Source organism: Lycorma delicatula, chromosome 2 (assembly GCF_047948215.1).
Source record: "Lycorma delicatula isolate Av1 chromosome 2, ASM4794821v1, whole genome shotgun sequence".
NCBI lineage: Eukaryota > Metazoa > Arthropoda > Insecta > Hemiptera > Fulgoridae > Lycorma > Lycorma delicatula.
Genome location: NC_134456.1, coordinates 142534716 through 142678894, shown reverse-complemented (window position 1 = coordinate 142678894; position 144179 = coordinate 142534716). Strand labels below are relative to the sequence as shown.

The 144179-nt window shown below is 30.0% G+C and overlaps 1 protein-coding gene across 1 annotated transcript; it reads left to right on the top strand.

The window, feature by feature from the left end:
* The first annotated feature begins 70350 nt into the window (after positions 1–70350).
* On the top strand, positions 70351–143773 carry LOC142319968 (gamma-aminobutyric acid receptor alpha-like). Its single transcript, XM_075357647.1, has 4 exons — positions 70351–70472; positions 108104–108204; positions 137566–137633; positions 143549–143773. The coding sequence occupies exons 1-4, from the start codon at positions 70459–70461 to the stop codon at positions 143771–143773; spliced, it is 408 nt and encodes a 135-aa protein (XP_075213762.1). The 5' UTR covers positions 70351–70458.
* The last annotated feature ends 406 nt before the right edge of the window (positions 143774–144179 follow it).

The following is a 144179-nucleotide window of genomic DNA, read 5'->3' as shown; positions in this document are numbered from 1 at the left end:
ATTAATAATACGAGATATTAATAAAAACACTGAGGAGAATTTTTTTTTAAGTGAAGCCATAAGTAAATCGTTTGATAATAAGCACATGATAGGGATCAGTTAGCAATAACCTTAAATTTCATTGGTAAAGAATATATCTGTGAACACTTCATAGTTCATAAAAACAAATAATTAATGAATAAAAACCAATAAAAAAATTAAAATAAAACCAAAAAATAATCAAGCTATAGCTAGTCGATCAAAGAAGAAAACAACTTGTAGCTATAGACAAAAAAAGTAAATAAAGAAGTAAACAAAAATAATATCACTAATCACTAGATTTGGAAATAGGAACTGCAAACTGTCATTCAGTAGCCCCTAAGCCAAGCACATAGAGACGTTTCAACCTCTGGACGTCTCCACTGTTATCAAACAGTTTGATTGCTAGATGGTGGATGTGATTTTCTGAACGTTGTTGGTATTTAATACCGTGCTGCCTCACAACCTCAGGAACATTCAGAAACTCCAGATATTTGTGAATCTAGATATTCGTTACCTAGTTCTGCAAAATTTGTATGATAAATACGTAACTTGCTGGCCCTACGTTACTATTACTTGCTGGCCCTACAACTCCACAACATAAGACCAGATTGGTCGTACGATAACTTTGTAAATCAAAACATTATTGGACAAAATGAGATGTGAGTTTCTCCACATCAGCCATTGCAGTTACTTATGCTTCATGTTCAGTTGTGTTTTCTTTTCAGCCTTACATGATAATTCCAGGTCAAACGCCAATCTGAGGAGCAAAATCAAAAACACTTTTTCGCGCAAGGAAATGTATATATGATCCTAGTAGAACTTTTCACGCTAGTGAATTTTTTGTGATAGGTAAACCTTGAAAAAGAATAGTAATTTACATGCATGTAAGGCACTAATCAAATTACCTAAAATATATAACCTATAATACATTACCTAAAATATGTTTTCGTTTTTAGTTTAACATCTGGAAAATCCCTCTTTAGCGTCTAATAATAATTTGCGAGTATTTTTGTACTTCACTGTTGCTAGTACTTGTTTTCCATGTCAGATTTACCGGTGGAAGCGTTCCCCGTACTCGTCATTGACTGTGCCAAGATTGTTCGGAAATAAATCCAGGTGGGAATCCAAGAAATGAATATTTAGTGTAATATTACACTCCATATTTTCTATAGAAAAATATGGCATGCAATATAATCCTTATTTTTCTATTATTGTAATAATTCACCCATAATGACACGATAGTTGGGGATATATGATTTCCTAAAATGTTTTGTAAACACTTTTTAATGACCTCCACGCTGACTTTTCGACTCGACTTAACAATTCTTCAAATTGTCAAGTTTTAATCGAAGTTCTTATTTTGGAAACCAAAAAATTATTTTCTTGATTTTAGCGTCTCTGACAATAGGAAATCATTCTTTCAAATAATGAAATCCGGCACCATTTTCATTCATCTTTTTTACAATTTTTTTGAAAACACTAATGTTTTATGAATTGAAGGTAGAAGAATCACTTCCGGTTTAACTAGTCAGGAATGTATAAAACGTTTCTAGCAAGGCATAACTTCTTCACGCTTTGAAATAATGATTTCTGGTATAATGATTTTTCTTTCCTTGCTGTGTCCCATTTACATAAAAAGCAACAAAATACAAAATTTAGAGTAGCAAAACTGCAACCCTTTAAATAAAACAATAATTTTTAAATCGCAACAATCCCATTGTGTTTATATTGAATCTTTTCTAACAGGATTTTAAAACTGTAGTATTTTTCTTTTACGTTAGTTGCATAAGGTAACGACTTGGAAAGGAAATTTATTGCCATTGTGCCTTTAAACTAGTTTTCAAAGAAACTGTTCCTTTCCACTTCGAGCCGTACGCTGCTGCGAACTAGTGGATGCTACCGCTCACTGGCAAGTTAAGCTCATACAATCATTCTACGTCAGAATCCCGCGCAGTGTGGTCGTGTTTTCATTTCAGTCAAAGGGGACTCATAGTTTCTTAATAATGTTAAAGTTCAATTATGACTAAAGTGTCATACATTCTTAAGTTTCTTAGTGTAACTATTGCAATTCAATCAAAACGTCAAGAGTGACAAGAAATTAAATATAAGGATTCAAGAAGAACATAGCGTTGCTTCATTTCATCAGTTACCATCTCATCAAAAATACAGTCCAAACTAGCTCTAAATTCTATCAGAAACAGTCTCCATTCTGCAGAATTATATTCATTATGTAGTACATGCATGGCGGCAAAAATATCTAAAAACTCGTCCCCTGCTCATTAACAAAGATATACACTTTAGTTGCCAATATAGGGAAGATACAGCCTTTCGACTAGATTCCAAAAGCTCGGCTTGTTTCTCAACAAGGTCGTTTAATTTACCTTCAATTATCCGATGAGTATCACAGGAAGAGTAGTACAGAAATGGTGACTCTTGTGCAACCTTGACCTTCAACCCCATGGGGTCAAAGCTCAAAAGTCACAGATCATTGGTCAAAGCCCAAAGATCAGTGGTCAAAGGTCAATGGTGTAGGTTATGTTGGAGTGATAGTGGGGGCGATAAATTAGTATAATATAAAGGGATCGGTTTTCATTGGTATCATTCATTGCAGCAGTAACAAGAGTGAGGAACTACTACTATTATTTGCTGCAAACGTCATTGAAAAGTTTTGGGTGTGGATACCTAGTAGTGTTAACTAAATTCTCTATTTAGTTTTAGTATTATGAGTATGGATACCTAGCGGTGGTAACTAAGCGGCTGTATGGTTTTTTATGTAGATGTGTTTTATTTATTACATCCCCCAGTCCGATGAATGATATGGCTAGAAGGATATCATGGAGAATGTTACCTATCCTCAACTGCTATTTAAAACAAAGAGAAATAAATGTATAATAGTTTTTGTATTACAACTTTATTGAATATGTGAGCATAATGATAAAAAAAAATTAAAATAACTATTATTTTCACAATTAAATGTTCGTGTGTAAATTACTAAAACAAGTCCGATATCGGTCTATTCTATTCATAGTCTGTTCTAAAAACTCTTCAAGAAAATTGTGCAATAGAATATAATATATTGTGTGGGTGGTTTGTAGATTTGGTGGTGTAACTACTCCTACTAAAGGAATAATTTTACTAGATACGTTGGAAGTAGACGAGACTGCTGTACTGATCGATAACAGTGATGGGCTATTTGTAATATTAATTTTCACATCAGTAGATGAGTAGCTACATTGGTAGAATTATATGTGGCTGCTGAAAAATGTTTTTTAGTACCAGCAGTGTCTACATAATATGGACGTTGAGTAGTTACACTATTGGAAATAGATGTAACTGCTGGAAAGCTTTTTTCACCACCAGCATTGTTTATTTAAAAAGGCAGCTCAGTAGTTAGACTACTAGAATTAAATGTGGCTGACGAGAAACTTTTTTCACCACCGGCAGCACCGTCAATGTAACAGGATGCTCTAGTGGCATGCTTAGTGTGCGATTTTTGCTTTCTATTTCTTCCTTCACGTTCCGATTGAGAAATCAGTTCAATTATCATTTCCGCTTCCATAATCGGCCAGGTCTATCGTTTCCATCTGTGATTGAGACTCTATTTCCTTCCTTATCTCATTTAAAGCATCTTGATTTAACTCAATCATGCGGTTGATCCTATTTAGTTTCCCCAGGGGTTGGGGAAGAATTTGTCACCACCTAAAAAACGTTCAGTCAGTAAATGTTAGCTTACTATATTATTTATAACCCTTCTCCAATAGTCATTAACTCTCCATAATGGATGTATAATTTTTTGCAGTCATGAATTTTCAGATTCATCAGCTTCTTTCCAACTGACAACAAATTCAATAGTCTCAAAGTTATTTCGATGATATTTTACATATTCAGGCTCAGCTGGCTCTACATCCACCATCACTTTTACCATCTCAGCTGCCACTTTGCACTTATTCTAAATCTAAATTTTTCTTTACTTGTGTAAAAAAGGCGGGAATCTCCACAATATCGAGTGTGCTTAATTCAGGGGTCATCATCATCATCATCTTCCCAGTTATGTAAACCTCCACCACAGTAAAATACATGTAAGTTTATCATCTGTACCATTGTAAAAAAATTTTCTGCCTCTACAACGTTTTCAGATACAGCCACTATAGAGGTGGGCCAATCTGTAAAGCTACGCAGATGATCAATCTCTAGCATATATTCAAGGAATTTAGAAATAGTGTATGAACGAATAACACATCCATCATCTTCTTTACTTGAGAGAGGTAAATTCTCCATTCTGAAACAAACCATCACAAGCAATCTATTAGTAATATTCCCACAGGCTAACGTACAGGATTTTCTAAAAGCGTGCGTGCTAGCGTACACGCTTTTAGAATAGCGCGCGTGCCAGCATGCACGCTTTTCAGGCTTTTGGAAAAGCGTACAAGCTTTTTTACATTTTATTAGCTCATACCTATGCTATAGACTGATTCATATAAAAGAAAAACAGTAACTATTATGGAATCTGATCGATCCCAAAAACTACAAAACACATTCAGAGAGAAATGATCAAACTCAATCAGATTCATCCCAATCACTGTAATCATCCTCTGCTCCAGCAGGGATGCGAATTTGGCTGTCCTGCAGCGCACTGGTACTCAATGTGAGAAATAGATTACAGACCATCATATTGATCATATCTTCATAATTTTCCAGCATTAAAAAAATTTGTTGATCTTAAAAACCTTATTTTTTTCTTCTTTTTTTGCTGAATTTCTTTATTTACAATCAGTTTCTATATATAAGCTATATGCAACTCGTATGACAGATTATTATTGGAAGAGGAATCATTCAGTGATAATCCTTAACGAGAACAAAACCAATTAATGTGATAAAAATTAATAATTAATATAAATAATTTGATAATATCAAGTCGGTTACTTAAATAGAACAAAATAATTAAAACATTAACATTAATAAATATTTGAATTGCTAATAAATAAAAAATTAAAACGTTTTTTTAAACTAAACTATTTTAAATGGAAATTTATTAATTTATTTATGTATTTTTAACTTAACCTTTAAAATAGGTTATTTATTTCCAAGGACATTATGTTTGATTAAAAATCAGCACAACTTACGTAGTTTTAATTCCTCCCAATTACGATTATTATTAAAGTATTTTATTTTTTCTAATTTAAGAATTTTTTCTTTTTTAATAATTAATAAAGCTCTGAGAAGCTATTGAGCTATTTATTTTCAGTGAAAAATTCAAACATAAAAATTTGCTGCCTCAGGTAGAAAGTTTCTATATTATGTTGTTTACTTTTGTAGTTTTAAATATTGTAAAGTCTTATCTAAAATAAATATAATTAAAATATTATGAAATTAGAAATCTTTATTCCCACTGGTTAATTGACTTTATTTTCCACTGGTCAATACATATCTGTTTATGGAAAAATGTTTTTACTTATCTAAATCTACTTGCGCAATGTATATGGAAGATAATAAAGTTGAAAAATTACCTGTTAAATGTACATTCTGTTACTGTGACATAACTTTATAAGGTAGTTGAATCCCACTATATATTTATTGGAATATATATCGGAAGTACTGTTACATAATACTTTTCAAAAAACGACAAGAAAACTGAAGAAGATATATGAATCTCAGATAAAGGATATTGTACTCGCAATATCCTGAATACTTCAATAAAATTCTGTTTGCTCTGTAAAGCAATAACTAAAATTAAGAAAATCTGTATTTTTATAAAGGATTTTTCTATACAATTCAAAAGGAAATTCTTATTTATTTAAAAAAAGTCTTAATAATAAATTAACCTAGAGTTATTTTTTCAGTGAATTACTTTATTCCACCCTTTTATCGGTAGATTAATATTTGTTAGTGGATTTATTTACAAAGTGAAAACGTAACTTTTGAAAAATTCAATTAATATGTTGTGAATAATTCTTTACTACGTGAGCACATTAATCAATATTTCAAACACCGATGGTTGCGAAATAAGTTATTAAAAAAAAAACATTTACAATAATCGTTATTAGAAAACTGATTTTCTTCTTGTAATTGAAATTTATTATTTTAAGTCAATCAAAGAGTATAGACTGTATTATTTTTTACATCTAAAATAAGAGAAATGATAATTTACATTCAAGAAAAAAAATTAAATTTAATTATACGAACAATTAACTATTAAGGAAAAAACGAATTTGCTCTTACAAAAAGGAAAGAAAGAAAAGCTGATTGGAAAATACAATTTTTTTAACTTGTTAAATTAGGCTATTATATCGTTGCTTAATTAATTGAACAGTTGTGCCGGAACGAGAACTCAGTCCTCTCAAGGGATTTATTGTCAGATAATATTATACGTAATTAGTGAATCTTGGCCAATAATTAGTATCACTACTATTCAATTTCATGTCATTAATAAATTATGTACATTATAATTATTAAGATTTGTCATCTTGATTTTATTAATTTTGAAAATTTCCAAAAAAATTAAAATTAAAAAAAAATTATATCTCTTAGATATAATAATTGGCAGATTATAAATTAGGCCAAAGTTTACTTAATTATCACTATCGGGAGATTGAATCAAACCTTTTGCTGAATACGAACTTAGGTTGAAAAACAACAGTTACTGGTTGATTCACTCCCTGACCGTGAGTGAATGTGATTTTAAAATAGTCTTCTTTTTCTTTTTTTCTTCTTCTTATGCGACTCTTCCCTATCTTTTTTCTGTTCCCCACTTTCTTCTCTCCCGTTATTTCTGGTTTAATATAAATTTATTTTTGTTATTTTCGGGAAACAAATCATAGTGCTTACGTAAGCTTTAGGAATAATTAAAAAGAAATGTAAAAAAGAATCATTATAAATATTTGTAACGTGAATAAGTTAATTATATAAAATTATGACACTTTATAACATATAAATTGACTGAGTGTTTCACGTTCGTGAACAGAAATGTTATCATGTTATAAATAGTTTCATTGTACATAAATGTAACTATTTTTCTCTGGTAAGTAATAAAGTGATTTCTATAATTTTGTGCGCCCCTACGACATTGCTAGTTTGTAGCTTAATAATTATTATTTCATTGATTTGCAATAAAATTCCATACGAAAGTTTTTCTACTGCGCCAATATGGGTGACGTTGGAAATTATTACGTTAAAGCTGTGATTTATTCGTCTGTTTAATACCTCTAAATATTTATTTATATATAATTTAAATAAATTATAAATAATTTAATAATACTGGTAAAATAAATAAGTAACAAAAAAACATTTTGGAACCTCTCTGAATCGTATCGAATTGTGAACTTCTATTTAGGTGTAGGCAGATGTACGATAGCTGGCGAGATATAACAACCCGTTTGACTCTGTTAAAGGATATGAAAAGTTACTGCGCTCTAGAAATAAACATCATTCTATAAAGTTATAAAATGTACTCATAGTTTTTCTAGAGCGAACGGTAAAACTTTTGCCAATAGGTTGTAAGTCATTACTGTAGGTAAATTATTATAAGGAATAATAAATGTAGGGGTCTGAGGAAGAATGAAACAGTCATAAAATACAAATATTACAGGAAAGCAATTTGTAAGTTTCCAATTGTATAACGATCTTATTGTGCAATTTAAACATTTTCCGATTCCTTATTTAAACTTCATATAATTATGTACTAATCCGATAAATTTCGTTTAATATTTTCTAATACCTATATTATATATTATGACACATTTAATTTTCCTGTATATACCTAAGATTGTTCTTTCGAATTTTAAATTCAGATTTTGTATTAATAAGTTGACATAGTTAAATTTCCATTTAAAATAGTTTAGTTAAAATAGCTTTAATTTTATTTTATTAGTAATTCAAATATTTATTAACTTTAAAGTTTTAATTATTTTGTTCTATTTAAGTACCCGACTTGATATTATCAAATTATTTATATTAATAATTAATTGTTATCACATTAATTGGTTTGGTTCTCATTGAGGATTATCACTGAATAATCCTTTTCCAATAATAATATGTCATACGAGTTGCATATAGCTTAAATATAAAGCTGACTGTAAATAAAGAAATTCAGCAAAAAAAAAAGAAAAGTTTATTAAGATAAACAAATTTTTTTAATGCTGACAAAATAAACAAATTAAAAAAACACACAAAAAAAAACACCTTTTAACAAACTGAAATAAAATTAAATCATATTAACAGAATTAAATAAGAACGAAACAAGATTTCAGCCTTATAAAACGATATTTTCAAAGTTTATGTTGATTATAAATCTTAAAAACCATCTTCTGAATCTAAAGGGCATGTGAATAAATTCATTTGCAGATGTGGAAGCTGTTAATTAGTAGCAAAAGAAGTATTGTGCCTGTGAATTACAAACTTATCAAACTGGGTGATCTAATACCGTATGGTTTTTAATGTCTTTTAAAAGTCGCAGACGGTAGCATACACAGAATGATCGGAAGTAGAGAAGGTTATTTCTGATGTTAGTGTATAAAGAGGGCCAACTCCCAAGCTAACAAAGAAATCCAAGCGGTAAGAAGCTTTAATTCATATCCTTGAACCAGTAGGTCGGTTGCGAGCCAGAGAAAGTGTTGAACCGTAACATTAGTATTCTTTAGTACTGTACCACAGGTAACTATTAGCCTAGAGCCCCAGTAAACGTATTTTACATTCAGTCACTCCCTGAAATGAAGCGGCGACCTAAGGAACGGAATTACACAGAGAACATCTCATCTGTGACTACGTGGCGAGAAGAGCAGTAGATCGCAGAGTCTCAGTGGTCCAAGCCAATCTGTTAACTCAACTGAAGTCGCTTGGAAATGGTTGTTCCCAAATGGCGGTAGTTGAATTTGTTTGAGCTCATTTCAAATTAGCAGCGCAGTTCCTTCCTGCCCTCTATCGTTTCGGTAGTTGATCAATTATACGGAATAGCTGTGAATACTGAAATAGTTGCAGTAAGTGAGATGCATCTCAGAGATAAAAAAATATCGAGCCGCTCAGTCAGGACCAACGCCTCTAACTGTTCTTTTCTATTCAAAATGAAATTTATTTTTCACGTTGCAATCCGCAGACTCCTCGGCATAGTATAATTTTGGTGATCCTTCGTTAGCAGAGCTATGAAGTTCCCTATTTGTTGCATTAAAAGCACCATGTTCGATGTCAACTTATCAAGCTTATCCAAAGTAGATGAATTCTGAAGATTGTCACTAACCACCGCTTCAGCGATTTTTATTTTGTATAATTCTGAAAATTTAATATTTGGTGCTCTCTTGAAGATAATTTATTGTCAACTACAGTACTGTTGCTGATTATTTTTATTATTTTTTATTTTTTTAAGAATGGGAATACTTTTTTCTTACAGTAAAATATTTCTTCAAAAAGTCTGTAAAATTTATTACCTTAACAAAAAGCAATTCGATTTTCAGATTTACTAATTATCCAATAACCACGGAACGGTTTTTTATAAATTACGTAATAAATTGTATATCTTCCTGAAACAAAAACATTAAATAACAACAACGAAAATATGATACTCAATTTTCGTTTCTTATAAGTGAATAGTTTTTATTTATTTTTCATATGAATCTAATTTATTTTATAAAATAAAAATCAACACCTTGTCGTACGCTGAAAATATTACTCTTATTCAAATGAAGATCAATTTTGAAGGTTTTTTAAAACATATTTACTAAACTGTTTCTTAAATATATTATTATTCATTATATTTACCATTTATCCAATATGTACGCTTCATTTATGCTAAAAGTAAATACAAGAACTCTGCTTGAAAAAATTTAATGTTTCCAGAAAACGAAATATCTTTTCATCCGGTAATCTGATTAGTATTATCACAATATACTGATAAATCTATTTTTATGTGAAAAATATAGCCTCTTAAAATGTTTAAAAAAAATAAAATAAATAAATGCAGCAATTTTTGATACGGTGAGACAAGAAAGGTATCTTTTTTCTTGAAGCAAAAACATTTTTTCTTGAAGCAAATTTATACTGTAAAAAATTTTAGCTTATTTTAACTGAAACATGACTGAAACTGATAAAAAAACTTACACATAAAATTATGTAAATCGCTCTATCAATAGATTTTTTCCACATAGTTAGATTCATTTCTATTTTTTTTGTTGTTTATACGTTGAAAAAATATTTTTACGTAATAAAACTTTTTACTTCTTTAAGAAACGGTTTTTTTCAATTAGCTGACGTATACTACAAAATACTACCTTTAATTATTTCTTAAATTTTATTTATATTACAAAGTAAATTTTACACTCACAAAATCAAAAATTTATACTAAAATGACAACTTTAATGATTATTCATTGCATAATATGATAATAGTTGGTTTGAAAGATCAATTCTGGAAGGAAGGACTCCCAATAAATGAACAAAACTTCTTTAGTTATAATATGTGATAATTTGAAGGCAGATCAAGGGCTGCCTAATCAAAATTACCATTCATGAGATATTCTATGTTTATATCTTATAAACAAGCAAATTAAGCGAACAATCACGACAGTGAAAAATGATCTCTTAAATTAAAAAAGTTTCATTTATTATAAAAATTATAGTTGTTTTCTTAAAAAGTAAGTTACACTTTTATAATAAAAACTACTAAAAGAATTTTTTTATAAATAAGGGTTTTATATTATTTTTAGTTAAAAATACGAGTTGTTTTTAACAAATAAAAATCTTATAAGCATTAAATTGTAATCCAATAATAAATCATCTCAAGATGTCTATTAGGCCTACAGACAGTTAGTAATTTTTCATAAAGATGAGCTGTATTCGCTGTTATAAATTACCTCATTTTTTTACAATTATTATTTCAAAACATTGTTTACTCATCTGTCTGCTTTTAACTTTTTATTTCATTATAAATAACTAAAATTTATCATTGCACATCGTACTCCAATCTATTATTTAATAAAGTCTTACTTGACATTATTAAAGTCATTATAAATAAAATTTATTGTGTGATTGATTAAAAAGGTTTATTTAGATAGCGTTTAACTAAACTTGTAAGTTGGAAATTTTTTTTATAAAGAAACACAACATTACTGTTATTTTTGCACTTTTACCGACTACTGAAAAGATATACGTATATTTTAGCTTTTTTTTTTAAATTAGAAAAAAATGTTCTCAGATGAAAATATCATAATGAAATTAAGAATTGTTTGCTTTTAATACAGAAATAATAAAAACCGGCTTAATAGATTTTTTTTTTGTGGCCTTAAATAGTTGTTTGTCCTCTTTGAACTGTAGTAAAAAATTTTACTTATTAATTTTATGATTACTTATTAATAAGCAGTTACCACTAGAATAAGAAAAAATAAGACATAAGGTGAATACCATTTTGGTAGATATATGCTGATACTCTAGAGATAAAAAAGGAATGTCCCAGCACTTGCCTGGCTGGATCAAGTGAAACCAGGTAAAAACTTGGTCAGAATAGCGTTAAAAAATTCCCAAATAATTAAAAAATAAAATATTAACGTGATTACTTCAAATTAATAATTTAGAATATAAATTTTTGGTTTTTGAAGGTACTAAATAAATAAATAACTTTAGAAAAAGCACAAGGAATTTCAGAACTAACAACCTAGAAAAGAGGTTAACTTATTAACTTATTAATGTAGTGAATTCTTAAAATAATTCACTACTTAAATTAAAAAATATTTTACATTTTCAAAAAGTTTCTACAAATAAATTTTCCAGATCGCCATGGAAGAGCGATAACTTTACTGCTTTTCATCCAGAAGGTTTTTAATTCTGGTCAGGCTTAGAATCACTCCAAAAATCTCGCACTCATCATAAAAATGTAACCAAATAACATAGATTTCAAACGGCCTGAGCCTAAAGTCACTAAAATAAATGATAAATAAAATAATTAATAAAATAATATTTTTTGTACTAATATAATCATTTTTTTTCAAATTATATCCTAAATTGTGGTAAAGAATTTTTCTTGTAAGTAAGCTTTGAGATTTCTACCTGATACAGATATATCAAAACTAATTTGGAACTAACAAACGAACAAACATTTTTTAAAAGAATTCCGAATAAAATGTAGACTACATGCGCCCAGCTTCACTCAGTCGTCGTTGACTGAGTACAGGCCTTTCTTCATCGGTGTAATCCATTACTTTTACTCTTTAAGGATTTCATCGACTGTGGAGGAGACATCGTGAAGGAGTTTCATGAACGATTGGAGCGCTTTTTTCCCCCTCTGAAAATAGTGGTAGAGAGGATCATATTCAGACGGTCTCTACGAAGGTCATCGTCGATGTGACGACATTTTGTGACGATGTAACATCTTATGAGGTTCTGTGCTACTGTGGATGTGGAAACAGTTACGACCTTTTTGAGTTGGGATAGCATGTGAAGAAAGATTTTAAAATTCACACGAAATCCGCGTAACATACTATAAAGTGAAAAACATGGGAATTTTTAAATTTCAGTTCAGGTCTGATTTCCTGCAGGTCGCGAAGGACGACCTTTGGAGGAGGATTACTGTTGCATCTATCTTGATGTTACAACATCTATTTTCGCGCAGTCCTTGAAAATTTCGGTAATCGAAATATTTGTCTAGCAGGGCTTTGTTTCCCCCCTTCTACATGTTTCCGATGAGAGTCTTGCACAGAATCGCCCATTTAAAACAATAGTTGTCGTTGTTCTTCACGTTGACGCCGGTGTGTTTGCCAGGAACAGATTTGGGAAGGGGAATGTAACACGTTACTCTAAGAGGCCGATATCAGTTTATGCGTACTAAAATGTCCTCAATGCAACTACCCAATATTAAAACGCCCAATATTTATACCAATATTTATTTAGTGACGTCACGAGGACTGACCTTTTTGACGTCACGGGGTCATGATAGAATAGAGCTCACAGGTCAAAGTTGTTCTTATTCATTTTTATACTACTAATATTATTTGAAAAATTAATTAATCTAAAACAAATCACAATTATGAAATTTTTAGAATTAACGATACGTTGCATATAAATAATGATAATTTTGTTTTTTTAGAAAATGTGTATGGTTAACGCTTCCAATGAAAGTGCATTGACATTCACTATGTAATTTTAGTGGGATAATTTGCAATTAATGTTAGATATGAATATTATTTTCAACTTAGAATATCTTTGCGTCATATTTTTTGTCTTCTTATAGGATTTTTAGGAAGTAAAGACTGAATTAAGTAGTAGATTGGAGATTAATATACTCGTATATTTAAACATTAAACGAAATTCGGTTAAATAAAAGCAATGACTGAAAACCACAGAATATTCCATCAGATTCCGTAAAGGGTAAATAATAATCCCACCAATAGACTTACTAAATCTATAAAGTCATTTTAATGTGATAATTTTGGAATAAGACAAAATATTTACACTATAAATAGTGGCTATTTTTAGAAGTAATTCTCCAGCACTCGGGCTTAAATCGTTCGCAAAAAACGTAGGTATAATCAAATCTAACAAAAAAATTAATTTACGTCATTAAGGTAGAAACTAACTGTAAGTTTTATATTTCTCATACATTTTTTTATTCATTTTCCCGTGTTTAAATATAATATTTATGTCAATTATTTATTGAAGTGTACGTAGTGAACAGTAGGTAGTGTTACATTACCTAAGAATCACAATGCTGCCAAAGATCGATGTATTATTATAAAAAGCACGGGTGAAAGTATACTCATCAAAGTGAAAACTTAATTTATTTTAAATGATTTACTATTCAATGAGGGAAAACTAAATTATAAAAAAACTATTATTGTGGCTTCACCTGCACTGTATGGTTACTTGCGTTTTCCGTCGCGGTCAATTTTTCACCCCTTAAAAATCGAAATTCAGTAATTTCAGAAATTTTCAATCGAAAATGCTTTTTAGATATTTATCTGAAGAGTATTTGAAAGCCCAAATCTGTGAATATCTTGTTTAGTATAGTCGGAAAAGAGAAAATTTGCAATCATTGTTCAACATTTTCTTCTCCCCTTCCAAGGTAAACAAATTTAGCAAATTGGATTTTAGACGTTCACATGAAGATTACACACCAAAAATCAAGTTGATATCTTCATTTATTACGGATAAATTAAAAATATATATATAGTAAATTTCATTGTTACTCCATTTTAATCCTTTAAACTCTCAGTTTTAGAAGTCCTTTCTTTATATGCAATTACAATGTACGAACAGCGTGTGCACAATTTTGATCAATTTATTTTCATTAATTTGTGCTGGGCGTTAATTATGAATCATTCACGCCATGTTTTATGTATGTAGATAATCTAAGGTTATATTGGTAAGGAACGTAATTTATCAAGATTATTATTGCAACAATCTGTTCCATGTTTAGGCAAAGATAAAGAATAAACTAATGGAGTTCTGAATCTCAGAATATTTTTCTTTAATAACGTAAGGTCCTGCACGAAAATTGGTCATTTCTATAATATTATCCAAACAGAAAATTTTTCATGATTTAAGAAATTTACGAATAACGCAGCCTAAATTTTTTTAAGTTAAAATTTACTTATAAAAGTCGTATTTATTTAACAAAAACAGAATGCAAATCATATTTTTAAACTGCAATAAATAAAAGATAATTGAAAATAATAAATATTAGTGCATTTTTAAAATAGTAACTAAATTATGCTTTGACAGAAAACTAGTAAAAAACAATTTTCCACGCCTAAAGCTGTACACTGTACTACTTTAAAACCAAAAGGCGTAATACAAGATTCGACCGCTAGCACAGCTATTGTTAATGGAAACAGAACTCCATCAGCACTCTACGAGTACTTTCATTCACCCTTTTTATTGATCAGTAAATGATGATCTAATTTTACCCTAGCTAAGCACCTTACTACACTTTACTGAAATTTATTCTGAACAAACAAAAACACGAGAAATAGAAATTGTTTTTTAAACTAATTACACATCGATACTTATACAACAACTGATTTTATTATTTTTCTCATAGAAACCAGCTGTGTGACGAGGTTAAATTCGTTAAGCCAGCATACTATACCGCCATTTTCTTTTTTTCTTTTTTTTTTACGAAATCATTTCTTTAATAGTACGGAATTATTTAGCTGTAAACATATTATCTTGTTAAGAAAGATAAATTTTATTTTGCATAGGTAATAATCTAACAAATGAATTTTGTTTATCATTCTATTACAGTTTCTTCAAAACATATTATAGATAAATCTAAAAAAACTATGTTTTAATATTAATAACGTTTACTATGATTTTAATATATATAAAGAAATCAACTGCTGTTTCTTTTATTACGAGTACGTCACCAATTGGAAGGAGTACTCCTTAAAATTAGTGAATGTACATTGTGCTGTTAGGATTTATAAATTTAGTCGTTTCTGCGCTATTACGTTTCGTTCCATATTGTAATAAACGAGTACAAAATGGTTCGTATACCGGATATCTTTTTCTACCTTCTTAGGATTAGTAATGCATTCTGGATAAGGAAACGTTAGCATATTGGAATAGGAAATACAATCCATTTTCCAATATTACGCATGGCTTCATTTCCTATGCACACTGGAACAGGGTTTATAAACACTCTCATCTCTATTCGCTCCGTTTCTTTCTTACTCCTCTCACCAGCATTATTGAACATTCTAACAGACGTCAAATATTTTAAGAATACATAAGAAATCAGCATTCTAACAATCAATGTAGATTTATTTACGGAAACTGAATTCCTTCCCGAGTTACAATCTACATCATTTTTTATCGAATTTATTAGCTTTTTTTTGCTTTTTTAAACTTAAGAAGGAATATATTTGTATAGTATTTTATTATAAATAATTTGTTTCTGTAAGTTAAAAACATAACTTTTTATATTTTTATTGTTCTACAAATAACATCCTGTACAGGAAGAAATCTGTGCTGAAGGTGTAAACATTTTCGATATTATTTGTAAAAATAATTCACACACTTTTTCTACATTTAAACAAATTCAAAGAACTTTAGTGTCTTTTCTGTTTCTTTCGAAGTAATATAATTGTCCGTACACGTATTAAGGAAGACATGTAATCAAGATGAGCTCTTTCCTAGAGAACGGCGTCTGAGTATACAAATAAATATGCCGAGCGACTTATGTCGTTTGACATAGTTGATATTCAGGAGATTATACCTTTTAACCTATCTGATTAAGATCACAGTTGTGTGTATAAAAGTTTCATCATGAAGAGACTTAGAATATAGTGAAATATTATTCCTCGGGTAATCAGTATTTCTTTAGAATTGTTTATAGTCAAAGAAGAACGAAGCAAAGCGCTTTATCAAATGACTGAACTTTAACAAATCGATTATTTATGATGAGTAGAATTATAAAAACACTGTAGAAAATCTTATTCCAGGTAAAGTGGTCATAATTAATTTGACTTTTATTTTCGGGTTAGGATTGTAAACTGTAAACTATGTTCGTCGGCATTTAATAGGGTACTCCACCAAATAATTAAGAGAAGTTTAATTCCGAGCGCTTTAGCATTCATAGAAAAAAAATTAACTGGTAAGATGAAATTTCGGCCTTGCTGCTCCCCAATTCCGAAAGAGTTCGTATGATTCGGTAAAATTCATTAAAATTAAACTTAAGGGCACAAAAATTCAAGAAGAAACAGATTTAAAAAAACTATATTTGCAATGTATGCTAATTTTTAAACCAAAGATGGAAGATTGGCTATATTTTGAATACAACCGCTTTGTCATAGAAAGTGATTTACTATACGTAACGAGGGTTTTTATTTCTTTCTTTTTCCTGTTTAGCCTCCGGGAATTACCGTTCAGGTATTACTTCAGAGGATGAATGAGGAAGATATGTGTGAATGTAAATGAAGTGCAGTCTTGTATAGTCTCAGTTCGATCATTCCTGAGATGTGTGGTTAATTGAAACCCAACCACTAAAGAACACCGGTATCCACGATCTAGTATTCAAATCCGTATAAACGTAACTGCCTTTACTAGGACTTGAACGCTGGAACTCTCGACTTCCAAATCAGCTGATTTGGGAAGACGCGTTCACCAGTAGAGCAACCCGATGGCTTAACGAGGGTTTTTATTAAATATTCATAATTATACTTCTAACTACAAAAAAAATGTATATTATAATTTAAATTAAACCTAAAAAGAGTGTATTATTTTACAAAATATTTTCCATAGATGTGCAGTTTAAATGAAAAAACTATACAGATTTATTTTCTAGTATATTAAAAACTCAAATCACTAAGATTTGTAAATACAACCAGGATGAGTTTACAAACTCATCGTTTGTAAATACCAACGATTATATACAAAATAATGCTTTACTGGTGGATATATATTCCATCATTTTCATAAAGAATAAAAATTATAAAACTACATTTAACTAAACACAAAATTTCACTTACTGTGAAAAATCTTAAAATTATGTCTTTGTATCACATAATTATTACTTATTTTATTTATTAGGAGGTCATTAAAAACAGTTGAAGCTCTTAGAAGACGACAATTTCAGATCCAAATTAATTTTTCTACTTACAAGGAATGCAAAAATTAAACGTACCCCATTTTAAGTAATTATATTACTTTATTCTCCGCGAAAAATGTATATCATATAATGTAAATAACTGATTCCTCTGACCGTGCCTTTGATCGATAATTAATTATAAGTTTATGTCGAGAAGATTAATTAATTTTCCTCATAAATTCTCCCTCTACTGAAAATATAATCTTATATCCTGATATTAGCTGTACAGTTGTCCGTCATAATTGTTAGAGAAAGTGACATTTGAAGGGTGAAATATTCATACTTTGCTGGGCTAGGCATGCTGATTTGCAATAGGATATTCGCCTCAGTGAATAGGTCCAAAGAAAACCACAGCACTTTTATCATTTCTCGGTAATTCTCAAGTAGCATGACTGTTATGCTTGACGAAAAGAGGAGCGACTTTTTTCTCTCATGAGATCACCGACAAAAGTTTGATTATTCATCTAAAAACTTCATCGATTATTATTTATCTAATTTAAATCACGTACTTTATAAACAGATCTTTATTGTGCCTGGAATGAAAAAATCCAAAGTAAATGGATTTGAATGTAACTGAGAACAAATAATCGTTCTATAAAGATTTTTTACCATTCTGGTACTTTCACTTTCATAAAACAATAAGAAAAAATCAAAACTTTTTTTTAACGTTCATTCCTATAACAGTAACTATGCCGTACAACCAAAAGATAGTGGCACAAAAGATAGTAGACAAAAAAATTATAGCATAATAGATAGTAGCGCATGCTTTCATCTGCTTAAGTAAACACAAAGAGTCTCACAAAAAGTAACACAAGAATCTGCTTTAGTCTCAGAGAGCATACATGCTCTCATGCTCTTTGAGAGTAAGTTACCAACATCTGGATTGCAGCAGCTAATAGACGGTCTGTTGATGAGTACAAGTTTTTTTACTAGATCAATTCTAATAGTCTCTGACTTGAACCCCTTAAAGTAATTTTAGCTCTTAATCTGCTAACTGAAATTTGACGTCAGTCGATGATTATACATTTATCAGTTTAATAAAATAAATTATTTTTTGATACACTGTAATAACAGTAATAAAATAATAATAATTATAAAAATAAATGATATTTATATTACGTATACATTGAGAAAAAAAATGTTACGCTACTTCTGTCGTTGACAACTCTGGAGTAGGAAGATTCTGTAGATATGATTCTATTTCCTTTATTTTTTTCACCCCCTTGCAAAACATTTCCTTAAATTTGTGAATAAAAGTTTAATAAAATTAGAAACTTCATTTTACTTAATCTTTTTAAATAAATTTTTTTTTTTTTTTGAAAAAAAAGGGTCTAGATTAAAGTTAAAAGTTAAAATCTCTTTCGTTAATTTTTCCCCTAAATTAGTTACAATGAAAATATTTAAAGTGAATTTTTTTATAGATAATATAAATTTGATAATAATATTTGTTTTATTTATCTTGATTTGTAATGTTTTGAAGTTGATTACATAAGGTCTTAAGAAATTTTTTTGTATATAATTAACTGAAAAAAAGTGAGCAATATATTATTTTTAAACGCAAGGAAATCATTAACCACTTCATTACCGTGTAAATTATGACATTTAGTACATAGCATATGTTAAAATCTTTATTGATAGTAATATAAACAGATGGTTTGCAATATGCGACATTTGAACAACAGTGAATCATTTGTCACGTGTACAATTTTTCCATCATATGTCAGTAATTGGACAATATTTGATTGATTAGTATCAAAATTACATTTGTTACTTTATCTTTACATCTGGTTTAATGTGAATAATATTGAGTAACGTATATAGAAAATATTTACAGTTTTTAAAAATAGAACTAACACTTTATTATTTTCTTTCACTTTTGGAGTTTTTAATTTAATAAACAAAGCAATTTATACGTAAATAGAATATACTGTAAATTCTTCTTATTCTAATTTAGGTTATCAGATTAATTAAAACGTTTTATTTGTTTATCCTTAATGTTCTTATGTTTAGAAAAAATAAGAGCCTGTGGTTAGTAAAAATATATAATCAATCAACTTTAGATGAAAGCTAAATTTTTTATGATAGTTTATAATCTCAATTATAAGCACCTTTTTAAGCTAAAATATTTATAACATAATTATTATACCGAATTTACAAAAGAGAATATCGGGGTTTTAATTTGTTATAATATTTCTTAAATGAGATTTACAGTATTGATTTAAGGTAAGAATTAAAGAGCAAAAAAGAGCGTTTTTGTGGGCACATGGCAGTAGATTGATTCCCAATGTTTCCGGTTGACAGCGCCACTAGCAAAGATGGCGACTCTAGAACAGTAAACCTTTTGTGTTTGTAGTTAATATGAATCTTTAGTTACAGTTCAACATTCGTTCCACAGAAAGTTTAATTATGATCTACCAACTGGCAAAAAGGTTTGTCGATGGCAAAATTCATTTGAAACGACCGGATGACTGTGTAAAGAGAAGAATACGAGACGACCAAAGACGCTTGAAGAAAATATTGATCGTGTAAAGAAGTCTTTCCTTTACAGTCCAAAGATTTTTTAACCTTACCGACTACGCTTTGTGTATTGACTTCACGATCGAAATGTTTGAACCATGAAAATGACGACTTCTTGATCGTATTGTGTTTAGTAGTGAGTCAACATTTCACATAATAGCCGTATCAGAAATCCTCATGAACTCTTACAATACTAAAGCGACTACCCAAAATTAAATATTTTCTACGCGATATCTTAACGAAAAATTTACAGGCCGTTTTTTTCCACAAAAGAAAGCGAAGACCCGACGAAAGAGTTTGTTTGCGTAGTCTCGAAGGTCACCCGGTCTGTCCAAGTGATTTTTTCTATTGGAGTTTTATAAAGAATCTTGTGTATGTTCTTTCGCTACCTACTGACTTAACTGATATGAGACACACCGATTCCATTACTCTGAGCTAGTTAAATACGGAACGATTAATTTTACATGAAAATAGTTAAACTTTATTAAATGGGTAATAAGATAGTCCGTACTCCACTTACCTAAATATAAGAGAGATTATGGTTACATAACTACTTTTTAGACAATAGCTAATTTAAGATATCTATTTTGAAATTTCCTCTTTATTAATACTAAGAGCCTAATTAAGGGTAAATATTTTGAAGAAATCGGGACTGTTAAAAATTGTAAAACTCTGTAGTTAATAGTAAGAAATATATCGAAGTTCTACAAGCTTTTATAGTGTCTAAATAATTAAAGAAAAACTAGGAATTTGGAGTGTGTAAGAAGGCTCTGTACAAAATACCCTTAAAAATAATATTAAAATTCATCTGGTTCAAGAATTATTAGAGAACGATTTTAATAGGTGGACCCATACTGAATAAAGGAAATAATGAGTGCTGAAGAAAATTTAATTTTGGTTAATAAAAAATATTTTTTTAATGAAAAATCTTCAATATTTATACTTAACGATAATGATAATCGCCACAACTCTCATTAGTGGACGAATGGAAACTTTCATTCGATGAAGATATTCAATAAACCATCTGCACTCAGAGACATAAATGTCTGGAGAGGTATATTTGAAAATAAATAAAGCGTTATGCTAAACATATATTGAAATAAAATAAAAAGAATGTTACGCGAAAAAGCCGTTTACAAAAATATTACTTAAATTAAACCTACATCTCCATTTTGATTATTTAACAATCGAATTAACGAGGCAGGTTAACTTCAAAGCAAATCTTGAAAAATATACTGACACATTACCATAGGTCACCTCGTTGATAAACTGTAAAGGAAAAGGATTTGCAATCCTTGAAGCAAAAATAACTAGTAAAATTTGAATAATTCACTAACTAGTAAGGAATGATGAGGTTTGTCTCCCGATTTAATTTGAAACAGTAAACATCTGAGATACACGCTCAGAAAAATAATAAAACTCGGAATAGTTTTTCATCATGCTAATCTGACAGAGAGAGATACAGAGAGAAAGAGAATTTGTATAACAAAAAAATACACGAATTACGATGAATTTATTTGTGCTATCGAAGATAAAATATATTTGTAATCGAGTTGATAATTTTATTATTTTGTTCAAAATAATGTAAAGAACAAGAAAAACATTAAATTCAATTAATCTATTGTTTCTAAATAATTAAATTTCATTTAACAATATTAAATTCCGTGAATAATGATATTAATTTGATCTCTTGAATTCTTGATTCTACAATATTAAAACAAATTTCTAATTCGGAAAGGTGGTTTCAAGATATAGTATTATTAACTTTCTAAAATATTGTCAATATTTAATACCTGCTTAAAACAAAAATAGTAAAAATGTAAAAAAATTAATTTTCTTCTAAAACTCATCACCATCAATTTATTTTCATCTATATTTATTTTTAATCTTCAATACATTATAACGAATATAGTCCGTTCGCTAAGGGATAATTAATTTGTAAAAAAAAGAAAATCTTCAAATTAGTGAATGTATGACAACGAAATCGCGTTACAAAAACATGAAACAAAGGCAGATATATTCACTCACCTAAGCATTGTTATGTAAATGGGTAGTGTGTTTACACCAGATAATACTCTTCTATAACGAACCGTTTAATTAAAAGTTTATTCATTCCCTCTTATTTGGTCCTTCAGAAGAGATGAAAAAAATAATTTATATATAACTAGCAGAAATGGGAAGGATAATAATGATGTTAAAAACTTTAATAATTAATTCAATTTGAATAATTTTTTTTTTAATTCGTTAAAAACCAAATGAAAATGATAAAATCTACTTACATCTTTATTTTACTTAAGTATTTAATACTTTTAAAATCCTAAAATGCTGTACAAAATATTCTCAAATTTCTCAGTAAATTAGTTTTCATCTGTTAATTTTTTTTCCTTTTTTTACTGTTCTTTTTTTCATTTTTAATACTCCTGTGTACTTCCATTTTTTTAAATATTAAATAATAATATTTTTTCTTAATTAAGTTTTTTGTTACAAAATCTTTGAATCAAAATTAATTTGAAACTAATTATTATTTTAAACATAGTTTTAATATAAAATGTGTTTGTCATTCATTAACACTGTATCAAAGTTACATTTGTCGCTCCGTGGCTGAGTAGGTAGCGTCTCGGTATTTCATGTGGAGGTCCCGGGTTGAATCTCGGACTGGCTGGCATCTTTTCATTCAATCTCCACCAGGTTAATGACCGTACCGTTCGTGCCCACTCTTTCATAATAAAAGAAAAAGAAAAAGATACTATTTGTATAAAGTTACACTTGAAGACGCATTTCAATACCAAAACTATAATTTTTTAAATATTAAACAATTTTTTTTTTTTTTTTTAATTAAGTTTTTCTCTCTAAATCTCTGAATCAAAATTAATTTGAAACTAATAATTATTTTATGCATAGGTTTAATAAAAAAATATGTTTTATCGTTATACTTTCTTTGTATCTAAGTAACATTTGCCTAACTCCGTGGCTGAGTAGATAGCATCTCCGTATTACATGTGGAGGTCCCGGGTTCGAATCTCGGCCTGGCTGGCATCTTTTCACTCAATTTCCACCACGTTAATCACCGTACCTGTTTTTGCTTACTCTTTCATAACAAAAAAAAAAAACCAGATTGTATAAAGTTACTCGCAGGGGGTGGTGTAGCGACCGGACACGCTACGAGGTGGGATCTTCTCCCCTCGGGGGGGGATCGAGATGTATAAAGTTACTCATAAAGATGAATTTCAATACCAAAACTATGTTATCATTATATTCTGCAGTAAATTACAATATACGATAAAATCAATAAAGATTACAAAAAAATTACAATTTTCTAACTTGGCCTATCTTTTAGGGAAAATATGTATTTACTTGATAAAATGAATAAATATCAAATTTAGTGAATAGTAGTCTTGAGTTGTCTCATATATTTCTACAATCCTTTTTTTTTACGTCGTAGTATTTGTTATTAATAGGATTACTGAAAAGAGTTAAATGTTGGGGTCGGCCGATTACAGGATAATATGTTATAGAAATGATTCAATAAATCATCTTGATTGAATGGAAGATCGTCGTTCGCTAAACAAATTACTTCAATATTCATCTAGAGGGAGGCATAGATTAGGTAAATAGAGGTTACGTTCAACAGTATAACTCATATGAACTATATCTGAAAAAAGATTACAAATAGATTATATAGTTATTATTTTGACTGTTATCAAGTTTTACTTATGGTTTCTCAGTTTTATACGCACAGAATGTGTAAATAAATAATATATATAAATCAGTGGGTTTTCTTTCTTATATATTTTTTATGGGTAGAAAGTCATCAAACAGAAAATTTTACATGAACCAATGTTTACACGATTATAATATAGTATATGATATATTTTTACCTTCATGTTTTATATTTAATTCAAAAAAATAGAGTTCGATTCATTTACACTTCTTCAGTTCATCAAGGTCAATTTTTTTTTTCTTCCAGATGTTGGTATTTATTCTACGAGTGCATAATGGATATCTCGTAGTTTCTTATGTCAAGTATTAACTAGCAACTATAAAGGATGTTATGGTTTAATTGAATATTTAATTTTAACTGAACATCTGGTTAATTCCTATGTACAAACATACCCTAATAGACAAGTGACATAACTATTGAATCATTACATATTTTGATTACTATACCGACAATTTTTTTTTATCCTCCGGGACCACCGATAGGTATTGATTCAGATAATGAGATGAACGATTTGTACCATATGTGAAAATGCCATGTTTGACGGGGATTCGAACCCGAGACCTCCGGATGAAAGACCGAGACGCTACCACTCATACCGACAAATTTAAAAAAAGTCCTGATCTGATAAAAAGAATATTCTAATTATCTCAGTTTATCTGAAACATTCTTAGGTTATTGTTATCAATCTATCATGTTTTTTATTGTCTTAAATATTCGCTCAAAACGATGCTTCATTGTAGGGGACGCTTTAGTTGTATTAACGTAACCCCGTTTCACCATTATCGTGCCTAGCCTACTTGGCCAAATAGTCGTCTTTCTTTTTGGAACATCTTCTTTCCTTAGAATGTTAACCGAAGATTGTCAACTACTTAGTTGTAGCCAGATGCAGAACCGAATTCCATTGTCATAATAAACGGAGAACAGAAGTGGGTCCTGCAAAAATGTCAATAGGATTAAAAATCAGTTTCGGTAAAGACAAAAATAAACATATTAGATCATTATTTCATCACAATTGTTTTACTTTCGGCGTTTCTTTCCAAGTAGATAGTCCGGATGTACACTACGTTACAAGAAATGTTTTCGAATGCTTATATAGTAGAAAATCTAATTCATGTTTATTCAGTAAACATTTATGCGATAAAAAAGATTAAAATGGATATCTAAATGAGTCAAACTGTCGTAAGTAATAATCCCTTTAACAGAAAGAAGCCATTATTTTAATTTTTTAAAACTCTTAAAATCCATCTTTTTCCTGAACTCTTGAAAAGTATCAGAGAATAATGCTACTCACTATACAGCCAGTTATTTTGGAGAAGAACAAAATGAAAGTGTCGCATAAAGAGCTGTCACATTGAATTACGGAGGGGGTTGGGATGTTGATTTGCAACAGTATATTCTTCTCAGGAAATAATTCTTTTTACTTCTCATTTTGCGTAGTAGGTTGGCATGAAATAAAAATCTTATTTGAGAATGGCTGTGTCATTTTATTGAAGCGACTTGAGCTTTCTGTCTAGCCGCCTGCAATCGTAAGGTTGTGATATTTGTTTACATAGAAAAAAAGAAATGAGTATTTTTAAAAACAAATAATTAGAGATTTATGTGAAGATTTTCTGCAGGGTTTATAGAAATGTAAATATTTTTCATTAATAGATATATAAGTACAACGAAGTAAATTATTCTTTTATTTATTCTTTTTTTAATTTATTTTTTAGTTTATAGTAATAAAAAAAATCGTCAACCAGAAAAAATTAAATAAATCCGTTATAGCAAACAACCAAAAGTAAAGTCACAAATAAATATTTATACAAAATAGTCGGTAAATAACCTTAAAGGTTTTCCTCAAAATAAAATGTTTGTAAATAATCAGTCGCTCAGAAGTATATTAAAAATATAAAAATAAATAACAAAAAAATGAAAATAATAATCATGAAAATAATTACAAAAATAAATTGAATAAATTTGAATTTAATTTAATTATAAAATAAAGAGAAAAAAAATGTTATTCCAGAAAAAGATTTTTAGACAATCGTATTCTTGTTTCAACTAGCAGGCATTTAATGAAACCACTGTAGAAACTTCTGGATAAAAGGGTGTAATACTATCGTTTCAATCGTTACTCAAGAGAAAGGTTTGAGGTGTAAGGTGATCAGTTGGCGCACAGACAGTAAGAGATATCTAAGAAAATGCTGACACGAATATTTACAGAAAATTCATTAAAATTTTTCCTACAGTAAATTTTTATTAATTAATATGTTACTTTATTTTTAAAGAAAACCCAGAAAAAATTATTTACACAAAATTTTAATTTTTTAAACACACATTTCAAAAATACTTTTGAATATTTACAATTTTTAAAAATATTAACTTGTCAATTACAAGGCTTATCAGATTTTCATAATTTAGGATCCTAGCGAAAGTGAGTGTTGATCCCTTTGCGTCCAGTAAAAGTAATTTTTAATCTTTAGAACATAAAATATTTCAATCTTCATTAAATAAATCAGAAAAATAATTCCATTTTAATCCACAAAAACTTTCGGATAGCAAAAAGTTCCTTACTTCTGCGACATACGTTACGTGTCTAAAAAAATTGTACTATATGAGAATAACATTTGAGTATTACAAAGTTTCATTTCTTAAATATCTTTAAGCTTCTGGAACATAGGTGCATAACAAGACACTAACTTTTGAAACATAAACTTTTATTGGTTTTAACTTTTAATTGATTTTACTTTGAAAGAAAATTAGATAATTAATTAAAGCAGATCTTTTAAAGGGCTTGATACCCTTTTAGAACAATAGAGCTTTTCTTTCTTTTCGTTGTTTTAACCTCCGGTAACTACCGTTCAGGTATTACTTCAGAGGATGAATGAGGATGGTATGTATGAGTGTAAATGAAGTGTAGTCTTGTACAGTCTCAGTTCGACCATTTCTGAGATGTGTGATTAATTGAAACCTAACCATCAAAGCCCACCGGTCTACTATCTAGTATTCAAATCCGCGTAAAAATAACTGACTAGGACTTGAACGCTGGAACTCTCCAATCAGCTGATTTGGGAAGACGCATTCAGCACTGGATCAACCCGGTGGATTAGAACAATAGAGCTAAAACTCTGAAAACTATTAAGTTTAATTTTTTTTAAGGTGGAATACATTTAGAAAAGGAGTTAGATTTTTAAAAATTGAACAGGGTTATTAGTCTAAACCCCCTTAAAGGGCAGGATCCTAAGAAAAATAGTTCGAATATAACAATATTAATTTTTTCCTGATTAATTTAAAGGGTGTGTTGGAGAGGTTAACGAATCGGAGTGAACATTTACACGCTATACTAAATATTTTACAATTCCATTTCAATGATTCCGATATGTTTATCCGCTATAGACTAAAAAATTACTGGATCGATTTACGCGCAAGAAAAAAGGTAAAAATCAGAAAAGGGAAAGAGGGAAAATCGGAAAGGGAAAATTCTAAAAAGGTAAAAAGGGAAGAAGGGGAAAAGTAAAAACGGGAAAAGGAAATGGAAAGGGGAAAGGAGAAAAGAGAAATGGGGGAGGAATTTGAAAAGGGGAAATGTTGGAAAAGAAAAGGGGGAACGGGGAAAGGGAATATTGTAACAATTAAAATGGAGAAAAGGTAATCAGAAAAAGAAAATTGTGGAAAGAGGAAAGGGGAAAGGAAAGGGAAAGGGGGGAAAGGAGAAAGGGTAAAAGGGAAAAAGGAGAAAGGGTAAAAGGGAAAAAGGAAAAGGTTAAATTCTATGAAGTTTTGTAATGTTCGTTTTGTTAATGTTTTATCATACTTTCAATTGTGTTCAAATCTAGCTATAGCAAAGCATTGCCGGGTCTGCTAGTACTTAAATAAATTACTTTAAATTTAAAGCAATAAATATGTTTTTTTTTTAAAAAAAACATTGTTATATTGTATTCTCATTTTTTTTCTTTTTTAGATTGCGAAATACTGTGTCAACTTTTGTAATTGTAATGAAATTTGCAATAACGGTCCGTTAATTAAAAAAATTATCATAACTTAATAAACACACCAATGTATTGGTATATCTTTTCATTAAGAACCCGGTAAAAATGGCATGTAAACTTACTTAAAAAGAAATAAATTTAATTTTTAAATTGTATCACGCTGAGTCAGCGATGAAATTGTAAAGTTTCTTTCAGAAATTTTTAGTTAACTCAAAATGTTTTAAATTATGTATCACGCATTATCTTTATTTAAAAACAATTTTTGTAGTTCATTCCTTTTATTTTCTATTACACAAAGATATTTTCATTTTTTATAGATCTACTTGTTATAAAACTGAAGTTAAATAAATATTGATTTAAATTCGATTGCCAATTTAAATGTTATATTTTTAATACATACATATACATATATATATTTTTTTGAATATACATATAAATATTCCTACCCTTTATATTTTCGCAATAAACACAGATACATATATATATATATATATATAGGTAACATAAATTAATACGGTAAACCTTCATCCTCATATGCTAAATTAACTTAAGTGTAACTAACGTTAAACTTCATTGTTTACTTAATGGTTTTTTAACGAGTTTATTTTTTTAGTAGCTTACATGAAAAATGTGAAACTGGACAGCTCTTCTGGTAAGAAAATATTAATGAAAACACTGAACAATGAAAGGTTTTTCAAAATAGAAACAATGTGCATATTTAACCTAAATTTTATTAATCATTATTTGTCTCGGTGTAGTATCATGCTGAATTTCTAAAGAAATTTAGTAATTAAAGAAAATATCAAAGAAAGAGAATTAGTAAAATATTTAAGAAAATATTTTACTTCTTTATTTATAAAGTTTTTTTTATATCTTAAATTATATTTACAGTCGGTTTCGTACATTAGAAGCCACAAGTAAATTTTCTGATATTAATCTAGTTATTTATATCTTGAAACATCTTAAAAATATTCTAGACAACTTTAAATCAGAGGTAGCATAACCCTTGATAAAGTCCAGCCAGTAACGAACTAGAAATCAGAATAATGTCCAGTATTCCGAATAAAACCGCAGCATAAAAGCAATAATAGTAACATAGAAACAAATAACAACATAAATAATCGTAAACATAAATACTTTGATGATGCAAAACTTAAGAAGTGAAGTTTTGTCCTGAGAATCACTATTAGGTTCCTAAGTCCAGTAATGTACCCCTTTAATCGCCTTACATCTTCCCCATTGTCTAAGAGATTAACAGCTAGATAATTTACGTGGTCATTAAGCCTTAATTTGTACTTAGTTGCACATCTTTATTTAAAAGATACGATGTGTATACACAAACTCTATTTCTATAGCATCAATAATTTGATATATTTTTATTTATCTTTTTATTTCCAGTTAACTATTTTTTTAACTTCTATGTACTCCGTTTACAATATCAAATTGTACCATCAGATTTTTGTTTTCTATCAGTACTCTTTTTGTTTCTGCCATTTGTGTAATCTTAATACCAAAATAAAAAAATTTTATAACTCTTGATAATAATGTTTTCCTGTTTTAAATATAATTTTTTTCTGCCTCATACTTCCCAAAAACTTTATTTTACTCATATTTAGTTAAAGGCAGATATTATTTTTATTTATACAAAACCTTTGTCGATTGTCTTCTTTTAGTTACGTCTGGGTGAATTGTAATTTGAATTGAGCAACAAGTTTTAATCCATATCGAACTAAGATTTTGCATATGTACGCTTATATTTATCTAATTATATTATTTTATTGTGAGTCAAGCATAATTAATTAATTAATTTTAACAAAGTTGGTAGGTATAATTTGTAATATTAATTTCTCAAACATGGTATGGCTAGTATGTTAAATGAATAAATTAACAATTAATGCAATCCACCTTACCAGTACGTAGATATGTTCTCTAGATCTTTCGGCTTATTTGGAAGCCTTTATCAGGAGTTAAAATTAAGTCAAAAGTTTAAAAAATCATAGTTAAAATTAAAAAAATGTTAAAACAGTCATGACTGTCCCGGTCCTAATAGTATACTCTATTAATCATTGTAAGGTACACCAATTCTTAAAATTTGTAATATCTTAATTCGAAATAACACACCAATAATGTAATATAAAAACGCTTTAATTTTTTAAAATGAAGCATATGCAGAATAATAAAATAGGCTACCTTATTTTTTTAAATAATAAATGTAAAAAACTAGAAAAAATACTTAATAAAATTTGTTATTATGATTTAAGCAATTTTTTTTTTGTTTTTATAAATTAGATACTTGATTCTAATGGGTACAAAAAATAGAATCTATCATTATTAATAATTTACAAATAAGAATAATTATAGAGCACTCAAAAAAGCCCTTTCATATGAGCAAACATCTGTCCTGTAATTTTATTCAAAAATAACAAACATCTGATATTTAAAAATAATTATCCTTTTCGTTCTTTTATTTTTGTAAAAATGTCGGCTAAATTGTCAAACTTATATCAAATTTTTAAATTCGTTATTTCCTATAGACAGAAAGATAGTATTCGAAAAAATTTTCAATTAAAATTTTTAAATAAAATATAGGTCTTAAGCGTGATTAAAGATGACAGTTTGGCAAACAAAACCGATCTCAAATTTCAAGGAATTTTTATTTTTATTTCAACACAGTCTATATGATAAAGATCTGGTAACCATTTTAAAATAGGAAAATAAGCTGCATCATTACGATACAGAAACTTAATTATAAAACTTTTTAAAAAAATTAAATATCTTCAAATTATCTCTCGTTTAAAAAATATCTTCTGGTTCTTATCTAGAAAAGTTTACTTCGAGATCACCACAGTAAAGGAATTGTAGGCAAATTTATTTCATTTCACAATTTGGTAACAGTAGGTAATATTAGGTAGTAATGGTAAGGTAAGGTAATAACAGGGCTTGGCTACCAACCAGTTCGTTATATAATAGGAAATGAATTAAGATATTCATATAAAAATAAACCCTAATTTAATAGCACCTTTTTTTTTGGACTGTTTATAATAGTCTAACTCATCAATTGACCTACATAAACATGAATCCATATCTTGATTAAAGAAGCCGAAGAAGAATTGACGGTAATTTTCTTCTTTTTAGTAAAAAATCTCAGTAAATGTAAAAACAGATTATAATGACAATATTTGAAAGTTATAAAAGAAGATAAAGAAAATAAAAATAGTTAATATGAACTTAAAAGAAACAGAAAACGTATATGATTAAACGAATAAAAGCAGAATAAAATGGGAATAGATATTCAAAGACATCCGATATACAAGGAAGCAAAGAAATCTTGTGAGAAGCTCAAACCTCCATTCAGTCAATCTGCTTTAAGTATATATTTAAGCGCCTGAAAGCAATGAAAATTGAATGAAAGAGATTAGAATCTATTTATTTATTTATTCTGTATTTATCTACGGGAGGTAGGAAAGATTTTTAAACAGAAATATTTGAATTAACTTAAAGAATAGATGAAATTTATTTATTTTTTAATGAAAGGACAATACAACGCATTAAAGCAAATTAATAAAAACACAACATTTTTACGTAAACAAGCTATAAGAACTTCACTTACTTAATATAAAAATATAACATTTATAAAAAAAAATAACAATAATAAATTAATCCAAATACGAATATAACAATTGTAGACAATTTATAAAAAATTAAATTTTACTTATTTAAAATTACGTAAGCAATATTGTTACAAAATACCCATTGGAAATAAATACTAATCAAAGATCGGTTTTGTAGTGCAAAATAAAACTAAATCTTTAGTTTTATTTCTCTTTTAAATGAAATTTAATCAGTTATACATTTTCCATTTTGTCCGATAAACTTTTGCCATCTTTCTGGTGACTTCATGATTCAGCGCTCATTAAACTTTTCGTCCTAATCAGCAAAAACTTAATCGAGTGCGAATTCAGGTGCTCGTCATTAGTGAAAGTTTTACCGTTCAAAGATTTTGCAAACTTCGAAATAAATGGTAGTCTGATGGTGCAATATCAGGGCTATATGGTGGATGAGACGTCACTTTCCGACCAAGCTCTTATAATTTTCCACGAGTTACCAAAGAATATGAAGCCCTTTCACTATCTTGATACAACACGATTCTTTTGCGATTTGCCAATTCTGCCCGTTTTTCCTTGATTGCTTCCTCCAGTTTCATTAGTTTTTCACAGTAAACATCTGAAATTATCGTTTGATTCCCTGGAAGTAACTCAAAATACACAACACCTTTGTAATCCCATTAAAATTGACAGCATTATCTTTTGTTTATACAATTCAGCTTTCGAGGTGGCTTGTGCTGGTTCATTACGCCTTAGACCATGATCGTTTTCGATTGATGATGTAGACGATCCATTTTTCATCACCAGTGATAATGATTGGTTGTAAAAAAGGATCGACTTCGTTGCGTTTGAGATGCGCTGATACGTCGTGTTAAATGAATTTCTTTCAATTCATGCGGAACCCAAATATCGATACAAGATATTTGATGTGATTTTCAATTGTTGTTTGTGATACATTTTACCTCTCTGCAATCTCTTACTCAGTTATATGACGATCCGATTCAATTATGGTTTCGATTTTGTCTTAATCAACTTTAGTAGGTCGATCATCTTTGAGTGAAAAATCTCCAGAACGGAATTTTGAAAACGATTCTGTCACTTGCGTTCAGTTAAGTGACCAACAACATAAACTTCACGTATGTCTTTTTGAACCTCAGCAGCTTTCTTCCTTGTAAACCTTTCCCGGAAGTTTCACATTTTTCTGATAAACGGAGTACAGTTTACGAAGTACGCCACGTAATCAATTTATATTTGTTTAACTATTGCGTCATATTGTCGCTGATGTAGAATATGAAATTCTGCACCTAATGAAATAGTAATTCTTAAAAACTTTGGTAATTAAACATTGTTTTAAGAAATGCAAACAGCATATGGGACAACACTATATAAGAATACACTACAAAAAAACTCTTTGTAGTCTTTTTAGCATACAGGACACATATGGAACACTGCATAAGAATTTAGATGATTTTATTTGTAAACCATCAAAATATAATGCCTCACGTTAAAATAAGAAGTTAAGAGAATTCATCCGGTAGATAATTTATTAAAATTTTCTCCGATTAGCTGGTATTATTTTTATTACAAGGCTGTAGTAATTTAGATTCGATTAAAGAATTTGTTTTTTAAACCAGATTTATTTAGATCTTTGGGTTCAGTATTTAACTGATCTATCAACAATTACTGTTTTATTTTTTAAGTGCATTGATAGAAACTAACTTACATTGACGGCTAAAGATGAGAAAATAAATAGAGAATGAATCATTGTTTAAGCAAAATTACATTTTTTTTTAATCTTCTGAATATTCAAAACCAACCGATTGGTTAGTTAAAGTGAAATACAGTAAAATTGAGTTTATTCTTCATTGTTACGAATAATACCTGTTTTATTTTGAACAAAAAACTCCGATCTATCTCGTTTTAGTGGTGGTGATTGTGAACAAGTGAATATGCTTTAGAAGGAAGAGAGAAGTGGCAGATAAATTGTGTCAGTTACGTATGTGTGATCGGGATACAAGAGAGGTGGTTTAATTATGCAAGCTACGCTCAATGCCGCATTGTCTCTCTATCCAGATTTTCACCTGCGTCTCTATATAGTAAGCCTAAAATTTCCCTAGTCAAATTGAATGTGTAAATCTCATCATAATTACAGCACAACAGTATCATATTATCGAGTAGAAACCGGACAATTAATTAATAATAATGAGCTGATATTCTTGTAAATATATTTTAATAAATCACTACTTTTGTCTGATTTTATTTAAGTTTTAAAAAAGTCACGTTTTTAAAAATTACAATTTTTAAGTAAGGGAAGAAACTTAACTGTAGAAATTACAAATAATTACTCTAGAAATTGTTAAACCTCGCCTGATTAGACGTGTAGTAAATTGTAGACTGCTGATGGTTTCTAAACCTGAGTTTGAATATTTAGATGAAAGTTATCACCCACAGTAGTACCATGTAATAATTCCAAAACTTTGGATACCAGATCTTCTCTAACCAAAAATTAAAAATTCTTTAGAGAAGACAGACGTGTGAAATTACCAAGAAGTTAACTTAAATTCGCATTTGCATATTTAAAAATCGTTACAGCCAGTATCGTACCCTGGTTACAAAAATAGGGATAAAATGTATTACACATCTGATAACGTAGTATGAATGCGAATATCACAAGAAATGCAGCTTAAAAATCAACAAATTTTTGAATAAAATTCAAAATATTATTATATCCAAATCTGGTTACCCAAGATTTGATTGGTTAATAAAGAAAGATTGTATCCGGTTGATAAAAAATTGCACAGCAATTTACGTAACTGGTGTGAATAATCCTGATTTTTTTTTTAACCTTTAATCAACACTGAATTCTCTCTTAATTTAAAGTTATTAAATAATAGTAATCATTCTCTCAATCAATTTTATGATCAGATATTTTTTCCAAATTCGTACTTTTTTTTAATAAAACATGTTTTAATTATTTATCGGTCGATGTTAGTTATAAGAATTTTCGAATGGTTTAATATCTTTTTTATACATTCATTCAATTAGCATACCTTAAAAAAAGATTAATAAATGGGGGGGAAAAAAGAAACACTTATTTTCTACAATATTTATTGTCAGTTCAAAGAAAAAATTATGAATCCTTTTGTATTCGGCTAAAATTTTTTTTTTAAATTTTAAATATACGAATAACCGATTTATTTAGTAGCTTATCGTCATTTACTCTAATAAAACAATAGAACGTCGTTATATGAAAAATAACCATTACCAGAAATGCTAATCAATAAGGATATATTTCCAGAGTTCACCGTTTAAATATTTTGAACATATCACCAATAACTTTTATACACGTGTTAAAAAAATTTCTTTAAATATTGTGAAAGATTTTTACTATCTTCCTGTACCGTTTCAATTTATATTTTCCTGGTGTTTATTATCCTTTTAAATATCACCGATAAGTCTATTTCAGTAAAGTTGTACATACAATGTACAAAGCTTGAACAAGCTTGATCCAAACTTCTAACATCAATTATAAAAGTAAATCGAATTATTCTTCACTGGAATTATTTTTGCAATAAGATGTAGATTCAACTGCCAGTACCAAACAGAAGCTTCTTTTAATGTAATAAAGCATAGAGATCTGTTCTTAATAGTAAAAACTTCATTAAGTTCTAGGCGTGTACAATCTATAAAAACGTTTGTAAAAGAGAAAATATTACTTTACTTTCCTTATTATACTATTTACTTTTCTTAGTATACTTTTTTCTTATTATATTTTACGCATTTCAAAGATTTACACTGTTTTTGAAATTTTTGTAATTTTTCAGATTTATAAAAATTATGAAATATTTTAAATAGAACAGGACTGTATGTTTTTAAATGTTAAAAAATAGATTCAACTGAAAATAGAAATCGAGTAAGGAAGTATAAATAACTAAAATTTCTAGAAAAGAATGAATTAGATTTTTTCAGCGTTTTTGGAAGGAATAAATAGTACTGCCATGACTAGCGTTATTAAAAAAAAAATCTTTTTTTTTCATGAATCAGGAGTTAAACAATTTGCAGCAAATAAAGTTTATTTAAATCTCAAAATTACTCGTTTAAATGAAATCTATTTAAATCTCAAAATTACTAGTTTGAATGATTTAGCCTCTACCTGATTTGAATACTTTACATTTAATTTAAATCTCTGGCAGAAATATTTGTTACAAAATTTTGATTATTGAACTACTTAATGTACTGAATTATTTATCAGGTATTAATAATTTAAACACGTATACCGTTATTATAGATTTTGAAGGAGAAATATAGAGTGATTTATATGCAAACAGAATCCCAGGGCAGCAGAATAATTTGCAAATGTTCTAGTGCAATAGGTTTCGTTATACAATGACTGTGCCCATCTGGATTCAGTGAATTTTACATATACACACAAACATCCATACGTACAGGCGCAATCACATCCTCTTATATAAAGAACGCGAAATCTACTGAAAAGAACCGATTTCATCGTGATAATTTCACAGTATATAAGTGATTTTCGAGTCGAATTTTGTAAAGCTTCATAAACATACAGATTTCGAATTCTATATGACGTACGTTCCTTATATTGTGATGCAGACAGCATCAACAGGATTTTCAGAAAAAATATAGCCATATATTTTTATATCTTAATTTCTGGAAAATTGATTTTTACCATAAATAAGCGAATGAAAGAAAATTCAATTTTAATTTTGATTCAGTAAATTCAGTCGCACGTGAAAGCAGATGAAATGATTCCAAATTGAAATTGAAAATGAAGATGAATAAAAGAATATTAACAAATAAGAAAAGTAAAGGAAGCCTTACTGGACAAAAGAAAATCAGGCATTGGAAAAACCAGAGAAAAAAGAACTAATTATTGTGTAAAGAGAGCAGATAAAGGTCGCTTTTATATGGTACAATTTATTAATTAATTTTGGTTGTATTATGTGAAAATAAAATAAATCACACCGTTTTATATTTTCCCATTTTCATTATAGACTCGAATGTTAGATTTTATTTTTGTTTTACAATAAAGAATAAAGTTACTTGGCTATTATTTATTCTATTTATTTTTTTATATTAAAAACATTTGTATTTTGTAATCAAAATTATTTTTATGCTCCAAATTAAACTACCATAATGTTTTCAGTAGGCAAACAATTTATCTGTATCATGTCAAACACATGTTTTTTATGGACATTGAGATAACGTCAAATACATAGTGAAATTGAATAGTTTTTCAAAATAAAATTTAGCTTTTTAATGAAATATGTCAAAAAATTAATTAATTATTCCTAGTATATTTTATTGACATTATTAGAAGGTCTTCAAAAAATGTTGTTGGTAATTAATTGTAATTAATTAATAATTTTAGGTCAAAAGCAAACAAATCATAGAGACAAAATATCATTCATTAGTCATGAAATTTGTCAGGAAACAGTAGATGTTTAGAAGACTTATACATTTCAATTTTCAGAAACCCTTCGGAAAAATAATACATGATTACTCTTTCAAAAATAGTAATTGTAATATAAAATTAAAACTCTTTCTTGGTTAGATTCAAACCATTTTGTTAGAAAGTTTCAGATTAAGATTTCAGCTATGATATCCACTGGAAATACTATTCAAGTTGGTACTTCTCGAATGATTTTGATTCTCTACTTTTCGTTCACTGCACCGATGACAACCGATCAACCTAGATCACATGAATTGGCATTTTTCTCGTCTCTGCTCAAACTTTTTTCAAACCCAACGTACTGAAATAAATCATTTTGAAAACGATTATCCCGGTTAGTAATTTTTAAGCAGTTAGAACATGTAGGAAGATGATAAAGTAAAATAGTTTCTAGAACTATTTTCACAAAATCAGAAAATGCCTTTAAAATGAAAGTTGGCTGCTCATTATATAAAATAATTCACATTTCTTCATTCTTCGTTACATTTCTTCATCTACTAGTTAGACAAAACAAAGAATGGAATAAACAATAATTTATTTTTCTTTACGAATCTATAAGAAAGAAAGATAATTTTATTGCAGATAAGAAAAAACTACCTGAAATTCAATATAAATTTCGGTAGGAAAAATCTTATACATTTGAAAATCAGTAATTTCGATTATTTTCATTAATCAGAGATTATTGATAATTCTTCAAATTAATCTTTAGTTCTAATTATTGTAAAATGTAATATTGTAAGAAATATGTGAATGAATAACTTTTCATTTTTCTTCAAAAAGACTTCCTATTATGATGTAGTCTGCTCAAATTATAAAGTGACAATATATTTTCCTTAATCACCAAGAGGCAATATTTTCTATTCAAAGGAATAAAATATTAAATCCGTTAATTTATAAAACCATAAAATATTTAGATTTTTTATAATAAAATTGATTGCTAGAATACTGTTTACTTAACAAAAAAATATTTTCTCCCTTAATTCCAATGCGGATGGTAGGTTTTTGGGTTCAAATCATGGAAACTTTAATTGTTTCAACACATCTCTGAACTGAATGCAAATAGACCATAATTTTTGTCAGATTCTTTGTTGTTATTTCTAAGTTGTTATTTCCCCCCGACCGTTAATACTCTTTTTTAAATATTTTTTTTGTTAATATTATTCATGTTAATTTAATTAAATATTAGTAGTTATTTAAAAAAGTATGTTACAAATGTAAGTTAGGCTTTTAGTTCGTTATAGTCTTTTATTGTTTAGTTACACCATGAACACTTATAGTATTCAATCTACTAAAGATACTTAAATAGAATTATTGTTATAGAAAGACGAAATGAATACTGAAAATTAAAGGATAAAAAAAAATTCTACATTTGATCAAAATACAATGTGAAATTAATCACATTGTACAAGTGGAACAATTACAGTTCAATGTCAGTTCAATAGTCTCAATGTGTAAAATTTCGGTAGGTTTATTTTATAATAGACATATAATTTTCGATCAATAAAAAACATAATTACTAAGAAATAATTTTTAATTGGTGTTGAAATATTTCTAATTTTGATCAGATTAATAGTTAACTAAAGAATAAAATAAAATTTGAAGGTGTATAAAAAGCCACTGAATATTATTATCACCAGTAATTAAGTAAACGGCCAGAATTTGATAGATATAAGAGGCATGAAATGATAAATCATACCAATGAATCTATACAAAATTCACAAAACTGCTGACTTCTGGTAAAAAAAAGGCGGGAAAAATTATAACTATATATATTTATATATATATATATACATAAAACTATAATTATAACTAAAAAAGATAGGAGAAGGTTACAAAAAAATTAACAATATTTTATATTCCCGGTAGGTTTGAGTGTTATTTTCTGTCTTTACTGGCATTGTCACTCTAAAATTAGTAGTTGCGTTTCGGAGTGGCACCATTTTCAAACTATTTTTAACCCTCAGGTAGTGCTCTTTTAGTACTCAATGAATAGAAAAATAGCACTAAAACTGCAAAAAATAACATTCAAATTAAACAGGAATGTTTCCATTATTAACTCAAAAAAATCGGTAAAAAAAAATTACTTTTACTTCAACCAAGATGGGATGTAATATTTAACCTTCTTACCGGTCATTTTTAAAAAAAATAAACCAATAGAGAAATGCATATATAGAAGGTTTTCCATTATTGAAGTTATTAAATAATTTCATTTGTATATGTTAAAGTTTACCATGTAAAGCATTTTTTTGCCTATCATCATGCAACAGAAATGCTGGTTTTTAACTACATTACAATTGAATTTGTAATAAATAAACTATAATTGAATGTTAAGAATGTTAAGAAATTCAAATTTCTAATTTTCCTATTAAAAAATATAAGGACTTTTAAATATCTATCTACAAAAAGAAACCACGTTTCAAGTTCTTAGATTGACTAGTTTTACCATTTTCCTACAAGTCCAAGAAACATCAATAAGAAGTTTAAAAAATCCCTTTCGGCACGCTGGAAGGCGGAGATAAATTTCACCGGTGCTAAGTACGGGATAAAAAAATTCCCATCTTAAAGTTAAGAAAAACTTAAAATTTACTCAATACGACAGTGGTTACATGTGAAAAAATGTTTCACATGTTTAGCATACGACAAGCCCATCTTCTTAAAATTCCAGTAAAATTTTGATTATCCCTTGCCGTAAGGGTTGGTCATATCAAAAGTTGTTTCAAACAAAAGTTTTAGATAATGTTTAGAGGACTAATGACCACTTTAAATCGATTCGATACTCTGCCTATTAAGGGAGGTATGATGTTTTTTGTCTTCAAAAATCCGTTTTTTCCACTCCTTGGGCCAATGGTTGGTGATATCAAAAAGCTTTACTGAAATACGTTTTAGGCCCTTATCCAAAGAATAGTAGAAACTTTAAACGAATTCGATATTTTACTAAATATGAAAGTTATGGCGATTTTTTTTCGAAAAGCTCCTTATTTCCACCCCCATGGTCTGATTTTGCTCATTAACGAACTCGCCCAAGATTTTTTGTGGTTATATTTTATGTATAAGTTTGAAAATCAATGGCGCAAAATTACGGCAGTAATCGTGTCTACAAGAAAGTTAAATATGTAAACTTTTGAACTGATGGTGGTTTTGGAGTCTGGGGGATGTGAAACGCAAAAATATCTCGAAATTTTCAGAAAGTCGAATAATGGTACCCATTACAATAGGTAACTTTCTTATGAAATTTATCTAAAAGGCACTAATACATTTGATTTTGATTTTAATTTAGGTTATTTATACTCAATATTTCTTCCTTAATTTTTGGTTTTATATATATATATATATATATATATATATATATATTAAGTTTCTGAAGTGCAATACTCATCACGGTCCAAGTTGATGTTTAAGATCTTTTGTTTAAGTGATCACTTAAACTTCATAGTGATCACTTTATTTACACCAACAAGAAAAATATTTTACACTTTTTATGTGACCTTAACCTTCTGTATGTGGGTATAAAATTTGTTAAAATATAAAATGAGTATCGTAGATGTCATATGAAGAAATATAAATAAATAAAAATAGTGTTTAATTATTTTACCTTATAATAATGAAGACGTTAGGCTACCAAAACTACTCGTATTACAAACAAAATATTTTTGTAGTTGTTTAATAAAGTGTTATTGTAATTCCTTAAGCCACTATGAATTATTTCATTCTATTTTATTTCAGACTATTCTGGTGACAGATGAAGGTACAGTTACAGAGCGTATTATTCTGTAATTGTCGACTTGTTCTCCTGTTAGTTGGATCTACATTTGCATCAACGTACACATCCTCATCTGTGTAAGTTTTTTCTTCATTATTTTTTATGACAATTTTTTTATTTTTATTCAATAGTTTTATATTAACTCAAACAAAAGGAAAATACGACGAATAAATATAATACTATTACTAAGAAAAAAGATCCTCACAAAGAAAAAAATTTAATATAATTTTTTTTTTTGTGCATCGACTTCTACGGTCATTAGCCCTCGTCATATTATTTAATATAAGGTTTAAATCACCATCAGGTTCGTCATACGTAAGGGTGTAAAGAGCCCTTCCATTTTATTTAAGAACACCTAAAAACAAGGCAGAACATTTAAACACTAACACTAAAAAAATAAATAAAACTCAAACTAAAAATGGAAAAAATGTCTTACCATACCAATTTTTTTTTTTGTTAGCACCCCCGCGGCAAGTGGAACAGCCGTTAAGCATTACATCAGTCGCCCCAGGATGCCGTAGCAGTTGACTACCCCGCTATAAATTGTACTGTAAACCCATCGGGGTCCCCTCCGTGTCGTAGGAGCAATTCGACCACCTGTTCAGGACGCACAAAGAACACCTCGGCGGGGAGGGTGCCCTTCCCGGTCCTAACCTACCTGGCTCCAGGCATGCCTTGCGCATACCCTTTGCCCTGCGCCAACTGTCCACCCTCGAGGGTCCATATCATCATCGGATACGCCCCGACTCCCGCATTCTTGCATGCAGCCCGGGTTCCCTAGGCAAGAAAACTACCTCCCGGCCCTATACGTGCCACGCTTCTAGATTCCCCTTTTATTTTTATTTCATAGAATTAAACTACTTCGCTTAGACATTCCTTAACACAGCTGAATTTCCTTATACACTTATTAATAATCTACTAGTGTGCCGATACGCAACTATTTTTTCATCATTTTCATTTTCCAAATCAGCAGCAATATCATTTCTTACACCGAACCTCTTTCTGAGGTCTTCATATATGAAACACTCTTCCATTAGATGCTTGACTGTAAGTGCTTTATTACAAACACCCAATATTGGTCTTTCTTTGCCGGTTAACAAATATGAATTTGTTATTCGCGTGTGACCGATTCTAAGTCTGGTCCCCGCCACTTGTTCTCTGCGAGTCAGCTTCAAGTCGCTCTTCCATTTACATGAAGAAGTTTTAACTGAGTTTAATTTGCTATTTTATCTTCTCCAATCATTACTCCAGGCAATTTTTAACATCTGCCACTCGTATAGGAATTATATCCCGGTTACCACAGACTGTCGCCTTTCTGGCAGCTTCGTCTGCATTTTCATTCCCTACAATACCAGCATGCCCTGGAGTCCATATAAATACACATTGCTGTCCTCGTTGATTTAAAACGTACAAAATGGACACGATGTTTGCAATAAGGACGTCCTCACTGTTCTTGTTCCGAATTGCAGTAAGTACACTTAGGGAGTCGGAACATATTACCACTCTCTCTTTGCAGTAGTGTTCTGAGTAGCGAAGAACTTGCTGTATGGCAATAAGTTCTGCCGTATAAGTACTTGCCATATCTGGCAGTTTCCAAAAATGGGCTTCTCCATTTACAAAAGACCGCGCGTCTTCCGCTAATTATCAAGGGTAAAGGAGACCCAGAGTCGCCGTCCTCCTACCGCCCATTGTGTGTGCTTCACATAGTTGGGAAGGTATTGAAGATGCTGCTAAAGAAAAGACTGGTTGCGGCGATGAATCAGGCAGATGTCCTGTCACCCAACCAGTACGGTTTCGGCAGAGTCGATCGACCTTAGATGCAGTTCAAGAGGTTTTTAAGGCAGTGCGGCGAGCAAAGGACGACAATCATTTTTCGCGCCATGTGGTCCTTCTCGTTACTTTGGACGTGAAAAAGCTTTCAGCTCTGAACTGTGAAGCGATATGATTCGGCCCCTGGAGCATTTTTTCCATGTGCATCGATACCTCCTCCAAATGGTGGACTCATACCTGAGGATCCCGCGGTCTCATCTATGGCGTAGGACTGCGATCTCGTCAGGGGCGGCGCTGGGGTGGATTCTCGGCCCCGACCTTTGAAACGTATGACGACTTGCTGAGGCTGAAGATGCCTGAAGAATCGGTCTCGGTAGGGTACACTGACGACGTTGCGCTACTTGTCGCAGACCGCGACGTAGGGCGCGCCCAACTGAGGCTCAGCCGAGCCATTCACAGTGTCAGTGCCTTGATGGACGATCATGGATTGTCTCTAGCCCTCAGAAAAACGGAGATCGTAGTTCTAACGAAGAAACGTATAGACACCCTCCTGTCCCTATGGGTTGGGGTCGAGGCTGTCGAGACAAAGCCGGCCGCAAAGTACCCCGGTATGATGATTGACCGGAAACTCAGCTTTGCTGAGCGGAGAGCCGATGACAAAGCTGAGAGATCTATAACTGCTGTTAGCCGGCTCATGGTGAATGTCAGCAAACCGAAGGCCAGCAGACGGCGACTGCTGAAATCCGCGGTGCATTTCGTCCTGTTATACGGGGCGAAAGAGTGGGCCCAAGCATTAAGAGTTAAAAGAAACCGGAAGCGGCTCGCGCAGGTGCGACGAACTGCGGCATTAGTAGTTGCTTCCGCGTATCGAACGGTTTCCGAGTATGCAGTACTGGTGGTTTCTGGCGTCATACCCATTGCTCTGGCAAGGGAGCGCCAGGTGACTTACAGGAGGTGACGGGCAGGCAAAGAAAGAGATACCATTGCCAACGAGGAACGGACACGCACGTTTCTCGCATGGCAAGAGATCTGGGACCACGAGACCAGAGAACGATGGACCGTCAGGCTTTTCCCTCTGATCAGACTGTGAACGGAATGGTAGCATGGAGAGGTAGAGTACTACATGACCCAGTTTTTAATGGGTCACGGGAACTTCCGCGCTTACCTCCATGTCATAGGGAAAGCACCTTCCCTCGATTGCCTCTATTCTCCCGGTGAACGGGACGACGCCGAGCACAACTTTTTCAAATGTGCTCGGTGAGCGGCAGATTGAGAGATACTAGAGGCGGATCTCGAAGCACTAAGCCCTCTCAACGTGACTAGAGCAACTGGGAGATTGTGGCCCGATTCGTCGGCAGCATTCTCCCGTCCAAGAAGGGTGACCTGGATAATCCTAAAAATTATGTAGCGTCCTTTTCAGGCTAGTAAGGAGGACTCGGCCAAAAGTAATGTGTTAAACGGTTCCGGGTCGAGTCCTGGTAGAAAGGGGAGTGGTTTTAGTCGGTAGTCTGCTGATGGTGATTGGATAATATCATCAGCCGGAACCAATCTGTGCGTAAATTCATTTCCAACTCCCTCCGAAAAAAAATTATTATTATTATTTAATGTACCTTCAATTTTTTTCTGAATTCTACTTCCCTAAGAAATAAAAAGTAAAGAAAAAACGTAGATTCGTAAAACTATAAAATGCGTTTTTTATTTTTATAAAAGACTTGATGTTAGTATAGAATAACTTACCTAATAAATTAACATGAGAAGATCATTTCGATAGCTTAAGATATTTATATGTAGCAGTTTCCATTATGTAGTTCACAAACATAAATCAATGTCAGGTGGATAATATGTCTAGTTAACAACACAAAATAACTTTCCGCAAGCAGTTAAATAAGTCCCTTTATGCACGCCGGAAGGAGGTAGATTTTACCGGTGCTAAATACGGGATAAAAAAAAAAAAATTTCACCTTAAAGTTAAGAAAAACTTCAAATTTACTCAATACGACAATCCCATGCATTTGAAAAATGTATCACATGTTTAGCATACGACGACCTCATCTTCTTATAATTCTAGCAATATTTTGGTCGTCTCTTGCCGTAAGGGTTGGTCATATCAAAAATTCCTTCTGACAAACGTTTTAGGTAATGTTTGGAAGACTAACGATCACTTTAAACCGATTCGATACTGTGCCTATTAAGGGAGATATGATTTTTTTTTGTCTTCAAATCCTCATTTTTTCCACCCCTGAGCCATTTATTAGTGATATCAAAAAACTTTACTTACATACGTTCTAAGCCCTTATCCAAATAATCGTAGGATCTTTAAACGAATTCGACATTTTACATAATAAAAAACGTATAACAATATTTTGTTTTTTCGAAAAACTACCCTTTTTCACTCACATGGTCCGATTGTGGCCGTTAACGAACTCGATCAAGATTTTGGGTCGAGTTTTTTTTAGAGAATAATTTGAAAGTGATTGGCGCAAAATTACTGCAGTTATCGTGTCCACAAGAAAGTGAAATATATATATATATATAAATATATTTATAAACTTTTGAGCTGACGGTGGCTTTGGGGTCTGGGGGATGTGAACCGCAAAGATATGTCGAAATTTTCCGGAAGTGGAATCATGGTACCCATTACAATAGGTAGCTTACTTATGAAATGTGCCTAAAAGGTAAATACAAAAAATATTTAGGTATTTCACATATTTTCTGTTTTTATTATCTTTTTATTCTTTTAATTATTTTTATTACATTCGTTTCTTTTTTTATTTCTTTTTAAAGTCCGTCATGTTCATTTTAAAAGCAAAATATATGAAAATTTGTCAAGATAACTTGGATATTTGTAAATATCAGTTTATATATTTCAAGAAAAGAACATGATTCAATGAAATATAGCATATTATTTTTCTAATAAGATAAGAACACAATCTTTTAACGACTAAAACAAAACATTCTTTTTTTGCATTACTATCCTATTCCAGCCTCTTAGAGAAAAATGTGGTACCAAAAAAGAGGTCAAGTTTTGTTGAAAGCAATGAAATTCATTTTACAGCCAACACTACTATGAAAAAAATGAATATGTCAATGTCACTATTAGGTCGAACATTAACTTTTTTTTATAGCCTTTTTTATTGTTTAACCTGCCTTGTTTAACCACCGTTAGCTATTAAATTCATAGGATGAGATGAATAATTTTTAGCGTGTGTGAAAATATCGTGCCTGACCGGGATTCGAACCCGGGTCCTCCGGATGAAAGGCCGAGATGCTACCATTTGCGCCACAGAGGTGGCCAAACCTATAAAAAAAGCCGGCTTTTTTTATAGGTTTGGCCACCTCATATGTAACGTATAGTTTTATGAGCCTAAATATGTGTAATTAGCCCACATTACTGAATAATCTGAATAATGCAGGTGTCATATATATATATATATATATATATATATATACATATACACACAAACACACTCATTCTTTTCATTTCTGAACCAAAAATGACATATTTCTAATTAGATTCAATTTCAATATTATTAGATTAATTTTTGAATAGTCATGCAGTAGGGCTGTACCTTTATGAGCCTCAGCGGACAAAATCGGTATGGCGCCTCCCGATTCTTTGAAAGAAATTTCAACCCTACAACAATTCCTAGTAATCTGGAATTTATCGTGGGCAAAATATTATAGAAAAAGGTTTGGAAATTGGAAAATAGTCTACAGTAAAAGCAGAATCAGATTATCCTACTTTCGAAATATTCGTGTTTACAAATAAATATCTTGATATATGAAATTTAAAGATAAATACACACACATACATACGAACATAAGCATTACTCAGATCCACAAACGCGCGCACATGCACGCGCCTGTTTGTTTTAAGTAAATTGTGATATCAAATTAAAAATCTTGTGTATATTAGGATATATATGCATTGTATTTTTTCATTTATTTCCAATTTCCTAGCTGTCACTGCCAACAAATATGACAAGAAATTGTCTTCTATTTTTTCACACATTCATAATTACGCTTCTGAGGTAAGAATACAACTAAGCGATCATATCTGGACTGATAATCCCCATACATATATTATTTTGATTATATTTTCTAACTAATACAATAAATAAAGATAAAAAACTTTAGGCAGAAAAAAGTTATTACAAATAATATTAGTTCTTTATTACATAGAAGTGAAATAGATGTACGAGTGTAGTTTAGAACGATTTACTAAATATTTCTGAAATTATAGTATTTCATTTGTTATATAGCATTATTTACCGCTGATTTATACATAAGAAAAATACACTTATAATGTTGTAACATCTAATATACCGATCTCCGTGTCATATTTCATACGCTACAGATTTCCATTCTCATACGGCAAAATGAGCGAAGCAGTCAATGCCTTCATCTCACAAAAAAAAAAATCTAACCTTGAAGCAACTATGTATCAACATCATGATACATACGTACGAAATACTTATTTGAGTATACGGATGTGTTCGCGGGCGCGTTTGTTCACACGGATCTGTTAAAAGTTCCAGGTTTACTTCGTCTAACAAAATCTATTACATTAACAATTTACGTCGTTTACAGTAGTCAAACAGTTTGCTGTACCCAAAATCGTATCCACAACGGTTGTGAATCATTAGATATCTACAACACAATGAATTTAATTTTCAATAGCGATTAAGTAAAATACTTAAAAGATTCTGTATACATTCACTCAGTTGTTGTAACAGTGGAAAATTTAATTTTATTAGTGAAGTTTTCTATCAATAACATGATCAATTACTTTTAACGATCCGTCGTAAATTTTGGTCGCTTTACAGACGACCTGAAACTTGTTCATTAAGTATTTTTTTCTTTTATATTCAAATTTATTACAACAAGGAATCGATAGTTAAAATTCATTAAACCTGCAAGTTAATTTCAAAACTGACAAAACGTCTAAAGTATATCTTTTAGGAAATTTTTATAACATCATACGATAAGAGTAATTCCTCAATACATCTGACCAGAATACATGTAAATATGCGGTAATTAAAGATGGAAACCTGCAATTGGTTCTCGTTTACCACAAGAAAATAGTGGTTACAGAGTAATGAATAAAAATATTCGTTTTGTGAAAGAATGTATTTAATAGAAATAATTTAGTAGACCAATATTTTATCGTAAGTTACAAATATGTAAAATGAATACGGTAAACAATATTAATAAGTGAATTATACACATTCTCAAATTAATGTGACATTTTAGATTTTATTTTATAGAATTTAGTGACTTTTAAGATAACAATAATATAAAAGTTAACTTCTATTAACAAAGACAAAACAAATTTTATTCTCAATTTTTATTGATTTAATTTTTTGTTTGTAGTTTTTCATCATGCAATTCTTTCAAATTAATTAAATAGAGAACTTGTGAAATGTTTAAAAATATTTAAATTACTTAGTCTACTACTTCGGATAGTATTTTCTTTCTTGAAGGTGTTGAAAGTGTTTTAAGATTCTAAGTGTCTAGTCCGCAAAACTATTTGATCGATAGTCTTGAAAACTTCTCAATATTAGTATAAAGAACATTTTCGAATAGGTATTAGGAGGAAATTCCCCTCTTTTAGTCAATTTATCGCTTGAATAAACTGAACTACAATTTTTGTTCCCTCAAAATTAAGTTTGTATCGTCCTGCGTTAATTGTTAAATTATAATTATGGAGAAATGTCGTTTTAGTTATCTTAACTTTACAAGAAATAAACGATAATTTAAATATATATCACAATTTTGTTTAAGTAGAGTGTATTATAGTATACTCGTACATTATCATTAGCCATGTGATAAAAATTAAATTAAAAATGTACAACTACATACCTGATTTTGTTTGGTATTATAAAAATAGATAATTCATCTACTTCTGTAAACTACAAACGCCGCACGTTTTGTTCTGAATTTAGCTACAAATTCAATAAAAGCTCACAAATAAAATATAAATTCGTATAAAGAATAAAACCGATTTGTCGATTGCAATTAATAACAAATTTAATCAGCGACAAAAATTTACCGTACTGTGGCTGTAAGCAGTATTTATAGAAACACCAGATAACAATAATTGATAATAGTACTGGCTATACTATCATTATATCCTCATTTTGTTTTTTTTGCTGTGTATACTGGAAATTTTTTTCTGAAAGACTCAATGATGTAGAAGGAAGACGCTCTCAAGACTGACTTAAGTGGAAGTAAAATGTAAGCATCAAAGCATGTAACTCGTAGTCGTTGAAATACCAGATTTGTAGTTGTGAGTGAGATTGGAACTGCTCTAGTTTCACAGTAGTGTGTTAGGTGTAGGAATTCAGTTTACAGTAGTTGTAGTTTTGCAAACAGAAATACCGCATTTCTTAATCAACCAACTAATACAGAAAATTTCACGAAATTTGTTACATATACTTCATTTCATGAAATTTTAAAACGCATTTGACCATTATTGTATCACAGTCATTCAACACTTTTATTCGGTAGATGTATAATAAATCTTTAAATTAGCAGTAATTTAATAGCATGAACGCAAACTTTAATAGACCAATAGCTTTATTAAATTACTCCTAATGCAAAACTTCACTGATCACCCACACTAAGCAGAACGAGGTGCCTAGCTTTGCTCAGTTTCGATGAGTTCGTACAAGGACGAAAAATGCGGGCAGCCAGCACCTGGCGTCGACGGAGGATAACCGTTACTGGTCCTCCTAGATGTCAGGAATGCCTTTGGAAGCATTCCGCAGCCAGTGATCATGGCTTCATTGCGTGCACGCGGAGCCAGTGAATATATATTGAGTATTATCAATTGCTATCTGCATGAAAGGAAGGTGACGACTCTGACTGAGGATGGAGAGATCTACTTTGATATGTTTGGTGGTGTCCCGCAGGGGTCGGTCTTGGGCCCGCTCTTGTGGAATCTTGCCTTCAACGGGCTGTTGCGTCTTGAATTTGATGGAGACGTCGAACTGGTTGCCTTTGTGGTCGCCGGCTATTATTAAGCAGAGGTTGAGGTTGAGGTTGAGAATGCGGTAACTGTGCAAAAAGTAAGTGAGTGGCTACATTTGAGAGGTCTTAGTTTGCCCCCCCCCCCTAAGTCCAAGGCCGTCGCATTCGCTGGGAGGAGGCGATTACGAGAGATGAGAATAACTATTGGATATGTTGAAATTAAAACGACGGGGTGCGCTAAATACCTCGGAGTGTGGATCGAGAAGAATCCGGCTCTTCAACACACACCTGATGAGAACATCCGAGCGTGCCGAAAGTGTTCTTGCCAAGTTAGGACAACTTGTGGAAAGCCATAAAGGACCGCGGCCGTCCAAGAGGCTACTTATTCTGCAGGTGGCTTTATCCATAATTTTCTATGCGGCTCCGGCCCGGATGGATGCATTTACCAGTAAAAGTAACGTTGATAGGCTGTCGTTATTATTTTATGCAGCAACTGCTTTACCTGAATTTCCGCTAATGCTTCCATTGGGAGCTAAAAAATTGCTTAACACGCTGTTAGCTAAGTGACAATGTCGTATAAAAAATTTTGGAAAAATGGCGTTTAGTATATCTTCATGGTGTACAAATTCATAAAAAGCGGGATATTCTTATTCCCGTTAACTAGGACTGAATAAACAGGACAATATCCAGAAATGGCGAAGCAACTAATAAGAACTGAGAGAACGTTTGCACTCAGAATGTGATTATAAAAAACCATTAGTAAACTTTTTTTTTATTGTTCTAATAGCATCTCTGTCGCGGCTTCGCCCGGACTATATGATTATGTTTTTACCAATATTTTGTCATTTTGGCAAATATGAGCCAAATCAGACCATAAATATATCTTCCGAAATATCTCGAACCCAGCGTCACCTAGCGGGTCCAAACTAATTCGGAAACCTTTGCGGGCGTGCGCACAACTCAAAAACTTTTAATAAAATCTTATTATCTTAATTATCCAACCGTATGCAATTTTGTTAAACATTTTTTTAAATTTAATACACTTTATTCACTAATGCACTTTTTCACTGTCCTTTTTCTGACCGCTGAAGAAAAGGTGTCAGACCTTAGATACCTTTGCCTGTGAGATATTGAGGTTTTCTCTTTTTGCTTACGTACTTTTTTGCTCGTAACATCTTCCGGATGAATTTAATAAATGTAAAATTTTGTAATATGTATCTTGAACGCACTGGTAATCTTCTATCTATATAAATAAGAAAATCTGTTTGTATACTTGTTTGTTTGGTTCTTAAATATCTCGACACCGGCGCCACCTAGCGGGTATAGTTTTGAATTATTTTTTTCTTTTCACGAACTAATTTATACTCTAAATACGAGCCAAATCGGACCATAAATGCAATTTTTCCAAATATCTCAACCCTAGCGCCATCTATCGGGTGCATTTTTTTGCAGAGGTATTGCTTTCCATGTAACACATATCCTGAATATGAGCCAAATCGGGAAATTAATACAATTTCTCGAAATATCTTGGACCCCAGCGCCACTTAGCGGGTCCATTTTTTACAAAAATATTTCTTTCACGTAATTAATATATATTCTGAATATGAGCCTAATCGTACCATAAATAAAATTTTTCGAAATATTTCGACCCCAGCGCCATCTAGCGCGTCTAAAATAATTCAGAAACCTTTGTGGGCGTGCGCTCAACAACTCACTAAAGTTTAATCGCCATCAGATGAGTGGTATAGGAACTCATATGTGACAAACAAACAAACATTCATTTTTATTTCCTTGTACGAAATACAAGGAAGATTGTGATCGCGAAAAATTTCGGATTTCAACGGAAATATCCATTTTGACCATCCGTGAATCCATTTTGACTAGTTTCCGCATGACGTCTGTACGTATGTATGTATGTAGCATAACTCAAAAACGATTAGCCGTAGAATGTTGACATTTTTGATTTAGGACTGTTGTAACATCTAATTGTGCATCTCCCCTTTTAATTGCAATCGACTGGACCAAAAGTATCCAAAAAAAGCCCAAAATCCAAAACAATTTGGGTTTTAGACTTTTTCTTAACTGTCGTAAAAAGCCCTCATTGAGAGCTTTTCAATGATATAAGTGGTACTTATTTTCATTGGTTCAAGAGTTATAGCCAAATAAAATTTTAATTAATGAAATATTTGGATCTTACAGGGGGAGGCACATCGGTTAAAATTCGACTTCATTTCCTTTTATTTAATTTAAATATGTTATTGATTTATTAATAATAATTAACTTCTGAAAAAAAAAAATCACTATAAATAATAATCCAATAACAACAAAAAAAAAAATTGAAAAAATATCAGAAGTTATTGATTAAGTAATATATTGTAAAACCCCGTCTATTTAGAATTTTATTCATTCCTCTCTATCCACTGCCTTCTGTTTCCTTCGGTATCTCTCTCTTATCCATCAAAGAAGTTACGTGATTGCCCTCTCCAAAACAAGACTTTTCTGTAGCTTTTCTTTTTCTTTATCAACTAACTTTTATCTCTTCAACCTTTAAAACATTCGCTCCAGGTGGTGGGAAGATCTTTTGAACCTAAATATGACGGTGAACATTAATTCCTACAGATTTGCCTGCAGTAATTTGTTAATTAGATTAATAAATAAAATTTAAGATGTAAACAAAATTTATTCATGTTTTAGACAACACGACGCTAGTTCATTGCCTCTACTACCACTGTTTACGAATCCTGTTATCCATAATCATTCATACTGTTACTATAAATACTCCCTATTTCATTTTATATTTGACACTTGTTTAACTCTTTCTCTCTCTCTTTCTGCCCAGAAGTGATTTTTATTTTCTAAACCCCTTAATATATTTCCTTGTTATTGTAAAATTTCATTGATATTTTAATTAAAATACCGACTACTTTATCCATGCTCCAACAATTACTAATTGAAAATGTTCACTAGTTATCTTTTTATTTAAATTAATAAACTTTTAGGGTAGTATTACTTTTAAAATAATTTTTTTCCGTTCTCCTCTACCTGTTTTAAAAAAACAGCCTTTTAAAGAAGTACATTTTAAATCAGAATTAAAAACAATATCTTTTGTAAGCTATCTTCATGAGTAAAACAAAATATCAGCGATGATTTTGTTTAATACCGTATAAATACATAATAATACTGACAAGTAACGTAATTTATTAGTAATCTTTATTAAATAAACAAAAAATGCGGATTTTGAAAGCGGGTGAAAAATAGATAGAATATAAAACTTGTGAAAAATGGTTAAAATATAAGTTATGTATGACCTAAAGACTTTTCTTCATGTATTCAATATCTAAACGAAGACAAGCCACTTACTAACGTGAATTCCCTTAAGCATTTTCCAAGACTCAAATGTATAACTCTATTTTATCGTCTGCTATAAATTTTACTTCGCACTATACTAACGTGCATATTCAAGTTTACTATTGACATTTTAGTAAACTGTAAAATTTTATATTTTTTTACAGAAACATAATTTCTACACATTAAGAATAATAAAATTAATGACATCTATATTAATGATCTGTGTTGTAAAATTTAAATCAAGTAAAAAAATTTATTTTACAAAATAAATAACGTACATTTTGAAGGAAATGACTTCTCATACGGAAACATTCAGATAATGTAACAGTGACAGTAAATGAATCTGACAGTGTTAATGTCACTTTTAGCATTAAGAATATGCAGTGTTGTTTGATTATAATTTAGAACATAACTAGTTGATATTTATTTTGGACATAACATTTGGATTTGCATGCATTCGAACGAATTCTGAGTTACCATTTTCAGATTATCAACAACTTCTTTCTTCTGTTAATAAGTTAGAAACTTTATTAAATATAAATGTACAAAACAGATATAGATGTCTACAGTATAGTAAAGCATTATTTACATCCAGTTATTTTTATTATAGTCTTTAATGTCTAGTGCTGTGCTACTAGCGATTCTACCTAGATTATAAGCGATTTTAAGACCTTGTCTGACTGGCACGTTTGATCGTCTGTCCCGCCGACTTTTTTAAAATTAAGTAGAAAAATCTTTTTTGTAACTCTGCCATGGTTCATTCAGTTGGATGTCTAGAGTAGACAATGGAATCGCATTGTTTTTGAGAAGGAACTAATCACTACTTATTTGTCTCAAGTCTATTTTTTCCATGCTTCAACTCTTGTTTAAATTTGTAGTCGTACCTTCCTTAGTACTTATATTTTCAGAAATCAGCTACTCCTTTTTAAATCTCGTATCCTTATATTACACGGCTAACAGCAATACAAAATTATTTGTTGAACTGTTGTTTTGCGTATTCCATATTTAATATTTCTTAATAAGGCTTTACTTTAAACAACTCGTTTAAGATAAATCTTGATCTGTTTGCTGCAAAAGGTAAATATAGTTCTGTAGCAGAAAAATATTCTAATTTCTTTTTATAGTTCTCTAGTTTCTGTAGAGATATATTATAAACACTTCAGGACAAAAAAGGGCCACGAACTTAAATGAATTTGAAATTGAATGGGTTTTTTTTCACTTATGTTAACAGTGCATGTCCCGTTATTTTTCTTTTTTAGTACAAGTTTACTGTAATTATTCCTTGGGGATTCTGGCATCTTGGATACAGTCCTTCTTTAGATTATGCAAACATCTTAATATCATCGACTCCTTCTACATCAGTTAATCGCCTACATGCTTTCTTGAATTCCCAGTTAACCTTTAAAAAAACAACGTTAAATAGAAATAATAAGATTCCATTTCCTGCCTTAATTCTGTCTGGGCCAGGAATTCTTAAGTAACTCTCCATTCACATAATCTTAGAAATCGTATTAGGCATTCCTTTTCCGACATTCATTTTCCTCTCTATTCTCATTTCTTCATAATTTGTTTAGATCTTCTCTGTGTGTACCAAATTTATGCATTCTGATAGTCTACAATGTAACAATACCTGAACATGTAGACCATTTCAAATTTGTAAACGTACAAATAAGTCCGTTTGGTGTGCATCCAATTCTTATAACATGTTTCCACTTTTCATGCAAGACAGAAAATGATTGATGTGAGGTTTACAAATTAATAGTCCATTAAAGAATTCATTCCAACATTCTTTGATGATGTTTCTTTGCTTCTCAATAACCTACTATTACGTCCATGTTTCATGCTTCTTTAATCATGACTTGGCTTTCTTGACATCTTCTACTACTTAACTCCTCCTCGTGCTTGTTTTATCCTTGTCTGTTTTCCTTTGACTTTTCTCTTCTAAAGAGTTTTCTCTTTTATTTTACAAATTAACATTTTGTAGCTCTGAATTACCTTTTCGCATCCCAAATTAAACTGTCTTCTCCTATTCTCTGTCTTTCTCTAGACGGTTTCACTCTCGGATTCTTTCACAGCTGACTTATTTTTGTAGCGTCTCGGCCTTTCATCCGGAGGTCTCGGATTCGAATCCCGGTCAGACATGGCATTTTTCATTCGCTACAAAATTTAATTTCCACCTCCTCCGCACAAGCTTCAAGTTTATGTGGTGAGATTATAATGCAAAAAAAATCCAGTTTTATTCTTTGTTTTACCTTACAATGCTTGTTTTTTACAATTTACTTGTTTTTAAATCTGAATAAGAAATTTAATTCTTATTTTTATCTTTCAACTTGTCATTGTAAAAACTAATTATTCTCACTTATAAAAAGAAAATAATTTAATTCAGACTCTGTCTCTTAACGATCCGGTGGTCTGAATCAAATTTCAGTCTTCTTTCTAAACATATAATCAATATACTCAAGACTGTTGCCTTGTGGAAATCTCCAAGTTTCATCTTTAATATGCGCGAATCATAATTGAAGAATTTTTACACAAGCAGGGTTCCTCAATTATTATATTCATTTCGTTGTTATTGTATTCTTATAAAGACTTTTCTCCAGTTGCTAAATAAATCGGTAGTTCTGGCTCTCTTCCCACGGCAGAAATAAAAACATCAAGAATGATCTGTACTTTTTTGTGGGATTGATATTATTAATCATAGTTTCAACTCTTCCTAAAAGAACTATTCTGTATTATCTTTGGGGCTTGGGGATTAAGAGCGATTCATAATATGACATTGATCTCATCTGTACTGTTGTAATTATTGTTCAAGCTCAATAATCTTAAAAGTATATGACCTTTTTAATGATGTTAATTATCAAAAAGACTTTCCCTATTACAAGTTCTCCTTCATTCAAGATTTATAAAAAAACTTACATCTATTCATATGTAATATTAAATTACTGGAAGACCTCATCTTTTGAAAAAACAATATTGTCTAAATTGAATTGATTAATTTGCCCCATAAGAACTTTTGCTGCAGATATTTTAACAATACAGTAATTTCGTGTTATGGGTTTTTTAACTCCTTCAGTTAAGGTTTTAATGCTTTAGGACGTGTGAATTTTAGTCCAAAAGTCTTTTCTCCTTTTTAAATTTTAAGCTTTTGATACCACAAATATTTAAACTCCAAGACAGTAGAACCTTTCAATATATGGATGGTATTTCAGTTCTTTCTTACAATCCACGTGAGAAATATTTTATTATTTATTAACACGTCTTCTATGTATTAAATTAAACGAGGAGACATGTATGTTTTGTAAATAAATATTTTTTTTTTTTAACTACAATAAAGTATGTTCTTATACATGTATTTCTGAACTATAGACAATTAGATCAAATAACATTTTTGAGGTTAGCGGTTTTTTGAGGTTTGACTTCCTAAAACGAATTCTTTATTTTGAACACCCACCATCAGCTTTGCCTGTACTATTACCACAGAAAATATAAAAATTTAAATACAGAGCTACCATTTTTTAAAAATGTTTTTCAAAATTGATTTAATATTTTTACCCTTAATAAAATCCGCTTTTGATTGAAATTTTCTAAAATCATAATTACTAATATTCTAAAAAAAAAAAGTGTTCATAAGACACTCACATTACAAATAGATTTATGTATCAGCAGGCTTGAGTTAAATTCCATTTCCATATAGCTTAATTTATAATTAAAAAATTTACTTATTTAAAAAAACTTTTATTTAATAAATGTTATAATATACTTATAAATAATAATACGTATAAATAATAAACTTATTTAGTGGGTTTGAGGAAAAGATTGCTTCATAATATTCTTCCGGTAGATGGCTTTATATTAATTGGTAGATCGCTAATATTAATGTGCTTTTGAAAGGTGACATTTCACCGAATATTTTTAAAAAAGTTATATTAGTTTTTCTGTTTAAAAATTATTGCGTCTTGAGAATGAGCGAAAATAATGAAAAAATTCGGTACATTTAAAAATTTTATTACAAAACAAAAAGAAATCCAACTCACGCTGCTAAAAACGTTTTGATATTTATGGACACGATGCGGTATCAGTATTTGTGATACAAAGTGGTTCAAGCGTTTTCTATCTGGAAATTTTAATCTCAACGATGTACCACCATCTGGTTGGCCGAATAACAGAAACATTCAATGAGGTCATGGAAAATCTGAGCAAGACAAACGCATTAGCAGTCGTTTTGTCGGTAACGAATACTCTACGACCAAAAAGCAGTTTTAAACCATTTGAAGAAGTCTGGATATAAAAAAGTCAAAATTTAGATGTCACATGATTTAACATTGAAGTATCCTGTAAATAGAATTTTCATCTGCTAATCGTTGCTAAAACTGAAGAACGAAATCTAACAATTTAAAGATCGCTTATTACGGATGATGAAAAATATATCGCATACGACAATAATGTACGAAAAATATGGTGACCTAATTAAAACAATACTCCACTAATCGTGGCAAAGCTAAAATTTACACCAAGAAAAGTGATGCTATGTGTGTAGTGTGATCGGAATGAAATTTTTCACTATGAATTTAAGTGACCAGAATTGACCATTATTAAAGTTGTCTGCCTTCCATCAAAACATATCTAGACCCCACGCGATTTTTGGTGGTAAACAAACTTGTCTGGGAAGTTTTGATTCATTCACCGTATAGTCCTGTATTTGCACCTTCAGATAAACATTTATTTCGATCACTACCAAACTCTCTTAATGGTATTAGGTTGGCTTCAAAAGAAGCCTGAAAAAATCACTTATCACCTTTTTTTGTCCAGAAAGTACAGAAGTTCTACAGTGATACGAGGAAACGTTTTCCCAAGACATTATTTTTATTTTTTCATTTATATTTTTACCGATCACATTGAGTATTTATAGTAGCCACTTTAAAATTAGGTTATATCAGTCTTGAAAATAGATTGAATATATTTTATGATGATTAGTTATATTTTTGATTGAATAAATATAAAACTTCTGAAAAATTAAAAAATTTCTTATAAGAAAAAGACAGTCAATAAAACTATAAAATACGGCAATAAGTAAATTAATTTTAAACAAATTGTTAGAAGACCAAATTAAATTTTAAAACGGATAATAAGAGATCAACCGACCAAAGAAATAAATTTGAATATTATTGCAATCAATCATACATATATAATACCGACAATATTTGACATTAAAATATTAATGTGACTGAAAAATTTTTACTAGTGGCAAAGTGACAGTTATATCAACTGTAATAGCCTTATCCCTTATACATAACCTATTTGTATGAACTAGTATAAAAGACCAATGGAAAAGTTCACCGACTGTGAGAGCAGTTTTTCTATAGCGCAGTTGTGGGAGGAAAATCTTCGAGACTATTGATCATGTACTTTTGCTGACAACTAAGTTATTCAGGCTTTTTAACACATTTTCTCTCAACAATTTTTGTCATGTAAAAGAATGATGACCCTTAGGCTTCATTTCAAATTTTACTTATTTTTTTTTATGAAATCAGTTATCTTAAAAAATTCTTTGAGCATTATGAGAAAACGTATCTTTAGATTCCAGTTGCGTATAGACAATATAAAAGTTATAATATAATTATAACTTTGGTTATAATCGATTATTATAGTAAATTGTATTACAAGTTATAATAAAATGTTTAATTGTATTATTAAATCTATTATAAATTTTTATTTATATATTTTCCTTCAAATTTCTTCTTGTACCATGATTTATTATTTAAAGCATATTATATTTTTGTTTGAGAAAATGCTAACAGACAATTTTTGAATTTTTATTTCGATTTTCATGTCAATATGTAACTCCAGTACATATTAACAATATGTAACTCCAGTTACATATTATTTTTAATGTCTCCTTTTAATGGAGGAAAGTATATTATTAAAAATAAAATAATAATAAATATAAATTTTGTAGATCAAGTGTAAGACTTCAAACTGACGGAAAAATTAACTTTTTAATAATTGAAAAAAGAATAAAATAAAATATGCCATAAAACCGCCAAAACACGAAATAAATAAATTATATTAACTTAGCCTATGTAGGATAAGTAGAAGTTAGAGATAATAACTTTGTTAGAAATTAATTAATTGAGAGAATATAAATAATAATAATAATGTCCCAGACAAACCCATCCTAACGTCCGTGCAACAACACCCACGCACAGTTCCGAGGTGGGTAACGATATGGTACTTCGGTACCTTCACTTATGTCGGCCAACGGGGCAATAGTCTTGCTCAGGAGCTCCCCTGTGGAGTACAAAATTGGAAGTCCCGAACTGCCCGACCTGGTTGTGGTTGTGATCTCGGTTTTGCTGTTTTCAGTGGCGGCGGCGGGAGGCATGACCGTGATCTATTTTTGCCGACGCTGGGTTGAATTCGGACGGAGAGTGCCCATCCCTTTTCCCGGTTGTGGAGTCGGGTTTAGGGTGGGCTGCTGTGAGCTTAGCTCTGCCGAACCGAAGTCTTGCGACGTCCAATGTGTCAGTCATTTCGGCCCTTAGCAAGTATTGTCCCATTGTTAAGGGTATCGGAGCCCTTACTGCTACGTGCGAGATCTGAGATGTCGGTAACGTAGGTCAGGCAGTACCTGACTCCCCCGGCCCAGATTAAAATTATGGGAGGTGACTGATTGGGGAACCCAGGCAACATCAATGATCCGGGGCACGCCCAACTGCCTCTCCGCCCGCACCTTGTGACATATTGACTGGCACATTTTACAGGTTATGGAAAAGACAACATCCAGAACGTCCGTGGCAGAGGATCCACGAAGAAACCCCGTCTTGAAGAGCCTCTGTCTTCGAAGGTGAAAAGGAGGAAGAGTGTAGAGTTCTTGGACATTGAGAAGTCGGATCGAACCAAGTTTTGACCGAAAGACAGTGCAGCGATACCAAAATATTTCATCATCAAAAGGAAAAAAGAAAATTTTAGCGAGATAAATCCTTTCATGATAGCCCGAGGCATCACGGAAGCTGCTTTGAGGAAGACTGCTGTAGGATTGTTTGTTGAAACCATCAACGACATACAATCGACACGTCTGCTGAAAGTAAAGAAAGTTGGACTGCTAGACATTGCGGTATCATCACATGGTATCTTAAATACATCAAAGAGTGTAGTTGTGAACAGGGATTTGCTGAACTGCACTGAAGAGGAAATCATCGAGGAGCTGAAAGAACAAGAAGTTATAGCTGCTTGTGTACGATTGAACACCTTTCGCAATGGAAAACTTCTACTCTCCGCGTCTCACGTATTGACGTTCAACAAGTCAAAGTGCCCAGAAAAGATAAAGGCTAGCTGTCACAAATTAGATGTCCGTCCGTTCATCCCTACACCATTGCGATGCTTTCGATGTCAGAGGTTGGGACATACACCAGCACGTTGCCAAAGAAACAAATCTGTGTTTGTGGTGAACCACTGCTTCCCGACGACCCATGTAGAGATCCACCTGTCTTCTGAATTCTCAAGAGAATCATTCGGCAAGGTCTAGAATTGTACAATGTATAAAGAGGAGGTAGCAATCCAGGAAGTCAAGAAAATTCAAAAAGTGAGCTTTTCAAAAGTTCTGCTTTTCAAAGCAAAGAAAATCGTGAAAAAAGATCGCCAAAGTTATTGTCACATGCACAGTCGTTATCAGCTCCTGCATCTTCTTTAAAAGCAAAGGATATGATTGTAAAACTGGCACCAGCATCAGCAGTATGGTTGAACGTATCGTTAACAAAAAACTTGGAAATCATTCAACTAGAGAAGATAGCCTAACACGGGAGAAGAAACCAGCAGTTGTCAAACAAAAGTGTTCTTCTCCTTTGAGATATGAACCTTCAACCAGTTACAAAGCGAAGAACAGTGAAAGCAGAATAGACAAAAGCCTGAAGCCAAAGTGGAAATAGCAAAAATCCCCACGCAGGAAACTGAGAAATTAGAAATAAAATTTTGAAAAAAGAGGACTTAAATAAAACAAAAATTGAGCCTCCAAAAACACGGAGGCCTACAAGTGAGAGGGCGAGGATTTCAGCTGCCCCGAAAGCAATAGCAAGGAGTGCATCGAGTCTTGCCTCTGATGTGCTACAGACCGCAGCATCTGAGCCGGTATCATCTGATGCCAGTAGCAAGGGATACTCCGTGGTTTACTGGGGAGGATCGGATGATTACATCTCCGAGACCACAGATATCTTGGAATTTGACATCGAGTCCTTTAGGAAAATGGAAAAGAGAAGCATGAAATGATGGCATTAGGGAAAGCGTAGGCGACAGCATGAAGAATGAGATGAAAGTAATTAATTTTATTTGCGTGATTTTATTACAGCATTTGAAGATATGGCAAAATTTCATTAGAAATGATGTAAGTATTTTTAAAGTGTTTTAATGTGTAAATTTTTACTGACCTTAAGTAGCAAGGACCCTTTGTGTTTCTTGGGGTTTTAATTTCCTGACAAGTCTTTTATTAGATGATGATGTGTATTGACAATATTTGTTTTCTGACTACGTGCCAAGTTTTTTATCGGGATGGGAATGAAACCCTTTTTTTTCCTTTTGATGTGGAAAGGGGCTAATGACCAAAATAGTTGATGCCCCTAAAAACCTCAAAGAAAAGAGTAGTAATTATAATTATAACAACATTCATTCGCGATAGTCTGACTAGATTTTCATCGATAACTGGTAACTGGCTTTACATAACTTTGTCAATACTTATTAGTTGGTCAGAAATACAACCCCTTCCATTTCTTGCTGAATAAAATGAGCTAGAACAAATTTTAGAATTAGTAAACTCATAGATAGATTTAATAATCCAAACTTAACTGGTCCAACCGGATTAAATAATCACATCAGCCTCGAAAAACTGCGGCGTGTTTAATTTCCAGCGCAAGGAATGGAACGCAAGGAATTACTCTGAAATAGATGCTTACTACAGTGGGAATATAGAATATTACGAGTATTATGAAGATTCATAAGTCTTTAAATCTCTGAAAATTAAAACAATGTTGTGCTGTTTAAAATCTGTGGCTTTTAAAGATCATGAAACGAGCCGGAAGAAAACTTTATTAATACATTACGAAAAAACTTGCTACAAATTAATTCGCTGTTTTTTTAAATCAAAACAAATATATCAGTCGCTCTTATTTTTTAGGAATATAAGTTACCCGCGTGAATAACAACCTTATCATTTCAAGCTTATTAATAAATGAGAAGAGTGGAATGACCTCCTTTTGCCTTCTTCACCGAACCAAATATTATGTTGCATATCAATACACCAACCGATATGCAGACTGATTGTTGAAGTATAAGCATAAGTTAAATTAGTTTGAACGAATTTCTGTTCAAGTAAATCGTTTTCTACTTTGAAAGAGATTATAATCTTGACTATCTACCCTCCGACGTGTTGACTTTTTGACAGTTTTATAACAAATAAGCACAGAGTTTGTGATTCATATTTTATACCGTTCTATTTTACAATAATTAATGCTTTTGGTACGACGTTATTATAATTGAAAATGAATAATATATTTTCCATAATGTATTTTTAATGATGCATTTGTATTTTCATTACAAATGAAAATAAATATGGGTAATCATTGAAAAGTGTGCTTGCAAGCTCTGAAGAGGAGAGCTGGTTCGATGACAATGATCCGAAAAACTATACTTAAATTATTGCAATTGACATCAAATGTTTTGTTTAAATGACTTTTTCACTTAAGTAAGTGCTGTTTACTTTTAGATGTAATGATAGCTTAATGGATTTAAGAAATTTAGTAGGTGTTGAAGTGATAGCAGCCCAAGCATTATTACTAGGTGTCCTAAGTTAGCTGCACCAAGAATTTCGGAATAACAGTGTAATTATTCGATTTTAAAAGCGAAAATGAAGAAACTCACAACTTTAATCCTTGCATTGCCAGAAATGTAGCTTTATATTAAGCAAAACAATGATTAGCATCTACTTTTATTTTTGTAAAAGTCGCTTTACTCTCTATCGTATCAATATAAATATGTCTTTATCAAAGGTTTTCTCCATTCTTTACAAAACCATTATATAGACGTTAACTATTCGATTTAAAATTCTGATTAGGTCACATCATTTTTGGTATAATTACGCCTCCGTCGACGACGGCGGCGTGTTGCGGTTAATCGACGTGATGCGCGTAGGAGGCGGTATACTCGATTTCCTAAATGAAGTTTAGGCACATGGATCGCTTTAGTCGTATCGTTACTATTGAGTAAACAGCTAATGTGAGGTTTCAACTTATCATCGATAGCTATTCCCATAAAAATGTAATATTTTATTTTGTGTTTTTTTAATTCTTCACTCTGAAATACTTTGTAATATCCCTCGTTAATTATCTGTTGCAGCGCGTAAGACGATGTAGTATTACGGTTTTTCTTGTGTTTTAATTCCATAATAATAGCAAAATTCCTAAAGCTTAAAAGAAGATCTAATTTAACTCTTACTACTTTGTCAGAATCATGCGCCTTATAAACAAAAGAAAATTCAGTACCGGATCTGTACTTTGTTTCATAGGATACAAAATACATTAAACTATGCAGAGCGTCTTCATTTAGTTTTATGCATTTCGTATGCGAGAAAGCCCTGAAAAGATTTTTCAACTTGACGTAAAAAATTTTCAGTGAATCGATAAACTTAATATCACCTTGTTTGATGGAGGGAGTTATGTTATCGAAAAATGATGCGCAATCCCTGATCATTTTTTTATCGAATTTACAAATTTTAAAGTAAAATTCTTTCAAACTACTAAAAATTTCTTTTTTAGTTTCCTCGTTTGGTATTCTCACCGCCGTTTTTTCTGGATCTACTTTTCTTTGAGGTGCAAAAGTTAAGTAGCCTAATTCCACTAAAAACGAAAGAAAAAGATCAGGATCAGAAAGTTCTTGTGTCAACGGTTCCGATATTAGATTTCTTAAAGTCGTTATATCGCTTACCCTTATTCTTTTTTGAAACTCTATTTTTATAGTTTTTCCTTGTAAGAGTATTAAAATAGCTTTTTTAACGGTAGGTACATGAAAAACTTGCTCAAGATTATGTACGTATCCGGATTGAGTCCAGTAATTATCAACAACACCAAATTCCAAAAAATTTATAACGGAAAAAAGATTATATATTTTCTTTCCGGTTTTGCTTATATAACCGTTATAATATTTGTGAGCGAGATCGATTACACTTCTATTTAATTTGAATGCAGGATTAGGAAAAAGATTATCTATTTCATCTCTTGTTAAACCATAAAAATCAACAAAAGGATGGTTTTCTAAAAACCTAAACGTCTTAACATTATTTAAGCCAGAAAAGCCAACACCGGCTATGTAAGAAATGCCAGTAATTACCCCCCGATCTACATAGTCATTACTCTTTAAAACGGCCGATATTGAACCTATGGTAAGTCTTATTATACTATCTAGATCATCCATACTTTTTAATTTAAACATCGCACGTGTAATAACCGAATCGTATTCATCGATCAACACTAAAACATTTGATCCGTTAAAATGTTTATATAATAATTCCGACAAAAGTCGTAAACCATCTACTACCTTTCTCTCAGTAAAAGCCTCAAAACCGTCTTCACACCATAATTTACACTGTTTTTTTTCAAAACTTGTTAATCTTTTACTTTTTATTAAATAGACATGCGTTTTAAAGATTTTATGTACAATTCCTTTAAAATAATCTACAGCATCCTCGTAACTTGCAATGTTACTGTCACACTTGAAATCAGCATGAATGACAGGATATCTTCCAAAATACTTATTCATAATATCTACTTCTTTTTTTATTTTCAAATTATTAAATAATATATAATTATCAGTATCGTTAATCAAATTTTTCATACAGCATGCCTTCGTAATAGGATTTCCATTTTTGTCTACTTCGATTTCAAAAAATTTTTTTAACATGCTCATATTCGAAGTTTTACCGAACCTGCGAGGTGCTGTTATTAATAAATAACGATATTTTAAAATATTTTTAATTAATAATGATTTATCTACAAAGGCACTGCTTTTTAATACGTGTAAAAAGTCACTCGACCCAACTTCTACCGATGGTTCTTCCTATAAACAAAAAATTACCAGAATAAATAAATGAAGCATCTTAAATATTAACCAGACATTTAAAACATGTACAAAAAAAGTACTTAGTTGAAGCCTATTACAAATATTGTAATCAATTTTAAATTAAAAAATAATAAGAAAAAAGTGAGTTCAGCTCAGAATTCTGCCATTTTCATTTGATAAATTTTTTACACGAAAATTATAAAATTAATTTCTAATTTAAAAATAAGTTAGAAATTTTTTAAATCAATTGATTCATTGGACATTTCTTAGGTGAACATAAAAACAAACAAAAATTATCAGCCGTTAAAATTTAGTTTAAATAACAATGTTTAATTTAAATAATAAATCACGAATGTTTCACCAATCAAATTTTACGACGTTTAAATATAATTTTTATTTATTTTCAAATGAATATTTTGAAAGTATAAGCTTCCTCATACAGTTAAGCTTACAATTCCTTAAAGTATATTAACACAATAAAATCAATCAACTTCCCAGACATGAACATATACAAATACACAATGAACGTACTTTCAAAACAAATAGAAAATTAAAACTGTTGCAGATCACAAGTGTTACAAATATAATAGGTATCGGGTATAAACAGAAGTTTTAAATGGGTTACATGTTAGAATTTTGTTTAATCTAAAACATATTAATCAGATTCATATAAATATCTATTTTCAATTAGATACTGTGTGATACTACAGCGGAACCAGTTTAAAATATTACATTTCAAAATATTAGCCGTCGGGCTTTTTACTAACAAGTACTTAAGTACTTTATATTTATTATGTAGGATTTAAATAGGTAGAAAGAATATTTTATAAAATCTTGGTTGGCGTAGTTCACTCAGTCTACCAGTTATGAGAAATGATCATTTATTAAACTTAAACAAAATTAGGGTTTATATATATATATATATATATATATCACGGCTATATAGGTCACGGCTTCGCTCGTGCGTTTCCCGTCGAAATTATTTTTTTATTTTATCGTCAAGAAACCAGAGGTAGGTGTAGCCAGTCGCGTTTCACATACAGTAACAGTGGTAGTGGCAGGGTTGGTTGAGCCGACGCGCCGTACAGCGTCGCACCACTTAAAAAATCGAAATTTAAAATAATCCGAAAGTGGTTTTAAGATATTTATCTGAAACAATGAAATACTCTGAAGAGAATTTTCAAACCCAAATTGAGTGAATATCTCGTTTAGTATAGTCGGAAATGGGGAATATTTGTAATCATTGTTCAATTTTTTTTACCTTTCATCGCCCCTTTCAAGGTCTAATTGAATCTAAAAAAAATCTAGGAATTGGTTTTTAGATATTCAGTGAAGATCACACCAAAAATGAAATTGATATCTTAATTTTATACCGAGAAATTAAAAAGAACTCGGTTTCAGAAAATATATCAAAAATCCATTTTAATCCTTTAAATTCGGAGTTAAAAAAAAAAACTCTTTCTTACTGTGCACTTACACCAAAAGAAGAACGCATATACAAATTTTCATCAATCTATCTTCAGTAGTTCTTGCTCGGCTTTATTTATGAATCACTCACAACATGTTGTTTTACGTGTATATATATATATATATATATATATATATATATATAAATATACTAGCAGACCCGTCTGCTAGTATATGTGCTAGTGCCATATAGCGCTTCAATCGCGCTATATGGTTTCTTGAGATCCCCGTCACGGTCAGGAAATGTTTAGCCGGTACTTCACTGGTTCACTCGTCCTTCCCGTCTAGCCAGAGGTGTCTGCCACCTGGACCTCCTGTTCATTAAACTCATGCTTGTGGGAATAATTGATGACAATAATAAAGCCTGTTAAATTCATAAAAACTATCACTGTAATTTCTTCACACCAACGGTTTGGCCAGTACAGGCCTTACTTTGAGTAATCTAAGAATGTGGTTTCAAAACTATCACCCTCCATCTTAAAAATATTACTTGTCTCCGGTTACCCGTTGTAAGTACGGGAAAAATGTATTTTGCCCGGTTGTTATGGTTATCCCACAACAACCCAAGTAAATGATCCTACTTCGTTTCTCATTTTTTTTAATTATTTTAATTTTAAAATCAAGTAACCGGAGGTAAATGCAGGCAGTCACGTCGTACATACAGTTATAGTGGCTGTAATTGTTGAGCCGCGGGCCGTACACCGTACTGTCGCATTCCTGAAAAAATCAAAATTTAGAAAACACCGAAAATTTTTTTATATTATTATGTGAAGATTTACAAGCCCCAATCTAGTGAATATCTCGTTTAGTATAGTTGGAAATGAGGAAAATTTGCTAGCATTGTTCGAATATTTTTACCTTTCTACACCTCTTTCAATGATGAATTTCGAAAAATATAGAAATTGGTTTTTAGATGGTCAGATGATATTCACGTTTTCATTTGTTTCCAAGAAATTAAATAAAAATAACCGGATTTCAAAAATAATTAATAATCAATTTTAACTCTTAAACACGTAATTTCAAAAAACCCAGAAAGTAGTTTTTATATATCTTTATTTGTTACCGAGAAATTCGAAATTTCAAAAACTTCTTTCTTGATGTGCACTTAGACCGTAAGATGAAACATATATATCTTCAGTACTTTTTGCTAGGCATTGATGAATCATTCAGTGTGTGTGTGTGTGTGTGTGTGTGTGTGTGTGTGTGTGTGTGTGTGTGTGTGTGTGTGTATTTATATTAATGGACACTGAATCCGGATCCTGTAGTACTGTAGAACAAATGAGAAGGGTAATGATGCTTTTAGTAATCAAAAAATAAAAGTCTGCAATTTAGTCATGTTAGTTAATCACTGTTTTTAAATAAATTGCTTAGTCTAAGGCCGTGTAAAAAGTGTATTGCAGAATATATTTTTAATCAAATTCATTGAGCTGATTCAAGGAAATTCATTTTTAACTGTACGTTTCAAATAGAAACGTTCTTAATTGATATTTAAGAATATCATTTTATTTTTTTACTGTTATTATAAAATAAAAACAATTTTCAAAAAATATCATTTTTTTATCATTTAAATATTATATCAACTTACCTTGAAATTATATAGTAAACTAAGTAAATTATGTGTAAACAAATAAAATATGCAAATTAAATAAATATGCTTATTATTACACATTCATTTTTTGAAAGAGTTATTTTAGTTGTCGGTTTTTAGTTTATTTAATTTTTCTAAAGAAAAAAATGAAAAAAATATTCACATTATGAAATAGAAAGAGACAGAACTAATATAAAAATGAAGATAACGAAGCATACTCGCTTTGTTTTATGAAATAATATTAAAATTAAATGAGTTATCTAGTCAAATAAAGTAGTAGATAAGAGCAACAGAACTATTATATAATATTTCGAATTCCATTCGAGATAAGATTTGTTTGTGTGTTGTGTGTGTGTGTGTGTGTGTGTGTATGTATATATATATATATATATATATATAAGATTAACTAAACGTATTTATAAATTAGGAAAAACAAATCTTCATCTACTTTAAAGCATAACGAAATCTAAATTTAAATTACTGAATTAAAATGTTTTAAAAAGTATCACAGATATCACACTGGTACCACTCTGTTTTTAAAATATCTATATTGAGTTTACAAAAATATTTTACTCAACTCTTAATCAATATTAAAATACTGTTAATTTTTTACAAAAAATTAAAATAAGTTATTTTTATAATAAAACATTTGTTGATATGCAAAATTAAAGATCTTTTGCATTCCCAACAGTTTGGAATCAAGATCTCCAAAGTAGGAGTTATTCCCTTGGAGAACAATATATAAATAAATCGGGAGAAGGTCTTCAAATCCAGTTGTAGCAATATTTGCAGAACAACTATTTTAACTTTAAATATATTTTTATTAAAAAAACAATAGCCCTTCAATAAAACCAGATTTTTAGCCAAAACAAAAATTTTATATTATAAACATTTATCACAGTAATCACAGTAATTATTTTTATTTATTAAATAAAAAGAGGAAAAAATTGGTTCCCCAACGCTAGTCTTCTTATACACTAAAATAAAAATTCAATAAACCATAATTAATGATAATATAAAACAATCCGCTGAAAAGTGAATGCTTGTAATGAAATAGCAATTAACTGTATTTTAAAATACACGCTTGATTAATAATTAGACAGCAACAATGTTGAAATATTTACTCTAAAAGCGATCAGTTGGCAAAATTTGAACCCACTCGTCTGGGTTAAAAAATTATCAAACCAAAAATATCACCGTCCTAATAATAAAAAGATTATTAAAAATTTTCGTTAAAAAAACTAAGATTAAAAAATAAACAACTGCAAATAAGAATTAAGACGAACGAAAAGTAAAAGAAATGCCTTTGTAATATTTTATTGTATTTACTTCTAAGTATAACTAAAAATGGAATGCAAAAATATATATATTAAAAAACTATTTACCTTTGTTTTATATTTCTTTTCTGCTACAGCTGTTATAACAATAATTAGAGTTGTGATCATAAAGTTTAAATTCATAACTTAACTTTCTTTACTTTATGGTTTTAAATAATACTATGGTTTAAATATTACTGAATCCGTTTAAAATAATAGAGTCCATTATTAATACCACTCTTTTTTCAATATTATCGTTATAGTCATAACACAGTCTTATCTGATTAAAGAATGCAAAATCAATAAAAATAACAGATAACCTTTTTTATTATTACACAACATAACATCTGTAGCATTATTAAAAATAAATATTTATTTTTAAAAATGATTCCAATATGAGACAGTTACGAAGTAAAGAAAGTATTGTGATTGCGAAAAATTTCGGTTTCCAGATTTCGGCGGAAATATCCATTTTGACTTGTTTCGGCGTGACGTCTGTACATTCGTATGTATGTACGTCTGTACATATTTATCTCGCATAACTCAAAAGCAATTAGCCGTAGGATGCTGAAATTTTGGATTTAGGACTGTTGTAACATCTAGTTGTCCATCTCTATTTTTGATTGCGATCGACTGAACTGAAAGTGTCCAAAAAATCCCAAAATTAAAAAAATTGGATTTTGGGCATTTCCTTAACTGCAGTAATAAGTCCAATTTGAGAGCTTTTCAACGAAAATCATAAGTGGTACTTATTTTCATTGGTTACAGATTTTATAGGCAAATAAAACTTTAATTAAAGAAAATTTGGATCTTAAAGGAAAGCACATCTGTTCGAATCAGACTTCATCTTCTTTTTTTTAACTTTTTTTTTTAATTTAAATATACTGTTTATTAATAATTATTAACCTCTAATTATAAAAAAAATGTTTACATTGAATAATAAATAATTCAATAATAATTAATTTTTCAAACATGGTACCGCTGATATGTTAAATAAATAAATTAGCAATTAATATAATCCATCTTACCAGCACGTTGATATGTTCTCTAGATCTTTCGGCTTACTTTTATCTCTTTGATAATATGGTTCCGTTTGATTTCATTTAATTCCACCAGAGTATATGTATATTTCTCCAGTATACTAAAAGGACCGGACAGTCATGACTGTTTTAAAATTTTAATTATGATTTTTAAAACTTTGACTTTAATGCATTATTTTTAACTCCTGATGATGGCTTCCAAGTAAGCTGAAAGATCTAGAGGACATGTCAACGTGCTGGTAAGTTGGATTACATTAATTGTTAATTTATTTAATTAAATAATAACAGGAAAAAAAAGAAAATAATCAAAAGTTTTTAATGAAATAAAATTTTATGTACCTTTCATTTTTTTAAATGTGTAAATGTAATTTAATAGGCGTAAAAGGAAGCCATGTGTTGTCCATATCAGATTTTTTTTTTTTTTTTTGATAAGTAAATATGATTTTTATCTGAAGCAAGAAACATAAAAAACTGAAAAGCAATATTCAAGCTTTTCTGAAATTGAAACGGTCAATCTAGTGTCACACTTTACTTAGTATATTACAAAAACGCAGTATATAACATATTATGAACCATACTATTGAAGTGTTTCAATTTTTCTTATAGAATATTGATAAAATTTTCAAAATTTTGTTTCAAAATAAAAATTCTTAAATCTATTAAAAATATAAATGAAATTAAAAAAAATACCAAATATTAATACAGTAAAGAAAAACGTTCCCACCCGACGAATGTTAGTATAATTCTGATAGTATTTAATAAATAAGAAAAAATTACGTAATGCTTTTGTGATTTACTATACTCCTTACAAACAACTAATTTCAAGCATTAAACTACGTTACGAAATAAGCCTTGAAGATAGTTTTAATTTTGATAAGCATTTGTAACGAAGCCATAGAGATTAATTAATATATTAAACTTATATGAGAGAATTACAATATAAAGGAAGTATGATTCCAGGATACAATTTTATTACTATAATTCAGTAATGATGGACCATAACAGACCACGGAGAGCAAAGTAATTTTTTTTTTTTTATAAGTTGCTAAATATTTTATGTTTTTTCACTTTAACATTATTTCATAGCTTGCAGATTTTATGACAAAAGTCAAACATTCTAAAATACATCATATATGTCCATTATCTGTTATCTATAAAGAATAACAAATTGAATGAAAATTCATTTCTAGACGCTTAATACTAACACGCATGTTCTTTGGAATTCTTTTATTATTTCAGGGATACATTTACTAGAATTGTGAAGTTTCTATTTTATTATCACGAAGTACGTAATAATATATTCAAAATTTTATAGTTCACATTGTGTTCAAAAGAAGATTTCGTTCTCGCTCGTATAAATTAGAATGATATTTTCCCTTACAAACGCTGTTTGGAAGAAAATAGAAGAATTATTCTTGTATAGCAATTTTTTTCTATTTTTCCTTACTATTATAAGATGCAGTCATTCATTTATTTATTTTTCATTATTCTTATAAAAAAACGGTATTGATAAGAAATTAAATATTAAGGCTGGAGAACACACATACTTGTGCATATGCCTATATATATGGATGATGATAGAAGTACAAAGAAAGTCTTCAAACTTTTTAAGTAATACGCGTGAATCATATTACAGCATACTCATTAATGAGCATTATAATCTTGTAATCTTCCCATATGAATTGGTATTACTTTCCCATAACCCAGTACTCAATCATCCATTCTATATCTTATGATTTTCGATTTTTTATATTTACCGGTATGTCGAATGTTAATTTATTCAAATTTACAGTATATTTATTATTTTTCTATTTGTGAATTTCTTCATCCTTTTAAAAAAACCATTATCTTAGAAACATAATTACTAATTTTAACATAATCACGTTCTGTTTATTTTTGGTTTCTATGATTGAAATATTATTTTCCTCTCAAGACAACTGTATTTATCCGCAAGATTTACCTCAAATTTCATAATTTTGTTTATTTTAGCTATAATATTATTTATGTAAAATAATTCTTTTACTGTCTAAATTCTATATTCAGATTAATACTACTTTTTACTCGTTAATTAATACCACCTACTTTTTTCCCTAGAATATTTAATTGCCAGGAATAATAGATTTTTAAAAAATTATCTTCATTTTCAGAACCAAACCCTAGTACGTTTCATTAGTTTGATTATAACGAGTAAAATTCGTTCATTTGTTTAGAATTCATAAAATATAAAATATAGATGAAACATCTTAATATTTTTATAATCATATATTATGTAACTACACTGCTATATAAGTTTACCCTAGATAAAGAATAGCCTTATCTTTTCTTAGAATGTCATAACAAAAATTATATATTATTTGAAAGAAAACAGATCATGGATATGACAACAAGGGATTATGTAACAGTTTACAAAAAAAATCTGAATCTAATTCAAATTTATTCGTGAAACTTAGTAGTTTTCTTGACAAAAATAATGTATATTTTCATTTTATCATATCGACAAGCAATACGCTACTAGCAACTCTCCTGGGTGCAATTAGCCGCTATCAGAACTGCTAAGTACGGTTCTCCTATAAGAAGCGAATTAACGGTGGCAATTTTATTCAAACGCTGAAGGACAACAGTAGGAAAATGTGTATTCAATTAATGTGAGGAATAAAAGTTGTTTTTCTTTTTCAACGTTACCCTGACCATTTAATGGTATAAAAGCTTATTTATTTCATTACGAGACAGAAGATAGTTTCTGAATACTACTGAAGTTCTTCACTTATTGCAGAATTTCTTTAAAGCGTCATATCAAGTAATTGAGATTTTATTTCTTAAAATAATTTAGAGTTAATTGATTTCTATTACTTGAAATGGATTAAGAGTGTTGAAATAATAGTTGATCAAATCAGTAATTTTTAGTATTTTTATAATCAACAGGAAAAAGTTTTACTTTTCAAAAAGTATACATCAATAAATATCTTTAACGATGGAATTTTATTTGCTAAATTAAATTTCTTTTGAATAACTAGGTCAAGAAAGGTTAAAATTCAACTTTTTAAGGGAAACAAGATAGCCATAGAATAGAGATAAACTTCATTCAATATGAAGTAAACGAAGAAAGAAAGTTAAAATTAAAAATTCCACAGGTGAAAAAGTACAAAGAGATGAATTCCTCCTTCAAGCATTCGCCACTTTGCAAAATTCTCCGTATACATAGTTTAACTGCTTGACACTCTATAAAAGAAAGCTCGTATATTTAGCATATTAATTCCCTTCTCGAGTGAAGTGAAGTAAACTGTTCAAGAGTACATGAGCGATTACGACTTATTTAATTAAAATAAAATGTCTTTTAATACTGGTATTTATTAATATATAATCAAATATTATCATTAAAGATTGCGATACAAAACGAATTTTATTCCACGTTGAAACAGATTTTATATCCACGTTGAAAAAGATACATTTTTAATTTGTATTATATATAAATTAATTTTATAAACATTAATGTAAATTACATATCGAGAAGCAGTTTTATGTTCCTCAAATAATAAATCAGATTATATCGTATTCTAACAATAAAAAAAAAAAAAATGGATTTAAAAACTTATAACTAAATAAATTTAATTAGGGATGGTACAATTAACGAGCTAAAGTTTAATTGAAAGTAAAATTATACATAAATTAATTAAAAATTCTGAACAAACATCAGATCAGAACGTATTGAATTGATTTCATATGTTATAATTTAATAAGAAAATTGATTATCGGGGAATATATGTTACTTAATATATCGATGAAGTTAGTGAAAGTTAAGTAATAATCTTTAAATTTTATAAATTTTAAATGAGGAATTTATAAATAACTATAACTTCGATCTAAATAGAATACTATTTAATATATAATAGAATATTATTTTTAATTAAATAGTAATTTGAAAAACAATTATTAGAAATATTGATTTGAGTACTATTTGAGTAGAATCAATAGTCAACTGACAAGATGATCAAGAGATTTATAAGCGTATTATTGTTTAAAATTGCATTCCAGAAATGTTAGAAACGCTTGACCAATCAATAAGTTGAAAATTGTGTCTCATGTTGTAAACTTCATCTGTAAAACTGATATCTAGAAATCAGTTGTTCAAGAGAAATGCATTCTCCAGTTACTATACTTTTTTTTTACCAAAAGAGTAAATACCTTTATCACATATAGTTTAATAATTCGATTCTAATTTAATTACATAAAGGTTCATAAGTAACTTCTTAAAAAAAAATTATTTTTTTTACGTAATTAAATATTTGTATCGGTATTTAATTTTATTCACAGGTGGTTCTCTTCCAGTAATCGTTCCTAACGTCTATTTATTAATTTTTTTTTATGTAAAAGATTTAATTAGAATTCTTTAACTCCAGTGCAGTTTTAATTTGGGTAAATAATAGAATTCTAAGATATATTATAATATTAGGTTAAAAAAATTGCACTGTATTACAAAAAATTATCGGAGTAACTTCTTTATACCCTAATAAACGGGTCTTAGGGAAGACTTAAAAGATAGATTATCTTAGACCGAAGTGAAAGCAGCATAGATAATAATCCTGGGATATTTCTATGGGAATCTTAAAATATAACGAGTTGAAAAAATTATTTAAATTCTGGTATTTATTATGTTCTAAAAGATACAAATATAATTTAATTTTTATTTTCAATAAAATAATAATAATATTTATTTGTTTTCACTATTTTGACGCAATATGTAAATAAACTGTGTAAACTTAACTTATTATTATTATAAAACAAAAGTAATATTATAACAATTAAGTATAAAGTTTCAATAAATTATAATCGAATACATAGAATAATGACTAAAAATAAAAGTAAGCAAATATATCACAACTAGTTAGATTATTTACATGTTAATATGAGTATACACTGCAGTCATATTAAATACCAATACAATAATATATATTACAACATGTTACGAACATATAAAACACATTACATACGTATAATCACGAAAATATAACTTTCCTATAGTCATACAGTAAAAAACATACTACAGTGTAATGTAATAAACATGCTATTGTACAATACTTTATATCTGTACTGTAGTAAAGATATATTTCATAATTTCCCTACCCTCACTGTGATACATTACATGGCACAGAAGTCAAAACACCGATACGCAGTACACTGAGGGTATTAAATTTTCATTGCAGTTCTTACAATCCACAAAATTATTTGAACTTTTAGTTTTACAAGTGGTATTCTTTTGTGTTAGATTTCCTGACGTTAAGCGGGAGACTGACTAAATAGTTGAGTAAAATATTGCTAAGTGTTTTATGTAATTTGGACGTTGCTATACTGAAAATTATTTCTTGTCTGCTCATAAGTACGAGTAACGGGAAAATTAATAGCTTGTTGTTTTTAAAAATAATGTATCAAATGTATACTACAATAACTATAATAAAGCGAAACGTTTGGTGTCAAAAATAGGGTATCGGGTTTTTTTTAAATCTTTATGTTATAGAAGCCACTCACCCAAAAAAATATACGATTATACGTACGTGCGTCGCACTGGTTTTGGCATATTATCTCAGGTTTGAAAGAATGATTGATTTCCTTCAAATTTGGCTAAAGTATTTTTATATATAAGGCATTTATCATAATATTTTTTTTTCAAAATTCGTTAGGGAATTGACGGATATCGCGAAAAAACTAATTTCGATTTTCTTCAGAGGCATTTTAAAAAAAATCTTTATTAAACTAAATTCGTTACCTTCATGTATGTATATATAAGTAATCATAAAAAGGTTTCTTAAAAAAATCAACGTCCCACCTCTTGAAATTAAAATATTTTTTTCTGTTCTTTTGTTCTACTGTTATTAAAAAAGGGTGTTTTTTTTTTTAAATACACCCATTTGCTCAAATATTTAAGTATATGAATTTCAATCGACACTGGTTTTTAGTCGTTCTATTTTGATCAAACAGTTAATTACTTGCATAAAATATATTTAGAATATTTGCTCATTTTGATGAATTTTTCAAAAGAAATGAGAGGCTTTAATAAAATTCAGCTACGTTTTCACATCTACGAACTTTATTCATAAACCCATAAAATTTGGTAGGATGGCTTCTATGTGAGAGAAGTTAATATTATTAAACTTGTTTTAAATTTGGTCTAGGGGATAGAAAAATACCCTTTATAAATGGTATCTAATAAATTATAACCGTAATATAAAATATATTAAATATCCTTCGTATTTCTCGATAAAATGTTAAACAAATTTTTTTCGTATATTTATTACGTCCTTCGATACTAGGTAGTATTTCCGAAGAGTTGTTTAGAAAACGAGCCATACATCCTTAAGAAATGTTTTTAATTGTTAATAACGTGTGAAAATATTATTTATGGGTTCTAAATTCTTTATTTTATGATTTTTTTTTTGTATGAGCTAATATCTTCTTGGGTCACATTTAGAAGAGGAGAATAATTTAGTGATACAGTGATTCAATAATTGATCAATTTTTTATTCAGTTATATTACTTTCTAATAATTGTTGTCGTATTACATCGGTTGCTTTTTTATTCAAAGCAGCACTTTTTATTCAATCAAAAACACTTTTTATTAGTCACCCAAAATTTCTTTCACTAAGCATTTCAATAAAATCGTGCTTTGCTGTTCTTTTACGCACTCGTAAATACTTATTTTTATGGAAAAAATTAAAATTCTTATTTAGCGAATTTTTTTCGGAGTTGACGTTTATTCGAACAAAAAAGAGATATCCTTGATGAGATATAAGTCCGAATATTTCTTTTAACAACATAAAGATCAGCTGGGAAATCTTTCTCGTTATTCTAGATATAAATGAAATTGAAATTTCTCTATCAAAAGATGAATGCTGGGATTTTCCCATACAAATGTTTAATGGATAAACCCTGGAATTCAGAATTTAAGTTTTTGTGAACGTAGTTCACCTACAAAGATATGGTACTTTCATATATAACAGTTCAAGAATCTACGTATTAATCTTGTAACGCAAATCTAACTGTTAATGTATAGATATGACAAAAAATACTTTCTATTATTTAATAAACTATGTGCGTCTTTAAGAATAATTTTATTTATTGAAAGAAGATTCTTGTTTAATAATAAAAATTATGTATAAAATTTAACGTCAACCCTTATTTTGTAAAGGAAATTTTAACAAAAAACTACTAAAATTTGTTCCCATATATCTGATTCTGAATTCTTATTAAAACGATAAAAGTGGCATATTTGTCATAAGGGACGAAATTGATAAGTGGTGGTATATAAATTGAGGTGGTGGTACTTACGTCCACTCGAAATACGAGTTATAAAATAAAGGTCCCCAGTATTTTTTTTAAGTTAACTAATCGAAATTAGGCTATTAGAGAACGTACATTGAGAATAACAAAAAATGTGAGGTTTTTTTAATAAAATAATTTAATATTGTAAATTCTATCATAAAATCATATACGTCAGTGAAATACGTAATTAAAAATATAATTTTTTATTTTTTATTTATTTATTATATTTCTACAGTTTTATTCATAGTTACTCATTCATTATTACATTAATCTAATATTTTTCTTGCTTAAGACTGCAGAGGTTTAATTTTTAATATTAATTTTGAGGTTCCGTATATATTAAATTCAAATTTCCGTTGAATTTTTCTCTCTTTTTACTATATTTTCAGTCATCCTTAACTAAAACCCTTTCAATACGTAGATGAATTTACATCGTATGATTTACTGAGTTTTTTTATGATAGTTAATTTTAATTAATAATTAACATAATTTTTTTTAAAAACTGTATAATTTTTATTTTTCATGAAGTAACCGATTTATTTTAGGAACGTGTTGTGCTAATTAGATTAAAGAAAATTGTGCTTACACATTAGGTGCGAAAAGTATTTATTTTTGGGTTCCAAACTTTAGCATTAAACATGATGACACCTGCCCTCTCGCACTCTTGTGTCACAACGTTTGAGAGAGCCAACAGAGTCGAGACATGGTCGTGGTTAGTCGCCACGGACCCTTCAAGCTTTGCACAACCAGCCTTAAAGACTCTCTTCAATTGTCGTCGTTAGGCAACTAACTGGCAAGGCCAGTTAGTTGCCTAACTAACTAATTGTTAGCCTAAACTAACTAATTGTAAGCTGTAATAGTGCATTACCCAGCCTGTACGTACCTCCTTCAAATTAAGGGGGGCCTCCTCTTCTTCTGATGAGCCTGCTCTCGGCCGCTTGGCGGTTCTCCCCTCTACTGTCTTCCACTTTGCTTTTCCTTGATTTAATCCTGTAATGTCCATGTCTTCTGAGACTTCAGAAACACCATCCCTCCTTCCGGCAGTTCCCCTCCAGGGCCCAGCCTCTGGAGAGGCCTTATCTTCTGTTGGAAGCGAGCTTCGTCTTCTCATGACTCGGATTCGAAATCAGGAGTTGATTCCGAGTCCTATGATACCCCACACGGGCGGGTGCCCCCCAAAAAAGTTTGGGGGGGTGGTTTGGGAGGGAAGTAAAATGTATGTGTCCAAATCCGGGGTCAAAAATTTTTTTGGGGGGGTCAAAATATGAGGGGGGGTCAGAAGGTCAGAAATCTTTGGTTTCGGATAGATATTTGGGAATTTTGGTTCTATGGTAAAAACTATAGGAGATATGGAGGATAGGAGTTTGCCCGTGTAAAGTATCGCAAACACTTAGCAAAATTTCTACTAGTACACATTGAAACTTCTGAAAATTTTACAAGTGCTTATTTACTTGTATTTCAATGACGTCACGAACAAGCCAGAGCTTGTCGCTTGACTTGCAAAATTTGTCTCTGAACTACCGAAATTAATTAAATTAATTCCAATATCAAAAGTTTATCACTTGAATAATAATAAACAATATTATCAGTCGATGCCAGTTACAATTGTCTATGCCATCCACTACAGATAAGCTACACCCGAATTGAAAACAAGGTACACCACTACTAACTCACACTAACCACTGCGACCAGCAGTCAACTATGAACCTTATTGCCAATAGCAATAAGGCTACTCAGATAAAAAATTCAATAAAAAGGTCAGTCCGCAACCAAAAATCACCAAATTATATTAAAACACTTCCGAAAATTTTCCACCGTCAATTCCCAATTCCAAAAATCAGATATAAAACCGTTGATCCGAAAAAAACAGTATAAGACAGAGCGCACAACAATACGTCCGACCGCAACACAAGCTTCCACTCGACTTTGGTCTCTACTCTGGTCTCTATTCATCTCTATGGTGGTTGGGTTTCAATTAACCACACGTCTCATGAATGGTTGACCTGAGACTGCTACAAGATTACACTTCATTTATAATCATACATATCATCTTCATTCATTTTCTGAAGTAATACGTTACAGTGATTCCAGAGGTTAAACAGAAAAAGAGAGCTATGTAGACATGATATTGATTTAACTTCTTCTTTATTTTTTTAAGAGCCCTGTGACCCAGTAATCTTCTTCTTATCAATTAATGAATTATTTTACATGAACAGTTTAATAACATTTTCATTTTAAACAGCAGTCATTACTTAGTATTCTACTCGTTCAGTTCAAAATTTAAGTGATACAATGTTTAACGCTTTGCTCTAATTTAATCGTAAGAAAAGGTGCAGAGCACAGGCTCTTCAAATCATTCTATTCAAATATGTGTTTGTGAAAATAAATATAACATAGCATTTAAATCGTAAAAGAACCGCCAATCGGTACAATGCATTAGCCACGCTAAATGCGTGGCAAGATTTGAACAGCCCTCTCGCTAAATATTTTTAAATTTTAAAGAGATTATTTAGACTTTGTAAAAGCCTTTTTACTCTGTCTGCTTGCCAGAAAAGTACGTAATAATAATAGTTCTTGAGTCTCTTCTTCTTAATTATTAATAACAATAATAATCATATAAAATTTGTTTTTTTCAATTTTAATAAAATAAGAAAATAATGGAACAAAAAAAAATTAAGAATTAATTAATCGATGCCTTTACTTTGTGAAAATCCATAATCAAAAATTGGAGAATGAAAACAATGGTTTTTTTTTTCTAGTTTTATTTAAACTTGAAGCGTTTCGATATACATAGTACCTTGTTCAGATGTTAAGTATAGAACGTAAATAATAATAATAATAAGGTATTGTGTATCGAAAGAGCTGTGATGTTTTAATAAAACTAGTGAAAATCAACAAAAATATTGTTTTCATTTTCCAATTTTTTTTATTTAAGAATTACAATAATAATATTAAACAGAATCCTACATTTAATTAAAACAGATTTAATGTAATTAAGTAAAAGACTAATATTAGTTATTTATTAATATTAATTAATACATTTTAGAATAATCAAATTTAATGATTTTTTTACCACTTAACTTTATTTATTTATTTTTTTGTTTATGTGTTTGTAGAATTCATTATAAATTGCTGATAATAATGTATTTCATTAAATTTTAATATACGTTTGTAAGCATAACCTAAATTAATTAATCATCAAACTATATATATATTTATATATATAAAATTATCTCATTTTATTAAAGTCGATTAGGCTCTATACGATTTTAAAATTTTAAATGTAGTATTTCATTAATTGGTATAGTTGTAAGACCAACCTTGCTAAGGGAATCCAGGATCTGATAATCTTAATTACGTGCAGCAGCCAATTTGGATAGTTAGAGTATCCTTTAACAGCATGTAACTAATTATGAGGCTATTACAATTCGGTAATGAAAATAATGAATTATGTAAAAGATATACAGAATTATATATAGTAGAATTACTAGATACAGTGAATAATAGAAGCAAACAGTAAATAGAGCTACTATACCTGGCACATGAAATTGCAAAGTAAGTGAAAGCAAAATAAAATGAAATGAAAAATTTATTAAATGCGCAACAGAATAGCGTCACAATACGATTAGGTATTTACTTAATGAAAATTCTACTCAGTTTATTTTATTTATATCACCATACTGGCATTTACCATCAGACAAAATAACAAAATTCCTCTATATACTATTCAATGAAATTTCCATTGACAAAAAGTAAAATAAAATAAACTTAATACCTTTTCAGAAATGAGGTAATTCACTAATATGATACAAACTGTCAATTTCTCCATTTTCTTCTTCCTATAACCCCTTCTCGTTAACTTTACATGCAACGTATAATAATATACTAGCATCATTGATTTGACAATCCTGATTTCTCTTCGTTATACGAATTGATGATTTTAATTTCCGATCTTAGAATTTACTACCACATTCCATTCTCTACTTTCTAGTCTGAAAAAAATATTGTTTTCAAATGTGAAAAACTTAGTATGTTCGTTTATTTATAAATTACATCTTATCAAACAAAAAACCTTCATCATCGAGTTTTGTTTTTTTGGTTATGAAATTAAATTATGATTATGATTTTAAATTATGAAATATTATTAACCTCAATTCTAGTTAAAATTATTTGTGTTCATTCTTTCATTTTACCAGTCATGATAATTATAGCCGTAACCACAATCAGTACAATGTGTTAACGACAGTCAGTAGTTAATTACAGTCGTTAACTACTCTCGTTCTATGTTCATTTAAGTACGAGTACATCTATATATGTATTGACATATTTATTCAAAAACTTTTATCTCTATATGAACCTTACACAAAGAATAGTACATAATTTAATAGTTCAAATAATTTACCATAAAGTTTAAGTTTCCAGTTTTATCATATTATCATGATACTTATCTCCCTTATGCTTAAAATTGGGTTGCGTACAACAAAGAGAAATTTTAAAAATATCACACAATTAGAAATTAAATAAAATAATTAACAGATGCACAAAGGAAAATCGGCTAAGCTAAATTGGGTTGATCAGAAAAACTATTATCAGCGCTACTAGTCATTGAAATAGCATTTCCTAGCTTCAGTTTTTTTTTGAAACTAATTTTATAAGTGCTTAAATTATTCTATAATTTAAAATTATTCTATAGATATAATGAATGGTAAATTAACTGAAATATTCAAAAAAATTCACTAACATTGGAATTATTTACTAACAATTGCAAGAAAATTCTATTCTATTTGTGTATGTATTGCAATCGGAATTTTTGGTAATAGTACGGAAATATTGCTCTGCGTCACAAACCAGTAAGATTGAAGTGTTTTGGTCACATGATGCTGGAACCGCCCTCCGCCATCTTGAAATTTATCTTTTCCCCTGTAGAAATTACATTTTTCCTCGCAGTGTTGTCAATGCAATTTTTTTACACAATAAATATTATTTAAATATTCGAATATTCCAAAGGTTGGTAGAACTAATCTATATCATCACAGGTCGTTGGGAGAATTAAATAAACAAATAATATTTTTAAAGTGTAAAAAGTAACTGTAGGTCTCGAACTTGATTGCCCGGTAAGTCGGAAGCGTGTTGCGTTAGACCGCACTGCCAAGACATCTCCTAAACTATCGAAACGAAATTTGTTTTACATGAGCCTTGAAAAACCATAAAATAATTAATTATATTTCAATAAACTCGTGTCTCTCACTCTCTCTCTCTCTCTCTCCTATTCCGTTTAAGAAAGTAGTAGTCAAAATGGATGAAAATATTTCTGTTGAAGAGTTGGACCACCCGATAAGACAGAAATGACTCAAGTAGACTCATCCATTCCTTAGAAATTCAACTTCACGACTGACTTGTTCTCAAAAATTTATTTATTATTTATTGTAGTTCTTTAGATGTAAAAAATGTGACGCGTTCGAAGTATGTAAAGTTTATAGCGTATTATAAAATAACTTGTACAGATTACAACGTCGTTTAAATTTTTTTAGAACAGACGCTCGGTTATCGGGATATATAGAATTATATTTACTGACTCGATAGAAGCCATTAGAATCATACCGATAGAAGCATGGGTAGTTTTTACACTACTATACCTTAGCTAATACATATTAAGAATCCGTTTGAATTTTCTGAATCGGTCATACTATTCTCGAATAATATTAATAGAATTATATTTTTTGTGCAAACTATGGGTAGTTTTATAGCTGTTTAAGATTTCTCTCATATATTCTTATCCGTGTTGAGGGTGCTATAGTGTGTAGCATTTTTCAGCAAAAATACCCTAGAACGCACCATTTTGCAATGAAAAATTTAACCAAATGAACTCCCGGTACACATGTCTCGTCGAGCACATCCCGCCGCCTCTCGGTGCAGCGTTCACAACGAACAGGATCGTCGTCAAGTAAGACTATCATATTCATACTCTCACACACACACTCGATCTGGTACACTCTCTACCTGGTTGATCGAAAGAGTACCTGATTCATGCAACAATTAGCCATCAACCTCCTAACATATACTCCCGTTTAAATCATAAAAACAGGACTAATAACGAATATATTATAAAAACACCCTATTGCTGCCCCTCTCATAATAGTGCCCTAGTGGCACCACGATGTTACCAGTTGATGGAAGGTAAAGAGATGAGATCGGGTGTATCGTCGTATGGGAGGGGGTCGAAATTTTTTACAAACTGCAGGACTAACCGTTTTCGAGATATTTGGGATTACAATATTTTTCACAATTGAGTCGCTATTGTATTCCTAATTCATTGTAAAACGATTGCACACACACACACACACACACACTCTCTCTTTCTCACCCTCTCTCTCTCCCTCTCGCACACAGTTAAATACCTTTGTATTATTTATACACACACAAAATAATGCCGCCTAATCAGGCCGCCTGAACACTCGTATGCACAGTCTACTTGAACTAAAACTAACTGAATTAGCTACAAGTATAACTTATTGAATTAATTCTCCCGCCGCCCTGTGACGTCACAACTTAGCAGTCAACAGTAGTTGATGATCCAGTACTACCAACCTTTGAAATATTTGAATAATTAATATTTAATGTGTAAAAAAAGTAATAAGGTTGAGAACCCTGCAGGGGAAAGTGAACTTCCCATAGGGAAAAAGGGAAATTCTAAGATGGCGGAGGAGTGAGGCATGTGTCACGTGACCAAAATACTGCAATCCTATTAGTTCGTGATGCAGTACCGTATCTCCGTATTACTGACGATCGTCTTAAAAGTACAATAAAATATAAAATAAATGTATAAAATACGCAGTTTGAGCTTTGTGAGTAATCTACCTTCTTCAAACCAGTTACTACTGAATTAAGAAACATTCATCAACGACAAAACACAACGCAAATCGCAAATTCTCAGTCGAAGCTTTCGAATGTTCATACAGAACAAAGATATGTGGTTAAAAAATTAGTAGCAGTTATACTAATGCCCATTATGAGGTACAGTCCACTTTTATTGTGTCCTTCATTACTTCAGATAACTTTTACTGTAGAAATAGCATAATATTAACGAATGATTGGTTTACACCATTAATCTTTTTCTCACTTGCCTGTAAAAAATCAGGAATATTAGATTATACAAAGAAGTCGGTGAAAGATTACACAACTACAATTTTTTTCAAGACGACACCAGTTCTTTAAAAATATATGATCTAACAGAAGATTATACCTTTCAGAATAATTGTTATTTAATTAGAATTATTCAAAAATCGACTTTTGACGGGAATTAATAACAAACGGTAAACATAGTACCAAGACGCATCCTCAATTCCACCAGAAATCGTTAATATTATTACAAGCACATTTGCCATGTATTACGTTAAGGCCTAGCAAAGCAATAGTAAATGAAACGTGGAACAAATAAATTTCAGTCCTGAGATACGTGCCTCAATATGTATTTACAAGCGTATAGACACACTGCGGCTGAGATTCATTGACAATTATGCGGTATTTATAGCAGTAATAACGACATTTCAAAGTTAAAAAAGATCTAAAGAATCGGAGATAAGACAAGCCAAAAACAATCTCAACAATCACTAATGAAACAAAAGACGGCTGTTGTATCTCGTCAGCTTGAGGAAAATTTCCGACCAGAGTTTCTTGAAACTCGATCATAAAAAACGTCAAAAATTAACGGTGCACTTTAATGAGGTTTCAAAATTTGGATAAAAATGACGAAGCAGTACAACTCTGCAAATGACAAACGTTTTACTTGAATAATTCAACCGGTAGATTTTTGATTACAGCTTGAACTTGGCTCCAAGTGACTACTATCTTTTTATCCATAGATATGATGGTTGGCTGCGTTTTTAAAGCAGTAAAATTGATTATAATGTTGAAAACTAATAGAATTCTTTGATAGTTGGTAAAAAAAGTCATGCTATGATAAGGGCTTCAAAGTAAGTGGCTATTACGTGGGAAATAAAGTAATGTAGGTAATTCATGTAAATTCTTTTTATCTTTCTTTTTAACAACCATTCGAACATTGAGTTTTAAATAATCCTCAGATTATAAGCAAAGGATAAATATAAAGCTGAAGAAAAAACTACAGTATGAAATGTTGTGATACAAACAAAATTTATTGTGTTAAAAATGATGTATGTCACAACAAAACCTCATTTCCTAAAATTATGAATTAAATAAAAATCTGAAGTCTCATTTAAAAGTTTTTCCTTGAATATTATAAATTAGCTACCTGTATAATCACTGTATAAACATCACTGTATAATTTGATTTACTAAACATACATGGATCACTCCAGATACATATATTACATTGTACATTGACTGAGGCAATTAGAGTCAGATAAATCGCACATACAAGATGACTGCTTTTGAATAAGAAAAGCACTTTCAATGACACATAAAATACGCAGTTTGAGGGAAATCAATACACTTATACCGTTGAGCGTTGAGCATTGAGTACTAAATGTCCCTCTGGAATTCTAGTAAAACACACACAATCAAATATTTCGAATGCACCTTTCCCAAACAGATGACAGAAACATTACAATTCCCTTCCCCCCCCCCCGCCCCACCAACCGGACATATTTCAATCCATTAAACTATTTGTTTTATGAAATCTTTTAGAATCTATTAATTATATTCAATAAAATTAAAATATCACTCGTGAAGACTTAAATTATTCTTTACGTTTTTTTTATCGATTATATAATAAATTATTATACATAAATTGAAATTAAAATTATTTTCTTATAGAATAAATTTCATAAAAGTTTATTTCCACAAATAGAAAAACACAACGATACCAAAAAAATACAAATAAATATGATTCAATGATATCAATCGCTTCATTTCTTTAGTACGTAAAGAGAAACAAATCATAAAGAATTAACTTCAAACATATTGGATATTATTCTTTAACAGAAAGAAATGTTCTATTTTTAACTTACCGGCAATTCATCAACGACTTAGACGAAAGAAAAACAGAATCTTTAGTTGTAATGTTATTAATCATAAAAAGTTGTTTAAATATAGCTTATGCCCAGTAATAACTTACTGTGGTACTTTTAAAACCGGAAGTAAGTTTTTCCAAGATAAGTTTCTAAACATTTCTATTATGACAGCTTGTGATTGTTTGAAAAGTTCTATTTTCAACAAAAGTGGATTAGAAATGAAACTTTGTTCAGAAAATCTATTCCAAAAAGCTTGTTTTGAAGTTTGTAATTGACAGCTTCAGACTTTTACAGATATAGTAACGTATTGATCTCTTCGATTAAAACTAAGAAAATGAAGAGAGATACTAAACATCTAATAATAGAAATAATTTAATTAATTTTTATTAAAATTATGTTATTTATAAATGTCGGCCCCTGTTGTTCAGTTGATATGAACTATTAGCAATTAGAAATGGGTCTACTTCGATTTAATTAAACTCTTTGAAGTTATATGAACTAATTTTAATTGTTTAACCTATCAAAATGTAAGACTCAAACCTTAAGTATGAGTAACGAATAACCGAAATCTTCAGTTTTATACTTAACATTCCTTTTTATTATTACTACCATTTTTCATCTTCTTTTTGGTAATTTTATAAAATATGATTCTAGTTTCGGAATTTTTTTTATGTTAACAAAATACCTTAGTTTTATGTACTGTAAGACTTTACCATTTCCGCTTGATTGTTATTTTCAAACAATTCTCATTTAAAATTTAAGGTAGAGCCTGGATAAGCATTCCCATTGTTACAAAAAAATAAAATCGTAATAATAAGTAAGTAATAATTAAATCGTAATTAATTTAGTATTAAGCATTCATGTTTCATACACTTGCATTATATAAGCGAGGACTTTCTTCTTCTATCGTAAATGTAAACCATTTGGCACGAATATGAGTAGCGAATTGAAAACTACAATGAAAACATTTATGAATTTGTCTGCTTTCGAAAATAAGTTCATATGTTCATAAGTTCATAAGTTTATATGATCACGGAGTAATCTCAAAAAGAAAAGGAAATGCCAGTGATATAAAGGTGTAAAATGAGAGCAGAAAATTAGCCTTACAGTTAATTTATTTTTCTAGGAATTAATTAAATTTAATTAAAAACAAAGCTCCCATTATACTGTAAATCTAAAAAGAAATACTCAATTGAATTTTAAACTTTAAATAAATCCAAAATCTGTCTCTGTATTTCTTTTGATCTAGATACCGTTCTTTACAATATCTCTCTCATCTTGATGAGAGCTTTATAAGTGAAGTGCCACATAGTTGATATTTTTTTTAAATGTTGGGTTACACCTCCAGCCACTCTAAAAAAGTAAAACGTTTCATTAATGCCGCTCGAAGGAAGAAATTCACCCTCGATACTTTGGACTCGCTCTGAATATTATTAAATTTTTGGAACTAACCATATTTGTAAAGAAACATTAACAATATTCATGAATCTATACGACTCTGCGCATTTGACACAATAACTCAGGACCACCTGTACGAAGAAATAACGAATTAGATAACCATCTATCCAGATCAGGGCTTAGGACTGTCACTTTTTTCGTTTGATTTGGTTTTGATCTTTAAATGAAATAACAAAATAAATATAAACTTCTTATTTAAGGAAACTAATCACAAAATTCGATAAATAATAGAAAATATAAAAGAGTAAATTTTCAATTTACAAGAAAATATGATTTATCACAGTGTGCTATATTAAATTACCATTAATTGACAACTGTTATCTTCATTAACATAGCATTTTAATGATATTATTTTAAATAAAATTATTGCAAAATATAATATTTTAGTGAAGAAAATGAAATTATGTCAGAATATTTTAATGTTTATATCAGCTTTTTATTTCTTATAAGTAAAGATATAAATCTATGATTAATTTTGTGTCAAAAGGAAACCTTATTTAAAATTAACAGACATAAAATATTATTTATTTAAATTGAATGAGTATAGTGTGACATTTAATTCTAATATTTTCTTTATTGATCTTATATTTAGAAAAACTTGTAGATAAGTTGTAAAAAACTAATCTTGGAACTTAAACAACTGGCTAAAGTATGAATTCATTTAATATACTGAAAGCAATTTAAGTCATTAAGCGCAAATAATATTATTGTAATTAAAATAATTTTAAAAGGTTGTTAATACTGGATTAAGTAATATCGAAGTTTGATCATTTAAATTACATCATTAACAAAATAACTCGGAGTGGTTGCGGAATGAAGTCTACGACTAACAAGATTTATACAAGAAGTTCAGCAGTAAAATATTTAAGAGCGACGATATCTGTTTTCCTAATCTATTAGGACAGAGTTGTCACTTTATAGCACTTTAACTTGCTAATGGATCGACGATGGCTTCGTAAAATAAATATTTTCAGTTTAATTTTAATGTTTTTTTTTTTCTTTTTGAAATTATACTGTGTTAGTCATGTTATAATTCATTCATTACTTGAAAGATAGTTTTTGGTTAAATAAAATTTTTACTTTTACAATGATACTAAATTAGTTATGGTACTGGCAGATCAGTAAAAAAAATTATAAAAATTTAAAAATGGCAAGAAATAACTTTTTTGAGAATATTAAATTTTATTTTACTTTGATTTTTTTTTTCTAAAAAAAAAAGGAAAAACCCAAACAGTTTCATTTTTTACTACTTTTTGAAGTATTCAATTTGATCACGTACAATACTCACAAAACAACTTCAAACTTTAAACTTAAAATTATCCTTATGAATGTATAAATTCCCCAATTCATTATAAATATATTAATTTAATATCAATTAATTTTTTATTAATAATAAATCTTTCTTGGTTAGTATTTCAATTTAGATTTTTCTTTTATCAGTATTTTTCCGATTAAAAGTAACAATTATTTCATTCAGGAATTATGGGTTGAAAATGAAAAACCTTATATTTTTATTTACATTAGCCGAATATAAAAAATATAGATTAAAATTGAGAAAATAATACCAGCAGCGTTCTCCACCAGGGTGGAGCAATACGTAAAAAAATTAAAATTATTAAAATGACAATTTAAATATTTGTGGAGAGAATCTTATCAAAAATAAAAATAAAACATCCTTCAAAACCACGAAAAATAATGTTGTACCAATACGTAAAAAAATTAAAATTATTAAAATGACAATTTAAATATTTGTGGAGAGAATCTTATCAAAAATAAAAATAAAACATCCTTCAAAACCACGAAAAATAATGTTGTACCTGTATCAAGTGTCATCTAGTAATATCAAAACCTGGTCCAAAAAGTCTTATCCTGCTGATAAATTAACTATACTTACTCCAAATCTTCGGATGAAGTATAAAATCTCACGATCAGCGTAGAACGGTGATATAACCCTTGTATCTCTTTTAAACATTAACAGTACAGTTTAATTTTCCACCGTTTATATCATCACGGTAAGCTTCAACAGGAAAATAAATTTCCATTAAAGAAATTGATTAATCCTAAGGTTTGAAAAGATAACTAAAGAAACATGATTTACAATTAATTTCTCATTAATTTAACAAGTGATGAACTTACTTGAAAATGTCTAGAAAAAAATAAAAAGTCTTTGCTAAAGATATTTCTGTGTGGTTGAAAGAATACAGTTCATCCTTGAAGATAAGAATCGAATCGAACTTGCAGTCAAATTAATTAATAAAATTAATTTATCATTGTAAAAATTGAGTTTGATAATTTTATTTTCAATTTTGTGCTGAATTAAATTTATTTCTCGTGTTATAAAAATCTGTTCATCACATCATTACCAATTTTTTTTTTTTTTTTTTTTTTTTTTTTTTTTTATTAATCTTTTTACTTATAATCGCAAAAAATTTCGGTATTCAGATTTTAACGGAAATATCCATTTTGACATCCTTAAATCCATTTTGACTAGTTTCGGCGAGACATCTGTACGTACGTAGTATATACGTATGTATCTCGCATAATTCAAAAACGATTAGCCGTAGAATGTTGAAATTTTGAATTTAGGACTGTAGTAACATCTAGTTGTACGCAAGTAAGTACTAGTAATTACAAGTATTAGCATAAGTAATCACTTCACATAGATTTACTTTAGACTTAATTTTTATAAAGTTACTGAAATTTTATTTTTCATTAACTGTATAACTTTAACGGAATAAAATGAATCTAAGAACACCAGTAGAAAACCTGTAAAACAATTTTTTATGAATTCTTTACACTTTCTTTACACAGTTGAATGGCAAAAAATAGTTGAAAATATAAATATTAAAACCAGCCGCAAATACTGCTCCGCTCTAGGGATTTTAGTACAGATTTACTTTTCTATAGACGACGACCCCAAAAAAAAAACCTGTCCGGAGGGCATAAAAATCATGCGGTAGACGTGCTGAATACTGATAGGACTTATCGCCTTGTTCGGTTGGCGAGAACCTGTGCGGTAAAGATAGAAGTTATCGTAGAGTGGCTATCAATGAAAATTGTAAAATCTATAACAGCAGCTTCGTAATAATGGGAAAACTTTCAAAGGAGAATGCAATCGTAAATAGATTCTATTTAGAAGTAGTTCGACAAATCTTATAACACTAATGTACACAAACACAAACACACATACGCATGCATGTATTATAGAGAGAAGTCAAACAACGGAAATAAAATTTAATTTAGATCTTAAAGAAATTAAATTAAATTTTAAAAAGAAGATTAATAATGAAAGACGATATAATAAGTGAATCGAAAAAGAATTTAATATTGAAAAAATCTAGCTTGAGGCAATGAACAAATTTACATATTTTTTACATGCTGTTCTAGCTAGCAAACATCATATTTAAATATTGAAAAATTTTCAAGATAATACTTTCTTCCAATATGCATGGACTTTGGGGTAAAATCCTATTAAATTAAAAAAATAAAATGTGATATCTTTTCTTGTTGACTCTTATTATTATCCTTATCATGATAATTATAATACTTTTAGAATAAGTTATGGTAATTGAATATATAACCTATATATTTATTTTTAATGAAGGATAAAATATCCTTGGGCGAGCCATCCTAGGAAAAGTAGTATTTAGAAACGGTAATTTGACTGAACATTCATCTTAAGGTTTTATTATGAAAAAGTAATCTTCTATGAAAAGAGTAAAGTAGATTTTATATCCACTTATTCGTAAAAAAAAAAAAATTGATCTTATTTTCTTGCCCTATAACATTGTTTGAACATCTACGTTGAAAATCTAATCAACTTTCCACCGCAGATCAGCTGACTAACATTTATTCTCTTTAAATCTCATTAAATTCATTTTATTGGTTATTGAGCTATCATTGATATTATTAAGTATTGTAAGCTCATATGTAAGCACAAACACTTTTCCCTATACTTTTTAAATACCTTTTATCAACGTATTTAAAATACTTTTTAATAAGAAAGAAAACTTTTTTTCTGTCCCACCTTCCGTATATCTGTGAAGCACTTTTCATTAGACAATCAATCCCTTCGGTAAACAAATTAAAGTTCATTTTGAAACTGTAAATTGAAATACACACTCTATTAATAAATTGAACGGCCTAAGTGAAGAAATAAATTCAATATAGCTCAAAAACTACTTTGCAATCGCTCTTATACAGAAATTTAAATAAAATCAGTTTTAATTTATTTATACTAACAAATAAGTTTAAAAAAATAAATTAATTTTATTTAATTTTCAAAGAATACATGAAACTTGAGACTCACGATATAATTAGTTTACACATTCCTTCAAATCTGTTAGCTTTTAACTTTATTCCACTAATGACAGCGACTTCTACCGATTTACACTTTCCTATCCTAAATAATTTTTAATGGTCACAAGAAAGTACGTTTTATTATTTCCGGTCTTAAGTTTAAGAGATTTTCAATTCCAAAATCACTATTTATTGAAACGAAATAATTTACTATATTTCTGACGGATGTTTTGATGGTGCAAACTAATCGAACATATTTTGTACTGCTATCGGTAATTTCAACTGAAAAAAGTATACGTCTATATATACATAATAAATAAATTAACAATTATTGTAATCCACTTTACCAGTACGTTGATATGTACTCTAGATCTTACGGCCTACCCGGAAGCCATCATCAGGAGTTTAAATTAATATATTTAAAGTCAAAAGTTTAAAAAATCATAGTTAAAAATTTAAAAAAACCAGTCATGACTGTTCCGGTCGTACTAGTATACTCTAGAGTATACAATTGTTAATTTATTCATTTAACATATTAGAGGTACCATGGTTGAGAAATTAACTCTATATATACTCAGGCTTTTTAATTATTATTAGGTAAAATAAAAAAAACAACGAAAATTATAAATAAATAATCGTCTTTATGCATAGAGATTGAAAGAAAGAGTACAGTACATAAAAAAAATGGAAACAGAGTTAAATCGATAAATGTGATAAAATACGAGTAATATATCTGTTAAAATACGCATGGAGTTGTCTAATACGGAGCTTTTTTGTCACAAAATGATCACAAATACTATTGGTTTTTAAGCGTATTTTATTTATTAAGCGGTTATTCTGTAAAATGGTTTTAGGAGAATTTAAAACAAGAAAAGTAAATAAGAGTTGTAGATATCCAGTTCATTGAAGTTGATCACATTACGTCAATGTAATAACTTAGATACGAGAACTCGTATCTACTTGAATACACTCGTTCCGCTTGGATTATTTAAATTTATCGATTTTGATGAAAATGATTATTATAATTTGTAAAGACTGACTTTTCATTTTCGGAAATGCCTAATATTAATTTGTTACATGAATTAATTTCACATTATCTGTTTGTCACATTTAACTAAAAAATATAATACGTATGTTATAAAATTGAAGTAATATTTACGTATGCACTAGTTTATACCATTTAAGGTGTACGTAAAAGTTATGAAAATGTTTAATCGTACTGTAACGTTAACTAAATGAAATGCCGATAAACTATCATTAAATAAAAATTGATCTGGGATATTTGCCAGAATGTTCATTATCTGTAAGATATATTTCATTGTAATGAAAGGTATACTCATCACGTAAAATCAAATAGTTTCCTTTGGAATTCATTTTTTATTTAAATCTAATTTGCTAAATAATTTTAACAAAAAAATACTCTAAAAAATTGCTAAGTATTATTAAAATATTAAGTGGTTTAAATAAATGAGGCACATAAGCGAATATAAAAATAAGCAATAAGCTCTTTTTGCATTCGCAAAAAGCGAATGTAAATGAACGTTATAAATTTCCTTCTAATAGAAAACTCTATTTAAAAAAAGGTAATAAATAATTAAAACTAAGATGTTTCCAAACCAAATGTATTAGGTAAATAATGAATAAATTCGTTATTTTTTTTAATGAAATTTCACGTTATATAAATTATTTAATTTAATCCATTCACAACTTGGAATGCTAAATATTTATTTTTAAATTAATTTTAGGGAAAATAGAAATAATTTTTTATCCTAATACGTAATGAAGGATTTAATTTAAAATGTACGAGTATCGACGTATTAATATGTACATTTGGCTTTATATAAACGAAATAGATACTAAAATGTTTTATGACATTTCTGAAATTTTTCTATAATTATGATGCTTTTCTAAAATTTAGGGCTTATTAATTAGTCAACAATTTTCATTTTAATTGTATTGTATCTAAATTCGTTAATATAACGTATTGAAACGCACCCAGAATAAAGGTCAATTATGAAGAAATGTTCACTTAAATTCGATGATGTACAAACAGTGTTGATTTTTGTTGGATAAATTCATGTTCAATTACAATATTTTAATCGCTGATTAATTTTCTTTTCGATATTGTTTCTTTTATTTAATAGTAATAATAATTTCTTATCCCTTTCCATATTTTTAATTCCTACTTTCACTTCTCCTCTATTACATATTGTATTAACTTCTAGTAAACCTAGTTCGCCACGGCATTTTGTTATTGAGAGATAACTATTTCACATGGTTTAAGTAGGTTTCCATGGTTACTTACTTGATTAACTATATCTGGAGTAATTATACTGATTTTATAACTCCTGTGAGTTGTTATTTGCGTATTTCCATTCCACCTTATTAGAAAAACATTCTAAGGTTTTTTTATATTCTACGTGTGTATTTATAACTTTTACATTATTAAAAGGAATTCATTTTTTATAAAAAAAAAAAATAATAAAAACTGAATCCAATTCAATTAAAGAGTTCATTTTGATCCTATCTCAACGAAAAAATTAAAAGTAAAAACAACGTAATCTTTTCAGATTTAGATTTTTTTTCATATCAAGTGTTTGTATGGATTTATATTTTAACTGAACCGATCAATATTGAGTAGTACCATTAATTAAATCCGATTGGCAAATGGAAGCCAAACTCGAACTGCTGCAAACCCAATTATACACATCTACCCCCTTTTCCAGTTAAAATAAAATCGACAAAATCACGTACTACGGTGAGAAGTAGTTTACATTCGTTTTTCTTTATTAAGCTATTTTTTGGGGAATTCGAATTTTTATTTATGAAATTATTAACGTATTTTTGTAGTTCGTTTTGTAAGATAACAGTCGTAGAATATATAAATCAAACGTAAATGAACTTAAATATTTTTTTAATTAAACTGATGTTTATCAAAACAGCAAATTTTCATAAATTTAAATAAGCAGACTTCATAGACACCAAATAAAATATAGTTGTAAGGATCCTACGAGTATAAAACTTACTTATTTTAAAGAATTAAGAAATCTCTTTTGAAATTTTTAAAAGAAAGAAAATCGCGTTACTGTTTTTTTTTCCTTATTCCTGGTAAAATAAGCAGAAACATTTCAAAATAAGCAGTGAAATATAATGGCAGAAAGGAAAAACCGCTAAAGAATTGTAAACGGATACCAGCCAAAGAAAAATTGATTACAAACGAATGGTACGGAAAAATCTACCTTGCAAAAAATATTTATAAAATAAGCTGAAATAATACAAACCTAAACCGAGAGGATATTAAGTAAACCGTACATACATATAACTACATTATTATTATATACAGTATATTACATTTAATATTAGCACACAGTTCCATATATTAGTGCACACAATATTCGTTCCACACGCACGTAACTAAATTAATCTAAATAGACGTATAATTGGACTTCTAGACAAATTGAAGAAAAAAAGATTGTAATAAACATAATTGGCTATCATTTTGTAGATAGAAAATACTGGTTCTGCAGTTAGTATTAATCAGTTCAAATAATTACTATTCAGTTCTTGTTATTTCATTTTTTAATCTGCTGATTTTTTGCGTTCAGTCCTTTTATTTTTAATATTGATGGAAAAATAAAAAGGATATTGCTTTATTATTATTATTATTATTATTATTCCTAGCAACACTTCCTAATGCTCCGAAATCAGATAGACTTGAACCTGTTGCACTTTAAAAAAAAAAAAAACAATTTTTACTGACAACATTAGTAAAGAAGCTTCAAACGTCAACCAAAAACGCTTCGGTTAGGTCAGAAATATACAGAATAAATTTAACTTTTATACAGATTTGAATACTAGATCGTGAATACAGGTGTTCTTTGGTGGTTGGGTTTCAATTAACCACACATCTCAAGGATGGTCGAACTGAGATTGTTCAAGACTACACATCATTTACACTCTTACATACAAATCCTCATTCATCCTCTTAAGTAATACCTGAACGGTAATTCCCGGTGGCTAAACAGGAAAAATAATTAAGGAAATATTCTTGCTAAAATTATTTCATACACTTGGTTTAATTTCAACAGAGAGGTGAAATTTTGTGAGGCATTTATTACTAATTTTTAAGAAAATCCTCATTTTTCTGATCTGATGAAATGGAAACCTTGGTTGAGTAATAGCTTTTCAAATAAAATGACCTCTTCAAATTGTATTTATTGACTTGCAGAAAATCTTCTAGTAATTATGAAAAGGAATTTAATGTATATAAATCAGTTTGAGTGTGGTGTCACGAAAAAAGAATGTTAAGACTTGATTTCTTTCAGAGAAATGTAACGGGATTTTCTTTAAATGATTGTTAGCTACGAGCCATTAAATAACTCTTGTTTGACGTAAACTTTGATGGTCGTAAACTCTGTTTGACATCTTAAAAGCAAGATGGGCTACTTCGTCATTACGCTCTTCAATTTTGAGACTTTCTCAATCAAAATTTCCTGAATGTATAAGAGGCAGAGAACAATAGCTAAACAAACGTTCATGCGATTTGACGCTTTCCGATTTTTCTTTCTGGGTAATCATCAAATAAACAGATGGATTTAATTCAAATCCAAATTATCAAGCCGCCTCAAATTTTAGATTGAAAACTCAATTAATTTTAACTAAATCGGGGACAAAACTGAATTGGAAAAAATGTATAATTCAGAGGTTAAAAGTTCTCACGAATACGTTAGTCTAGGCGGACGACTTTTTTTAATCAATCCGATACCGAAATCATAACAGATTATAACTATAGAAATCCTGAACTCTATTTCTTTATCACATTGTAATAATAAAAATTCATTAAATTAAAATTTAAATATATGCAGATTATTCCACATAACCATGCTGTTGTAATACTAAAATTGGAATGTTATTAACATCTGGACATTGACTAATCGTGTAATAACAGTTGTGGCTTGCTTGAATCTGTAACATCTATAAAATCAGCAAACAATGTGTATAGTAAAACATTGTGATCAAGATATATATATATATATATATATATATACGTACACATACATATATATCTTCTAAATATATAAACATCCACACATTTATGTTGTTGTAACATTTTATGTTACATGTACTAGATTACCATTAAATTTTATAGGACTTCGGAATCAAATTAATATCGTTTAGAAATACCGTATTCACCCATGTACTAAGCGCACTACTTGGTCCAGAATGACGGTCCCAAAGCAGCTTGCACATCATATATTGATTTAAAGGTTTAACATTGATGGTAATGTTAATCATTAAACTTATTAAGTAATCCATAGAGATTTGTAATAAAACTGCTTTGTTTTGACTACGAACATACATCCAGTGAAATTAAATAATTTAGATAAAACAAAATACTTGGCTATAAGCTATTACCGATATTAGAAAATTAAACTCTTACCTACAATCTGGCGCCAGACTTATCGGAAGTCGTCCTTTGCATTTTTCACATACGTGTTCTATTCTTATTTCATACGAAAAGATTTTTATCGATCATTTTTTAGTCATTTTATTATCAGATTTCATTGTAACAACGATCGTTCAGTACATAATAGTTTCGTGTACAGTAAAACTACAGAATGGGTGAAAAAAAACTGCGTTCATTCTTTAGTAGAAAAACGTGTTCTTGCTCACGCAAAGTAGCATGGAAACCGTGTTACAATCAACAAAATTTGATAAAACACAGTTCTGTATTCATGTGTAGCGAGTGAAAGAAAACTAATTTGTCATATCTAACAAGAGAACATTTCTGCGAAAAACGGGAAATGTTTGGAAGTAGAAGAAAATCATGTAGCGCACATGTGGAATGTGCGTTTGAAAAGAAGATTTCTATAGAAATGTGTAAGATGAAAGCCCTGGAAATTGCTGAATAGCCTCTGCAACTTTTTTCAAACTACACACCAAGCTGCTGAATCTTTTTTCATCAGACATATAGACTATACCTAAAACACCACGAAAATTACATCAAACACCCTCGTACAGCAACACAACATCATAAACTGTTTTTTCGTACTCTTACACTCGGTAGTATTAAGACAACTTACAAAATGCAACCAAAATCCAAAGTGGAAACTATCTTGCCGACGGGTGGATGGCTCTATATAACGAGTCTCGAACGATCTCCTATGGGCATTTGGGCAAACCCATTTGTATTTAGCTCTACCCTCTGTACGCGTAGGCTCTGCAGAGGCGGTCCCGTATTTTTCGGTCGTCGTAGAATAAAATTACTAGTCCTGAATTAAATCCTATGATAGTTGGTGGTCTATCTGAAAAAAAACCATCACACGATGCGATGTGAAAAGACGTAACTCAGCGTTGTCTGACGATGATAAGAACTGTACTAAAGAGAATAAGTTAAATGGCGGCGCATCCCATCCACAATATAAAATTATGAGATTTTTAGTTCTCAAAAACAATCAGAAAGGAGGCTCCCTTTAAAAGGTCTCTTTAGTGACGAACAAAATCGATCTTACATCTCACCAATACGGGTGGTAATTGCAATTCTACCTATGACGGAAAGTTGGACACTGAATCGTAATTAAGGTAAACATGTATTATAACTTTTATGTTTTTAAATATTTACAGAATAGACTGATTTACTTACATAATGCATATAATAAAAACATGTTACATGTTTAATCTGCTATGTTGATTTTATTAATAAATGCAAACAAAATTATTATTTTTTTTTAATTTTCCACACATGTAAGTGCGCGTGGTACCTTTTTTTACACGGTACCGTATATTATAGATTGTATTACATGGAATCATTGTTCCCGCGTTCTATTAGTACTGATTTTACTATCGTTCTAATTTACTAATACTAAAAGAAGAGTGAAAAGGAAACGTTTAACCTTTTGATTGATTTTTTTATGAGTAATATACTAATAAATTCTTATAAATCAATTCCCACCGAAATTCGAAACCGAGAGCTTCAGGGAAGCTATCACTTCACATTGAAAATAGACAATTTATCTAAATCTTATCTGTAGTCATTTCAGTTAACAATCATCTATATCCGTACTTTGAAGCTGACTTTAACATGTACTTAGAGCAATAAATCATCTACTCAACAGACTTAGAAAAAAAGAAGTGTATCGTCAAATTATGTATCTGAAATAAATGTCAGAATTTCTTGAGATTTATTATTTTATATATATATATATATTTAATAACAATTTATATTTATGACATTAGCTGATAATCCCTGCAAATTTTTATTTGTCTGGAAAAATTATATCAAGTTAAAATATAATAATGTATTAGGAAAACGACAAAATCTTTCATATTTTAATGTATTGAGTTTACGAATTGCTTTCTGTAAAGTTATTATGGTATTAAGCAGTTTTTATCATTAAAATAAAAAGTAAAGGGGACAACAGACAACTGGTTACGAAGCTATTCAACTGCAACTGGTTGGAATTCTTACCATGATACGCGATATTAATATTTCTTAATAATCCTAATTACCCCATTTCATAACATAGTGTATTTTTCTTCAGAAAGCATCACTTATGACTAGTCATTTAATCATTAAACTGAGAAATATACCTTTTTACTTCCTTGTACGAAGTAAAAGAAGTATTGTGATCGCGAAAAATTTCGGTTTCCAGATTTCAACGAAAATATCCATTTTAACCATCCTTGAATCCCATTTTGACGAGTTTCGACGTGACGTCTGTATGTATCTGGCATAACTCAAAAACAATTAGCCATAGGATTTTGAAATTCTGAATTTAGGACTGTTGTAACATCTAGTAGTGCACCTCCCCCTTTGATGGCAAACGACTGAACCAAAAGTGTCAAAAAAAGCCCAAAATTCAAAAATAATTGGATTTTGACCTTTTTCTAACTCCAGTAATTAGCTCACATTGAAAGCTTTTCAACGATTTATAATAACTGGGTCTTATTTTAATTGGTTCCAGAGTTATAGCTAAATAAAATTTTAATTAATGAAATATTTGGATCTTAGGAAAAGGCACATCAGTTCGAATTAGACTTCATCTCCATTTTTTAACTTTTTAAAAATTTAAATGCATTGATTTATTAATAATTATTAACTTCTCATTGTAAAAAACAATTTACTATGAATAATAATTCTATAACAAAAAAAAAAATGAATATGTATCAGAAGTTTTTAATGAAATAAAATTTTATGTGCATTTCTTTAAAAAAAAAAAATGTGTAAATGTAATTTAATAGATGTACAAAGAAGTCATCTGTTGTCCACATCAGATTTTGTATACAAAATATATATTTATTAATAAACATTATAAATAAATTTGGCATTATATTTAATGAATTTATAAACTTTTAATAAATATGAGACGGTTTATACCGTAAATATTAATAGTTTAAATGTTCTAAGATTAATGATAACCAGATGATGTTTCAAAACCTGGACTTTTCCTTGTTAAACGAAAAAAATTATTAATATTAATAAATAATATTTAATAAAATTCTCTTTCTATTTTTTTTTTTTTTTAATTAAAGCCGAGAGAAGCGTTTGATAGCAGTACAATGAAACAAGAATAAGATAAATCAATCTCAACATTTGATTGAATAATTCCATTTCTATTCAAACCTAATCTCGGTTCGTCGTACATAGTGTTACCGAAAACAAAAAAGCAATAAGCAATGTTAAAAATAAAGATATGAATGCTACGTTTGGAGCATCTCTTCATATCTGTTTTATCAACCAGTTGGACATAATACAGTTTGGTAAAGTATTGTATTCAATTAAAAAAGAGTCTAAACATGACCAATATCAAATTTATTATAAAAATTAAAAATATTGCATAGTTTTATATTCAAAATAATTTTATATTCAATATAGTTTTATATTCAGATAGTAATGTAGCTTTGAAATTGATATCTCCCTCTTATATCTCTCTCTTTTAACTGTTTAGCCTCCGAGAATTATCGTACAGATATTACTTCAGAGGATGCATGAGCATGGTATGTATGAGTGTAAATGAAGTGGAGTCTTGTACAATCTCAGTTCGACCGTTCCTGAGATGTGTGGTTAATTAAAATCCAACCACCAAAGAACACCGATATCCACGATCTAGTATTCAAATCCGAATAAAAGTAGTGTATACGGATTTGAATACTAGATCGTGCCTTTACTAGGCACGATTCAGTATTTTGAGTACTAGGTGCCTTTACTAGGACTTGAACGCTGGAACTCTCGACTTTGAAATCAGCTGATTTGGGAACCACTACATCAACCCGGCGGATTCCCTTACGTATATTTGTATTTTGAGATCATAATCACAGAAGTCATACATTACTGTTGATTGAAAACGAATTCTTGTGTAACATCAACAAAGAGTCTTAATCTTACATTAAGATTTTACATCGGAGTCTGAATGTGTCTTGTGTAAGCCTACCTGTAATTTTTGTTTTAAATAATACACAATTGTTCTTTCGTTATATTCAGAAAGTAAAATATAATAGTATTCAATAATAGTAGCATATATTTTAAAATGTTTATTGAAGGTAATTTCCACAAAATGCATTTTAAAAATCCGTAATATTTAAACGTATTTAAACACAAACGTAAATTTTATCAAATGAAAATTTAAAACAAAAAAATATAAATATATTTTAAGCTCGGATACGTCATAGTCTGTATCGGCTAACAATAAATAGAACAAATTCAATAAAACTTCTGCAAATAAATTACATTGTACACTGTTATCAGTAATAGACAATACCCAACAATTTTCCTATATTTCAGGATACCGAACTACATGTTATTTTTAAAACGAGTGTCTGCTATTCAGTAGGTACAATAAATCGAATGAATTAATGGTATGAGCTGATATAAAAGTGTATTTGATTGAACAATTGTCAGCAGAGCACGAAAAGTAATTTCTTTATTTAAAATAAAGCCTTTTTTTATGCATTCTTCTAAAACGTTTTCAGTTATTAATTAAAATTAACAATATTTTTTAGAAACAATATAAATATATTAACATATAAAAGTAGTTAACATATTTCCTTTTTTTAGATGAATACTATTGCAGTCCGTTTATAAAATTAATGGGATTAAAAAGTCATTAGTTTATCGTTGTAGTTTTATTTTAAATAACATTTGGAAAAGCGTTCTTAATATTTGCTAATAATAGTAAAAAGCTACAAGTAAATAAATTAAATTACTGAATTTTAATTAATTCTACTAAATGTTAGCGATTTAAAATTGTAATACTGTAATATGTTCACATGCAAACAAGAGCACGAGCCTGAACAAAATAGGTACTTGACGTGTTTGAGACTACATACATAAATAAAATTTACGTAGAGAGTTCTACTCTTTAGAACCAAAAGATACCCTTATCAGTTTTTAGGATACACTTTAATTTGTACACAAATCCAAAATTTGAGGTACCCAAAAAACCGGAATTACGTTGCGCTGGGCAGAGTTTCCATAGTACGCGGTTCTCCCGCTAGGAGAGCGTAAAGAGAGTTTTTCCGTGTCAGTTTTCTAAGTGTAATCACCTGAGAAGGTTATATCTGACCTCTGTGAATGTTTTTTTGTGTCAGTTTATTCGCCTGCTTCTTGGTTTTTGCCGTAGCGTACTTTAATGAACAACGCGTGACCATGAAGGTTTACTTCCGCTCAAAAAAAAAAAAAAATGCCGCATAAACTATTGTAATAGTCTACAAGGATATTGTTATCGTAAAAATGAGTACGAGTAGTTTTTGTATTTCAAAAAAGGTGAAATGTTGACTGATGACCAAACTCGTTTTGAACGTCCTTCAACTTCCCGAACGGAAAATATAGATTTTTTTGAAAATTTCGTCCGTTCGGGACGCAATTGTGCTAGAAAACCGACGATTACCAATGAAGAAATCAAAAAGTTGTCTGGAATAGCTTGGAGCTCGGCCTTCAGTGAATCTTATCTGAAGATTTAGGGATGAGAAGGGTCGCTGCAAGGTTTGTGCTTCGGCTCCTGACTGCTCCGCAAAAAGAGGGTCACTTGGAAGCTTGCCATGCTTTGAAAGAATAATACTAAACCGACCTAAATTTCTTTTCCAAGATAATTACTGGTTACGAATCATGGTGCTATAGTAACGACCCTGAAACCAAACGATAGCAAAGCCAGTAGAACACTGCAACGTTGCCTCGCTCATCAAGGGAAGTCAAACGTCAAGAAATGGTCATTAGTTTTTTGATATGAAGTGTAGTGCATTCGAAATTGGTTCCTCAGGTCAGACTGTTAATCAAGGTATCTACTTGGAGGTTTTAACAAAATTGCGCAATAGCTTGCACCATGAAGACTCGATTTGTAGCAGACGGGTGACTGACTGGTTTTTCCACCATTACAATGCACCTTAGCACACAACTCTCTCAGTGGGCTAATTTTTAACAAAACAACAGCATGACTCCCTTACCCCCTTAATCACTTTATTTAGCTCCGTGCGATGTTTTTTTGTTCCCTCGAATGAAGAGGCACCTGAAAGGAAAGCGTTTTTCCCACATGAATGAGGTAAAGGAAATATGAGGAAGGTATTGTCGGACATCACAACTGACATATGTAAAAAATATTTTGAATAATGGACAAATTTATAAGTTGTGATTGAGAGTATTTTTAAAAAATAAAAAGAGTATTTTTAAAAAACTGAAGGTTTTTGTAGAAAAAAAATGTTTATTATAAAAAAAAATTCCGGTTATTTCTGAGTCTCCTCGTAATTTAGTAAAGTATTTATACTCTGAATAAAAATGCATTCCGTAAATCAAACTAAAATAATGTAAAATACTGTTTAATTTGCAAAAATTGATTTTTTTAAATTAAAAAAGAACGTAGTAGAAATCCAGGTTATCTAAAACCAGGTTATGCAAATAGATCATTCTCTAAGGTTTAATTTTTAGGGATGTTTTTCTAATTTTGAAATTTATAAATCCTGTGTACTTACATTACTGTACGTACAAGCTCAACTATTGAAGAACGGAAAAATAACTTCGAAATAGTAACTTGGTATTTATTAGTAATTGTATTACAATTTGTTTTTCTTTTATAATTCCTTAATTAGTAATGAAAAAAATATTTTACATTTAAATTATTATTATAATTTTAAGCAGTGATCCATCAATCATCACTTACCGTTAGTATAAAGTCATTTATATTTTTATTAAAAGTTGTAATCAATTTTACAGAATATTAAGTTTTGATTAACAGTATTGTAACAAAAAAAAAAAAAACTGTCTTCTAATATTCTTATTATGATACTAATATTATCTCTTTTCACATAAGAATTGCATTTATATGATATGTCTGCATATATTTTTACTTTTTTACAATTATAATTATCATAGAATAAGAAAATACAAATAGAGCGAAGTCGTTTTAATAAACGGAATTTGTTGAAAAATATATTAAATAGAAAATGATAAATTAAAATGTATTTGTGTATTTAAGGGTAAATAGTGAGATCGGATGATGAAATTTCTTGAGAAGAAAGTGCAGCACTTAATAAACAAACCTAACAGAGAATAGCTTTTACACTTCCATCAGATATTAGGAGCCAATTCTGTTCAAAAACGTTTAGAAGATTGGAGCATTTTTATCCAGAATGGAGTGGTACATTGCTTCTGATAAATGAATTTACTTAAAAACAGTTTTAAGTAAAATGCATGCTGCATTCTCCTACAAAGTGAGAATCAAACGTAAAATTTCCTTATTTCAAATAATTATTTAAGCTGTCATAACATAACCTAAGATTTACATATCCTACATTATTGTTTGTAGATATTACATTAACATTAATTAAGATTCATTCATAGCTTATTTTATATTAGTAATATGCGGAAGTAACTATTTTCTATATATTCAAATTAGAATGAACAACTTTACCTATAGTTATAAAATATAAACTGTGAAACAATTTTGTTAATTTGGTCTTACTCCAAAAATCATTTTTCATCCTAAATTTGGTCGAACAGTTCGGACGGTGAAAAATTACTTGTTAAGTTATATATGTCTACACTATTATGCAGATTAAAATTACTATATCATACACATATGGATGATACTAGAAAAGTTTAATAACATTCCAAATAGGGTCATCAAAATTACCCAAAAATATTATCCTACAAACAAATTTTTTTCAGTTTACTTAATTATATTTTTCATAAAAAAGCTAAAAACTCATACTTAGTGTTAGATCCGAGTATAATACACAGAGAATTGAGTAGCTATATATATTACTTTTTAGTGAGTTTTTGAATTAGCGTTTTTCCTTATAAATTTTTTTTATATATAATTATCAATTACATTTCCGAGAGTCGCAAACTAACTAAATAATAAATAATCATTATACCTAAAAACAAAATCATCTTTAATTTAAAAGTTATTCAACGTAGTCTAACAATCGGTGATAGACTTTTTTTATATTAATTAATCATAATTAATTAATATAATGTAATCAGAAACTTAGGCCTAACTAGTAACACATATCATTAGATAACCATTAGATCGTATACATTATACCATCTATAACGATATGCAACAATATAAATTAATTTAATGATATTAGATATATCATTAAATAATTACAGTACCACCTCATTGACAATTATCTAGTTTCTTTCTCCTTATAGAATCACCCAGTGGGAAAATTGCTAAAATAAATGTCGGGCAACAGCCGAACTGCCAAAAAATCAGTCAAGTTACTGATCAAAATTAATCTGTTAATACTTATTTAACAATCACCTCTAAAATGGAGGCTATTCATTTAATCAATGGTCTGAAAAATAATTCTTGAATTCCTATACTAAAATAACCTACATCAAAATAGACAGACAGGATGCAGCAGTGGTCTAAATCTTTTTCTTATTTCCTGTTTTTCTTAAATATAATAAGATGTATATATATATATATATATATTAAGAAAATATCTGGTGAAATTTTATGAAACAAAAAAAACAAACTTTTGTAAATTTTCATCGTTAAAGAGAATGAGTACAATATCGTTGTATCTTTGCAACTCTATAAAATTTTGAACAATACTCTTCAGTATATTCTTTGATGAAATAAAAGGATCTTAATTAATTTTACAATGTTGTAAGTTGCATAAAGTGGAAGTGAAAAGAGTTCTGTAAAGTTTGCAGACTATCTATACGCTATCGTAAATTAAAATACTACTATGTAAACTTTAAATAATTTATAAAAACAAAGAACTTCCGGCAATATTTTTAGTAAACCAGTGCGTTGTTTCTTTTATACAGAATTATGTATAAATTACATTAATATATTACCATTAATGTTTTAGTCTTAATTATCTTGTGTATGTGAACTGGTTCCTTCATAAGAATGAATTTCTCACACTTACCGCATGAAGATCGATAATAGAATTTACAATAACATCATACATTTTTCAAAAAAGATTAGGTTTGAGTCATTCATCTCATTTATATATATACACAGTCCGTCCCACAGAAAAGGCGGCTGATTTTATATTCGAGTAACTACTAACGCGATCTGTAAAAAGATGTATGAATTAACTAGTGTGGTATTCCGATTACCTTCCTATTAAATTTAACAGAGCTGGCATAACAGACTACTCGTAATAATCAAAACTTGTTTTGCACTTCGATTGTGAAAGGAGCAATGGAGCAACATGCAAATATTAAGTTTTGTTTTAAACTGGGTAAAAGTGCCACATACACTTTTAAAATTATACAAACTGTTTATGGATGTGAAGCGATGAGACGCAATAACATTTTTAAGAGGTATGCAAGGTTTCATGATGGTAGAGCATTCAAGATGATCCACGTCCAGGAGCATCATCGACAGTTCGAGTAGAAGAAAATGTTCAATTACGGAATTATCCATAAAGAATTCGCTTCAGAAGGTCAAATGGTGAATGCAGATTACTACTTGGGTGTTTTAATTCGTTTACGGGCGAGGATTGTTCGGGTTCGATCTGAATACCGGAATCAAGCAAAACGGTGTTTGTTGTAGGACAATGCACCGGCGCACAAAAGCAAGATTACGATCTTGCTTTGCAATTTCTTGGCTCAAAAATATATCATGGTGCTTGAACCCCCTCCTAATTCTCCTGATTTGTCTCCGTGCGACTTCTGGTTATTTCCGAAACTGAAAATGACAAAGAAAGGAAAGCGTTTCGACATGATTTCAGATATCCAGAGGGCTATGACCATGGTACTGCAGACAATTTCAAAGGTTGAGTATCAGAATTGTTTTGAACAATTTTTCCAACGCTTCCAGTTTTGAATTGACTCACAAGGAGCCGATTTTGAATAAAAAGTCATATCAACTAAAAATAAACAACGTCTTGTATTTTATTTTGCTGTATATATAGATTTACGTAAAGTGATATATATATATATATATATATATATATATATATATATATATATATATATATCACTTAAAATATACGAGTTATTCGAGCATTTTAACTTTTTCTGTTGGAGCAGCTTAGTAGAATAGTAGAATCAACAAGACACTGAATTGGCAATCTCTAACCGATTGGAAAGTTGAATCTCCGATACTACACATTATTTACATGCTATCTTTTTCAGAGCGAATTAAAATTTGTTACAGTTAAATTTAAAAACAATCAGTATTGCCATAATCTCACTTTAAAATACTTAAGGTACAATAATAGTGAGAAAATTTCACGTGAAAATACGTTATTCTTTTTCACTAAAATATAAATATGTAAATGTTATAATTTATATTTATTCAATTTATATGAAAAACTGGATAATTTATGTAATTAATTACTGTTTTATTGCAGGACAATTCTTGGATCTGATAGAAATCATCATAAAAATGTATCGGAATTACTTGACAACCTTCTCAGAGGGTATGACAACAGTATACGTCCAGGGTTTGGAGGTAATTATTTTAATATTTGAAACAATGTTTTTTCAGCTATAAATTAATGTATGATATACAATTTATGATTTCAATTTATGATGAACTATTAATTATATGATAAAATTAATGTAATATTAATTTTTCTAATATGACTGGGACATTTATTTAAAACTCAAAAAAAATTTGTATTGAAATTTTGCAACAAGGCTAAAATCCTGTCCATTTTCTATACTCCTGTAGTTTATTGGAATTTTTGGTTTTTGTATTTCATAATAATGTTTTTATTCTTATACAAAACTCAATTAAAAAAGTGTATAGAATTATGTATAGAATAAAAACTAAATATTAAGATTTAAAAATTGACTTAAATTAATCGCTTTAACTTCAGAAAAAAACAAACATGATACAAGTTTAAAAGACGGCTTTATAAGTTTCTTCCCTTATCAGCCAAAAAGTTAAACTTTCATTATCCCTGATTTTGCAATAGGAAGGAATCCAATGAAACAATATTTTACCGGTTCTTTTTTATATTTCGGTTATTCATTCAACAATGGTATAATATAGACAAGTAGATGATCAACTGAGGTTACTGTTTGAATGTAACCAATCATTCAGACATATTAAATGACAGGAAGTAAATTACTAAATATTAAGAAATATGATATAATATTAAATATACATATTAAATGACAGGAAGTAAATTACTAAATATTAAGAAATATGATATAATATTACAGTTAAATTGCATTCTATATAAAAATAAATAGGTAGGCGAGCTACTTCATGGATGATAAATGAATCCCCTGGATAGAAAAAGGGAAATCGTTTCTTTGATTAGAATGACATACTAAAATACATAATTAAAAAATAAAAAATTGAACTTGCGAAGTCCATATTAATAACTAGAAATAATAGAAATTGAAATAATAACAAGTATCTAAAATAATAACAGGATGTAAAAATGTCAAATAAATGGAATAACTGCAAAATAAATAAAAATACATAAGCATTAATTTAATCATAGCTTATTTTTTCTCATTAAACTGGATATTGGAAATTCCAAATGGGACGATCTTTTACTTATTCTTGTATCATAGTTGATACTGTCGATCACATTTTATGTAAAATAAATTGTTAGTTACAACTGTTAATTTAATCCATAAATCAGTCTACTAAATTTGTATATAGCCGACCTCCGTGGTAATGTCTCGGACCTTCATCCGAAGGCCCGATTTCAAATCCCGGTTAGGCATGATGTTTTTCATACGCAACGAAATTTCCATTTCATATTCCTATGCACAAGCTCCCAACTTATATGGCGAATTAATTATCAAAAAATACTCGTAAAGTTAAAAAATATACTTGTACACTTTAACATATACTTTAACTTAAAACATATTACGATAGATGAAATTAGCCCGTAGAGAATAATATAATGAAGATAGTTTTCAATTCTGTAACTTTAGAAGATTAATGATACAGATATGATTAACTTTTCTAACTCGCCTAAGTTAAAATCAAAAAAATTGTTTCTGGGGTTCAAAATTCAGTAAAAATATTTATATTAAACTATGGAAATATTGGTTTCGTATTTCAAACCTTAGGGTTACTAGGAGATAGGAAAAAATATACATATATTGTACACTCTTCCAGTAGATGCTTAACAATAAGGGGTTTATTACACATGATTCAAATTGGTCTTCCTTCGCTTGTTAATAAATATGACTGATATTCATGTGTGACCCATTCTGAGCCTGGTCATCGCCACTTTTTCTCGGCGAATCAGTTTCGTGTCGCTCTTCTATTTATATGGAGTACCTTTAATTGCAAATAATTTCGTATTTAGTCTGCTTCATTCGTTACTCCATTGTTTCTAACAGTGTTAGTCGGAGGATTTTTTAACGTCTGCCACGCGAATAGAGGAATTATATCCGTATTATCACAAACTGTTGCCATTCTTGCAGCTTCATCGAAACTTCCATTTCCTGAGATTCCAGCATGCCTTGAATTCTATATAAATACACATCGCTGTTCTATTCGATTTAATACATACACAGAATGAACAAGATGATTACAATAAGAACATTCTCAATGTTCTTGCTCCGAATAGCAGTAAACGTGCTAAAGACTTGGAACATATATGCATTCTATTGTCTCTTCGCAGAAATGTTCTGAAAAGCAAAGAGCTTGCTGTTGATCAACGAAATTTACCATATAAACACTGGCCATATCCGCAGTTTCTACAAATGAGATTTACTATTTATATATATATATATATACTAGCTGCAGTAAAATTATAAAATGTCAATACAGATAATATTTTTCAGTATTATTAGATAATAACTTAATAAAATGTCCCCTTAAAAACACTGTTGTCCAATGGTGCTTAATTTAAATCTCCATTTACACGGAAAAAAATACGTAATTAGTGTTTACTAACTACATCTTTCGCCCTTCCAGCGTGTTTTTGGACAGATTTGACAATCAAAGAACCCCGCCATCTTCTAATCGCTACTGAAAAAAAACAACTAAACCACTTTCATATTCCTTCCACCGACTAAACTAAAAAAGGGAACGATCAAGGAAGTGTGAAACACATAGTTTCATACCAAGCTTTTACATATTTTTCATAAAATGGGACATGTCTACTGATATTAAGCTTAAGGATTATATATTGTATAATTATAAAGAAAAGAGGACTCATTATATTAAATGTTATCGATAATATCAAGTGGAAATATGGGGTGCTGCAGTTCCACAGTGCCTTTACGCGAGCCGCCACTGCAATAGATTATTATAAAGGCTTTATAGTTTACATAAGAAGTAAAGGCCTATATATTACCTGCAAATCTTAATAGTAAGATCTCTATTCTATGATGTAATGGCATTATGTCAGCTTCAGACATTAAACTATTGACCGGACATGTACGGAAAGTGCCTGTTGCGTTTCTGTTCAAATGTATTATGTCTAAGTTTATTAAATGAGACTTTCTAGCGGATGAATATATAATACATCCTTATAGAGATACGATTGAACCAGTGCTTTATATAAATACAGTAATGTCTATTTTTCTGCGCCCCAATTTTGTTTGATAAACACTTAATAATGTTTAAAATTTTCTTATAACACTCAAATCCTGTATATGAATTCCCAAGAAAAGGGATTTATCTATAAACAGACCAAAAAAGCGTACATTATCTTTGTATATTGAATCGGATGCTCATGCGATTCGTCCAACTTGAAGTCAGTTTTCTGTAGATTCTTCGTCTCATTTCAAATGCTTTCTAATTCACAACCCTTCTTCCATTTTGCTTCTGATAAAACGGCTGGTTTTAAACAAGGGTTTTTACATGAACCATCTGCAACGATAGATTATTCAAACTGCATGATGAATTAAATCCTAGCTGCCGAGGTACAACCCAATTTCAGAGCTACCAACTCTGGAGGTCGGGTCTGGTACTACGGTGGAATCGGGATATGTCCTGACAGAGAACTGATGCACAATTTCGGCACATATTCCAGTCCCCAACTCGCCGAAGCTTTCAGGGCTCCCATACACCCACATACATGGGCACCTTACATGGGCACTACATGCTCACCATTGCGGGGGCATGTCAACAACTGCTATCACATCCACCCTGGTCGCCAGATCGCCAGCTCTAAAAGTTATGTATGTACATTTCCACAACCGTTTTTAATTGTGGATGATCTGCAGATGACTGAAAAGTCCAGAGCTTGTAGATGAAAATGAGGTCAAAAGAAAGTTAACTTTCCGAGAAAAAAGTTGAAGTCCTGATAGCCAGTTATATATTGTACTTATTTACATCTGCTACAGCGCTAGACGTAGAACGTAGATGGTATGTTCCGGACGAGGGGATTATTTACCTCAGGAATTATTGTTATTTTCATTCTAATTATTATTATAGACCATTAATTCCAACATTTACTGTTAAAAGTTTGTTACTGAATAATTCTGAAGGTTATACGAAATAAAAAAGATACTATGAGACGTTTACCTCGTTCTATTAATACTTCGAATTTTCCGTTTTTGCAACATTGATTGCTAATAACTCGAAAATGAACGCATTTATTGAGAAACGATCTTTGCCATCATTTTCTCGAAAAAGTTTAAATTCAAATTATGTGTCACATGTCCACCTTCATGGTGAAAGAAAAAAATTATTCAGTACCGCGAACATTAGTTTCAAACACACCATAAAGTAGTAATTTTATAAGTATAAAGTATATCTGTAAGTATAAAGTATATCTGCACTTGTTTTATTTCCTATTATTTCTCAGTTTAAAAACCGTTTTCGTACTTTAATATCACTCTGTATATGAATTGAGGTCAATACATATGAATTGGAGCCAGGATTTGCTGCAATATTTTTTCTGATAGTTATCGTTTTATCTGCTAGTATATAAAAATAAAATAATACAGGATTTATTTTGGAATAAGCTAACAAAAAAATGTGGCATTTTTTCCTTCATTTTTACGAAAAATTCTACTTAGATACAATGACTATAAATCAATCAGCACTAGTTCAGTCATTAATGTACATTTCTATTTTGCATTTAAAAAAATAATAATACTAAATGTTATGAATATTTTCTTATAAATAAGTACCCTATAACAAGTAATGGATTCGATAAATTTTTAAATAAATTGTATCCACATAATATCGAAAGAATGATAAAATAAATGAATATATAAAAATAAACAACAAAATAAAAAGCATATTTTTATGAAAAAAATCGGAAGTGGAGAACCGTATTATTTCTGATGGCAGGATTTTCCAGTTTGAAAATGGATATAAACTTGTAGGATTTAGATGAGTGTTTGATACCTTATTCATGAATGTTCAAAACTTATACATCTCGTAAAATCAATATTCTCTCAAAACCATATTTATTTATTTATTATTTGATAACTTATAACTAATGTATTTATATTATAAATTTTATTTTGTTTATCTTTCAATACCGATTTTAAATACGTATATAAATATATATTTATTTAATTTTCAATAAATTTAAATTTATTTTTAGTTTTATTTTTTTAATATTTTCATGATTATTCACATAAAAGAAATAATTTTAACTTTTATAACTTATATTCAATATATGTTTCAATACATAATGTTTTGGAAACTGCAATATTTTATTCAAATCCTCTTTTCAAACTCTTTCATCTCATACTTTACTTGATTTTTAAAAAAAATATATAAATTGAATAATAAAAACTGCGCTGATCTTAACTGATTTCAAAAATATCATACGGTAACATCACCCGCGAAATTAATAAAGAGCTGACAACACAATTGTAGGACTTTCCCGCCACCCACTTAGCCACTAGTTTATTTAGAGCATGTTTTTGGGATGGGGGTGCGATTTTGCAAAAACATTTTTTTGCAAATATTATTTTTTAATTCTTAATAAATATGATGAGTGTATTTACGTACACTTATTAGTTAGAATCATTGAATTAAATAAACAAAAAATATTGTATTTAAATAAAACGATAAATAATTTTTTTTTAAATATTAATAGTAAATGTTATGGAATCAAATAATAATGTATAGAAAATAAAGTGCAAAAACACAAACTACAGACATTTCTACAAATTAAAATGAAACAGTACTGATATAAATACATAAAAAATAAAAAATTCAACAATTTATTTATTTTTAAATTAGCTTACGTTAACATTTTTATAATTTAGAAAGAATGCTAAACCTTGTTTTTTGGTTTAGAATATTTTTATTGTTTCTTCAAAAATTATAGATAAATCGTACTGTATAATTTTTTGTTGATGATAAAACCACCTTTTCATAAATGGTCTGCCTCAAATCGATAACGTGTTTCTGTTATTAAATAATCCTGCTGTGAAGCAGTATAATCTCCAGATAAGAATAGACCGAACAAAATTAAATTATAATAATAAAGTTTTCAATTCCACAAACGTAATGTAATTAAGAGACGATGTTTGCGTTAGCTAATCTCACAAACTACAGCATCGATTTCAAAAAAAAATTACACATTGGTAAAAAGAATGAGCTTTTCTGATTAACAGATTCTATGTATCAAATGCTTTATTAAAATTCTGCTGAGCTGGGAATAATATTGTAAAACAAATTGAAAACTGGAGAATTCTTTGCTTAAAAATAAAATGATTTGTTTTTTTAATGATAAAACAACTACAAATGTTATTATTATCATCCAATTCCAAGCAAAACACGGCGTTTTACAGTTTAACTGAAATAATCATTTAAACATAACTCATCTCCTAATCTTAACAAGTAGTATAAAAACTGATACAGAAATATTTTATTGGTAAAAATAAAATAAAAAGATAAGTTCACGAATTTTTAGTTTCACCATACAAAAGATTAAAGAAATAATCTGTGATTGTTACAAATATTTTTTGAAGAGAACTTTTCAAGAAAGAAGAAAACTAATGATTTATTAGTCTTTAAAATTATTTAATTTAATTATCGATAAATCTTTGAGATAAATATATTTTATTACTTTAAATTTGTATTAAATTATTTTCAGGTTTATTACTGCAAAATAAAATCTACTAAAATTTCTTTTTTCTGCATTTACCGGCAGTCATTGAAGGAGGTAATCATCATTCCTAAAATACGAACAAAAGTGCTGCACTGCTTATTATATTCAAACCCCACTTTATAACTTATTAAAATATTTTGGAAAAAAAATCAATATAAAGAATCTCAAACAAAATCTTTTAAACAGCGGAAAACGAAAAATAAAGCAAACAAAAAATAAGGATATGTAAAGTGATACGTAAAATTAGGATATGTAAGATATAATACTATAAAACGAAAATGTTGAGTCTAATGATTTCATAACATACCAGAATTTTTAAATAATTAAATATAAACGATGGAAGCAACGTATAAAATACAAACTCTTGTTTACTTTGAATGCGAAACTTTATATAATACAATAATTTGACATTAAACGATTTATTATTACTTTACAGGCACAATAGTTCAAGAATTAGGCTACAAGATGGAAAGTATGATAATCAGGAAAAAATGGGGTATGGGTTTTTTGCATTTCTCGACGTTTCATGACAAAGGAACTCCAAAAAAAAAGGAGATAATATTTCTGTATTTGGTATCTTTGAAGCTTAATAACTTTTGACTGGGTAAACCGATTTTGATGAAAATTTGTACAGACTTGTGTATATGAGGCAATTTGTTGATAAAATTTTGGGGTTAATACCTCCAAGGGGGGTTTTTTTGGGGGGTTAATTTTCTTAACATTTTGCAAACATAAACTCAAAACGTGCGAGCATGCTTATCTCACCATTTTTTTTAATAATATTTTCCCAAAATTTCTCTTTCCCAAAAAATCAAAAAATCTATCATTTTATTTATTGGATATTTTTAACCGATTTTTTAATGTCTTTTTTGTCATAGTAGTAGCGCAACTGACAACAAAAAAGTATTTTAGAAGTAATATTGGTGGTGGAGGGATCCAATCAAAGATAAAAATATCGAATTTTTTTTAATTATTCAAAAACATTTTTGGTTTATTTAAAGTTTTAATATTCAAATTTTAAATTAAAGTTAGAGATTATTTAAAAGTTTAAAAAGGTTATAATATTAAAATTTTAAATAATAAACTTTTAATAATAATATTACCATAAAATCTTATAGTTCACCCCACCTGAAAAAAAAAGATGTTTGGTAACGTTTTATTGGTTGAACATTTTTTAGTAAATTTTTTTTAGTCTCTTCTATTTAACATAGAAAAATCAAAAAATTTCTTGTTAGGTGATTGTGGAGGGGGTAATAGAAAAAATAAAATTTAAAGCATTAAAACTTTTTGTGGTTTACTTAAACATAATATAATGATAATTTTACAATAAAACTTCATGATAAATTACCACCCATCCCAAAAAATAAATCTTAGGTAATTTTTTTCATATGTAATTATTTTTCCACTCTATAAGAATAGATATTCAATGCCAGGAAAGTATTACAACTTTGTTGTCAGCTTCTTTTTTTTATTATAGTTTTAGAACTTTATATTAATTTTATCAAGTAATTAATCTAAGAACTTATTTTTATGGTTACATAAAATGATATATATATATTTAATGTTAGTTATGCTTCCCTTCAAGGTCGTCTTGTACATTACACTCCTTTTCAATGGCATCCTTTGAACATCGTACTTTCCATCAGAGTGGACGGTGTCACAAGCAGTGATGATTGTGAAACCAGGTAAGCCTGCACACGACGTGTGGTCTTTCTACAGACCAATAATTCTTTTACCGTATATGTCGAAGTTGTTTGAGAAACTATGTTTTTGATGACTGCGGCCGACGTTAGAAGGGGAAATAGTTATTCCAGATCATCAGTTTGGATTCAGATGTGGAAATTCTACCATTGAAGGAATGCACAAGTCTGTTAATGCCATCAAGAAGTGCCTAGAAGAGGAGAAATTCTGTTCAGCGGCCTTCTTTGATGTTCAGCAGGCCTTTGACAAAGGTCTTGTTGCCTCGTCTGCTCCATAAGATGAAAATTTAAGCCCTTCACCTGGTTTATACCAGGTAGAAGGGCTTCTAGTTCCTTCTACCTGGAACTATTTTGACGGGCGTTTTTCCAGGTCAGAAGCAATGATGATGAGTTTTCTGGATTCTTTGACATAAGATCAGGGGTTCCACAAGGGTCCGTCTTAGGATCAGTCCTGTAATAAATTTTCACTGCGGACCATGTCACCGTCGCCTCGTTTATTGATGATACAACAATACTGACTGTTAAGAAAGACCCACAATTAGTCTCTGCATAGCGCAAATAAATCACCATCAATTAGACATACTTGATAGGCGTACGTTTAAAAAAATGGATAAGATAAGTCAGAATAAGTGAAGTCATTTACGTTTGAAATGAGAAGAGGTGACTGTCCCCTGGTCTACCTAGACAGAATTTTTATCTCACATTCCGACCACGTACGGTACCTCGGCTTCATCTTGATCGGCGTTTGACGTGGAAGTAAGTACCGGGTAAGAGAAAAACGTTAAAGACGAGGTGTAAGAAGCTTTATTGGTTGTTAGGCAGGAATTCATACTTGTCGCTGTCCAACAAATGTTTAATAAACAAGGTGATTCTAAAACCGATTTGGACGTATTGGATATAGCTTTAGGGTAAGACAAGCAAGAGTAAATTGAGATTATATAATTTTTCCAGAATAACTTGGCCAGATCCATTGCAGAGGCCCAATGGTTAGCACGGAACGAAGAAATACATGACTATCTTCAATTACCTTATGTTCGTGACAAGGTCAAATGGTTCGGTTCAAATTATAGGCAGCGGTTAGACAATCATGTGAATTTTCTAGCAGTTAATCTCCTATACAACAGCGAGGTTGTCCGGTGACTGAAACGCCTACCTGTGCTAGAGTGTGGGAATCTGTGGCCTTACATTTTTTCAATACCGCATAAGTGATAAGCATCTTTCTATAACTTGATGAGGAGCCTCCCTTTTTCCATTTATATCCATGAACTTGTTTTATATTACTATTTGTTTGTCTTGGTTAATTATTTAATGATATAATTTTTTGGTTTTTCATTAGACCTTTGCGAACTTTCGTACCTACGTGGTCTTATTCAGTGAGAGTGTTTTTATATATATATATATATATTTATATGAACTTTACATATGTATTTATGTATGTACTTTACATTTGTATGCATATTTAGTTTTTATTGAGCTTGTTCGATGGAAACCTCTCACCTTGTACTTTTTGTAATTCGATTTACTTGTGATTAATTACTTTGAACCGATTGTAAATAAATTGTGAGGCCAAAAAAAATTCTCTAATCAAAAATTAATTTTAATTTCTGAAAATAATCTTAACATGTAGAAATGTTTTTTTTTTTAACATTCAGAAACAAATAAAACATAATTTTAAGTGTATTATATGCGTAGCACTAAGCGGAAACATATATCACATCAACAGTCCACGGGGATTCTATACAATTTCCTTATTACTCAAGATATATGGTAAAATAATGATATAAATATGCAGATTATACTGATGAAAAGGTATAATGGAATTTTATTAAAAATGTTTTATCAAAATTTTTCTAGTCTTAACGAAATTTAATCATCTTTATATTTCTTAAGCGTTCAGATGTCTTTTTCTTCATTTTTTTGTTAGTAGTTTTATATTTCTTCCTCTTTTAAAATTGTATTTCATTTATTTACTATGATATGTTTAATAAATAAAGGAAACGTACCTTTTCATTAAGCTAATTTTAACAATCTTTTTGATCTGTGGTTATAATTTTTTAAGTATCATTGCATCGACATCGTAAGACGGGTTACCTGAAACCCAAAGTTTTTGAGAATTACCTATAGAAATGTCGTTCCTTCATAATTTTTTAACTGTATACTTAACCCGAATTAAAATTTTGGGTGTCGTAAAAATGCCTAAATTTATTTTTATAACTAAACACAGTTCATTGATACTTTTTCATGACAAGTATTTTTTACAGTTTATAAATTTGTTATCTAGAATTTTTCTAATACACATATAAAAATATACTAAAATAAATTAAAGTAAGATTTATAGTAATTATTTTCTTGAGTACTGATAATGCTGATCTCGGATTACATTACTTCCTGTCCTTACGGGTATATTAACCAATGTGCATCTGTATCGTTAATAGTATTAGTGGAGGTGCCTCAATTAATTTGATAAAGAGGATTAGAGTGTCTGCCGTGTCCAAGCTTTGAAATGTGTCGAGTGCATCGTGATGCTACCCGCTTTGCCACCAACCAAATAGAGAACAGTAATGTATTAAGGTGTACTACTCGCATATATATATATATATATATAGTACTCTAGTATAGTTTCATAAGCTCAAGGTAATGTACAGTATACTGGAAATGTATATACACGCATTGTATACATGCAATGTGTAGCTAAGCATTTAAACTATCCTGTAATGTTATTTGTTTACTACACCAAGAACCTTGGCCTTGATAGTTATCTGAAATAATCACTACATTTTTAATAGTAAAAGAATATTACTTACATAACAAATTAGTACGCTGGAAATACATTTTATTTATGGGTTTAGTATTAATATAAGATCTATACATGAATTAGACTTCCCGATCGGTTTAAATCTTGTAGGCGATAAAATATAAAATACTAGGGAGCTATGAAAGTATTCTAATTCTTCTCAGGGCATTCCTCCGGAAATTGTTCGTATATTAGTAGAGAAGGTCCCGGTGGGACTCTTGAACATAATGAACGATATGTTGTCGGGTGATAACATTCCGAGGACATGGAAAGAGTCCCGTCTGGTGTTGTTACAGAAACCAGGGCAACAGGCCTCCCCCACTTATCGTCCGATCTGCCTGACGAATTCTTTAAGCAAACTGTTGGAAAAGATGCTTGATGTTAGGCTGAAGCGAGAAATTGAGCATAATGGTGGATTTTCTAGGAACCAGTATGGTTTTCGTAAGGGGAAGTCCACCCCCGATGCAGTAAAATCTGTATGTCAACTGATAGAGGCGGCAGCTGCTGGCACCCGTGGTTGTGATGCTTGATATAAAGAATGCTTTTAACTCCTTGCGCTGGGGTGCCGTTTTCGAGGCCCTAAGGAACAAGCAGGTGGACGGGGGTGTACGACGAATGGTACAAAGGTACTTGGAAGAAATACATCTGCTTTACAATTCAACGGACTCACAGCTCTCTTTTCCAGTCACGTGTGACGGCGGCCAATGAAACGATCAATCTAGTGCAGCACTGGTTGATGGATAGGGGGCTAATTTTGTTTCCTGAGAAAACAACATTCATCTGTCTGGCTGCAGGCGTTCTCTTTCTCCAATCCGGATCACGGTAGACGGAGCCATAGTCCCCCAGCTGGAATCGGTAAAGTATTTAAGTGTGTTGCTAGACCGACGACGCACGTTTTCCGTACGTGCGAGAGATATCTGATTGTGCAGGAGCGATGGTGCGGGCACTGAGTAGGCTCTTCGGCAACGTGGCCGGCCCCTGGTCATCCAAAAGGAAGTTTTACGGCCATGTGATCAATTCTGTTCTGCTGTATGGGGTCATTATTTTGTCGAAAGCTCTAGGAAGCGATCAAAATCGACAGGTACTAGAGGGTGTGCAGAGGCGGATTGCCCTCCGCATCCTTTCAGCATACTTTTCAGTTTCGACTGAGGCAGTGTTAGTCATTGCGGGCATCCCTCCATTTAAACAACTAGCCGGGATGAGGATTGGGATTATTAGAGGAGCTGATAGGAATGATATGCACAGGTGGTTATTCCGAGATTGGCAAGTTCGCTGGGACCTGTCCTCCACGGGGCGATGGACACGTCGTCTGATCCGGCAGGTCGAGCCTTGGGTCAACCGCAGCTTTGGTGAAGTCACCTACTCAATTTTTAACTGTCCACGGCGTGTTTTGGGTGTACTTACATGCCAGAAGGAGAGCTGACGATAAATTATTACAAATAACTACACTGTACTTATTCAAAAAATACTTTTCAAAAAAAATAAAAATTACTATTTTACATTTTTAAAAGAAAATTATTTTTTCAATTTTATCTATATAGGAAATACATATTATTACTATTTTTATTACGCATTATCAGGAAAATAAATCGGTGTTTCAGTTGTCACTACTGGAACTGGTACTATTAGAATTAAAGCTGAGTAACTCAATAACCAGTGACTTTACCTCCCGAGCTATTCACGATAAATTCTTTTTCCTTCTTTCTTTTGCATTTTTCAAAATTAAAAATAATATCTACAAACATATACAAATTAAAATCCAAAATAAAAATGAAAACTTTATTTATTTTTATTGATAAAAAGTTTTTTTTTCCAAATGTGTACGTTGCAATCTGTTCAACCAGTGAATAATAAGTAAACCCTCACGGCTGAATGAGACGAGGATGATATCCATGATATATAAATGAGGTATAGTCTTGTACAGACTCTTGCCGATCATTCCTGAGATGTGTGATTAATTGAACCCGAACTAAGAGTACACCGGTATCCGCTGTCTAGAATTCAACTCCGTACAAAAGCAACCTTTACTAGAATTTGAACTCAGAACCTTCGACTTTGAAAATCAGCTGATAAACAAATGATTTGAGACGACGAGTTAACCACTAGACCAGCTCGATAGGCACTGAAATAAAATAAAAACAAATTCTCTTTATATATAAGAGTTTGAATTAATACTGAATTCAAATTCTTAAAATTCAAGAATAAATAACAATAAATTAGTCCTACAATTACGTGCCATTTGACAGTAGTAAATCCTACATAAATGCATCATTAAAATATAGGAGAATAAAATTAAATGAAAGGTCCAAACCAGTTATCTATTACTACGTAACAGTATAGTATATATAACTTTCAAATAAATCAGTTTGGCAACCGTGCATCCACCGGCAAAGAGGCGAGAGATAAAATTAACCTACTCTCTACGATTTTTCGCTCTTTTAGTAATTCAATTCAAAAAATTATTTCTTCATACATAAAAAATTCCTAAAACAAAAAGGAATTTATAAAATATTATACTCATCAATTTAAAATATTGATGAAGATATGTAACAATATTGAAGCCGTATTTTCATATCAAATATTTATGAAGATAAAATGGTTGTAGAAATTGAAGAAATAGTAATTGAAGGTACATAAAAGTTGAAGATACAGATCTGAAATTTAAAGTATGAAAGTTACTAGAAGAAGAATATACTACCTGATAAACAATTTTTGAGCGGATTTGGTGTAATAGTTCTTTTTGTACAAGTGATAGAAGACTCAAAATTGTCCAATATGTCACTTCTCGCTTCTGTTGGATCCATGCCCCGATATCTTACTAGGCGTTCTTCCGCGAGTAAATCTACTGGCGGCATTCCCGCAATAACGAGTGCTGACCCTAAGCGCCTTCCACGATAATCTCTGTCGGTTGCGCCTCATCCCGAGAGCAACGCTCCAGATCGGGGCAGCGTACGTCATCATAGATGTGATCGTTGAGGCTGTAATTCTCCTCCTATCGGTTTTGAGCCCCAACGTTTTTCATTAATCTGACCACCATCGAGGTAACCCTCTCCGTCTTTTTCCAGACTTCCTCAACGTGGGCAGTTAACCCTCTCGTCCGACGAGCCAGACACCAAGGTATCTGGCCCTCCTAGAGGGGTTCATCTCCACTCCCTTCAATTCCACCGTTTATAATTTAATTCAAAATTAACCATGTGATTGCTTTTTAATAATGATTTTAGAAAATCGGTATTTAAAAAAAATTGGCCTATAATCATGAAATCCAAAAAGGTTCACTATAAAGGTAATATGGTTAAGAGTAATTGCCGTCTGTGTCTTCAGAAAAGTTATTCGGATATGAAAGTTTTTTTCCTAACACGTCTGCCTTACTACCGAACGCCACTAATTTTGTCAAATTTACTGATGTTAAATCATGAGTAGAAATAACTAATATCTCCATTTAATTACCGAAATCTCGTAATGAACATACATTATATGTACTCATAAACATTATCGACTCTAATGTACATTAGTTTATGTACACATTAAATGGAGAATCTATTTTATGAATACTTGGTCATTTTTTAGGAATAATAATTAATAACCCAGTAAATTAATAATTGCGTAAATGATAACAATTTAACTAAATTTTTAACGTAATAAAAGAAAAGTTAAGTAATTAGGTAATCCTAGCTAGAAACTAAAATTTACTGATATAACTTAAAAATTAAGACGGTAATAATAAAAAAGAAATAATTCAAACAAATATTTAGAGTAATTAAACTTTGAAATAAAAAATGTTTTAAATGGAATTATAAAAAAAGAAAAAAAAACAATTTAAGCCTACCTTCATAGTCTTTCCTTGTCAGTGACACCTGTTTACGTCAATTTACGAAGCCAATCTCACGTTCAATTCAAGTTTTACAGAGCCAACAGAACTTTAATCACCAGAACTTTACCAGTTTTAATTAACTCCGAACGGGCTTATACTTCCGGAACAGTATCCCCCTTGCTTTCATAGTCGGTCAGGCTCTTTCCAAACAGATTACCTTCTTTTTTTTTAAAAAAAAAAACTTAATTATAATTAAGTTCTAACACTTTAAGCCATTATAGGATTGTAATTGAATTACCCTAAATAACACTTTTAAAAAGGAAGTTGATAATAAAATTACTACGTAATAAATAATTTAATTATGCAGTATTTTAATCTAAGACTATCAGTCAATTTTCAGATACTAAAAGGAATTTAAAGAACTGTTTACTTCAGCACTGATTCAATTAAGGTGTACAAAAATAGACATTTAAATCTTATAACTTTATTAATGGTTTATATTTCAGCAAAGGATTTTCTGTTTAATCCAAAAATTTAAAAATTCTACAAATTAAGTTTTTTTGTCGTACAGTATATTATACATAGTCATTTAACCTTTTACTTTCTTGTACGAAGTAAAGGAAGTACTGTGATAGTACTTCCGAAAGACCGAAAAAAATTTCGGTTTTCAGATTTCAACGGAAATATCCATTTTGACCATCCCTGAATCTATTTTGACTAGTTACGGACGTACGTATGTACGTATATCGCCTAACTCAAAAACAATTAGCCGTAGGTTGTTGAATTTCGGATTTAGGACTGTTGTAACATCTAGTTGTGCACCTCCCTTTTGATTCCAATAGACTGAACCAAAAATGTCCAAAAAGCCCAAAATCCCAAAAATTTGGATTTTTTCTTAACTGATGTAAGAAGCCCTCATAGAGAGCTTTTAAACAATAATTCAATAAGTGGTACTTACTTTTACTGGTGCCAGATTTATAGTCAAATAAAATTTTAAGTTTCTAACAAGGAAAGGCACATCGGTTCTAATCAGACTTCCTCTCCTTTTTTTCTTTACTTTTAATTTATTTTTTTAACTTCTTTTTTTTAATTTAACTATATTGATTTATGAATATAACCCGTTATTCTAAAAGGTTTTACAATAACTGATAATTCAATAATAACAGTAAAAAAAAAATATGAAAAAAATCAGAAGTTATTAGTGGAACAAAATATTATGTAATTTTTAAAAATGTATATATGTAATTTAATAGGCATTATTACATATATAAATATGTAATAGATTTGGTGAAAGATCTGAACATTTAAAATAATTGAAAATTATAATGAAGAATTCAATTATTTTTGGATTTTCTATCATAATTTCTGTTTAATTTTATTTAATTATTCTGGAATTTCTGTTTAATTTTATCTGCATTAAAGTTAACTACAGAATGATTGAAAAATAGAATCTCACAAAAACAAGATATACACTGAGAAATACATGCCCGATCTTTAATAAATCGCAAAAAATTCTTATCTTTTAGTTCATTACTTCTCTGATATTGTCGGACAATATTCTCCCTAAGTCTCATTTGATCATCATTTCGTTTATTTGTTTTTTGTTGCCTATCATTTAATCGCTCTTTGGTTTAAAATAAGTCTTCTGATCTTATTTTGTGTACATGTTCTCTAATTTTCAAATTTTCTCTCTCTTTATATTCGTCTTCCTCTCTTAATCTTTTTATTCTTTCCTTGGGTCTTAACGTTTTCTTCCTTTTCATATACATCTTCTTGTCGTTTTTTTTGAGATACATTTCTTCATGTTATCTTCCTTTTTCCTGTATGATTGTTTCTTTTACATTTTTGATTATTCACCAAATAATCCAATAATAAAAACTGTATATTTTACACCGTAAGGTCGAACGAAGTTAACATTTGCACCCAGTACACATGAGTTCACTAAACGGAATAGTTTAATTATTATTAACTTTTATTTATATGAAATTTGAAACTTTTGTTAATCAGCAACTCCCGAAGATACGAATAAATTCTGATCTAGTACTACAAGTAATAAAGGGACTTTTACTCTATCCTAATATTCCATGTAAGATTGTTGAATTAATAATTGTATAAATATTTGATATTAATAAAAACTAATATTTCTGAAATTGTGTAACTGTTGTCTTTATTAAAGATTGGAGGATCGTATCTCACTTTCAAATGAAATAAGTTTAAATGAAGTGCAGCAAAAATTGTGTATATGTAATTTATTAGGCGTACAAGGAAGTCATGTGGAGAGATTGGTGAATTTAATCTATTACTCTAGCAAAAGTTTACTTAACTTTGTTATTCATTTCCTAATTATTCAAATAAACGAAAATAAGTAATATTAAAATATCTAAAGGTATTTTAAATTTCACTTCTGCAGCTTAAAATACGATAAAAATATATCCGAAAAAATAATTAAATTAGATTAAAAACAAATAATACGCTCAAAAAACCGTTCACAAATTTTTACTTAAAATCTAAAATCTGGATTGTTAAAAATTTATCATCAGTAAACATTGAAAAAAAACACACACATATATATATATATATATATATATATATATATAAGAAAACAAAATAAATTAATGATAAACAAATAATAATATAACCGGTATTCCATAAACTCTATACAAACTTGGATGCCAAACACGAAACACGAGACTACATCTGATAAAACTAACAAACCATCTGTGATAGATTTTTGACTGGATTATTGCGGCCTGATCAGAAATATCGGATGATTAAACAAATGTTGCATTTCGAATGGTGTCGATGGAAGTGAGGACGATTATTATTTATGGTTAAGTGATTACGGATATAATTGCAATCTTACGGATGACGAAAACCGAGCACTGATGACAGTAATTAGGTAAATACCTACTATAATTTTTATGCTTTTAATTAAATATTTACCGTTCAGACTGATTTACTGACATTATGCAAATAACAAATACTTCTAAGATGAATTTGTAAATCTGTTTAGGTGATTTTGTTATTAGAATGCCAAAAAGTAATAATATTTATTTTAATTTACCTTTTTCAATTTTCCAAACCATAGTGCGCGAGAAAAATTTCTGTTCACAATAATCAGATATTTTTCCATACGTAAATAAATGATGTTTTGTAAGTAAGTAATTTTTTTCCCACAAAATGAAGTAAAAAAAAGATTGTTTATTTGTTTACCTCACATTTCTAGCGAGAACGTGGTCGATTCCATCAAGTAACTTAATTCTAAATGTGCAAGCGGTTTCGATGGTATTCCGCCCCGCCACGTCAAAGCCAATTATTTCCAATCATATCCCCTACTCTCACCTCCCTTTTCAACTGAAGCACTTCATCTGGTGGTCATTCAGACCGGTATCTTGAAAAACAGAAATAGTTACTCCGATCCCCAAAGCCGGTCCTCCTATAATTAAAAACTTCTCTCTTATTTTTATGATTAATACTTTTCTAAAATTCTAAAACGAATCATTCAGGCTTATATCTAACATAAAACCTAACCTCTGATTTCTGAATTCCAACACGACTTAATGAAAAACCGCTTCACTTCATGTAATTTATTATCTTTTCTTTCAAGGGTTGGTCCTGCCGTTGAAAAAACAGGCCCAATGGATGATGTATACTTTGATTTCCAGAAAGCAGTCGATAAGATGACACATAGCTCCTTCTTCAGAAACTTAAAAACTATGGCTTGGCGACCAGATGATCTATTGTTTGTCATCTTATTTTAGAGATCAATAATTCGAGATCGTTTTTTTTTTTGTTAAAGAGCTGGGGAATCCCACTTACGGACGCCTAAGCAGTGTCGGGCTCGCTAACAGGTGCCGCAAGATGTTATTAATATGCGCACGTAAACCTGCGCACTACCGACTAAACCGTCACCCCTGGCTACCACCCTTCCTGGAATCGATAACGAAACATTCCTTCTGAAAGGGGGGTTACACGCCTACTAACACACTCATACGTCAAGTGCAATCGCATCATAATAGGAAAATCAACAGAAAAACATCAGTTACAGCAAACAAGATACATCATCATACATTAAGATAAAGAAAACAGATTATGAAGCTACATAGTACAAACTAAATACAAAGAAAAAGTCACACAATATATACAAATACAAGAGAAGAAAAACTCAAGAAAACAAGTCTCACAACAATATAAACATAGAAAAAATCATCAAAAAAACAGCAACAACAACAACAAAAAACGCCTGAAAAGAGACATTCATTAATTTTACACGATCAGTGCAACAACACAACACTAGAAATGCATACATCGGACAGCAGACGAAAAAAAATCTGCAGCCGAAAAGCAAAACTACACAGAATGCAGAAAATACAAAATACTACATACTACAATAAGGCCCCAGGAAAAAGGGATTAGGCCAAGATCAAAAAGTTATAATATACATCAAAAGCAAAATACTCAAATATATATGCAAAAAAAAAAATTACATCATAATATCAGTGCAACAACCTTACATCATAAACTAACCAGGGACATTTACAAACACCTTATACTTACTACCTGCGGAAGCCATCAGATATGAGAGCGGAGTGTCCGCAGCCTCTTCACGTCAAGGCGACCCCCACATGAACGGCGGACCCCCTAGTCGCTCACTGGCGAACCTGTCCGACCCCGCCTATTGTTTCGTGACTCCTCCTATGCTTGGAGATCTCTCATTATGATTTTCACATACGTACTGATCGCCTTCCAGTTTTCTTTTCTATCATTATATTCATCAATTCCTCAGGCAGGAACATCACTTCCCTGGCTAGTATATCAAGTAGTTCTGTCCTAGATCCTTCGTATGAAAAACACGTGGTATGGCGTTTCCTCCTCCTCGCATAACGGGCAGTTCTGTTCATCGTCGTGACCGTACTTATGAAGGATTGCTCCACCATGGCCCGCCACAAACTGGGTAAGGCATTAATTCAGCAAGCCATGAGCTCTCCCTCGCCAGCGCCTTACATCTCTCACCAGGCGGTGTGTCCATCTCCCTTTTGTGCTGCCGTCCCACCGTTCTTGCCACTTGTTCTCCATCTTCTCCGTCAGTGTGCGTGTCCATCTTCTTCTGTCTGCGGGAGAGAGGGTCCCAATCTCACGTAATCTTATCCGTATTTCGATTACCAGATCTATCGGAAGGATCTATCGAGTTCGTTTTGCTGGAACAACGTCAGAAAATATTTTTTTCTGCCAATTCTGGAATTCGTCAAGCTCTGTCCTGAAACCGTTATTGTTTCATTTCTTCATCAGTGATCTTTTGCAACTTGTCACTGTTAACTTTGAGTTATTTTTCGACGATCTAAATATCTATGACTTCCAGTTGTCAACAAGTTTGATAATTTTCTCCTTCAGAAAAACATCTCGGCAATTGTGAGTGGTCGCAATGAAATTGTATTCCCCTTTATTTTAAGCAAAACCGTATATGTTTGTTTCTTCCTTAAGATTCCTTAAGATTCGGTATATCCCTACACATTAGCAATTGTCCAATAAAAAGAAAGAAATGTGTGAAGGATTCAGATGTCTTGTTATACAATGAGTTGATGGTATCTAGCCATCTCGAGGCGGCCATAAATACATCAAAATGGTGTCGAAGTCTGTCTGTCCGTTTATATCTCACTATACACAAATTGCCAGTCTGATATCACCTGGAAGGCGCTACTTCAACTTGAAATAGATATCGGACATGTACAAGTAATGATTTGGAAAGCGTTTAAAAAAATTTCTTATTTTGGTTGAGGTAGAAGTTTCCCAGTTTTTCAACATCTAGGAACAAATGAGAATCACTCTCGTCTTAAGATTCCTAAAATTTCTGGGAGAAGAACCTTCTTTGACCTGGTTGGAACGACATAAGCATATACATGGTTTTGGACCTCACAACAATGTTATCGCTTTGAAATCCTGAAAGAGATTTATGAAATTTCTATCCGTTTCCTACCTCTCGCTACAACTGTCGGGCTTCCTATGAGAGATGTAAGACAATGGTGACTAAATTCTGGAATATAAATGATTCCTTTCAGGCTGATGGTTGGGTATTTAAATCTAAACTCAGAGATCTCCTGTACCAAGATTAAACAATAAAATACTACTGCTGATTTTTTTTTGGTATTTATTTTTGTTTTGTATTACTGTATGTGTATTGTTTTGTATTTATTAACCCAGCAGATCTTGGTTTCTACTGTTTTGCTGTTAAATAAATAAATTATTATTAAAGTCTTCATTTTTTTTATTTTCTAATTTATATTACTTCCCCGGCATCTAGTGATGGTAATCGTTTAATAATTTAAATTATCGTTTATTTTTAAATTAGATTTTAATCATTAATTTGTTTTGGTTCGTCTTCTTGTTCTTTTATTTGCGAATACTTTAAATTAAACAACACATTAAATTATCAGTTCATGATATTGTCAGACGCTTTAAAACGTCTACACAACTCTACTTGTTAGATAAAATGTACAATTATTAGTTTAGTAGTTATTCAAGTTACTTATAGTTCTTTTCTCTCCTCAGATGTAGTCATCACTTAATAACTATTGATACATAAACCGGAAATAAGTCTACATATAGTTATTGTACAAATTCATAATAATATATGAATAATCTATTAAATTAATATGTATTGATTATATACTCCTAGTTTATTTGAATTGTAAATAGGAATAACATGTTTTCTCAATCAAGAATCATACGCAGCAATAACCTATGCAAACATACAGCTATATCAATCAAATCAAATCTAATCTATCAATCTTCCATTCAGCTATGTACAAATTGGTAACATGATGAATAAACTCATCGTTTTGTACTGGCCTATGAGGAAGTAATCTCGCTCTCTCTCTCTCTCTCTCTGTGTGTGTGTGTGTGTTTGCGCGTGTGTGATATATATATATCAGATATATATTTATGTTAGAATATATTACATCCACTTTTTTAAATGAATCAAATCTATTTCCCTTAGGAGTTGTAGGAAAAACAAAGTTTTTTCCTATAAAGTCATATACCACATTCTGAAAGATTCTTTATGAAACATTTTCGTATATAATAAGTTAAAATCATATCTTCTCAGACTAATAATAACAATATTGTAGAATTATTTTAAATGTAAGATATCATCCTATCAATTATTTGTTTCACGAAAGTGTGCAGAAAACTAAAACGTAACAGTACAATGATTCTAATTTAATTTAATTTAGTGCAATTCATCCGACAAAAAACACTTCTCTTTACTTTAAATATAAAAATAAAGTAAAAATAACTTGTATTACAAATATTAGAAAATTATAATAAAATGATATATTTATCTTAAAAATAAAAATTTTAAGAAAGTACGTTACCGATATATTAAAATTCCATCAAGAAAAAAAATTTTTTTACCTCAATTTATTTCTTCAATGCCCGATAAGCTGCTGACTGTTGAATTATTGTCACATTTTTCAAAATTTATCGCGGTATCTTCAATAATATTTTCACACAAACTGGCTGCTTCCCATGCTTTTTTTCTTCTTCTTTACATATTGACTACAAATTTTCAAAGTATTTTTAACTACTCTGTTAACACCTTCTATCAATACATTTTTTACATCGCTTAACTTAAATGTTGTGTTATTATTCCCGATGTAGCCTTTGACATATGACTACATCGGGTTAAAATTGCAATGATTTGGAGAAAGATGCAACAAAACACTTTTTTATTTAATTTTGCTAATTTATCTATTATATGATGAATATATGTTTGTTTAACTGATTTTACTAATCTTTTACTAGTAAGTTCTACTTTTAATATGTCTTTGCAGCAATTTTCTTCGATTTTAAATATTCAACAATTTCCGATTTTCGAGTCGGGAATTTGGAATTTTTTCTGTTTTCAGGCAATGATACGAACCATTATCCATTACTATGACGGATCCTTCAACAAAGATTTCGACGAATGTTTTAATCCGCTGCATAAAACCAATCACCATTCATTTCATCGTGATTCTCTTGGGAAGATTTGGATTCAAATATCCATAAACCACCGTTCAAAACCCCATTTTTACTTTCTATGTGCGTTACTATTAACCTTTTCCAGCCGAGCTTTTCATTCCAGTTAACAAACCTTTCATAAAGGCGACTTTTGAGCTCTTTGTTTCTTTATCCACTCATACCTTTTCCCGTACATTTCCCCCATTAGCCCAAGTTTCATCTAGATAATAAATTGTCTTACTCTCTTCACGAAATCGCTTAATTTCTCTTAAATATTCCCTACGCCATGAAATAATATCTTCGTGTTCAATCAATAAAGAATTATTTTTTCTAAACATGAAACGAAAATTCATTGATTTTAAAACACGTAATGTATCTATAGAAAAATCGGTAGATAGAATCGTTATTCACGGAATTTAATATTTTGTTTAAGTTAGGAAGCACATTATCGAAAAAAATCGAATCAACTTTTTTTTTTATAGCCGTTGTAGTAAAATCGTTCAACTTTTCAATTGTTTTCACACGCTTTCGAATCTTTTTAGGGTTAGCATGTTTACTATCAATTTTGTATTTCTTTATTTTATTATATTAAAAACTGCAGTTTCAGGGTTATCTTGTTTTGTATAAGCGTTATATATAACGCTGCTGATTTTTTTTCTGAGCTTCTTAAGGGTTTTCCCGGTTTATGTTTCACGACAGAGTCACTCACTGTTAAACCGGATTGGCACAAAAAACTGGGTAAATTTAAATTAATGAAAATAAAACTTTCATAAAAATGAACTACAAAACTGTATCGTACTATATGGAGTAACGCAATAACACAGACTGAAATACTTTTTTCACTGAACTGAATAATGATGTGAAGCATTATAATGATGTTATCGTTATTAAATATCAATAACAAAGACTCAACAAAATTTTTAATTTTTATCAACAGCATGTCACGGCGCCAGACAAGTGATAGCTTACAGTGCATTATAAATACTCATAAAACAATAATTGTATTTGCACGTAAGAGTGACAGAATGATTCAGCCAACTATTAAAATATAACTCTTACGTGCTGAATTCATATTTAATCGTATATCTGCTGCACCGTTTCGTGACACGGCGAATAAAAATATTCTTATCACAAAAATTATTGATTGGCATTAGATTAACTTATGAACTGCATTTCCTATCGATCTTTTAATAATACTATTTTGCAGTATTATACATATAATAGAAAAGTATTAATTATATCAAATTTCAGTATTTATATTTTTGGATTAGTGTTGAACTTTTTTTAGAAGATTGTTTAAGAAAACGCCAGACTTACTAAGGAAAGTGGGAAAAGAAATACTTTCTCTCCGTCTTTTTACCAGCTAATGTAGGCTACGGTAGCATATCGGATTGTCTAGCTGATGTAGGCCTTTTAGAAAATAAAAATGACAATTAACTCTAAAAGTGACACCTTCAGTCTGTTCACCATAGCTCTATACTGGTATCATTACTAAGAGAAAACAATACTGACCCACGCTAATGACCATGCACTTCAGATACTATACATTCATTCACAGTCGTGAGACTGAGCAACTAATTACAGTTGGCTGACTAGACTGAGCAACTAATTACAGATGGATTGGCTAAAAGCCATTCAAACATAAAATTGTAACACATCTAAACTGCTTTAAAACAGCTACCTTAATTTCAGAAAATCGTTTCCAACACCGAGCGATCTTCACTAATCAGAAACCACATACTAAAGACTAATATTACCCGTTAAATTTTCATAAGTTTAAATTATAACATTCTCCACTGAAAGCAGGATTATACTTTAAAGAGATTAATATTCTTTAGAGACAGTCTATATAAACTGATAGTGTCATTGCTGTTAGTGTCTTATTCCTAATTTCCCATACACTTCTTAAACATATATTTTCGTTTTTTAGATTACATCAACAAATCATTTAGAATCAATATTTTTAACCTTCAAGTAAACTGTAGGAAAATTTACTGTGAAGTAACAGTTAAAATTACTAATCTAAAAAAAAAATTGTAACTTATAAAAGTAAATGAATTAAAGTTCAAAATCCGAAAAGACTCTAGTAAAAATAAAAGTAACAAAAAATAATCTACAGTTAAATATTTCGATTTGTAAATTATTGTCTGTTTAACATGTTATCTCAGCTTTTTCGGATTTTCTAAATGTTTATTATCGGTATTAATAAATGGGAAAAAATATATTAAATGATTTGTTGAAATTGTCACGTTTTAAACAATTCTATATTCAGAATGGTTTTATTCAGTTTTAACATTCCTAAATCAATAATCCTCTTTTTAAAAACTGTTCTAATAAGCGTATGTGTAAATTAACTTCATTTATTACTTTCAGAAGCTTCATGTAAATAACAAATATGTTTTATCTACAACGTATTATTTAACACAATAATACTGAAGTTATCAATAAAATATATTTATAACGAGCAAATTCTAAATGAGGAAATAATAACTTGCCGATTTCCGTGGCGAAGTGATAGCGTCTGGGCCTTTCATCCGGGGATTCCCAGTTCGAATCCCGGTAGTATTTATCATGTGTTTATCCCATAGTATTTTTCACTAAAGAAATGCGTGAAAGGCGTGTAAAAATGCAACTATCTTTTCTTCATTTCCATTATCCAGATCAGCAGTAATATCATTTGTAAGACGGAACCTCTTTCTGAGGTCCTCATATATGGTACACTCTTCTATTAGATGCTTGACTGTCAGTGTTTTATTACAAACACCACACATTGGTCTCTCTTCGCCGGTTAACAAATATGAATTTGTTAATCGGGTGTTACCGATTCTAAGTCTGGTCACAGCTACTTGTTCTCGGCGAGTAACTTCACGTCGCTTTTCCATTTATATGGATAAGTTTTAACTGAGTTTAATTTTGTATTTAAACTCCTCCATTCAGTATTCCACTTGTTTTTAACTACGTTAGTTAGACAGTTTTTAGCATCTGCCACTCTTACAGGAAGTGCATTCAAATCATCGCAGACTGTTGCCTTTCTGGCACCTTCGTCTGCGCTCTCATTACCTGTAATACCAGCATGCCCTGGAGTCCATACAAATACGCATCGCTGTCCTCGTTGATTTAAAACGTATAAAATAGACAGGATGTTTGAAATTAGGACATCCTTAATGTTTTTGTTCCGAATTGCAACAAGTGCACTTAGAGAATCGGAACAAATTAGCAATAATTTCTCTCTCTTCGCAATAATGTTCTGCGAAGCGAAGAGCTTGCTGAATGGCAGTAAGTTCTGCCGTATAAACACTGGCCATATCTGGCAGTTTCCAACAATGGGCTTCTCCATTTACATATATGGAGCATCCAACACCATGTTCGGTTTTAGAACATAAATTCTAATATGTTCTTCGTAACTATGGTTACGAAGTTGGTTGCCAAAAATTCCTGTTGGATGATCACTGCTGGCTTCTTTTTTTATTTCTCCCCGAGAGAGATCCAACCTTGTATTTACCGCTGGCAAAAGCCATGGCGGTATTTCTCTTGTGGAAATTGCTATAGTATCTGGAATAGCAATTTCGTATTTTCTTCTTAATTCGTGGTTCCTCATTCCGGCTGGTCTGGAATAGGTAACACGACGTTCATATACTGCAGCCATTGGATGATTCATGAAAAGTTTATTATTTATATGGGCAGGAAAAGCCCATACGTTTGCTGCATATCTTAACAAAAGGATCTCTCTTCTATAATGTAGTGGCATTATTCCGGCTTCGGACATTAGACTTGTCGCCGGACTTGTGCGGAAAGCGCCTGTCGCATATCTAATTCCGCTATTATGAATTACGTCTAACTTTCTTAAATGCGACTTCCTAGCGGATGAATATACAATACATCCGTAGTCTAGTTTCGATTGAACCAATGCCTTATACAGTCTCAATAATATCTCTTTATCTGAGCCTGAATTGATATTCGATAAACATTTGATAATGTTTAGGGATTTTTTGCACCTAACACTCAAGTCCTGTATGTGTAATCCCCATGTAAGGGATTTATCCAATACCAGTCCTAAAAATCTCACGTTGTCTTTCTATTGTATTGGATCATTGCCGATTGTCAACGTAGGGCGCAGTGGTATTCAGCTGCCTGATCATATTATAATGGATTTCATCCGGACCAGCAGTTGTGTTGCCTGCTTTCTCCAACGCTTTCACGAATTCTTCCATTTTAAATGGTACATTATATGAGTAATTATACTCAGTTCTAAAATTTAGTAGACCTTCAAGTTCTTCTATTTTCGCTCGAAAATCTTCTTCGTAGTTGGCCGTTTTGCTGGCCTTTTCGAAGTGATTGGATAATAACTCTGCAATTTTATATGGAGTGTCTTTTATTTCATCTTCATCTTGAAGGCTAGTTATGGGTGCAAAATTTTTACGCCCATAATAATAATAATAATAATTATTATTATTATTATTATCAGAGGTTATTAATTATTAATAAATCAATATATTTAAATAAAAAAAAGTTAAAAAAAGGATATGAAGTCTGATTCGAACCGATGTGCCTTCCCTTCTTCTTAAGATCCAAATATTTCATTAATTAAAATTTTATTTGCTATAACTCTGGAACCAATGAAAATAACAATCACTAATGATATATCGTTGAAAAGCTCTCAATCAGGGCTTATTACTGCAGTTATGAAAACTTTTAAAATCCAGATTTTTATAATTTTGGGTTTTTGGACCCTTTCCTTCAGTTGATTGCAATCAAAAGGAGAGGTGTACAACTAGATGTTACAACAATCCTACATCCAAAATTTTAACATCCTATGGCTAATCGTTTTTGAGTTATGCTTGATACATACGTATGTACAGACGTCACCCCGAAACTAATCAAAATGGATTAAGGGATGGTCAAATGGATATTTCCGTTGAAATCTGAAAACTTACATTTTTCGCTATCACAACACTTCCTTTTACTTCGTACAAGGAAGTCAAAAGAGCTTTCCTGAAATATTCTCTATTTTTTATCCTTTCCTTTTTATTTAATGTAAAAATATTCTTGTCAATGTTACTTACACGATGGTAATATATTTAATGATAAAATGATTGTGTTTATTTGAGTTATTAGCTCATTTATTATTTGTTTCATTGTTTTATTTTATTTAACTCTTATTTATTTATTGTATTTTCCAACATTCTTCAGTTATTACTTTAGTTAACTATTTTTTAATTATTGAACCTTCCAATCATTTATTGTATTTTCCAATTATTTTATTGTAACTTATTTTTCAATTGTTTTATTGTTCATATTTATACTTATTTGTATTCTTCGAGGAATATCAATGGATGCTCCTCCTTCGCGTAATTGTTTATCATGTAATTTACTTATGGTTTCACGAAGGAAGAACCGATTGTAAATAAAGCACTAGAGATAAACTTTTATCTTTATTACGTTGACTGTGTATTGAGAGATCTGCAGGCGCTTATACATGTATATATATGAATGTTGTCTTTTCTCTGTTGCTTTTCAGCTTAGAAGAATTTCAGAGCAGAGTAACAATATAATGAAAAATTAAGTTCTTATTAAATGGTATAGAAAACAGATTTGTTTAGATTATCTCTTATCTAAAAGTAATTTCTATTTCTTCTCTTTTATTATCATGCCGGAATATAAAGTTTAATTTATTTTAAGTTTGTCATATAAACAACATATTTTCATATTTAAAAAAAATGTAATGTGGGCAACACATGACTTCCTTGTACGCCTATTAAATTACATTTAAACATTTCTTTAAAATGAAAAGTATATAAAATCTTATTTCTTTAAAAACTTCTCATATATTTCAGATTTTTTAAATTTATTATTGAATTATTATTCATCGTAAGAAAGGTTAAAAAAAAGATGAAGTCTGATTCGAACCGATGTGCCTTCCCCTAAGATCCAAATATTTTATTCATTAAAATTTTATTTGACTATAACTCTTGAACCAATGAAAAACAACTTCTTATGTTATATTGTTAAATTCTTTCAATGAAGGCAATTAATGCAGTTAGGAAAAATTAAAAAATCCTAATTTTTTTAGATTTTGAGCTTTTTTGAACACTTTAGGTTCAGTCGATTGCATTCAAAAGGGGAGATGTACAACTAGATGTTACAACAGTCCTAAATCCAAAATTTCAACATCCTACGGCTAATCGTTTTTGAGGTATGCGAGTACTTACGTACGTGCATACATACATAGCTACGTACAGACGTAACGCCGAAAATAGCCAAAATGGATTCAGGGATGGTCAAAATAGATATTTCCGTTGAAATCTGGATACCAAAATTTTTCGCGATCACAATACTTCCTTTACTTCGTACAAGGAAATAAAAACTTAAAAAAAAATGGTTATAAACTATTATTACATATTAATTTAAACTTTTATACATTTAAATGTGTAATTATGTCAGTTCTTTTACTTGTAGCTGTTAATGCAGAATTATTTTATAAACAGATCTTTCAAAATTGTTGTAGGTCCACCTGCAGTTGTTGAAGTGGATATTATGGTACGAAGCATGGGACCTATTTCAGAAGTTGACATGGTAAGTTTATACTGTAAATATTGTCTTAAAAATATGCTCTCAATTTTTTAGTTAACAAATTTGAAAAAATAAACTTTATTTAAATGTATCTTTTCTTTTTAAATAGCCAACAAAAAATTAATATAAAGAATGATGCAATACATTTTTACTAGTCTTAAGGCGTCGATTGTGTTTGCTTACCTGTTCGTAACTCCAATTAATGGAATAAGATAATAATATTCTTTTTTTTATTACAATAATATTTACTGAAACTGAAAACAATGACAATTTTAACAAATTCATTAGTTAGATGAAGAGATAATTGATATATATTACGAGTAACTTAATAGTTAAGTTATAATTATAATTGTTTTTGGAATAAAGTAAAGTGATTTAAACGACTGTACTTACCCTCCCCATCAAACACAACCAGAAAATCGACTTTCTAATGCCTAATCGACTTTTTAATACCTTCTACCATAAGAGTTGTCTCCAGTTTAAATTAAGTAATCGATAACAAGATATCCATCATGATTTTTCTTAATCTATAACGAATTTATTCGATAGATAAATTATATAACTATATTTTCCTAGTGTGTTCCTACGTGGCAATCTAATGCAACAATACGTTGTGCATAAATACTACGTTGAAACAATAAGAAACCCCTCTCCATTGCCTAATGAAATGAGAATGATATGTATAACTTATAAATAAGGTATAGTCTCGTACAGACTCATTTTTGAGAGGTGTGTGTAATTGAATCCCAATTACCAAAGTACACCGGTATCCACTAATAAAAGCAACTAACTTTTACTACGAGTTGAACATCAGAACCTTCGACTTCGAAAATCAGCTGTTAAGCAGATGATTTGTGACGACAAGTTTACTACTAGATCAGCCCGGTGGGTACACTGAGAGGCGTCGCTATCGCCTCCTCTGGTAAGTTTGAGAGGCAACGAAGCTATTTCTTTAATCTTTAAAATAGCGTTTTTGACACCTCCATACCATACCTTTAAATTCATTTTATTAAATAAATAAGAATGATTTTGGATATATAAATTGTGTTTAAGAATCCTGAATAAAAATATAATCTTATATGCAAAACAGTTTTTCGATTAGCACTCTTGTTTTTATATTGGCGCTCGTCAAAGTCTCACAGTAACTATTCTAAAGATATTCAGACTTTAGACTTGCAATTGGTTAATGATCAGCTGATCAGATGATATATATGCATTATACATGAGAAAGAAAGAGAGAGGCATGTACTTATATCGAGTGTATGATACACAGTAGTACTGTATATAGTAGCGCACTCATATAGTAACCTCGATAAATTATAGGTGTATATATAACAATATACAGTAGCATGTATATACTGTAACAAGTCTGGTATAGCATCCTGAGTAACGGATTCCTGCCAATTGTTATGAAAGTTATAGGAAAGTATAATAATGGAAGGAATCCAGAAAGGGACAAAACAGAGAACCCTTTTTGTAAAGTATAGGTCCGTTTAACAATCGTCCTTTGTTATACTGCCCGCTAAAACACAATGAAGACTTGTTTTACGGTGAGAAGAGACCAGGTTTGAAATTCACGGGAACAAAAACCTCGATCAACCGTTCTCTCGCTTTGACTTGGGTCCAGTCCGGCAGGTAAAGAGGCTAGTAGTATAAATAGCTCAGTAAGACCAACTAAAAGAGAGTTCTATTAGAACCAGTCTGTAAAGCGTTGCAACGTCAGCCCACAAGGGCAGTTCTACAAGGAGTTCAGAGAGGAAAGGCTGCGAGTTGTGTGGAATTTTATGGGTTCGGCGGAGTTCTGCGAACCAATCCAGCGAGACGTTACCACATTGGTCCAGCAAGGAGAGTCATAGGTGCGATTCTGCGAGACGTCTGTCCAGCGAGGCGAGTCAGTTCTATACAAGTAAGATAACGCCACGAGTAATTCCAGTAAACCAGAAATTATCGGTGAGTTAGTACGACTATTAGATGAAAGAAATAATGCAATAGATTTCATTCATAAACTGTTAGGGTAGATAGCAAAGATATTTGCGAGGAAGCACTATACGATTGTTTGTTAATGCAAGACTAGTGGTTAAAAAGGGTTAGGACTAGCGGTTTCTTTTGTTAAGAAGTTTAGTTTTCTATTTGTCTATATGGAATAAATTCTGAACGATTATTTATTTTGAACTCTGCTTTGTCTGTAATCTGTATTTATTATTTACATTTATCACTATTTAATGTAGAATATTTTGATTGTTATTCTTTGTTCATTAAGTTCTGCTTTTATGTCATACTTACTGTTTTGATTATGAATTATTTCATGTACTTTTTTTATGTTTGATTTGTTGTTATTGACATGTAATATTATTGTCGTTCACAACTATTATCCTGATTATTATTGTGGTTGTAATTACTATATTAATATTTGTGTTCATTACTTGTTTTATTATTGTCACTTATTATTATTACTATTGTATTTATTACCATTGTTATTATTATGAATTTGTGTGGTTGTAATTATGAACAGTTTAAACTAATAAACTGTAATTATATAAACATTCTAAATTGTTAACCTCTCAATATCCTGATCGAGCCGCGGAACACGCGATAATACTATATGAAAAATATACCACTATACAGTCAACATAACCTCAAACTGAGGTTTGGAGATTTTTTAGCCTATACACAGGCAGATGTGTATATATATATATATATATAAGGAAACCCAAATTTAAGTGAATAGTATTTTCATACTCTTCATATCTCAAAACTTAAAGAAAATTAATTTGCACTTCCCAAACCTATCATCTGACCAAAGTAGAACTAAAGTAGACCAAAGTAGGTCTTATATTTACTTTAGAAAAGTAAATATTTTATTTTTTATTAATTCTACATGAAACGCAATGGACAATTCCATCTTCATTTCTATGCAACAAATGAAATCAAAACACATCCCGTCAAGTAATTTTCATGATTTATTTAATCTTCATGCCACTACGCTTTTTCAAAACAGAAATTTATCTCTGATTTTATTTTCAGAATTAGTGATCATTCTTATTTTTACAAAAAAAAATAATAATTTTGGAGCAAGTATAACTTTATGGTCCGCACTATTTTGCGGTATTAAACTTTTATTCAATAGTTTGCCTGCTATATAAAGCTTCTTTTTCATTTCAATATAAAGCATTTGTATTAATCCTACATGGAATTCTGTGGACAATTACATCTTCAATCTATGCAAAAAATGAAATCAAAACACATCCTGTCATGTTTACACTTTTATTCGATCATTTTCCCCCTACATGAAGTTTCTTTTATATTTCAAAATGAGACATTTTGACGTTATTCTTCTTTTAACGCGTTAGGAGAAACTGATCAGAATGTATTTTCAGCAAGTTACAGAAGTTGCGCGCGCCGATGTAACACACCATGAAGATTTGCGCAGGCCCAAATGGATCAGTTTTTACGCACATGCGTGTGCGTAATTCAGTCAGTCGTTCAATGCAGTTAAGTGATTTACGTGTTGTAAACATAACATATATTGAGTCGTAATAAATATATATTTTATATACACGGATTTCTGAAAACGGATATTTTAAACTGTGAATATTTTTGTTTATATTCATAAAACTTTTTTTATATTGCAGCGTATATTTACTTCTTTTTTTTAAATTGTGTATCATGATTTGAGGTTATATTTATGTAAGTATTATTTTTTATGAGTAAAATTTTTTTTTTAATGACATAAAATAGCATACATCAGATAAATTCATGATTTTTCATAAATAATTTTAAATTTACCAAAAACGTTTTTTGATAAAATACATTATCATAAAATAAAACTATTTGTGTCATGTTTTTCATATCATAAGCCGCTGATAACCCTCGTGTAATGAATTATTAATTCATTAAAAAACTCTTAGCATAGTTGAATAGAGATCTCTTTCGAATTCTAAAAGATGAATTCAGTAATGAATATATAGTGACAGTAAGATTTCATAATTTTTATATACGCCTTTAACATAATTCGCTAGTCGATTGTTAATAATAGCAATACAGTTAACAATATAGATGAAAAAAGTGATAAAAAGATTTTGAGATAAAGAATTAAATAATAGATAATTATTTATCTTACACTGGATTCAATAGTATTGATCTGTCGGATTCGAATATGCTGAAAATTTTTACAGAAACCGAAATCCATTAACAGATAGCAGTACATCAAAATTCAAGTAGATATTTCTTGATGTACCCATTGATATGCTTGAATAAAAATTATACTGCAATATGTCTACAATTACTAACAGGAGCATTAGTAATTCGATTACTAATTCTACTAGGATTACTAATAGCTTACAATAAGCAAGATTTAATCCTTGTGGGAAAGATAATGAAATTCCAGTACCAATACCACAAATTTGATAAAGCGAGAAAACATATATTAGCATTTATATATATATATATATATATATATATAAATATATATATTTATATAATATGCATTTATATAAATATATATATATATATATAGGTGATCGATTAGTATATTTTATGATGTACAGTACGGTAATGACTGTTCATTGAAATTTCGAGAAAGGTCCAGTCAAAACTTGTCGATACCCGTCAACTATTTTGTTTCTTAAAAGAATATCAATATGCTGTTATTTTAAAGATGACTGAAATTTTCAAAAATACACTCAAAATTTCAATTCAATATCTGGTTAAGATAAAGATGTAAAAACTTACTGATTAACATAATGTGATTTGATGTTAGAAAACCTCTCATTTTTAGTCAAGTAACATTGGTGAGTGTTTTAGAATATAAAGCATTAGATAAGATATCATTTCTCTGCTTGTGTTTTTCAGAAAGTAGTTACATTTTCCTTTCATATTCTTTAAAATAACTTTTTCAATGCGCGGGCTTTTTTATAACAGGTGATAATGTTATCGGTGGTCAGTTTTTCTACAGCTGTCAAATTTCAAACTGATAGCTTTAAGAACAATGAATAACTAAAGCCATGAAACACCGCTGTAGTTTTGAAAATAAATATAAAGATTATTGATTAATGAAATAATGATTGATAGGTGTAAAATATTATTTATATGATTAATCATTTTAGAGAAGAAATATCGATTAAACTACAAATATCAAATAAAATTAACTTTCAGTAATTCAGAGCTCATTTATCTTCTTCATGTTTATTACACTGAGTGGATACAATTTACCTACCTATCTTAATTATTCAACAAAAAAAATGAAACTATTAATCTAAATTGATATTTTATTGAAAAAATCTTATTATATTAAATTTACTGGGACAGACAACACCATATTTATGGTGTTATAAAACTTATCGCTTTCAGAAGATGTGCAGTGACAACTTGATTTATTTTGCTGCCCTTAACTGCTATGAATAAATATTGGGTGTTCACTTCTGACAAGTAAGTCGCAGACAACCCCCAAGGTGATTTTCTACTGACGCACATCTACCCTCTTTTATTTCTTCGTACAAAATACTCTGGCAAACATGTACACACACCAACAAGTTTCACATTATAATATATTATATTTCTTCCCACATATCTAAAAAAAATGTATATAACGGAGAGAATGAGGGACCATTTAGGGATATTATTTTTAAAATAAATCCCCCTCCATATCTTTCAGTCTATATTATTTTTATATTGTTATTTATTACTCTAAGACAGAAAGAGTCTATTTAAAACTTCAGCTAAATTGACTACATTCTTTTAAAAATATAATGATAATTACAATATAAATCAAGGGATTAATATTTTTAACCCTTTATTTTTAATTTATATTTTGTTAATTGTGTAATGATTTATTTGTTAAGTAATCTTTAAGATTCTTTAAAACTGTTTGCAGTTTCCTATCCGATAATTAGTAACAGATAATTTTGTTTTGATTTCAGACATATTCCATGGACTGCTATTTTAGGCAGTCGTGGTTGGATCGCCGTCTTGCCTATATCGGTTATAAGGATACTTTAGCATTGAGTATAACGATGTTGGAGAAAATATGGAAACCCGACACTTATTTCTACAACGGTAAGCAAAGTTACTTGCATACAATTACATCGCCTAACAAGTTTGTACGACTTTACCAGAACGGCACCGTCCTTTACTCCTCTAGGTAAGATTTATTAATTATAAATATTTATATTTTGTGCAGATCAGCAAATTCTGTTATCTTAAACAAAAAGAAAAACCTATTGAATAAAAAATTAATATTCCCATAATTAAGAAATTGTAAAATTAATCACATCAAATATTTTTACAGATTAATTTCTTGGACAAATTTCTTCACTTGTCATTTAAAAATAAGAATACCTGCAGAATTTACGCATCTCATTGGAGTATATTTAAAGAAATATTTTTACGATAACAATTTTCTGTTCATATTTACTATGTATCGTTAAATTATACCAGCAGCATCACTTGAAAACAATTTCTTTATTTTATAAACAAAAACTAAGACCTATTAAAGCCGTAGTCAATAAATAGTACGCTACCAAAATATCAAAGTTTTCTTACTTTTTATAT

What these genes read in the sequence shown, in the direction of transcription:
- LOC142319968 (XM_075357647.1), top strand. An exon ending in TATACGTCCAGGGTTTGGAG is followed by an intron (nt 108,205 to 137,565) that starts GTAATTATTTTA and finishes AAATTGTTGTAG; the next exon opens with GTCCACCTGCAGTTGTTGAA. An exon ending in CTATTTCAGAAGTTGACATG is followed by an intron (nt 137,634 to 143,548) that starts GTAAGTTTATAC and finishes TTTTGATTTCAG; the next exon opens with ACATATTCCATGGACTGCTA.